We start from the raw sequence: 144,179 nt of genomic DNA, 5'->3' as shown, positions 1-144,179 counted from the left end.
GCTTTTTGCATCTTTTTCAACTTGGATACTCCAACGTAGTAATGGCGTAGCCAGGGTTTTCTCAGACGGGGTGGGTGTGGATGTGAATTGCAAGGCAACTTTTAAGGTGACAAAATTCAGGAAAATTGACTTAAAACACTTTGTTAACTTTTTCTGCCTCCTTGATCACCCAGATATTTTTCAAAGCCAAAATTCGGCTTTTTGCAACTTTTTCAGCTTTGAATATTCCAACGTAGTAATGGCGTAGCCAGGGTTTTCTCAGACGGGTTGGGGTGTGGAGGTGAATGGCAAGGCAACTTTTAAGGTGCCAAAATTCACCAAAATTGACTTAAAACACTTTGTCAACTTTTTCTGCCTCCTTGATCACCCAGATATTTTTCAAAGCCAAAATTCGGCTTTTTGCAACTTTTTCAGCTTTGAATATTCCAACGTAGTAATGGCGTAGCCAAGGCTTTGTCAGACGGGTGGAACGTAGTAATGGCGTAGCCAGGGTTTTCTCAGACGGGGTGGGTGGGGAGCTGAATGGCAAGGCAACTTTTAAGGTGCCAAAATTCACAAAAATTGACTTAAAACACTTTGTCAACTTTTTCTGCCTCCTTGATCACCCAGATATTTTTCAAAGCCAAAATTCGGCTTTTTGCAACTTTTTCAGCTTTGAATATTCCAACGTAGTAATGGCGTAGCCAGGGTTTTCTCAGACGGGTTGGGGTGTGGAGGTGAATGGAAAGGCAACTTTTAAGGTGCCAAAATTCACCAAAATTGACTTAAAACACTTTGTCAACTTTTTTCTGCCTCCTTGATCACCCAGATATTTTTCAAAGCCAAAATTCGGCTTTTTGCAACTTTTTCAGCTTTGAATATTCCAACGTAGTAATGGCGTAGCCAGGGCTTTGTCAGACAGGGTGGGTGTGGATGTGAATGGCAAGGCAACTTTTAAGGTGACAAAATTCAGGAAAATTGACTTTAAACACTTTCTTAACTTTTTCTGCCTCCTTGATCACCCAGATATATTTCAAAGCCAAAATTCGGCTTTTTGCAGCTTTTTTCAGCTTTGAATATTCCAACGTAGTAATGGCGTAGCCAGGGCTTTGTCAGACAGGGTGGGTGTGGATGTGAATGGCAAGGCAACTTTTAAGGTGACAAAATTCAGGAAAATTGACTTAAAACACTTTCTTAACTTTTTCTGCCTCCTTGATCACCCAGATATATTTCAAAGCCAAAATTCGGCATTTTGCAGCTTTTTCAGCTTTGGATACTCCAACGTAGTAAGAGCGTAGCCAGGGCTTTGTCAGACGGGATGGGTGTGGAGGTGAATGGCAAGGCAACTTTTAAGGTGCCAAAATTCACCAAAATTGACTTAAAACACTTTGTCAACTTTTTCTGCCTCCTTGATCACCCAGATATTTTTCAAAGCCAAAATTCGGCTTTTTGCATCTTTTTCAACTTGGAATACTCCAACATAGTAATGGCGTAGCCAGGGTTTTCTCAGACGGGTGGAACGTAGTAATGGCGTAGCCAGGGTTTTTCTCAGACGGGTGGGGTGTGGATGTGAATTGCAAGGCAACTTTTAAGGTGACAAAATTCACCAAAATTGACTAAAAACACTTTGTCAACTTTTTCTGCCTCCTTGATCACCCAGATATTTTTCAAAGTCAAAAAATTCGGCTTTTTGCATCTTTTTCAACTTGGAATACTCCAACATAGTAATGGCGTAGCCAGGGTTTTCTCAGACGGGTGGAACGTAGTAATGGCGTAGCCAGGGTTTTCTCAGACGGGGTGGGGTGTGTATGTGAATGGCAAGGCAACTTTTAAGGTGCCAAAATTCAGAAAAAATTGACTTAAAACACTTTGTCAACTTTTTCTGCCTCCTTGATTTACCTCGCTTTTTTTCTGAGCCAAAATTCGGCTTTTTGCAGCTTTTTCAGCTTTGAATATTCCAACGTAGTAATGGCGTAGCCAGGGCTTTGTCAGACAGGGTGGGTGTGGATGTGAATGGCAAGGCAACTTTTAAGGTGCCAAAATTCACCAAAATTGACTTAAAACACTTTGTCAACTTTTTCTGCCTCCTTGATCACCCAGATATTTTTCAAAGCCAAAATTGTCAAGTTTTTCTGCCTGCTTGCACATTTTTTCAAAGCCAAAATTCGGCTTTTTGCAGCTTTTTCAGCTTTGAATATTCCAACGTAGTAATGGCGTAGCCAGGGCTTTGTCAGACAGGGTGGGTGTGGATGTGAATGGCAAGGCAACTTTTAAGGTGCCAAAATTCAGGAAAATTGACTTAAAACACTTTCTTAACTTTTTCTGCCTCCTTGATCACCCAGATATTTTTCAAAGTCAAAAAATTCGGCTTTTTGCATCTTTTTCAACTTGGAATACTCCAACGTAGTAATGACGTAGCCAGGGTTTTCTCAGACGGGGTGGGTGTGGATGTGAATTGCAAGGCAACTTTTAAGGTGACAAAATTCAGGAAAATTGACTTAAAACACTTTGTTAACTTTTTCTGCCTCCTTGATCACCCAGATATTTTTCAAAGCCAAAATTCGGCTTTTTGCAACTTTTTCAGCTTTGAATACTCCAACGTAGTAATGGCGTAGCCAGGGTTTTCTCAGACGGGGTGGGTGTGGATGTGAATGGCAAGGCAACTTATAAGGTGCCAAAATTCACCAAAATTGACTTAAAACACTTTGTTAACTTTTTCTGCCTCCTTGATCACCCAGATATTTTTCAAAGCCAAAATTGTAAAGTTTTTCTGCCTGCTTGACTTACCTCGATATTTTTCAAAGCCAAAATTCGGCTTTTTGCAACTTTTCCAACTTGGAATACTCCAACGTAGTAATGGCGTAGCCAGGGTTTTCTCAGACGGGGTGGGTGTGGATGTGAATTGCAAGGCAACTTTTAAGGTGCCAAAATTCACCAAAATTGACTTAAAACACTTTGTCAACTTTTTCTGCCTCCTTGATCACCCAGATATATTTCAAAGCCAAAATTCGGCTTTTTGCAACTTTTTCAGCTTTGAATATTCCAACGTAGTAATGGCGTAGCCAAGGCTTTGTCAGACGGGTGGAACGTAGTAATGGCGTAGCCAGGGTTTTCTCAGTCGGGGTGGGTGGGGAGCTGAATGGCAAGGCAACTTTTAAGGTGCCAAAATTCACCAAAATTGACTTAAAACACTTTGTCAACTTTTTCTGCCTCCTTGATCACCCAGATATTTTTCAAAGCCAAAATTGTCAAGTTTTTCTGCCTGCTTGATTTACCTCGATTTTTTTCAAAGCCAAAATTCGGCTTTTTGCAACTTTTTCAACTTGGAATACTCCAACGTAGTAATGGCGTAGCCAGGGTTTTGTCAGACAGGGTGGGTGTGGATGTGAATGGCAAGGCAACTTTTAAGGTGCCAAAATTCAGAAAAAATTGACTTAAAACACTTTGTCAACTTTTTCTGCCTCCTTGATTTACCTCGATATTTTTCAAAGCCAAAATTCGGCTTTTTGCAACTTTTTCAGCTTGGAATACTCCAACGTAGTAATGGCGTAGCCAGGGTTTTCTCAGACGGGGTGGGTGTGGATGTGAATGGCAAGGCAACTTTTAAGGTGCCAAAATTCAGAAAAAATTGACTTAAAACACTTTGTCAACTTTTTCTGCCTCCTTGATTTACCTCGATATTTTTCAAAGCCAAAATTCGGCTTTTTGCAGCTTTTTCAGCTTTGAATATTCCAACGTAGTAATGGCGTAGCCAGGGCTTTGTCAGACAGGGTGGGTGTGGATGTGAATGGCAAGGCAACTTTTAAGGTGACAAAATTCAGGAAAATTGACTTAAAACACTTTGTTAACTTTTTCTGCCTCCTTGATCACCCAGATATTTTTCAAAGCCAAAATTCGGCTTTTTGCAACCTTTTCAGCTTTGAATATTCCAACGTAGTAATGGCGTAGCCAGGGCTTTCTCAGACGGGTGGAACGTAGTAATGGCGTAGCCAGTGTTTTCTCAGACGGGGTGGGGTGTGGAGGTGAATGGCAAGGCAACTTTTAAGGTGACAAAATTCACCAAAATTGACTTAAAACACTTTGTCAACTTTTTCTGCCTCCTTGATCACCCAGATATTTTTCAAAGCCAAAATTGTCAAGTTTTTCTGCCTGCTTGATTTACCTCGATTTTTTTCAAAGCCAAAATTCGGCTTTTTGCAACTTTTTCAATTTGGAATACTCCAACGTAGTAATGGCGTAGCCAGGGTTTTCTCAGACGGGGTGGGTGTGGATGTGAATGGCAAGGCAACTTTTAAGGTGCAAAATTCAGAAAAAATTGACTTAAAACACTTTGTCAACTTTTTCTGCCTCCTTGATTTACCTCGATATTTTTCAAAGCCAAAATTCGGCTTTTTGCAGCTTTTTCAGCTTTGAATATTCCAACGTAGTAATGGCGTAGCCAGGGCTTTGTCAGACAGGGTGGGTGTGGATGTGAATGGCAAGGCAACTTTTAAGGTGACAAAATTCAGGAAAATTGACTTAAAACACTTTCTTAACTTTGTCTGCCTCCTTGATCACCCAGATGTTTTTCAAAGCCAAAATTCGGCTTTTTGCATCTTTTTCAACTTGGAATACTCCAACGTAGTAATGGCGTAGCCAGGTTTTTTTCAGACGGGTGGAACGTAGTAATGGCGTAGCCAGGGTTTTCTCAGACGGGGTGGGCTGTGGATGTGAATTGCAAGGCAACTTTTAAGGTGACAAAATTCACCAAAATTGACTTAAAACACTTTGTCAACTTTCTCTGCCTCCTTGATCACCCAGATATTTTTCAAAGTCAAAAAATTCGGCTTTTTACATCTTTTTCAACTTGGAATACTCCAACGTAGTAATGGCGTAGCCAGGGTTTTCTCAGACGGGTGGGGTGTGGAGGTGAATGGCAAGGCAACTTTTAAGGTGCCAAAATTCAGGAAAATTGACTTAAAACACTTTGTAAACTTTTTCTGCCTCCTTGATCACCCAGATATATTTCAAAGCCAAAATTCGGCTTTTCGCAGCTTTTTCAGCTTTGAATATTCCAACGTAGTAATAGCGTAGCCAGGGTTTTCTCAGACGGGGTGGGTGTGGATGTGAATTGCAAGGCAACTTTTAAGGTGACAAAATGCCCCAAAATTGACTTAAAACACTTTGTCAAATTTTTCTGCCTCCTTGATTTACCTCGATATTTTTCAAAGCCAAAATTCGGCTTTTCAAGGCAACTTTTAAGGTGAAAAAATTCAGGAAAATTGACTTAAGAGGCTTTATCCGATAGACTCAGATGGTAGGTGGAAGATGGGGGTCAGCAAATTTTGTTCATATTTTGTCAATCAAACATGTGTCCATGAGTATTTACTGTGGAGGTATTAAAAATTTTGAGGACCCCCACTGGGAGATACTGGACCCCTTCAAATTGACCCCCATGATTGTCTTCTCAGACACAAAAACTTTGAAATGTGCACTAACTTTTGATTAGAGCCACGTAATAACGCGCATCTGCAGACATTTTATTTATACTTCACAGTAATAATACACATTTTGTCTCGACATAACAATTAAAAATTCTTTGGACAACATTTGGGTTGTTCCATTTTCAGAGAGGGGTGTAATGGCCTTTTCAGCAATTGTGTAAATGTGAAAAATCCTAATTTTGAAGCAAAGTTTGCAAGATGATTGTGAGAGTTCCTCAATATTTTTGTCAAAGTTATTTACTTGTTGGATAAAGTATATATAGGTTGAACAATTGGGCAAATAAAAATCGTGGAGACTTTTTCCGTTTTAAAATGAGCACATCTTACTTTATGCTCTTTTTCAGAAAAGTGCAAAATCCTAATTTTGAAGCAAAGTTTGCAAGATGATTGTGAGAGTTCCTCAATATTTTGTCAAAGTTATTTACTTGTTGGATAAAGTAGATATAGGTTGAACAATTGAGCAAATAAAAATCGTGGAGACTTTTTCCGTTTTAAAATGAGCACATCTTACTTTATGCTCTTTTTCAGAAAAGTGCAAAAGTGCAATATTTTCATGCTAATTTCAGGTACGGTGATTTTCTAAGTTTAAAAATGACAATATTTTTTTTTATTTTTAGCTGTATTAAATAAAGCCTAAATTTTCACTTTTTGTCTATCTTTACAGGTAAGGTTCAGTTTTTATTAACAAATGTTAGAAAGTGATACTGCTATTTCAACATCGAAACTAGTACTAAAACGGGCTCTGTTAGCAGTTAATTCGGAGAGGGCCTACTTTTCTTGTGAAATCGAATTTGCTTAATGTTACTGGGGAAATTCGCTTAAATATTAGTATAAATGGCCATTGCCATGACAACTGCCTTATCTTTGAAATCTCCTAATACATGTAGCTTAAAATTAAAGAATCCATGTATATCAATATACTTATAAAGTGTAATACGAACTTTTTTAATGCAACAAATTGCTCAAAATTAAGAAAATGGGTCAATTTGGGGTTATCCTAGCTCACAATTAAAGACGCCTCGTATAATCAGTAATATAAAGTGTAATACAAACTTTTGTAATGCAAGAAATTGCTCAAAATGTAAATATAATAAAATCCATTAAACTATCAAAATTGTATAAAAGTCTGCAGTGCAAAAACCTACATTTTTTACTTGATGTAACGTATGTTGCGTGTCTATTTCGTTTTTCCAATTTATATTGTTATGTAAGTTTTAACCTGTTATCTAGCTTTTTCTGTAATTTAAATATGAGGTCTATGGGCCTGGTTCAAAATTTGGGTAAAAAAGGTGCATTGGGTCAGAAATGGTCGTAACTCAACACATGACGATTTGAGACTATTTCTAACTGCATAAATAGATTAATTGACCCAAACAACATAGACTAGACACCAGAACCTGGTAAAAAGACCAAAAATGACAAAGTTATGGCTAAAAATGTGATTTTCAGGGGAAAATGCAGCCATTTTGGATTTTTGCTGTGCACATTCTTTTTTGAAACCCAGGCTTAACATTTTGTAATTTCATGTTGAGATAGGCTTAGGTCAAATAGAACATACAAAAAACCTTATCCCGAAGCAAAAGAAAACAAGTCCCATTTATAGCCCACTCCTAGCATTAAGTTCCACCCAAGGTTATTAGGATTTAGTACTTTGGGGTATGAGGCCCTACAAGGCCTAGTTCCTATAGCTTAAGTACTGATGCATGCATGTGAAATGATTAAGAATCAGAATAGGAGCTTGTGATTCATAATACCACTAACATGTATGAATACAAGCTTGTGACATGAGGTATGGGCTCATATTCAAGGAGCATTAGGCCCTTCGCACTTGATTATTAGTTTCCTGTTAAAGATTTTGAAAAAGGACGAGGTGACTTTTAATTATTAATTATTAATTATCTTTTATTTTCTTTATTTAGTTTGAACTATTACAAGCAACTATTGACTCGTTTTGACTAGAGCGGGCATTTAATTATTTCACAACAATATTTGATTTTATAAATTTAAGTGAAGGTGGGTTGTATACTCTTTGTTTATTCATCATTATTGTTGATATTATTAAAGTCAGAAAATGGCAAGTAGAAGTAGTTGAAAGTTATTTTAAAGGAGAAAATTAGAAATTAAAATAAAATAATTAATTATTTTGAGATTTTCAATTTTGGACGCGGGCGGTAAACAGGAAACTAATAATCAAGTGCGAAGGGCCTTATCTACTGGCGATTTTACCAATATGCTGTAAAAGAGAAACACCTACCCCTGTATTTGATTTGCATTCTTAAATGTGGTTCTTAACTCCTCAATGCATTAACTGACTATTGGCTCAAGAAAAGGGACTGCTACAGTGAAAAGATCTTATATTTGATGTTGGTGTTGTATACAGCATCATTATACCAATGTCACATATTGGGAAAATCCATGTTTGTGTTCTATGAAAAGTTAAAAAGTCTCCATGATTTTTATTGCATTATATAAATGACCTATGTACAGAGGTTCTCTCCTGTAATGAACAATGTGAGAAAGATTGAGGAACTCCTACAATGACGTCACAAAGTAGAGGGATATTTCACTTTTTTTCAAAAGTTGTAAAATGTGAAATATGGGCCCCACCCCTGTTCATAAATGGAACATCCCAATATAAACATTTGTTGTTTTATATTTTTGATAAAGACAAAGGATGAAAGAAGGTGTGTAGAAAAATTTACTTTCATAGATGCTTGTCTTAGGTGCCAAAAATTTGTTCAAAAATGGCATAAAACTGCATTTTACAAGTCAGGGAAATATGTGTTAGGGGGCATATTTTAGGGGGCCCCATATTTCCCAGGAGGGGGCATAGCAGATTTTTTTTAACTGATTATTATGAACACTTATCCAAACTTATTAAATTGCCAAAATATGGTTGAAATTTGCTGACCCCCATCTTCCACCTTTTTCCCATGGCATCAGTATTTCTCAGAAAATCTCTCTTAAAACACTTTGTTAACTTTTTCTGCCTCCTTGATCACCCAGATATTTTTCAAAGCCAAAATTCGGCTTTTTGCAACTTTTTTCAGCTTTGAATATTCCAACGTAGTAATGGCGTAGCCAAGGCTTTGTCAGACGGGTGGAAGGGAGTAATGGCGTAGCCAGGGTTTTCTCAGACGGGGTGGGTGGGGAGCTGAATGGCAAGGCAACTTTTAAGGTGCCAAAATTCACCAAAATTGACTTAAAACACTTTGTCAACTTTTTCTGCCTCCTTGATCACCCAGATATTTTTCAAAGCCAAAATTGTCAAGTTTTTCTGCCTGCTTGATTTACCTCGATTTTTTTCAAAGCCAAAATTCGGCTTTTTGCAACTTTTTCAACTTGGAATACTCCAACGTAGTAATGGCGTAGCCAGGGTTTTCTCAGACGGGGTGGGTGTGTATGTGAATGGCAAGGCAACTTTTAAGGTGCCAAAATTCAGAAAAAATTGACTTAAAACACTTTGTCAACTTTTTCTGCCTCCTTGATTTACCTCGATATTTTTCAAAGCCAAAATTCGGCTTTTTGCAGCTTTTTCAGCTTTGAATATTCCAACGTAGTAATGGCGTAGCCAGGGCTTTGTCAGACAGGGTGGGTGTGGATGTGAATGGCAAGGCAACTTTTAAGGTGCCAAAATTCACCAAAATTGACTTAAAACACTTTGTCAACTTTTTCTGCCTCCTTGATCACCCAGATATTTTTCAAAGCCAAAATTGTCAAGTTTTTCTGCCTGCTTGATTTACCTCGATTTTTTTTCATTGCTAAAATTCGGCTTTTTGCACCTTTTTCAGCTTTGAATATTCGAACGTCGTAATGGCGTAGCCAGGGCTTTGTCAGACAGGGTGGGTGTGGATGTGAATGGCAAGGCAACTTTTAAGGTGCCAAAATTCAGGAAAATTGACTTAAAACACTTTCTTAACTTTTTCTGCCTCCTTGATCACCCAGATATTTTTCAAAGCCAAAATTCGGCTTTTTGCATCTTTTTCAACTTGGAATACTCCAACGTAGTAATGGCGTAGCCAGGGCTTTCTCAGACGGGTGGAACGTAGTAATGGCGTAGCCAGGGTTTTCTCAGACGGGGTAGGGTGTGGATGTGAATTGCAAGGCAACTTTTAAGGTGACAAAATTCACGAAAATTGACTAAAAACACTTTGTCAACTTTTTCTGCCTCCTTGATCACCCAGATATTTTTCAAAGTCAAAGAATTCGGCTTTTTGCATCTTTTTCAACTTGGATACTCCAACGTAGTAATGGCGTAGCCAGGGTTTTCTCAGACGGGGTGGGTGTGGATGTGAATTGCAAGGCAACTTTTAAGGTGACAAAATTCAGGAAAATTGACTTAAAACACTTTGTTAACTTACTTCTGCCTCCTTGATCACCCAGATATTTTTCAAAGCCAAAATTCGGCTTTTTGCAACTTTTTCAGCTTTGAATATTCCAACGTAGTAATGGCGTAGCCAGGGTTTTCTCAGACGGGTTGGGGTGTGGAGGTGAATGGCAAGGCAACTTTAAGGTGCCAAAATTCACCAAAATTGACTTAAAACACTTTGTCAACTTTTTCTGCCTCCTTGATCACCCAGATATTTTTCAAAGCCAAAATTCGGCTTTTTGCAACTTTTTCAGCTTTGAATATTCCAACGTAGTAATGGCGTAGCCAAGGCTTTGTCAGACGGGTGGAACGTAGTAATGGCGTAGCCAGGGTTTTCTCAGACGGGGTGGGTGGGGAGCTGAATGGCAAGGCAACTTTTAAGGTGCCAAAATTCACCAAAATTGACTTAAAACACTTTGTCAACTTTTTCTGCCTCCTTGATCACCCAGATATTTTTCAAAGCCAAAATTCGGCTTTTTGCAACTTTTTCAGCTTTGAATATTCCAACGTAGTAATGGCGTAGCCAGGGTTTTCTCAGACGGGTTGGGGTGTGGAGGTGAATGGCAAGGCAACTTTTAAGGTGCCAAAATTCACCAAAATTGACTTAAAACACTTTGTCAACTTTTTGCTGCCTCCTTGATCACCCAGATATTTTTCAAAGCCAAAATTCGGCTTTTTGCAACTTTTTCAGCTTTGAATATTCCAACGTAGTAATGGCGTAGCCAGGGCTTTGTCAGACAGGGTGGGTGTGGATGTGAATGGCAAGGCAACTTTTAAGGTGACAAAATTCAGGAAAATTGACTTTAAACACTTTCTTAACTTTTTCTGCCTCCTTGATCACCCAGATATATTTCAAAGCCAAAATTCGGCTTTTTGCAGCTTTTTCAGCTTTGAATATTCCAACGTAGTAATGGCGTAGCCAGGGCTTTGTCAGACAGGGTGGGTGTGGATGTGAATGGCAAGGCAACTTTTAAGGTGACAAAATTCAGGAAAATTGACTTAAAACACTTTCTTAACTTTTTCTGCCTCCTTGATCACCCAGATATATTTCAAAGCCAAAATTCGGCATTTTGCAGCTTTTTCAGCTTTGGATACTCCAACGTAGTAAGAGCGTAGCCAGGGCTTTGTCAGACGGGATGGGTGTGGAGGTGAATGGCAAGGCAACTTTTAAGGTGCCAAAATTCACCAAAATTGACTTAAAACACTTTGTCAACTTTTTCTGCCTCCTTGATCACCCAGATATTTTTCAAAGCCAAAATTCGGCTTTTTGCATCTTTTTCAACTTGGAATACTCCAACATAGTAATGGCGTAGCCAGGGTTTTCTCAGACGGGTGGAACGTAGTAATGGCGTAGCCAGGGTTTTCTCAGACGGGGTGGGGTGTGGATGTGAATTGCAAGGCAACTTTTAAGGTGACAAAATTCACCAAAATTGACTAAAAACACTTTGTCAACTTTTTCTGCCTCCTTGATCACCCAGATATTTTTCAAAGTCAACAAATTCGGCTGTTTGCATCTTTTTCAACTTGGAATACTCCAACATAGTAATGGCGTAGCCAGGGTTTTCTCAGACGGGTGGAACGTAGAATGGCGTAGCCAGGGTTTTCTCAGACGGGGTGGGTGTGTATGTGAATGGCAAGGCAACTTTTAAGGTGCCAAAATTCAGAAAAAATTGACTTAAAACACTTTGTCAACTTTTTCTGCCTCCTTGATTTACCTCGATATTTTTCAAAGCCAAAATTCGGCTTTTTGCAGCTTTTTCAGCTTTGAATATTCCAACGTAGTAATGGCGTAGCCAGGGCTTTGTCAGACAGGGTGGGTGTGGATGTGAATGGCAAGGCAACTTTTAAGGTGCCAAAATTCACCAAAATTGACTTAAAACACTTTGTCAACTTTTTCTGCCTCCTTGATCACCCAGATATTTTTCAAAGCCAAAATTGTCAAGTTTTTCTGCCTGCTTGATTTACCGCGATTTTTTTCAAAGCCAAAATTCGGCTTTTTGCAGCTTTTTTCAGCTTTGAATATTCCAACGTAGTAATGGCGTAGCCAGGGCTTTGTCAGACAGGGTGGGTGTGGATGTGAATGGCAAGGCAACTTTTAAGGTGCCAAAATTCAGGAAAATTGACTTAAAACACTTTCTTAACTTTTTCTGCCTCCTTGATCACCCAGATATTTTTCAAAGCCAAAATTCGGCTTTTTGCAGCTTTTTCAACTTGGAATACTCCAACGTAGTAATGGCGTAGCCAGGGCTTTCTCAGACGGGTGGAACGTAGTAATGGCGTAGCCAGGGTTTTCTCAGACGGGGTAGGGTGTGGATGTGAATTGCAAGGCAACTTTTAAGGTGACAAAATTCACCAAAATTGACTAAAAACACTTTGTCAACTTTTTCTGCCTCCTTGATCACCCAGATATTTTTCAAAGTCAAAGAATTCGGCTTTTTGCATCTTTTTCAACTTGGATACTCCAACGTAGTAATGGCGTAGCCAGGGTTTTCTCAGACGGGTGGGTGTGGATGTGAATTGCAAGGCAACTTTTAAGGTGACAAAATTCAGGAAAATTGACTTAAAACACTTTGTTAACTTTTTCTGCCTCCTTGATCACCCAGATATTTTTCAAAGCCAAAATTCGGCTTTTTGCAACTTTTTCAGCTTTGAATATTCCAACGTAGTAATGGCGTAGCCAGGGTTTTCTCAGACGGGTTGGGGTGTGGAGGTGAATGGCAAGGCAACTTTTAAGGTGCCAAAATTCACCAAAATTGACTTAAAACACTTTGTCAACTTTTTCTGCCTCCTTGATCACCCAGATATTTTTCAAAGCCAAAATTCGGCTTTTTGCAACTTTTTCAGCTTTGAATATTCCAACGTAGTAATGGCGTAGCCAAGGCTTTGTCAGACGGGTGGAACGTAGTAATGGCGTAGCCAGGGTTTTCTCAGACGGGGTGGGTGAAAGGTGCCAAAATTCACAAAAATTGACTTAAAACACTTTGTCAACTTTTTCTGCCTCCTTGATCACCCAGATATTTTTCAAAGCCAAAATTCGGCTTTTTGCAACTTTTTTCAGCTTTGAATATTCCAACGTAGTAATGGCGTAGCCAGGGTTTTCTCAGACGGGTTGGGGTGTGGAGGTGAATGGCAAGGCAACTTTTAAGGTGCCAAAATTCACCAAAATTGACTTAAAACACTTTGTCAACTTTTTCTGCCTCCTTGATCACCCAGATATTTTTCAAAGCCAAAATTCGGCTTTTTGCAACTTTTTCAGCTTTGAATATTCCAACGTAGTAATGGCGTAGCCAGGGTTTTCTCAGACGGGTTGGGGTGTGGAGGTGAATGGCAAGGCAACTTTTAAGGTGCCAAAATTCACCAAAATTGACTTAAAACACTTTGTCAACTGTTTCTGCCTCCTTGATCACCCAGATATTTTTCAAAGCCAAAATTCGGCTTTTTGCAACTTTTTCAGCTTTGAATATTCCAACGTAGTAATGGCGTAGCCAGGGCTTTGTCAGACAGGGTGGGTGTGGATGTGAATGGCAAGGCAACTTTTAAGGTGACAAAATTCAGGAAAATTGACTTAAAACACTTTGTTAACTTTTTCTGCCTCCTTGATCACCCAGATATATTTCAAAGCCAAAATTCGGCTTTTTGCAGCTTTTTTCAGCTTTGAATATTCCAACGTAGTAATGGCGTAGCCAGGGCTTTGTCAGACAGGGTGGGTGTGGATGTGAATGGCAAGGCAACTTTTAAGGTGACAAAATTCAGGAAAATTGACTTAAAACACTTTCTTAACTTTTTCTGCCTCCTTGATCACCCAGATATATTTCAAAGCCAAAATTCGGCATTTTGCAGCTTTTTCAGCTTTGGATACTCCAACGTAGTAAGAGCGTAGCCAGGGCTTTGTCAGACGGGATGGGTGTGGAGGTGAATGGCAAGGCAACTTTTAAGGTGCCAAAATTGACTTAAAACACTTTGTCAACTTTTTCTGCCTCCTTGATCACCCAGATATTTTTCAAAGCCAAAATTCGGCTTTTTGCATCTTTTTCAACTTGGAATACTCCAACATAGTAATGGCGTAGCCAGGGTTTTCTCAGACGGGTGGAACGTAGTAATGGCGTAGCCAGGGTTTTCTCAGACGGGGTGGGGTGTGGATGTGAATTGCAAGGCAACTTTTAAGGTGACAAAATTCACCAAAATTGACTAAAAACACTTTGTCAACTTTTTCTGCCTCCTTGATCACCCAGATATTTTTCAAAGTCAAAAAATTCGGCTTTGTGCATCTTTTTCAACTTGGAATACTCCAACATAGTAATGGCGTAGCCAGGGTTTTCTCAGACGGGTGGAACGTAGTAATGGCGTAGCCAGGGTTTTCTCAGACGGGGTGGGGTGTGGATGTGAATTGCAAGGCAACTTTTAAGGTGACAAAATTCACCAAAATTGACTAAAAACACTTTGTCAACTTTTTCTGCCTCCTTGATCACCCAGATATTTTTCAAAGTCAAAGAATTCGGCTTTTTGCATCTTTTTCAACTTGGAATACTCCAACGTAGTAATGGCGTAGCCAGGGTTTTCTCAGACGGGGTGGGGTGTGGAGGTGAATGGCAAGGCAACTTTTAAGGTGCCAAAATTCAGGAATATTGACTTAAAACACTTTGTTAACTTTTTCTGCCTCCTTGATCACCCAGATATATTTCAAAGCCAAAATTCGGCTTTTTGCAACTTTTTCAGCTTTGAATATTCCAACGTAGTAATGGCGTAGCCAGGGCTTTGTCGGACAGGGTGGGTGTGGATGTGAATGGCAAGGCAACTTTTAAGGTGCCAAAATTGACTTCAAACACTTTGTCAACTTTTTCTGCCTCCTTGATCACCCAGATATATTTCAAAGCCAAAATTCGGCTTTTTGCAACTTTTATAGCTTTGAATATTCCAACGTAGTAATGGCGTAGCCAAGGCTTTGTCAGACGGGTGGAACGTAGTAATGGCGTAGCCAGGGTTTTCTCAGACGGGGTGGGTGGGGAGCTGAATGGCAAGGCAACTTTTAAGGTGCCAAAATTCACCAAAATTGACTTAAAACACTTTGTCAACTTCTTCTGCCTCCTTGATCACCCAGATATTTTTCAAAGCCAAAATTCGGCTTTTTGCAACTTTTTCAGCTTTGAATATTCCAACGTAGTAATGGCGTAGCCAGGGCTTTGTCAGACAGGGTGGGTGTGGATGTGAATGGCAAGGCAACTTTTAAGGTGACAAAATTCAGGAAAATTGACTTAAAACACTTTCTTAACTTTTTCTGCCTCCTTGATCACCCAGATATATTTCAAAGCCAAAATTCGGCTTTTTGCAGCTTTTTCAGCTTTGAATATTCCAACGTAGTAATGGCGTAGCCAGGGCTTTGTCAGACAGGGTGGGTGTGGATGTGAATGGCAAGGCAACTTTTAAGGTGACAAAATTCAGGAAAATTGACTTAAAACACTTTCTTAACTTTTTCTGCCTCCTTGATCACCCAGATATATTTCAAAGCCAAAATTCGGCTTTTTGCAGCTTTTTCAGCTTTGAATATTCCAACGTAGTAATGGCGTAGCCAGGGCTTTGTCAGACAGGGTGGGGGTGTGGAGGTGAATGGCAAGGCAACTTTTAAGGTGCCAAAATTCACCAAAATTGACTTAAAACACTTTGTCAACTTTTTCTGCCTCCTTGATCACCCAGATATTTTTCAAAGCCAAAATTCGGCTTTTTGCATCTTTTTTCAACTTGGAATACTCCAACATAGTAATGGCGTAGCCAGGGTTTTCTCAGACGGGTGGAACGTAGTAATGGCGTAGCCAGGGTTTTCTCAGACGGGTGGGGTGTGGATGTGAATTGCAAGGCAACTTTTAAGGTGACAAAATTCACCAAAATTGACTAAAAACACTTTGTCAACTTTTTCTGCCTCCTTGATCACCCAGATATTTTTCAAAGTCAAAAATTCGGCTTTTTGCATCTTTTTTCAACTTGGAATACTCCAACATAGTAATGTCGTAGCCAGGGTTTTCTCAGACGGGTGGAACGTAGTAATGGCGTAGCCAGGGTTTTCTCAGACGGGGTGGGTGTGGATGTGAATTGCAAGGCAACTTTTAAGGTGACAAAATTCACCAAAATTGACTAAAAACACTTTGTCAACTTTTTCTGCCTCCTTGATCACCCAGATATTTTTCAAAGTCAAAAATTCGGCTTTTTGCATCTTTTTTCAACTTGGAATACTCCAACGTAGTAATGGCGTAGCCAGGGTTTTCTCAGACGGGGTGGGGTGTGGAGGTGAATGGCAAGGCAACTTTTAAGGTGCCAAAATTCAGGAATATTGACTTAAAACACTTTGTTAACTTTTTCTGCCTCCTTGATCACCCAGATATATTTCAAAGCCAAAATTCGGCTTTTTGCAACTTTTTCAGCTTTGAATATTCCAACGTAGTAATGGCGTAGCCAGGGCTTTGTCGGACAGGGTGGGTGTGGATGTGAATGGCAAGGCAACTTTTAAGGTGCCAAAATTGACTTAAAACACTTTGTCAACTTTTTCTGCCTCCTTGATCACCCAGATATATTTCAAAGCCAAAATTCGGCTTTTTGCAACTTTTATAGCTTTGAATATTCCAACGTAGTAATGGCGTAGCCAAGGCTTTGTCAGACGGGTGGAACGTAGTAATGGCGTAGCCAGGGTTTTCTCAGACGGGGTGGGTGGGGAGCTGAATGGCAAGGCAACTTTTAAGGTGCCAAAATTCACCAAAATTGACTTAAAACACTTTGTCAAATTTTTCTGCCTCCTTGATCACCCAGATATTTTTCAAAGCCAAAATTCGGCTTTTTGCAGCTTTTTTCAGCTTTGAATATTCCAACGTAGTAATGGCGTAGCCAGGGTTTTCTCAGACGGGTTGGGGTGTGGAGGTGAATGACAAGGCAACTTTTAAGGTGCTAAAATTCACCAAAATTTACTTAAAACACTTTGTCAACTTTTTCTGCCTCCTTGATCACTCAGATATTTTCCAAAGCCAAAATACGGCTTTTTGCAACTTTTTCAGCTTTGAATATTCCAACGTAGTAATGGCGTAGCCAGGGTTTTCTCAGACGGGTTGGGGTGTGGAGGTGAATGGCAAGGCAACTTTTAAGGTGCCAAAATTCACCAAAATTGACTTAAAACACTTTGTCAACTTTTTCTGCCTCCTTGATCACCCAGATATTTTTCAAAGCCAAAATTCGGCTTTTTGCAACTTTTTCAGCTTTGAATATTCCAACGTAGTAATGGCGTAGCCAGGGCTTTGTCAGACGGGTTGGGGGTAGAGGTGAATGGCAAGGCAACTTTTAAGGTGCTAAAATTCACCAAAATTGACTTAAGACACTTTGTTAACTTTTTCTGCCTCCTTGATCACCCAGATATTTTTCAAAGCCAAAATTCGGCATTTTGCAGCTTTTTCAGCTTTGAATATTCCAATGTAGTAATGGCGTAGCCAGGGTTTTCTCAGACGGGGTGGGGTGTGGAGGTGAATGGCAAGGCAGCTTTTAAGGTGCCAAAATTCACCAAAATTGACTTAAAACACTTTGTTAACTTTTTCTGCCTCCTTGATCACCCAGATATTTTTCAAAGCCAAAATTCGGCATTTTGCAGCTTTTTCAGCTTTGAATATTCCAATGTAGTAATGGCGTAGCCAGGGTTTTCTCAGACGGGGTGGGGTGTGGAGGTGAATGGCAAGGCAACTTTTAAGGTGCCAAAATTCACCAAAATTGACTTAAAACACTTTGTCAACTTTTTCTGCCTCCTTGATCACCCAGATATTTTTCAAAGCCAAAATTCGGCTTTTTGCATCTTTTTCAACTTGGAATACTCCAACGTAGTAATGGCGTAGCCAGTGTTTTCTCAGACGGGGTGGGTGTGGATGTGAATTGCAAGGCAACTTTTAAGGTGACAAAATTCAGGAAAATTGACTTAAAACACTTTGTCAACTTTTTCTGCCTCCTTGATCACCCAGATATTTTTCAAAGTCAAAAAATTCGGCTTTTTGCATCTTTTTCAACTTGGAATACTCCAACGTATTAATAGCGTAGCCAGGGTTTTCTCAGACGGGGTGGGTGTGGATGTGAATTGCAAGGCAACTTTTAAGGTGACAAAATTCAGGAAAATTGACTTAAAACACTTTAACTTTTTCTGCCTCCTTGATCACCCAGATATTTTTCAAAGCCAAAATTCGGCTTTTTACAACTTTTTCAGCTTTGAATATTCCAACGTAGTAATGGCGTAGCCAAGCCTTTGTCAGACGGGTTGGGGAGGTGAATGGCAAGGCAACTTTTAAGGTGCCAAAATTCACCAAAATTAACTTAAAACACTTTGTCAACTTTTTCTGCCTCCTTGATCACCCAGATATTTTTCAAAGCCAAAATTCGGCTTTTTGCATCTTTTTCAACTTGGAATACTCCAACGTAGTAATCCCAGACAAATGTCTATGGTACCATCGGGGTATACGCGCGCAACAACGCATCGCGTTTTGTAGACACGCAATTTGTTAACGCACAGATACGCTACGCATACGCAACGCTTATCTGCATGCGCGGCGCATCTTATGGAAGCAACACGGAAGCACTGATTTCATAAAAACCTAGCGGTCAAATGGCTCCGTTTTAGCTGATAAAATGTGAATTTTTTCAAGTTCTTTCCCCCGATTTAAACATCAAGATATGAATAGATTTCGCCAAAACTTCTCAAGGGGCTATGGATTTACCCGATGTTCACGTAATGTACGGTAGAAAAACGAGAATTGCCGCATTCTCCTGTGAGCTTCGATCAAAGTGCAAAATGTGACCACTTTACACTTCAACGGCTTTTATTTCAATGTTCATTTTCTCGGTAAAACGACGAATTAGGTACACGATAACTCAATAAATACAGCATCTATAGGTAAGCAATTATGCTCATCATAAAAAGCATGATCGACTTAAGAAACGGTTTTCTCATTTTTTATATTTTGGTCTATTTCCGATTTTAGGCATCATTTTGTGCAAATAGGCGGTTGTGAATTTTAAAAAGTTCAATTTGATGCCTTATATGGTCAATATCTCAAAAAATAAGGCCAATATCAAAAAAATAAAAAAACCGTTTTTGGAATGGTGTCTTAAGATTAAGAAAAAAACAAAACAAAAATTTTTGGAAAGAGTGTTTTTTGTTATGATGTACCTAACAAATATTGCCAAAAACTCACTTTTTGTGATTTTCTTCATAATTGTTGTTTTTACCCCAAATCTGTATGTATATTAAGATTTATTGATGTCTTGCCCTTGTAAAAATGTATACTTTTATATATGTCTTGCGCTAATAATTACAAAGTTATTGCACTTTTACTACAAGCATGTCTGAGAGTACACAGCTGCCTTAATATTGTCATATTTTACGGTACTACACATGAAAAATTGACATTTTTTAGCATTCTATGTCTTTCCAGCTAACAATTAATGGTTATTTTGCTTTAAAAGATTACAACAACCAAATAACTATATATTAATGCCAAAATGAATGAATTATAATGAATAAATGTCGAGTTACGTTGGTTTGTACGTCCCTAACCTTTAATATTGTCAAATTTTACGCTGTTACACATGGGAAAATTAACATTTTTATCATATTTTATGTCTATCTTATGGTTTTTCTGTTAAAATAATACTGGAAAGTTAGAGCAATCAATTAGCTACATGTTGATACCAAAATGAATTCATTATTATGAGTAAAGGTTGAGTTATGGTGGTTTTATTTCCCTACCCTTAATAATGCCATATTTGACATGGTTATACATAGAAAAGTAACCTTTTCTCACATTTTATGGCTATCTACCTGACAATTAATGTTTGCTTTGCTTTAAAATAATACTAACACGTTTGAACAATCAATTAGCTACATATTAATTCCAAAATGAATTCATTATCATGAGTTGAAGTTGAGTTATGATGGTTTATATTTCCCCTACCCCTTAATATTGTTACACACGCTGCTACATGTGGAAAAGCAACTATTTTTTTAAATTTTCAGTCTATTTTCCTGACAAACAGCGGTTGATCTCACCCCACACATATAAATATTCAATATAATACATGAATGGCAACTTACCAAACAAATTTTTGTTAATAGAACTTATATAGTTCAGCCGAGTGACATATTAAAACATGTAAAACACCCCAACCCTGAACCCTATACACACCCCGCACCCTCCCCCACATACCCACACACACCCCACCCCAAACCCACACAACACAAACCAACATGCAAGCAAACATGCACATTACATAAATATTTGAACCAGAACATCAAAGTTTGCCTAGATATGCTTGATATTAAAAACGAAATTAAAAAATGGAAACTTAATTAATTTTGAAAATAGAAATTGGCACAATAGTAAAATTTGAAGCCAATGTCACAAAAACATCCACCCTACGCATTGTTGTGAAAAATCCGATTTTTCACTAGTGTATGGACTGGCCACTTCAAATCATGATCAAATGAAACCTAGGTTTGCTTTCAATTAGCTACATATTCATACCAAAATAAATTCATTATTATGAGTAAAAGTTGAGTTCTTGGAGTTTATATTTCCCCTACCCTTAATTTTGTCCTATTTTGGTGATTTTATGCGATTATAGTACGTCCATACATAAAATGACCTGTAAAAAAAAGTGATACCACAATTTGAGTCCACTACCTACCTAGCAGTGATCTAGAGGGTCCATACTAACTACCTATGGTGTCAAACCTTGTATGTAGTGGGGGGTGAACCAAGTCCTTATTTAGGCCCCCTGTGGGATCTTGCTCCTGGACTATACATGCAAAATGCTCAATACGAAAAATATAACGTGGTAAAAAAAAGTAGTATTGATGAAGTAGCTATCTGCTGCTGATAGTGGTATTGATGAAGTAGTTATACATGTATACTGCTGACAGTATGATGAAGCAACTCCTGATAGTGGTATACGTATTGGTGAAGTAGCAAACTACTACTGGTATTGGTATATTGATCATGTTAATAAAGTAGCTATCTACTGCTGATAGTGGTATTGATGAAGTAGCTACCTACTGCTGATAGTGGTATTGATGATGTAGCTACCCATACTGCTGATGCTGATATTGATGATGTACGTAAAATGGGGTAACTTTGGGCTCTTTTCAGAGTTTTTAAACCACTGCTTCCAAACAAAACCAGTTCTATTTCTAATTTTATTTCTTATGACATTAGGGTTCCCTTCTACACCTTGAAGTTGAAGTTGAAAAAGATGTTTTAATAATTTTGTAAGGGTGCCCTAGGGCTTCAAAATAGCCTGACCAAAGTTACCCCGCATTTGGGGCAACTTTGGTCAGAGTATTACATCCCATGAAGAAAAAAAAATCTTCGCTGTATATGGGCAAGTTGTTATTTTTTGTGCCTTGAAAAATTAATCAAGCACACCTCCATACTCATAAATATCGATTTTTATTTTTTCTGAAAAAAATGTTTAAAAAATCTCATTTTTGGTCAAAATCCCGATTTTTTTGGGTAAATTTCGAGGAAATTGGACATGAGCAACTATTATTTCTTCTAGCGACACTGGTATTGATGATGTAGCAATTTACCGTGCTGATATAGGTATTGATGAAGTTTGCGACCTACTGCTGATAGTGGTATTGATGAAGTACCGTAAAATGGGGTAACTTTGGTCACTTTTCAGAGTTTTTAAACCACTGTTTCCAAACAAAACAAATTATATTTCCAATTATCTCTTCTTTATGACATTAGGGTTCCATTCTACACCTTGAAGTTGAAAAAGATGTTTTAATAATTTTGTAAGGGTGCCCTAGGGCTTCAAAATAGCCTGACCAAAGTTACCCCGTGTTTGGGGCAACTTTGGTCAGAGTATTACATTCCATGAAGAAGAAAAAAAATCAAAAAATTGATCTTCGCTGTATATGGGCAAGTTGTTGTTTTTTGTGACATTTGACACCTTGCAAAATTAATCAAGCACGCATCCTTGCTCACAAATATCGATTTTTAATTCTTCTGAAAAAAATGTAAAAAAATGCTCATTTTTGGTCAAAAATCTCGGAAATTGGACATGAGCGACTATTATTTCTTCCAAATATATTTCTTAACAAATTGACACCAAATATGACTAAAAACAATATTGCTGTACAAAAATATGACCATTTGAAAAAATATATTTGACCGACCAAAGTTACCCCGCTGACCGAAGTTACCTCATTTTACGGTATATAGCTATATACTTCTGTTAGTGGTATTGATGAAGTAACTCTTGCTGGAGGTACGTATTGACGAAGAAGCAATGTACTATCATGACTACTGATAATACAGGTATTGATGAAGTAGCTATCTGCTGCTGATGTGGTATTGATGAACTTGCTAGAGGTACGTATTGACGAAGAAGCAATGTACTACCATACTGATAATACTGGTATTGATGAAGTAGCTATCTATTGCTGATAGTGGTATTGATGAAGTAACTCTTGCTAGAGGTACGCATTGACGATGTTGACGAAGAAGCAATGTACTACCATGACTACTGATAATACTGGTATTGATGAAGTAGCTATCTGCTGCTGATAGTGGTATTGATGAGGTAGCTATCTATACTACTGATGGTGATATTGATGAAGACGCTACATACATACATACATACATACATAAAGGTGATTTAAGGCGCTTATGCAAAAAATTGATCTAAACGCTATATACTGCTGACAGTGGTATTCATGAAATAACTATAATTATCTTCTGTTGATATTGGTATTGATGAAGTAACGGTATACTGCTGACATGATAGTGGTATTGATGAAGTAGCGATCTACTACTGATATTGCTTTTGATGAAGTAGCTATCTACTGCTGATATTGGTATTGATGAAGTATATAGCTGTATCTTCTTTTGATATTGGCATTGGTAAAGTAGCTATCTATTGCTGATAGTGGTATTGATGAAGTAGCTATCAGCTGCTGATAGTGGTGTTGATGAAGTAGCTATATCTGCTGCTGATGGTGGTATTGATGAAGTAGCTATATCTTCTTTTGATATTGGCATTGGTGAAGTAGCTATCTATTGCTGATAGTGGTATTGATGAAGTAGCTATCTACTGCTGATAGTGGTGTTGATGAAGTAGCTATATCTTCTTTTGATATTGGCATTGGTAAAGTAACTATCTATTGCTGATAGTGGTATTGATGAAGTAGCTATATCTTCTTTTGATATTGGCATTGGTGAAGTAGCTATCTATTGCTGATAGTGGTGTTGATGAAGTAGCTATCAGCTGCTGATAGTGGTGTTGATGAAGTAGCTATATTTTCTTTTGATATTGGCATTGGTAAAGTAGCTATCTATTGCTGATAGTGGTATTGATGAAGTAGCTATCAGCTGCTGATAGTGGTGTTGATGAAGTAGCTATATCTGCTGCTGATGGTGGTATTGATGAAGTAGCTATATCTTCTTTTGATATTGGCATTGGTGAAGTAGCTATATATTGCTGATAGTGGTATTGATGAAGTAGCTATCTACTGCTGATAGTGGTGTTGATGAAGTAGCTATATCTTCTTTTGATATTGGCATTGGTAAAGTAACTATCTATTGCTGATAGTGGTATTGATGAAGTAGCTATATCTTCTTTTGATATTGGCATTGGTGAAGTAGCTATCTATTGCTGATAGTGGTGTTGATGAAGTAGCTATCAGCTGCTGATAGTGGTGTTGATGAAGTAGCTATATCTTCTTTTGATATTGGCATTGGTAAAGTAGCTATCTATTGCTGATAGTGGTATTGATGAAGTAGCTATCAGCTGCTGATAGTGGTATTGATGAAGTAGCTATATTTTCTTTTGATATTGGCATTGGTAAAGTAGCTATCTATTGCTGATAGTGGTATTGATGAAGTAGCTATCAGCTGCTGATAGTGGTGTTGATGAAGTAGCTATATCTGCTGCTGATGGTGGTATTGATGAAGTAGCTATATTTTCTTTTGATATTGGCATTGGTGAAGTAGCTATCTATTGCTGATAGTGGTATTGATGAAGTACCGTAAAATGGGGTAACTTTGGTCACTTTTCAGAGTTTTTAAACCACTGTTTCCAAACAAAACAAATTATATTTCCAATTATCTCTTCTTTATGACATTAGGGTTCCGTTCTACACCTTGAAGTTGAAAAAGATTTTAAAATAATTTTGTAAGGGTGCCCTAGGGGTTAAAAATACCCCGACCAAAGTTACCCCGTGTTTGGGGCAACTTTGGTCAGAGTATTACATTCCATGAAGAAAAAATAATCAAAAAATTGATCTTCGCTGTATATGGGCAAGTTGTTGTTTTTTGTGACATTTGACACCTTGCAAAATTAATCAAGCACGCATCCTTGCTCACAAATATCGATTTTCAATTCTTCTGAAAAAAATGTAAAAAAATGCTCATTTTTGGTCAAAAATTTCGTAAATTTCGAGGAAATTGGACATGAGCGACTATTATTTCTTCCAAATATATTTCTTAACAAATTGACACCAAATATGACTAAAAACAATATTGCTGTACAAAAATATGACCATTTGATAAAATATATTTGACCGACCAAAGTTACCCCGCTGACCGAAGTTACCTCATTTTACGGTATATAGCTATATACTTCTGTTAGTGGTATTGATGAAGTAACTCTTGCTGGAGGTACGTATTGACGAAGAAGCAATGTACTATCATGACTACTGATAATACAGGTATTGATGAAGTAGCTATCTGCTGCTGATGTGGTATTGATGAACTTGCTAGAGGTACGTATTGACGAAGAAGCAATGTACTACCATACTGATAATACTGGTATTGATGAAGTAGCTATCTATTGCTGATAGTGGTATTGATGAAGTAACTCTTGCTAGAGGTACGCATTGACGATGTTGACGAAGAAGCAATGTACTACCATGACTACTGATAATACTGGTATTGATGAAGTAGCTATCTGCTGCTGATAGTGGTATTGATGAGGTAGCTATCTATACTACTGATGGTGATATTGATGAAGACGCTATATACTGCTGACAGTGGTATTCATGAAATAACTATAAGTATCTTCTGTTGATATTGGTATTGATGAAGTAACGGTCTACTGCTGACATGATAGTGGTATTGATGAAGTAGCGATCTACTACTGATATTGCTTTTGATGAAGTAGCTATCTACTGCTGATATTGGTATTGATGAAGTATATAGCTGTATCTTCTTTTGATATTGGCATTGGTAAAGTAGCTATCTATTGCTGATAGTGGTATTGATGAAGTAGCTATCAGCTGCTGATAGTGGTATTGATGAAGTAGCTATATTTTCTTTTGATATTGGCATTGGTAATGTAGCTATCTATTGCTGATAGTGGTATTGATGAAGTAGCTATCAGCTGCTGATAGTGGTGTTGATGAAGTAGCTATATCTTCTTTTGATATTGGCATTGGTGAAGTAGCTATCTATTGCTGATAGTGGTATTGGTTAAGTAGCTATATCTTCTTTTGATATTGGCATTGGTGAAGTAGCTATCTATTGCTGATAGTGGTATTGACGAAGTAGCTATATCTTCTTTTGATATTGGCATTGGTAAAGTAACTATCTATTGCTGATAGTGGTATTGATGAAGTAGCTATCAGCTGCTGATAGTAGTATTGATGAAGCAGCTATATCTTCTTTTGATATTGGCATTGGTAAAGTAACTATCTATTGCTGACAGTGGTATTGATTAAGTAGCTATATCTTCTTTTGATATTGGCATTGGTGAAGTAGCTATCTATTGCTGATAGTGGTATTGATGAAGTAGCTATATCTTCTTTTGATATTGGCATTGGTAAAGTAGCTATCTGTTGCTGATAGTGGTATTGATGAAGTAGCTATCAGCTGCTGATATGTGGTATTGATGAAGTAGCTATATCTGCTGCTGATGGTGGTATTGATGAAGTAGCTATCAGCTGCTGATAGTGGTATTGATGAAGTAGCTATATCTGCTGCTGATATTGGCATGCTTATAGTAACATAACATAACTTAACAACGGCGCTTGATATAGCGCAATACCAAAAATATGAACATTGCGCTTTACAAATATACAAAAATAACAACAGCAAAATACATTAGAAAATATACGTTTTAAGACCCTTCAAGATTCAACTGTGAGAGCAGTGCGAAGTGTAGCCGGTAACTGGTTCCAGAGGGTTGGACCAGACACACTAAATGAACCATCACCAATTTTTCTCTTACTCCTGGGGATGACAAGGCGAGTAATATCAAGCTCAGAGCGAAGGCCCTTCCTAGGTGGAATATAGGTAGCGATGTAGTCAGTGCAGTTAGCAGCCTGGACAACCGATTCTTTAGAAATGCTTAGTCGCGCTGAAAGTCGATCGATACATGTTAAAATCAGCACAATTCAGAGATACACCTTTTTGCTATGAAATTAATTTTCTCGGTCAAATATAAAGCAATATTTTTTTTTCTTCAGTAATGTCAGTTAAAAACTTGGTGCTTGGATATACATTTTTTTACAAATCCTGGTGTTAAAATTAAGCATCAAATTGTGTCTTTTAGTGTGATATTTTTGATTTTTATAGGCCTTCAGTTCGCCCGCGAGCTTTTTACGGAATTCATTTTTAGCGTCTCAAACTAATATAGTTTGCTAAAGAAAGATATTTCCCACCTCTGTAAAGCACATCGTGTGGGTCTATATATTATAGTTTTGTTAGAATTTCCGTTTTTATTATACCCTTTTTCACTTCATACTTCGAAAATGTCTAACTCAGTACTTTTATCTCGAGAGCAACCAGTAGAAATAGTCGATATTTCCTTTGTTGTTTATCCAGGTCAATTTTCCATTGAAAGCAAATTGCCCGACCAGCGATTTGGTAGCCCAAATCCCCAATTGAGTGTTCTGGTTAAACATGATCAGTAGGAGCGCTATAGGCCTGGGAATTTCTTTGCTATATTGAAGTTCTAGCAACACTGTAGCCATGCCGGTATTCCTATTAAACCCAGGGATATCGATCCACAATGCTAGTATTAGCCTTAAGGCTGGTTCAAAGTGAATATTCGAAGGCGAATATTCGGCTTCGAATACGTTTTGGGCGTCAAAATATATGCGGCTTCGAATATAAAACTATGAACCGGAGAAAGATATATTTCTACAATTCATAGCGTTGCCCGACTGTTAACAAGTATTGCCCGTTGACCAAGGTAAGCAAAATTTAGAGAATTTCTTTAACGAAGTTAATAAAATCATAATAGGTAAACTCCATTGAACTATTGTCATGATTTAATGTCTGTATAAATGGGTCAAATAGGAGCAGTGGCATAACCAGTGGGGGCCGGGGTGCAAGCTGCCCCCCGGACACAAAAAAACCTGGAAGAAGAGTCCCCGGAAGAGTCAAAAATTGGGAAGGGGAAAGAGAGAAAAAGAGGGAAGAAAAAAGAGGGAAGAGAAAGGGGAAAGAAGAGAAAAATGGGAAGGAGAAGGGAAAAAGGGAAAAAGAGGGAAGAAAAGGGAAAAAAAAAAAAAGAAAAAAGAGGGAAGAAAGGGGGGAAGGGAGAAGAGAAAAGGGGAAGGGACTCAAGGGAGAAGAGAAAAGGGAAAGAAAGAGAGAAGAAGATCTATAGGCCTACTACTTTCATTGTGAAATTTGTACTCTGAAACACTGATATTTTCTAATATGCCAAAAACCAGGAGCTTCATGGCGGACAGCCCCCCTGACCCCCGCCTGGGCTTTGCCCCTGGACCCCACCGACTCCACCCGTTTAACGCTTCGTGGCAAGCGAGCGTTCTCTCGAATATAAATACTAAAACGTTTGATCAGAAATTGGGAAATTTTTTCAATCTTGCCCCCCGGATGGTCAGGTCTGGTTACGCCCCTGACCTGAATAGGAGTCAAAAAATTTGGTTTTCAGGGCATTTACGACCTGCCTGTAACAGGCGCGGAGGTTGACCCATACCTTCTTGTAGGTTTCAACTGCAAAGCAAATCAAGAGATGAATGAGTAATAGATAAATAAATAAATAAAATAAATAAATAAATAAATAAAAATAAATAAATAAGTCAATAAATAAGTCAATAAAAAAAAAAAATTAAATAAATAAATAAATAAATAAATATATAAATATATATAAATAAATAAATAAATAAATTAATTAATTAATAAATAAATAAATAAATAAATAAATAAATAAATATAAATAAATAAATAAATAAATAAATAAATAAATAAATAAATAAATATATAAATAAATATATAAATATCATAAGATATGATTGAAGCGACGACAAATATGACAGCCCTCACAAGTGTTATATATGAGACCACCCACGGTGACCCACCAAATATATATCTGTCGAGTTCAACAAAATTCAACTCCCACAAATATATTTCCGGTGAATACTTTTTTCATTGGCTGATATCCACTTGAGATCGGTATCATCAAAGTAGTATTGCTCTCATTTCATGACTCATTGAGCAATCAATTTTGGCATTTGACCGAAATACGCGTCAAAAGATAAAAAGTCTCGTTCCGAACTTGTGTAGGCCTACATTGCTAGGGCTTAAGTGTGTTTTAATGCCTGATTCACAAATTATAGAAATAAACAAGAATTTATTTTAAAAGAACACGCAATGATAGGGTACCAACGCTCGTGGTTTTGGTTGTTCTGCATAGTTTATGAAGAGATTCATTGCAAAGCGCTATGTATCCATTCCTACATATTACTTATTTTGCCCTCTTTATTATTAATTATAATTATGAATTTGACTGATAACAACGCATTACATCTTTATTCGGCCCAAAATAACAAAAATGGGTGAACTTCCATGGCAAACGTATTTTTATATCAATAACCAATGATTTACCACCCCGGACCCTCACACGTCCTCTGCCAGGGGCAGATGCATATGGGGACCTAGAACTGGGGCCAAACATTATTTATGTAAAACCGGTGTGGAGGCATAAATCTGAATTTGGAGTTAGACTTTTTTTCTGCATCAGTCGATTTAAATAGAGCTACGTTAATATGGAAACATTCACTTGTACATCTAGGTTATGTTTGTAAGCCTCAATATCATATTATTTGCATAAAACATTACTAATCATATAAAAATGGGTACTCTTGTACCGCACTAATAAGGGGGCACACCACTAAATCAATGCGCAGTAGGTCTATTTATTGTGGGACATTGGAGCACATCAGACATGTCGAATAGGATTCTGAATACGAAGAATGTCCTTCTGATATCAAATAATTTTGATTTTTTGAAATTCGCAATGAAATACACATTTTATGGCAAATGATTAAAATTGATATTTTGATATTTAACAGTACTCAAATGAAACTTAATAAATCTGATGATTTATACTTATAGCGTATGTAGGTGGGATGAAAAGCCGACAATCAATTGACAATTTTGACCTTTCGTATTGAAGATATGGATTTTTTTTTTTTTTCAAAACACCAAAAAAATTAGGTCTTTTTGGGAAAAAAATCCATATCTTCAATATGAAAGGGCAAAATTTTCAATTGATCGCCGGCTTTTCCTCCCAGCTACATACACTTTAAGAAAATATCATTAGATTTATAATATTTACTTCGAGGACTGTTATATATCAATATGTGAAAAATATCACATTCTAATAATTTGTCATAAAATGTGTATTATATATCGTGAATTTCAAAAAATGAAAATTATTTGATATCAGAAAGACATTCTTCGTATTCATAATGTATTTCGATATGTCTGATGTGCTCTCATGTCCCACAAAAATACTGTCGAAACGCTCAAAACGCTCATTCCAGATCCTTTAATTTTCATTGGGGATTTTTGAAATCATCGTTCGTCGAACGATATTCAGGTGACCTCGAGCCTTTCATATAAATCAATAGTATCTCGCTATCAGTTGCGCGATATTTAATCCGATTCAACTCATATTTTATTCGTTGCCGTATATATTTTGACGTCACAAAAAGTATTCGAAGCCGAATATTCGTCTTCGAATATGCACTATGAACCGACCCTTAGATTTCACTCGTTGATTTAAAAAAATGGTCAGCCGGCAGTTAAAATGGTGAAGTGAAAACGCAAATTCTGACAAAACTATGATATATCGCTCATGGTGATGTGCGTTAGAAAGTTGGGAAAAATCCTTCATTAGCGAACTATCTTACTTTGAAAAGCTAAAAGGTTGATCCAAAAAAAGGCTCGTGGACAGAGTTTAAGCCTATCAAAATCGAAAATCTTACACTAAATGACTAAATTTCACGCCTAAGTTTAACACTAGAATTTGAAAAAAAAATACAGTATCAAGCACTACAATTTTTCCTGACATTTACTGAAAAAATTAAAATGATTGCTTTTCATTTGGCCGAGAAAATTAATTTTACATCGAAAATGTGTAACTAAAAATTTAGCTCATTTCAACACCAAATTCGATCGTTTGTATTGCCTCATTAAATGACTGAGTGAGCCTTGCCAAACAAAAGAATCGGTTGTCCAGGCTGCTAACTGAGTGAGATATATCGGTGATAGTCCATTTTGCACTTTGAATACGTGACGAATAGTAGACACCTGTTGCTGATATTGGTATTGATGAAGTAGCTATCTACCCGTCGTGTGTGTGTGTTTTTTGGGTTTTTTTTAGGTTGTCGCCTTGTGAATAGAGTGTTACATTAATAGAGTAAACCAAAGCAGATTCTTGTAAAATGTACATTGTCAAATATACAGACAATTTTGTGGCGTCGTGGGATTTCAAGAAAATGGACCCTTCACAAAGAAATCGCTTTTATAAAAAGTGAACTTAACCCCTTGAAATTGACCATTTTGGGGGATTTTGAAATTTAACATGTAAATGTGGGCCATTTTAACACTTTCTTGCCAATTGGGACCTTACGTACATTCAGGAAATAATTTGCCCTTTAAGAGTATACCTGTTTGACATATTTTGTTTTGGGGTGCGTTACCTTCTAGCTACGGGCCTGTATAAAATGTTCCTGCAAAAATAATTTCATTGCAAAACCAAGATAGATCTTCAGTCACACTGCACTATGAAATTCTAACCCTGCTTGATAACAAATACACTGAAACCATTAACACTATTAGTTACTCTTCTAGGATGGTCCCATTTTATCACACGATATTCGCTGCAGAAGCGATGTAACAGTATTAATTTACCATATAGCGATAGGTGAAAACTATTTTTAAATGTAATGTATTTTCCCCCCGTCCCTGGCTACGTCACTGCATGAAAATACATTCAAAAATTGTTTTCACCTATTGCTATGGTAATTTATCCGGTTGCATCACTACTTCTAAGGCAAATTTCTAACTTTGTTGAATGAATTTGACCCCCATACAGCTCAATTTTTTTGGATTAACAAACTATCCCGTTTTGCCGAATGAACATAGGTAAAGTTACATGTATGTTAGTTAGTTCTAACTAGCAATAAAGGTTAAATTTAAAAATTGTTTAATTTGAAGGGGAAAAGGCCAAAAACACAATTTTCTGTTAATTTCAGTTACAAAATTCAAAAACTTGGCACAAGTTTAAACATTCAAAAAAATATTAGAAAATGTCTTTTCCAAAAATTACTATGCATTTATATATAACCTGAAATTAGTCTTAGTACAAGTCTTTGGGCTTGATTGTCACGGCGTTTTTGGCCTTTAGGGACCGTTCACAAACACCTGGTGCAAAAAGGGGAGGCCGTGAAAAGTTTTGACCCTCTAAAGGGGGGCTGAAAAGAATGACCACAAATTGTCTTGGGAAAATTTGAGATTATATGCTTTTCTATGGGGTTGACCCATAACTTTCGATGTCAAAAAGGGGGGCCCTGAAATTCTCGGTCTGTAAGGGGGGCCGAAAAATTTCGCAATTACAATTTTTTTGCATAACAGGCCCCCTAACAAGTGTTTGTGAACGGTCCCTTATTTCCACAAATATTTAAAAAATTTTATTACCAGTTAGAACTTAATTACATGTATCAAGATTTAGCTAGGTTTCATTTGAAAAAACAGAACTTTTTTAAGGGGGTACTACACCCATTGATTTTTTTTTTCATTTTTTTGCATTTTGTGAAGAAATTACAAAAATTGGACAAAGTGGTATGCAAAATGAAGGGGCAAATCTTCTCGTTTTATTGGTGGCATCGGTATCAACGTAGCTTACATGCTTTTAAAAGTAGAAGCCAAAAGGTGGTACATCAGTACATCACTGATGATTTAAATTCACTTCATTTTGGAAAGCTTACTATCAACGGATTTCGTTAAAATTTTGGATATGTGTTGCTAACACATTAGGGAAATAATGTTGATATGTAAAATGGGAATAAGTGGTCCCTGATTTCTTTTATGACTTCATGAACTTGGTGCTCCACAACTATCAAAAAACGAACCTGTTAAAATGCTTCTATTTTCAATGTTGAGCTATATTTTGTATTTTTAACTTGCGACATTATTTCACTGAAACTTAATTAAGCCATAGGTAACAGGTAACCACAACCATACTACAGGAATGTTGAGAAAATCGGCATTTCTTGACAAATATACCACCATATTGGGTAGTTTTCCGTAAGCTTAGCTTTTGTGATTTTGGTAACTATTTTATATTTATTTGTGAAATCCATCTGAACTAGGCATTCTAAATTGTACTCACCATTTACATCCCAAGGTATATTAGTATATCCACCTTGCACTTCTCGATATATATCCATTTAAGACAGAATATCAAAATTATTCCTCATTCTGATATCACAGACTCTCACATGTGTATTCAAAATTGATGCTTAAATTTGACCTGAACCAATTGACCTATAACCTGACATACGGTGACCTAATAGCCTTTTCTTCTCCTAACAACACATAGTATTGACTTGACTAATGACTATATGCATCTATTGTGTAAGTGTTTATTTAATTTATTCAGTGTTATATATTTTGCATGTACCACTAGATTTTCTATAGAGAGTATAACAAAGGATTTAATGTATTCTATTCATGTACCCTACTTGAACATGTTGAAAAGAATAAATTATGATTTGTTATGAAACACGCATCTGAGTAACTAGGTTACAGTAAACAAAAAATATATAGGGCTAAAATGACTTACTATACAATGGTTTAAAAGCACCTTTTTTTTTCTTTTTTTTTTTATTTCACATGATCCGTGCATATATCGCCTAGCTATAAATGACAAAATATTTTTTAGACCAATCAAACCAATATATGGGTGTAGTACGCCCTTAATCTCATAAAATAGTGCAATATTTTTCTGGAATCGGGAGAAAGGAGTTACATCCTGGTTATTTTAAGCCTTGATTGCATTTCAAAATCCCATGGAATAGCCCCGATATTTCCGATAAGGCCATTGGGACACGACGTATGACCCTTCATGTACCAGTACTACTGATGGACAAAGTGGGAATTAAGGAAGCCTTGATTCAAGCCTTTGCACCACAAAGTTTCAGAAACCAGGTCGAAGTGACGGGTGGTGCTCACCAAAGGCATCCACGATAAGCCATTTATAAATATACTGCGCCAATAAAGTATCCTTACAGTTGGAAAATTAATCACAATTTCCGAACTGAACAATATTGGGATAAATTTGTTTTTTAAATAGATGCACTAGCTAATCCTGCACATTAGGCAAAAAAAAAAAAAATGTTGTGTTGCCCTCCGCGGCCGGGTCAAAATCGCGGAAATCTGGGCCCGGTTTTTTTTTTTTTAATAATTTTTTTAACAAATGATTTTTTTTAATCATACATGTACCCCAAGCCTATTCCCAGATCCATAACGTTCACTAAAAAGATTGTGCCCCAAGCCAGCACTTTAATTGGATAGTAGGACTGACTCATTGAATCCCAACAACATGGATGTTTAGGCCCTTCACAATTGATTTTGAGTTTCCTATTTCCCACCCGCATCAAAAATTGAAAATTGCAAAATATTTAATTATTTGATTTTTCTCTGTCATTTTCTGTTAAATGACATTTTTGTTACATTAATTTGCTACTTTCTTACTTAAATCATGAATCCTGAACAAACAAATAACACATATTATTAATTATCAATGTATAAAATCAACCATAATTGCAATATGATCTGCAGTGCCAAAATGTACCATGCAGGATGTTCATGTTGATATTGGGCTGTGACCACTTGTTTCAAAATGAAGAAAATAATAAGTAATAAATAACTAATAATTAAGTTACCTCATGCCTATTTTAAAATCTTTAAATATAGGTTTTCCCGGCCAATTTCGCAACTTGTGCGTTCAATTTAATAAAAGTGTCATTCGTTTTCGCGCAAGATTGAATGATCGCAACGAATCCCTATTTCTTTTTCGCATTATGAGCAATCGATTTCATTTTAGTTCAATCAAATTAATGTATGATCAGAACAATTCATTATTGTGAATTCAATTTCATTCTCGAATATTTCAATTTCACCATTAGACGTCTAATTTAAAGATATAGGCAATCAATTTCACCAAAGATGCACGGGGGACTGCGAAACGTTGTTAATCCTATTTTCAATTTCATGCATTGACAATCTAATTAGCGAAAAGGAATTCAATTTGCAATCATGCGCATTTTCAAGTATACTGACATAGGCCAGCAGAAAAAAAAGTGAGTAGCCTAAACACAGAATAAACACACAAATGTTTTAATGGGTAATGCTTATAATGAGAAGTATACTTTAAACACGAACGCATTAAAATATGTTTAAAACGTCGCTTAACACGTTCGGTACCGGGTGTTAGCAATATTAACACTTGAACATGTCGGTTAATCCAGTGGCGTAGCGTCATAGGGGCACGGTGGGTGGGGGCACGTGCCCCAAATCGATCTAAAAATTTTTTAAATCCCACAGGAAAATGGCCGAAAAACGGCTTGTGCCCCCAATCAGACCCGGTTCGTGGTCGGTGCCCCCCGAATAAAAATTAATAAAATGTTATACTATAGGCCTATATATAGGTCAGATTTTCACACAATGAAATGGACACGAAATGGGTCTAATTAAACAGGTTGTGATGTGAAGGATATGTTTATAAATCGACTGCAAAATATGCTTCGCTATTTAATTTCTGGATGTTGTTTTTATTCTTATACGATACGGTACATATTATACAATTAAAAATACGAAGATCTAAAAAAGACCTATCGTAAGAAGAAATAGCATTAACTTAAAGGAAGAGTTTCATTATATATATTTTTATTATTCATTTGAATAACTAGACTGAGCTTGATTGAACTATGGGACCACTTTATGGTTTCTGAACTAAACCGGGAAAAATATTATAATTAGTATATAATATTCTTTTTTTTTTACTAGGCCTATGCATACGGCAATTTTAAACATTACTTAAAAATATGTTTCCCTTCACATGTAACAACGTGCTTGTTTGAACAATGTTGACGATACATGTATCTAATGTTTAATATAAACACGATAAATAGCATTTTTATATTTGAACCATTGTAAAATATTTAAGAACTTCTGGATTTGATTCTGCACTTTGCGAATTCGATTGAACATTTTTCCATTTTGTTTCCGCATATATGAATTTGTATTTCCAAATAGACTCTGAATTCAAGGCCACGTGAATTTGGCTGCACAATTTGCGAAATTTGCTGCACAATGTGCGAAATTGGGTGCACTATTTAGAATTTTGAATGCGTATTAAATGAAATAGATTGCACATTTGCTAAATTGAAATCGAGAATGTAAGCGTTCATTCAATTTCGCGCGAAAAGGAATGACACTTATACTAATCTGAACGACCAAAGTTTGAAATTGGACGGGAAAACCTATAGTAAACTAAGAATTAATTGTGAAGGGCCTTAATATTAATATTTACTTCAATAAAATATTCAACATTGGGTAGAAAATACAGCCAATATTAAGCATATGCCTCTCTTCACTCATGTTACTGTGAAATAGTAGGTATCAAATGGTTGAGTTGCTAAAAAAATTTAAAAAAAAAAAAAAATCCGGCCGGGTGTACTACCAGATTTTAGGCTTGGGAGGGCAACACAACAATTTTTTTTTTTTGGCCTTATGACACCACATTGAATCCAATGTGACTTCAAGAAGCAAAGTTACAAGCATTTGATTTGACGAAGGTCCAGTTTTAAAAGTGACAAACTAGCCTATTCAAAACTCCACAGACTAGACATCTGGTTTGAGAGTGGTGAATGGCTATTTTATGCGTTTGGCTTTAATTTAAAACAAAAGGAACAAAAGAAAATTGAAACAAAAGAACTGACAAATAAAATTAAAGCTTTGAAAAGTACAGAGAAGTAAAAACTGAAATAAAAACTGCTTTAAATGACGCTCCATTGGAGAAACTGTGTTGTCTCTTTCTTTCGCTTGTTGAAATCTTTTTGCGCCTTGTAGAGGCCAGTGTGTCACTTTTAAAACTGGACCTTCGTCTATTCAAATGCTTGTAACTTTACTTCTTGAGGTCACATTGGATTCAATGTGGTGTCATAATGTGCAGGATTAGATAGTGCATCTATTAAAAAACAAATTTACCCCGATATTGTTCAGTTTAAATTGTGATTATTTTTCCAACTGTAAGGATACTTTATTGGCGCAGTATAGAAGACAGCATGGACGATTATGGGAATGGCTATCTCGCTTGTACAAATACATGTACAGTAAAACCTCATTATAACGAAATCTGATACAAGAAAAACCCTGTTATAAAGAAGTATTTTTCCAGAACCAAGATACAAAATTCTTTTGTTATTTATTGTTTTTACAACACTGATATAACGAAATTTGGATATAAAGAACTAATTTCTCTGTCCCTGACAACTTCGTTATAATGAGATTCCACTGTAGTATTACTAGCTTCATAACAACTCATTGGGGAGTGGGCACATAAAGATTTCGACCGTCCTTTAATAAGGAACAAACCAAAAGTTAAGTGATGACGGATATTATAAACGAAAGTCCTTTGTTGGCGGGCGAGGGGTCAAAAGTTGGGACTACATTTGTCAAAAAAATTAGTTATAATATTGGTCAAAGTTTATCCTTTGAGTTTGATTTTTTAAATGTTAATAATTTATGCTTATATTATATAGCACATTACAAAAACCACAAAGCGCTTTACACTTACAAAAAAAAAAACGTACATAAAAAGAATGAAAAATGAATTATATACGTCAAGAAATATCAAAACAATTATCTTGGCACAATGGACACAGCACATAAGGGATTGCACGGAAACGACATGCAAATTAGAGCAAAAAACAACTAAGTGTATGTTCAAAATGACGACCTAAGTAACAAAGCAAAATCATATTAACCCAAATTATTTTAGAGGGAGGGAATGGGGTCAGTCTCCTAATGAAAGCTCTTTCGTTTGCAGGATGTCATCAAACGTTTGGTATGTTCCCCAATCTAATCACATTTCACACCAATAAAAATAAAATAGTAACAAAAGTTATTTGCTTCAAGAAGTCTTTTATTAACCATCCACATCCATGATGGTAACTTGGTTCAGTTCACCGATTCGTAATTGAAAATGTTTTTATAAGTCATTAAAAGTTTTTGCACCTGTATCAAGTTCATATTAAATTGTGAAGGTCCGCACATGACGAGTTTTGGAGTACCGTATGTCAAGCACAATGGTTTTGCACATCGCAACATAGATCAAAATAAAACTTGATGTTCTACATAAACCGGATATTAGGTCTTCATTAAGAGTCTGTCAATTAATTCTTGAAGTTCATTGGTACTGATCACAGCAGCTGAAAGGAGTATCCCATCATGCATTGCAGTATATCTGCATGCTCCATAGCAAATGTATACAAAATATAAACAAGAGCCGCTTAGATATTGAGACCTATTGACAGATTCACAATACTCTGGAGGTCATGTTTTTTCAAACAAAAGTCTAAGCTCCCCTGATTTCAGTGAGTTATTGAAAGTTGAAGTGATGGATTTTGTGTACATTTTCAATGGCACATGCATTTCTATTATGGTAGAGCAAAGCATAATGGGATACTCCCTTCAGCTGCTGTGGGTAGGCCTACTGATAGTGCTTAGTGGCCTGAGCCTCCCTTGAAGTAGTCATTAAGGACATCAAGAGCTGGGGTCTCCTTGCCGTAGTCCTGTAATAATGAGAAGAGAAGACAAAAATCAAGAATAAGTAGGGTTTCATAATGTTCTGCAGGCTCTTCAGTTTCAATGGTTTTGACAATGGATTTGAAAGGTTATAAACAGGGAAATTAAGCAAAACTACTCAAAAAGGATATTAGCATAATAAAATCGGAACAAAAATACTAACGGCTATCCTCAGACAAATATTTGGTTCGATTCCTTCGCTGTTTTATCCTCAAATCATTTCAGTAGAGGGAGCTTTTGTCATCATAGGATGTCTGGGTTTTTACGACGCAGGACATTATTTTAGGAGCAAAGTGGGGATTAATTATGTCAGACAAATGGGGACACACACATGGCCATGAGGCTTGAAAATCAATTGGGAATATTCCAGTTGAAATCAATACACCCAGCTATGGAACAGAGGATGTTTAAAGACATTCCCACAACCCAATGGGGTTTCTGACCTTGTATGTCTGGCTTTTGTACACATGTGGTACAGTTGATCATAGTTTGCATTGGGATTGTGTGCAAATATCTGGTGTTTTCATCCTATTATTTAACATTCAAAACATCGAGACTTAGGAATAAAATTAATGCAGTGGGACAATATGAATGTTTCCTGTAAGAAAATCAAATATCATTCCTAAGTCTCAACTATTAGCTCGTTGGCTGCAGTTTTAAAATTACCATTTTGTGTGTGTGGCAATGGGGACTTTGCCTTTAAAATTAGGTTATATTGATCAAATTTCCCAATCATAGTGCATTGTAGGAATGCCTTTAAGCCTCCTCTGGCTATGGAAGATGTGACCTTAATATTCCACACAAGGAGTGTGAATTTCATATGGGGTTACCTGAACCCGTGTCTTCATTTAAAATCTACACCCCATGTGTGGGAATTAGATCATGTGCCATAGTATAGAGGATGGATTTCAACTGGAGTAGCCCATTGCAGATGGAAGCAAGGGCTTAGGCAGCCAGCCGTGTAGGAAGTGTTTAACGTGTACCCAAATTTGTAAATACACACCCAGTTTTTGCCCACATGGCCTATACTTTGTACACAACTCTTATATTTACACACCCAGTTATTTAAATTTACACACCCAAACCTTCAAATCCTGCCCAAGACCCTGGATGAAAGTTTTGGTCCAAAAAAGGAAACGTTTTAATAATGTCATGATCATACTCCCCCTAGAACAAGACAAATGCCTATTTAGGGGTTAAATGCCTATTTGGGGGTTTCAAGTTGTGTTAATCCTTCAAACCTAGCTGAGGGCAGTGGACAGTTTACTACCTTCCTGCTTGCCTCTTTACGTATACTCCAGTGATTTTCCACTGGAAAGATTTTAGTTTGTACTTTACCCACAACTAGACGCTAGTTTATTGCCCTTGGGATTTCAACGGATGTTGTAGTTCCTTATTTTTTACCGATTTTGAACTGTTTTTAAAATGGAGATATTGAGCCTTCTTACTGAGTTGTATGAAAAGAGCATTCATTGTATTTGCATCTTCCCAATAGCTAATTGGAGTGAAAAAATTACAGCTCAAAATTTCCACTTGTGTAGTATGCTGGCATGTTTTGCTTTATCTATCCTCAGACAATATTTGGTTCGATTCCTTCGCTGTTTTATCCTCAAATCATTTCAGTAGAGGGAGCTTTTGTCATCATAGGATGTCTGGGTTTTTACGACGCAGGACATTATTTTAGGAGCAAAGTGGGGATTATGTCAGACAAATGGGGACATGCACGTGGCCGTGAGGCTTGACAATAAATTGGGAATATTCCAGTTGAAATCAATACACCCCTATGGAAGATGTGACCTTAATATTCCACACAAGGAGTGTGAATTTCATATGGGGTTACCTGAACCTGTGTCCTCATTTAAAATCTACACCCCATGTGTGGGAGATTAAATCATGTGCCTTAGTATAGGCGATGGATTTCAACCTGAGTAGCCCATTGCAGATGGAAGCAAGGGCTTAGGCAGCCAGCCGTGTAGGGAGTGTTTAACGTGACCCCAAATTTGTAAATACACACACAGTTTTTGCCCACATGGCCTATACTTTGTACACAACTCTTATATTTACACACCCAGTTATTTAAATTTACACACCCAAACCTTCAAATCCTGCCCAAGACCCTGGATGAAAGTTTTGGTCCAAAAAAGGAAACGTTTTAATAATGTCATGATCATACTCCCCCTAGAACAAGACAAATGCCTATTTAGGGGTTAAATGCCTATTTGGGGGTTTCAAGTTGTGTTAATCCTTCAAACCTAGCTGAGGGCAGTGGACAGTACCTTCCTGCTTGCCTTTTTACGCTCCAGTGATTTTCCACTGGAAAGATTTTAGTTTGTACTTTACCCACAACTAGACGCAAGTTTATTGCCTCTTAGGATTTCAACGGATGTTCTGGTATGTAGTACGTTCATGTTTTACCGATTTTGAACTGTTTTTAAAATGGAGATATTGAGCCTTCTTACAGAGTTGTATGAAAAGAGCATTCATTGTATTTGTGCATTTGTATCTTCCCAATATAGTTAATTGGAGTGAAAAAAATTATAGCTCAAAATTTCCACTTGTGTGCTATCCTGGCATGTTTTGCTTTATCTATCCTCAGACAAAATTTGGTTCGATTCCTTCGCTGTTTTGTCCTCAAAACATTTCAGTAGAGGGAGCTTTTGTCATCATAGGATGTCTGGGTATTTTTCTCTAAATTTTCGATAGACTGTCAGGGGAGACAAACATTTACTCATTTTTAATTTTAAGAAAACAAATCGCAGATGGAAGGGGAAAGGTTTTGGTCCAAAAACGGGGACATGTTAAAAATGTCAGGGAGCCTGCTCATACCTCTGGCATTTGTCAGCTAAAAATCTAACAGAACTTTACTAGAATCTTTCAAGGGCATTATTGGCACATGTTACACACACAATGCAAAAAAAGCTCTTGAACTTTTAATTGGAAGTTTGTTGGTTGCATTGCAAAACAATCCAATGCTGCTCATTTTGTTCCCCACAAGCAACATGCAAACATGGCCGAGTCTAATATCTTTTTGGAAAAAAACTACATTGAAAATTACATTGCATGCAGTCCAAGACTACCTTTAAACGACTGTGGGGGAGTCTTGAGGGCAGTTTAAACCTTTGCTTCCCTGGTTAAGTTCCACTGTGATTTTCTACCCCCCTATTTGAAAAGATTAGGTTTGTAATTCTGCCCTAATAATAACAAACACTAATCAAATCTAACCTTAGGTGAAAATTTCATGAGCAAAAATTAATGTAGCATGACTAGCATCCAAATTCAATTTTTACAGTATAAAAACTAAATTGTTTACTTCCAAGCATGTTTTGCTTTAATCCTCAGACAATATTTGGTTCGATTCCTTCGCTGTTTTATCCTCAAACTATTTCAGTAGAGGGAGCTTTTGTCATCACAGGATATGCACAATGTTTAGGTTTCCCCCTTATTTTTTGTTATACAGGTCAGTACTTCAGGAACAAGTGGGGACGATGTCAGATGAAGTAGGGACATTTTCCTCTCATGACAGTTCTAAAAGAGGTAGCCCTGTCAGAGCAGTTCTTCTGGGGTGAACCAAACCGACCTGGTTATCAAATTAATCAATGATAACTCATTCAATGTTTAAAATGTTATTGCATCAATTAGCACCTGTCAAATTCAGAGATAACATTGTCACTGATTATTTGATAACCATGCAGGTTTGGTTCACCTCCAGTAAAACTACTCTGGCGGGGCTTCCTCTTAAAAGTTTTGAATATAATTTGTCTCAGTTTAAAAAATTGATCAACTGAGTGGATTACACACCTTTACAACAACACAGCTGCAGGCAACCACCTTCCTGGCCTTTCCTTCACGGTCTATCTTACAGAGACCGGCCCATTCACCAAGCTTCTTGTTGTCATCAACCTGCACAACAAAATAACAGTTAAGATCAGGGGTCGATTTCGAAAATAAAATTTACAACTCTGATTTTTCCCTCAAAATGGGCTGAATAACACAAAATTTTGCATGCACAGGCAAAATTCTACATGCACAGAACCAAAGTTACACGCATTTGTGCATGTAAAACCCCCCTAAATCGAACCCTGGTTAAGATTGGGAAAATATCAAGGTTGGCTAGGGAAAAAAATACCCAACAAGGCACCAATTTTGGGTCAACTTCAAAATGGAAGCAAAATGGAAGCTTGTACTTATCCTCAGACAATACTTGGTTCGATTCCTTCGCTGTTTTATCCTCAAACCATTTCAGTAGAGGGAGCTTTTGTCATCATAGGAAATAAGTTGATCTTAGTAGTTACAAGCAATAATGTCACCAGGCTTCCAGATAAGCGGGCGCAAACCAGGAGCTACTTTATAAAAAAAGTAGCTCCTGGTCATTCAATTTTATCAAGGAACCAGGAGCTACTTTGACACAACCAGGAGCTACTCTTAAAATTCAATATTAAACAGCTTTATTACTTGTTAAGTGTTAACTACACTATAATATGTTACATGTAATGTAAGTACTGCTACACCCCCCAAATCCCACCCCCCCGAGTCCCTTACTACTACTACATTACTAGACTACAAAAGTACAAACTTGATACATTGATACTGATATCATTTATGGTAATTACTCTGTGTTTTTCTATTCTTTTTTCTTTCTTTTTTTTTTTTTTTTTTTTCTTTTCTTTTTTCTATCTTTTCTTTCTTTTTCTATTTTTTTCAATTTTTTTTTATTTCAATCAAATTAGTATAATTACCTAATATTTACCGCCTGCCCCCGCTGGCAAATAATAATTTTAAATACTGCCCTCTATTGTCTGGTGTTGCCAACCAAAACAAACAATATGGCAGCCAGGGATCTCGCCGAATTTTCTCGATATCACGGCTGTTTTGCTGTCAAAACTTCACTCTCAAAGCAGTATTACTGTGCACTTTATTCATTATTGAAGTAAATTGGGCCATAATTTGATATTTCAGGGGTTCAGTTGCTTTGAAAATGATGTGCATAATGCAAGTTTTGAGCCTAGTTTTATGAAACCTGGATTTAGAAAACAACATGTGGGGAATTTTTGTTTGCGTTTTCCACTCACACCAGGCGCTCAATACTGAATTTCTTCAGCGCCTGGGGGCTTGTTTTTATAGCTCAACCAGGCGCTATAACATCAGAACCATGGGGTAAAAAGCGCCCGAGCGCCCGCTTATCTGGAAGCCTGAATGTCACAAAATTGAAACAGATTATTTGATGCTTAGGTTTCCTATCTGACAGTTTATAGGGTTTCAGAATGCGTTCAGAGTTCACATAGATGTGTTTTCTAGGCGCAAAAATATCCCAATAATTAAATCAAATTTCGGCGAGTGAAAGAAAACTCGAGTACTGACTGCAAAGGGTTTAAGGTGCACGATCCCATTAACCAGGGAGCAACTATGTTAACACAAGTATAGCTTGCAAAGTTGCGAATAGTTTCGCGGGTTTTTGGGTACACCTACAGCACCCCTAGTATTGACAAGTAACTGTATAAACTATAATACCTTGAGAAGATTAATGCCATGCTCAGCACATAGAGCCTCTACCAACTTCTTGTACATTGGTTCATCACAGTTGTTGGCCAGGACACACATGTGGGCTTGACGTTTGTCCAATGCTTTGGCTGCTTCGTGTAGACCCCGTGCCAATCCATCGTGGATGAGGGCGGTTTTCAAGACTTCTTGTAGCGCGGTGTTCACATCCATAGGTCCACCAACGGCGGCGGCCACAGGGGTGGGCTGATCATCTCTGTGAAAAGAGAAAGGAAACAAGAATTACATGTATGTATGCAGTGCGTTCTACATACATACTTGGGTTGCCCCACAACAAGAGGTTTGTACTACATGTACCGGGGGACCAACTTTGACATATTAAATGGCTTGACACAATTTTTATCAGAACCTAAAAAAGAAAAAAAATAGTGAATTTGCCCACATGGGAATGAACTTTGACAGCTCAGTAAGCAGAGGAACTTTTATTTTTACATCCACCAAATTACAAGCATACCTATGAAGCTATGATACCAGTGTTTTTTCCAAACATATATTTTAGGCCAAGTTAACAAAAATAACATGTATCGTCCGGACGTTATCAAAAATCAGTGAGGGAGGTCCTAATTATTTGTTATAATTAATATTATGTTATTTTTTACCATTCATTTCTGTGTAAAATTGCAATTGCAAAGTGTTTGTCAACACATCAAATCGGGGAGGTCCCCAGATATTTTTGTTATTTCCACAAAGCCCTACCCCTAGCTTGAAGAAAGTGTTTGCAATGTTTTTATAAATGATCCCCAAGAACTTCTGATGTCTTTTCATCACAACAATTTTAGAAATAAAGTAAGGGAGCAATTTGGAAAAATAACAAAAATATTTGAAAATCTCCAAAAATCGGTGAGGGCAGGGACGGTATACATGTTATTTTTGTTACTTGGCCTTACACAAAATGATGAGAAACATGATCAATTAAAAAATATGACAAAGGTTGCCACTAAACGCACAGCGTGATGTTGTGCTGTGTGGCAGTGGCACCTTTAAGTTTTAGGGCTTTCACCCTTTAAACGGGTAATTATGTAGGTCATGGGTAATATGGTGGGAGTTGGGACCCCAAAATAGTGGGAGGCGTTACATATTTCTCTCCTCTTCCAGATGCAACTTGATTATTCTACTTTTCAAATATGTTTAATTTGAAATTATCATTTGTATAATTACCCTATTGAATTTCATGCGGGTATCCGGGTACCCAAAAATATGAAGACCCCCCCCCATTTTTTTCTTACAAAAATATTGAAAAAAAAAAGTTAAAAGCCCTAGGCCAAGGGCAAGGCTGGACGATTTGTTTCTCATGTACTGTAAAACAAGTTAATTTTGCGAGCAATTTAATTTTGCGAAGCACCTCCAATTCGCGAAATTAAATTGCCGCGAAATTACATTTGTGAAAACACACTTGTAACTGGTGCCGAATTTGGCAACCCTAACTTAACCAATTGAATCTTGAATATTACTATTTTTAACCCTAAAATCGTAATGTTATGGCATAAATTATTATTTGTTAATCATTTACCTTGTAACATCATTAAAACATAACTTCGTTTATCATGACAATGAAGGATCATATAATTTCCCAAAAACTTTAATTTTCACGTATTTTGCTGGAGAATTGATTTGCTTTTAAATGTTGTTGATACATTCAGTGCTTTGAAAATAGTGACTGACGTTTTTGGCACAAGTTTCCTTTCCCTCACATCATTTGTGTCAAAATAACTTATGAATGTTTTAAAATATTTTTTTCACACCTTAGAAATGATAAAAATATTTATTGTTTAGTGTTGTAGGATGAAAAAATAAAGTTTAAAAAAAATTGTGTTTCCAAGATGTACAAAGAGCATGGTGGGATATATCCAAAATGGCAGCCTCCATTGTCATGATTGTAAAACGTGCATGCGTGTTGGTCAAAATTCACAAAATTAAAATAATTTTCTTCATAGTTTGCATTTAAGTTCCGAGAATTAAAACCCGACATATTTTGTTTCTAAATTAATTGCAACATTCTGTTGGGAAAGGTAAGATGAAAATTCTACCCGAAAACAAGAGAAAATTGAGGTTATGAATTCGGAAACTTTGACAGGAAATACAGTGCATTTTTGATTTGCGAAATTAAATTGCCGCGAAAATGTGGCTTATTGGCAATTCGCGAAATAAAGTTGAAGGGGGGCAAGAGAGAAAGAAGCCTAGTTCGCGCATATTGCCTAGAGGCTAGAAGAAGAACTCAACTTAAGGAGAAAGAGAAGAGAACGGAGCTCACTGCCACTGCTGGCTCAGCCTAGTCACGATTATCGCACTTTCAGTTTCCCACGCGTTTGAACGGGAATTGGATTGCGTCAATATTTTTTCAATATTTTGAGAAAATGATGTCAAATTTTCTATTCTGTATTGTTTGGTAATAACTAATAATGTCTTTTGCCAATAGTAGGCCTATGTTTAAAGTTGTAATTTTGTGTTTTTGATCGCAAAGATCGGATATTTTCGTTCGATTCAATTCTGAAGACTGAACCTTCGCAAGGGTGCCGATTTCGCAGAACTTTGACGATAATTTTGGCTTTTTGGACACTAAAATGCTTTCGATCCTTAATTTTGTTTCAACCGAGTCTTAAATTAGCAAGCACAATACGGTTGGTACCACTTTTATATACATTGATGAAATTTTAAAGATTTTTTTTCAAGTTTCTAACCGGCGCAAATTGTTAAGTGTGTATTTCCCATTGACATCCAAAATGGCGTAAGCCAGTCCTCAATATACATAGGTACGGCGTATATAGGACTGGCAAGCGAGTCTAGCTCAGCCTCAGTCAGCTCAGCCTCAGGACAGGGGCCGGACCCGGACGTGAAAGAAAAAGGAAAGGGTCATTATTTCTCAATTCACCCAATGGGAAACACCTCACCCCCTTCAAATTTGTTCAGATTTCAAATTTTAGCCTAATCGGACGTACGGTTTTCGCGCTATGCCCCGCCCATTTTTGACGATTTCGGCGAAATATGGCGCGCCCATCAACATTGTCGCGACCATATCTCCGTAACCGTAGGTCCTACTGAGCTGAAATTGATGTCATAATTTAGCTAATCTCTCAAAGAATCCAAATCTGCTATTATTTAGTATGTAGGAGTAAGAGAAAATTTGTGACCTTTTTTTCTGTACTTTGACCTTGAATTTGACCTTGTTGCCACGTGACCCATGAGGCAATTTGCGTTGAATTATACCCCATATGTTGTCTACAAAATATCAAAAAAATTGGAAGGGTAATATTTTTGTTTTTTGCTAGACTTTCACAAAGCAAGCATGCAGGTGAAAACATATGTATTTAATGCATGTACATAGGCCTATATACAATTGGCCTATATTATAATAGTATCATGTGTACAATATACTGAGCCTACATACAAAATTACAGTTTTTCAACCACATGCTTGCTTTATGAAATCCTAGAAAGAAAACAAAAAATATTACCCCTCCAATTTTTTGATATTATGTAGACAACATATGGAGGTGTAATTCCAACGCAAATTCGCCTCGCGGTCACGTGGGCAACAAGGTCAAATTCAACTTTCAAGGTCAAAGACAAAGTACAGAAAAAAAGGTCATATTTTTTCTCTTCCTCCTACACACTAAGTGATAGTAGATTTGGATTCTTTGAGAGATTAGCTAAAAAATGACACCAATTTCAGCTCAGTAGGACCTACGGTTACGGAGATCAGTTCGGTAAAGGCAATAAATCATATACGGTATATGAATTCATACACGCGGTATATGAATTCATATACCGTATATGAATTCATATTCAAACGGTATATGAATTCATATATCCCATCACTCCAGATCCTTTCGGGGGCGAGCTGAAAAATTCGGCAGTCATGTAAGTACATACCTCTATTGATTCATGTCTTTTCTTGAACTTTATCTGACAAAATTTCAATTTTGCCTACGCAATTCTCTTCAATTATCGTCATAGACACCTTCCGTGCAAGGTGCGATCAAAATTCATGAAAAATTTGTTGTGAAAATCAGTTTTTGTCAGCTCTTCAATCTTTCGCTACGCCGGTCAAATACACACGCTACATGCACGCGTTGCTGGTTTACGTTGCCATGTTCATAATGGAGACCTTATGTACCAGTACCTTATGAACTCGCCACTCATTACGTCATTGAAATCATGAATATTTATAAGTTAATTAGAAAATTGCAGGCACGTGGCACGCACAGGTATTTGTGACGTATATTAATTAGAAGTGTGCGTATCACTGTATTTTATGAGAAAGGGAGAGAACAAAATATGAGGAGTGGGTAAATTAATTATCTTCCCAGGGCAGGGCGAGGGTAGAGGAGGGGGGGGGGGGGGTTGGAAGCAATTTTTGGCATGGAAAAAATAATTTGTTTACATCAATCTCCCATTTATTTTTTGAGATCAGTTCAACTTTCATATTAAATTAAGTTTTTAATGCTTTGGTAAAATGTTCATGCTGATAAGTAAGTTTAGGGGTGGTGCAATAATTATGTACCCCCAGGGGGTGAATTATAGGGGAGGGGGCAAAGATTTTTTGGCAGGCCAAAAGGGGGGGCAAGCATTTTTTGGCAGGTTAAAAGGGGGGGGGGGGTCAAGCAATTTTTGGCAGGTCGAAAGGGGGGAGCGATTTTGGCACAGATATTTTGGGCACGTTTCTATATTAGGCCCTAAAATGTGTAGGGGGGCAAAGATTTTTTGGCACATCAAAGAGGGGGGGCAAAGGTTTTTTTTTCACATCAAAAGGGGGGGGGGGCAAAAAAATGCCTCATCATTTTCCTCGATGATGCTGAAACTGCTAGCAGTCATAGACCCTAGCCTCACTCCCTTTTCACTTTTCCAAAAATGATTTTGAAATTTTATGTGGCCTCAAGAAAGTTTTGGACATTATTATTTTAAATATTTTGAAAGAGTACCATATATACTGGGCCTAATATTCGTCAAAATGTTTTTTCACTCTAGATCCAGCAACATGGCACATCAAGAACAACAGGTGGACTATTACTCCTCTTTGGAGGAGAAAATTGAGACAAATAAATTACAGGGTAAATACAAGAACTACAAGAAGGTTGGAGATAAGGCAATGGTTTACGTTAGGAACGGACAAAACAGACGTAAATATTTACCGTAATAGGCGGCAACACTTGTACAAAGAGTGAGTATAATAATTATCATGATAGACCTAGTAGGCCTACTACCTGCAATCATCTTTATTCAAAACATATCATTTTTAATAACATTTAAATGCCGGGTTATATCAAGGTCATTAAACATGGGCAAACATTTTTGAAACATTTTGTTTAGAATGTTTTGCAGCAAGCTAGTTTTTATACCCTTTATATAACCCGACATTTAAACATTTTTGTAAATGTTTTGTGTTTGCTGGGTTGTAATTTATCAATATCATTTTTTAGTTAAAGAATTGAAAATTTGCAACGTATTTCCAATAAATACTGACATGTTTTTAAATCTTTATCACTCATTCAAACATACAGGCTATGGAACTAGAGGTATTAACCCACTGTAAGGTTAGCGTGCAAGTCACATCAAGGCACCCGTCTGGAAAAAGTCATGGCTACCACTCCCAACTACCTTGGGTCGACGACCAGCAGCTTGCACCAGCACAACCAATGACACCAGCAACACCAGCAAGGGAAGAAGTTAGGGAAGAAGTACATGTAGAAGCCGAGGACGTGGAAATGGCAGACGCCGAGCCTTACTCCACTCCTCGAAAGAGGAGAAGAGTTACCCCAACACCTAGACGAGTTGACTTGGCGCCTGAAGAGCAGCCGGGACCAAGCGCAAGCACAGCTCCAGATGTAAATAAATGTAGGGAATGCGAGGAGGGGGACAAGGAGGGCAACAAGTTCTGGTGGGTGGGGTGTAGCCACAAACCAAATAAAAGGCACACCTGCAGGTACTGGGTCCATCAGGGTTGTATAGGCTTGAAATTCTCACAGAAAAATCAATTGGATAAGGTTCCATTTTTTGCCCAAATCACATTTAAGTTCACGTAGTCACTCAAATTGTTCACTTTCAAAGATGCAACTCTTTTAATATTCATGACCTTATCTTCATTCTTCATGTAATGAGACAGTCATTGATTTTGAACTTGGAGCTCCAAATGTTTTTTCAACACTGTTGTACTTATAAGACTATACAAACTAACTTTTTATGTGAACATCGTGACATAGTTTTGACATTAACAGAGTAATGTCCACATTTTGCCAGTTTTTAACGGGTCCTGAAATTTACATTATGTGCAATTTTAATTTCATTTAATAATCACATTTGTGCAATTAATAATTGTGTAGGCCCTTATTATGTTGATAATAAACATGCATGTTTCCAAAAGGAATTTGCAATGTAATGTTGATAATAAACATGCTTCAAAGAATTGTTTAATGTTGATAATAAATATGCATGTTTCAAACAGAAAATTGAAATGTTTATGATAAACATGATTCCAAAATAATTGTATAGGCCCTTATTATGTTGATAATAAACATGCATGTTTCAAAAGGAATTTGCAATGTAATGTTGATAATAAACATGTTTCCAAAAGAATTGTTTAATGTTGATAATAAATATGCATGTTTCAAACAGAAAATTGAAATGTTTATGATAAACATGTTTCCAAAAGAATTAATGTTGAATATGTTGATAATAAATATACATGTTTCAAAAAGAATGATTTGTATCAAATTGTAATGTTGATAATAAACATGTTTCCAAAAGAATTGTGTTATATACATGCTTGTTTCCAAAATAAAATGGCAATGTTGATAATAACCATGCTTCCAAAAGACATTTGTAATGTTGATAATAATCATGTTTCTAAAAAGAATTCAGAATTCATTGAATGTGTCTAAGAAACATCAATATAAAACTGTGAAAGGATTTTATGTGAAATTCCTTCAACAATGTTTCATAAAAGCCTGTACATATATCAGCAAAATAATACACCCGACGTTTGTATTTCTCATACATTGATAATTGTTTTTGCATTTATGCTAAATCATCATCAACAGTGTTTGCTAAAACTTCTGCTCGTTCCTGCTCGAGGGCTTGCTTGACTTCTTCGTAGAATTCCACGCATATAGCCTTTCTTGCCTTTGATAATTCTGTCAGAGTATTTCTGTAATACTCAATTCTATCCTCATCAGTAAATTGGGCGATCAAGTCATTAGTTTTTAGCCCTATGACCTCTTTTGTCCAGTTGTTCACATCCATATGTTGTCGTGCATCCTCAGATGTCACAAATACTGGGTCTAAGATACACGTTTCACCATCCTTTGACTTCTTTCAGCATGAAGAGGCTTCTCTGACAATGAAACAAGTTGTTTCCATTCTTCTGGGTTACTTAACATGCCAGATTTTCTAACATCTGCTCTGATCGCTTGGACTTCGTTTTCAAAGTTAAATATTGCTTTTTTGGTATTTCCTGGATCACTTATACCCGAGCGTTTAAACACATTGGCACAATTTGCTTTTAAGGTTGCGGCACAACGACTGGCACTGGCCCACTGCCAGTTTGCCAGGGTTGGTATACCAGGTGGAAGGTTGCCTTTCAGCGTTTTGTTTTCTTCTTCCGTAACAATCAATCAATCAATTTATTGACGTACATTAAACCCAACATACAGGTATAGTCAAGAACAATACAACAATAATCTAGTTCTACAAAATACTAATTAATACTGCCGTACATGAAAGTGGCAAGAGATAAAAAGCTAAAAGGGAAAACATATATATATCAATTATCTACATTACCACGATGTTCAAAAGCTGATTTAACAAAGACTCTGTGTTCGTGATGAACGGCTAAACATTAAAACGTATAATTTGCCATTTGGAATGACTTCTTAAAAATACAGTAAGTTCTAAGTTTAGACTGAAATGTATTGATTTGAGTGATCCAAAGTGAACTATAAAAGTTCTGTTAACTAGAATCAATAATATCCTTTAAGTTACTACACCTAAACTATTAGGTTTATCCCAAATATCAAGTCTGTTAATCAGTGCTAAAATATTTTTTATACCAGTTGACCATGAGAAGATATTACTTGATATTAATCTTCTATTATCAGTGAGTGCTGAAATAACAAAAGATTGATCACCTTTCATACACTTAATATTAAGTTTCCACCAATATCTAACAGAAAGACAAAGCATGATAATTAGAATAGGAAAACTACCTAATTCACCTCGGACGGCATTGTTGGTTGCTTTTTTATGTACGTGTACCCAAAATAATTTTACAAACTTTGACATGTACAGTTTCACCAGGTAGTTTATCACACTTAGTGAAAAAATTAGAATCATTTAATTTATTTAACAAATATGGGGCCCAGACTTCGCAACCATAGGTAAGAATAGGCAAAACAAGTGTATTAAATAATCTAAGACTACATTTAATTGAATTACTGAAAATAAGTTTTCCCATAATTTAAAATAAGCTTTCAAAGCTAATTGGGCTATTTCATTATAAATGACAACATTGAGTCCCAAAAGGGGTCAAAATTCAAACTCATTTATTTCATGCAAATTCATTATCATTTCAAAGTTCAGATGGTGTGTCAATAATTCTCAAAATATTAGAGCGTCAAACCCTCAGGAACCATTAAAAAATTAAATTGAATTTTTGCTGTGTAAAACATAGCTGCCGTCTTGAGGGGACATTTTTTTAAACAATTTAATACACAACTTTGAAAGAGTATATGGTCATTTTCACGGTAAAGGGTGTAACTTTGGATTTTTAACATTTTAATCCGTAGTGTTCTAATAAAGCCACAGAATTCCATAATTTTTGGCCACATAAGTCATCTAGTTAGCAGCTACCTTGGGTAGCATAATCAGCTTTGGGAGTTACTGCGTTCAGTTTTAGCAGGCTTAAATGTACTTAATATTGCCATTTTGAAAAACTATAAAAACAGTAACATTTTTGTAAAACCCTGTGTTTTCTTCAGTTAGTTCATGGATAATTTTTCTTATCCTGAAAGTACAGTCATATGTTGAGTAAACACTGCCACATTAGATTTAATTGTGAACGGCCCTGTATTTTTGAGAACCGGACTTGATATTTGTCGCTTCGAGGCTTCATTTTCCGTTAACAATTGTTAACAAACTTTGTGGGTGTAGCTTTGGTTCATAATTCTTGGTTATTTCTTCACTTCTTCTTGATTTATAACAGTTGTTATCTTAACTTGAAATGGGTAACAAAAATTAGCCGATTTGCAAGCTTTTAAAATTTTTATAAAATCTTGACTTCAAATAGCCGTTTTTCCGTTAACTTTTTGAAGCCTCCGAAACAAACTGTTCAGCAAGCTTGTGCAAATATAAATAAAAGAGCTCATCCAATCTATTTATCAAAATGTAGCAAAGTAGATCCTCAAGTCACATGTTTTTAAATCGTGGAGATATATATCACCGTTTGAAAATGGGACCCAATACAAACTTTCCGTTAACAATTGAAGCCTCCGAAACAAATGAAGCCTCCGAAACAACAGTAAACTTAATTATCATCTATGCATATCTAAATTGGTGTGTTTCATACTGATATCTGCATTGTAATTATTACTTGATATGTGCAGAATGTCATAAATTTAAAAAAAATTGACATTATGGTTAATGTTTGAAAAATATACTGATAACTTAAAAAGCCTGTTTCGGAGGCTTCACATGCAAAAAACACCATACTTAACAAATGGGTGAAAAAATTAATGTGTGATAAATCTACAATATCTGCCGCATAGAATCATTGATTCAATACACACAAGAAAATAACAGCTTAGATGATCCCAACACTGTTGTTTTCAAAAAAAATACTTCTGCAATGTTTAACAATTGTTAACATGAAGCCTCCGAAACAAAAAAAAAAAAAATGACTTGCTGTGATAATTTAATTTTTGTCACAACTGAAATTCAATACTTAGAAGCAAAGCATGAAAATTGGTAATTGTGATATTTTTTACCTATTTTTTATGTCAACTTGTAGTAGTTAGCTAAATATTTTACTTTTATGATCACCTGTGTTGTTAACTGAAGCCTCCGAAACACAAATCGCTTGAATTGCCAATTCTAAAAATAACTCCAATTTCTGTGAAACTTGGCTGGGAGGTTCCTTTCATCAAGTAGTATTTGTACATGAAGTTAGACATTCAAATTATTTTAGGAACCCAATTAAAACTTAAAAAATATGTTTAAGGTTTGGAAATTTCCATTGTAAATGACACTTGATGTTAAAAATTTTCAAAACTGCAATTACAAACATAGCAAAACATGGTATAAAATTTAACTTATATCTGTTGACTTACTTTGGAATGGAATTTCACATGTATTCCAGCTTTCATGTCAAAATTTTCTGAGGTTATGTAAAATACATTTTTTCTTAGATTTTAACCAAAATGTTATGCAAATGTCAAATTTTTATTAGAAATCAAAAGGTTTAAGCCTTGAAACATTATTTTACTTGAATTTAAGTTGCTTCTATGCATGATTTCAGTAAACAGAAACATATTTAAGTGGTTTGAAATTTTGACCCTAAAAATCAAAAGTTACACCCTTTACCGTGAAAATGACCATATGTAACCAACATTGGGTTCATACTTATTCATATTTAGTCTGTAATAATTGTTGTATGTTCCTTTACACTTCAGTGTCTTAAATATGCCAGTTTCAATATAAAACAATTAGTAAATTGATACTAATCCAGATAAATGGTGCAAAATTACTACATATTTTAAGGATAAACTTTATCTTCACATGAAAAATTCATGAAATAGTCATTTTGTCCTGCCCAATAGCTACACTGATGCATAAGTGAGTATTCTGCGTCAATCTGTTGTACTAGTCATGGAAAACCTAAAATAAAAGACCCTCCTGTGTCATTTGTTCTGGATAGGACACATTTTTAACACATAATAAAGCATACTTTAACTTTAGAAATAGCTGCATCAATATTATTGCATCAATATTATTGCATAAAAGATCCCCAGCATTTAAAATCCACTACAAACAGGGTTAATATTCTGGTTAAATTAGGAATATTGCAATTTTTAGCTAACCGAAGTTCAATGCAGAATAATATCATATGTGTTCTCAACAACTGGACAATAATTTGAACACTAAAGTGGTTTGTAAGCATAATTTGCAATAAAATGCAAAAATTTCTTGTGGGTTTGGCTCTTTGAAATTTTTATTTTTTAGTTTGTTTACCAATTCATGGAAATGACATAATTGTGCTGGAGAGGACATTTGTTAAATTGCAAACAGAATCGTGGATACAGGCTTGCAAAAATGCAACAAATACCAAATCATGTGCCACCTTGGTAGAAGGAAGACCACTCTTCCTCTACAAATTTCACATTCTATGATATAATCCTTCTTATTTCAACAATTAGTAATTAACTTCAGTTCTGGAGAGGACAAATTTTAACGCTGAACTGTGGTATCAAGAACAAGTGGTCTACTGTATGTAAAATAAATGAATTCCTCAATCAGTGCCCTGTCCCATCAATTGGTAATATAACACAGATTATACAGGTAGGGTAAGGGTTTATATTTCCTCTTTAATGTTAACAAAAATGGAGGCATGAATTGAGAGGACACTCATTTTTTATTTAACATAAAATGCCAATTTTGCAAGAATCTACTGAATTTTAACATTTTTGCACCAATTTTCACCATTCAACTTGCATGATGTTCCACACATATCATATTTTCATTGCAACAAGCACATTGCCATAGAATGTACCTAATTTTTCAAAGAATTAATTCAGAATACATGGGCAAAATGAAATGGGACTCCAAAATTGGGTTAAAATGTACCTTTTGGCAATTTTTTTATACAAAAATAGACAGAATTCTGTAAAAATGCTCATGTAGCTTGTAGTTTGTGGCATACTTAGAATTAAGTTAATAACACTGCATTATCACCCTAATTATATCAACCAGATATGATAAAAGCCATTTTTGTGAACGTGTCATTTATAATGAAATAGCCCAATTATCTTTAAGTCTACTCATAGATTTTGTAAAATAATCGCCGCCCTGACCAGTGGTGTGGTCGCCAGACTTAGCGAATGACTCATTGTCTTCCATATACTGCAACACTTCTGGGGGTGCTTCGATACGAGTCTGCATATCTCGAAGAATCAAATTCCTGTATATTCGATGTTTGCCTTACAGTTTATACACATAACAAAAAAGCGCCATGACTGTTGTACTAGTCATGGAAAACCTAAAATAAAAGACCCCTCCTGTGTCATTTGTTCTGGATAGGACACATTTTTTAACACATAATAAAGCATACTTTAACTTTAGAAATAGCTGCATCAATATTATTGCATCAATATTATTGCATAAAAGATCCCCAGCATTTAAAATCCACTACAAACAGGGTTAATATTCTGGTTAAATTAGGAATATTGCAATTTTTAGCTAACCGAAGTTCAATGCAGAATAATATCATATGTGTTCTCAACAACTGGACAATAATTTGAACACTAAAGTGGTTTGTAAGCATAATTTGCAATAAAATGCAAAAATTTCTTGTGGGTTTGGCTCTTTGAAATTTTTATTTTTAGTTTGTTTACCAATTCATGGAAATGACATAATTGTGCTGGAGAGGACATTTGTTAAATTGCAAACAGAATCGTGGATACAGGCTTGCAAAAATGCAACAAATACCAAATCATGTGCCACCTTGGTAGAAGGAAGACCACTCTTCCTCTACAAATTTCACATTCTATGATATAATCCTTCTTATTTCAACAATTAGTAATTAACTTCAGTTCTGGAGAGGACAAATTTTAACGCGGAACTGTGGTATCAAGAACAAGTGGTCTACTGTATGTAAAATAAATGAATTCCTCAATCAGTGCCCTGTCCCATCAATTGGTAATATAACACAGATTATACAGGTAGGGTAAGGGTTTATATTTCCTCTTTAATGTTAACAAAAATGGAGGCATGAATTGGAGAGGACACTCATTTTTTTATTTAACGCATAAAATGCCAATTTTGCAAGAATCTACTGAATTTTAACATTTTTGCACCAATTTTCACCATTCAACTTGCATGATGTTCCACACATATCATATTTTCATTGCAACAAGCACATTGCCATAGAATGTACCTAATTTTTCAAAGAATTAATTCAGAATACATGGGCAAAATGAAATGGGACTCCAAAATTGGGTTAAAATGTACCTTTTGGCAATTTTTTATACAAAAATAGACAGAATTCTGTAAAAATGCTCATGTAGCTTGTAGTTTGTGGCATACTTAGAATTAAGTTAATAACACTGCATTATCACCCTAATTATATCAACCAGATATGATAAAAGCCATTTTTGTGAACGTGTCATTTATAATGAAATAGCCCAATTATCTTTAAGTCTACTCATAGATTTTGTAAAATAATCGCCGCCCTGACCAGTGGTGTGGTCGCCAGACTTAGCGAATGACTCATTGTCTTCCATATACTGCAACACTTCTGGGGGTGCTTCGATACGAGTCTGCATATCTCGAAGAATCAAATTCCTGTATATTCGATGTTTGCCTTACAGTTTATACACATAACAAAAAAGCGCCATTAATATTTTGTCAAAATTTGCAAACGTGCTTATTTGGCATCGATGTATATGAAATCATATACCGTATATGAATTATGATACCGTCACATGACCCGGAAGTACGGACGGTATATGAAATCATATACGGTATGTGAATTCACATACCGTATTTGATTTACTGCCTTTCCCGGACTGAGATATGGTCGCGACAATATTGATGGACGTGCCATTTTTCGCCGAAATCGCCAAAAATGGGCGGGGCATAGCGCGAAAACCGTACGTCCGATTAAGCTCAAATTTGACATTTGAGCTTTGCCAGCCAAAATCACCCTGTATACCAATTTTGAACAAATTTGAAGGGGGTGAGGTGTAAAATCATATTTTTTTTTGGGTGATTTGAGAAATAATGACCCGAAAGGCATGAAAGGGGACGGAAGGAGTGGGGAAAGAGAAGCTGGCACAAAATGCCAGCTTATGTAATGACTGACGTTTCCCCCCCCCCCCCCGACTGACAATGCAGTCTTGAACATGCTTGTTGAGCCCACCCTATACATTGTATAGTTCTGAAGTCACATGCATTATTACACTGTATACGCCCGGTGTATACTTACCCTTCCGCGTCAGACATGATTTATAGCGGACGTCCTCGCTGAAAAAACAAAATAACATAACGTATATAACAATTAGTTGCTTATCCACATTGTGATTAAAACAAAAGAAAAAGATGGGATTATTAAAGGCTTGATTTTGAGAGATTTGAAGAGGCAATGACACTCACATGACTGCCAAAATCTTGCGATAATTGAAGAAAAGACCGCCCTCAGGTGTCCAATCATGGTCCAATCTAGTATCTAGACGATAATACTTTGCTGTAGGGGTTTGCATGGATAGTTTTTTGGATGTCGTATTATTAATATAGTGAAAAAAAGAAATAATACAGGACGATAATGATGGAAATTTTTCTTAGAATATATGCTACTTTAATAATTCGAGAAAGATTACCCTTCATTTGTATTTAAAACTGTTATTTTAATTAACACTCCTATTATAATTTGGATCAATCAGGATATACATTTTTTAATCGGAACTGTATTTTGTGTACGCTATATCATTGGCTTTCTCTGCAGCGTGTCATTGGTTCACACTAGTTTCAGGGGCTGTGCAATAATTATGAGCCCTGGTGCCGGTGGGAGGGTAAAATAGGGGGGCTAAGATTTTTTGGCGACCGAAAAAAAAAAGGGGGGGGGGCATTTTTGGCAAGCCGAGAGGAGGGGTGGGGAAAACAATTTTGGCATATATTCATGGGGAGCCTTTCAAATAAAACGCCTTTAATAGGAAAACAGTAGGCCCTACGTAGGCCTACTACGGAAACATGATTTTTTTGGCAGGCCGAGAGGGGCATGGGGCAAGCGGGGGGTGTGGGGGCACTCCGTGATTGCCGGGCCCGTTTGGAAATTTTAACCACAGGGGGCTTATTGCACAGCCCCTTACAGTAAAACAGCCTTTTCTTCTCTCTCCCCGACAAGGGGACCTAAAAGGGAATACTAGCTAATACTCTATGTTGATGTTTATTGTTTAAGCTACCACATAGGCCTACACATTTTGGCAATATTTCTGAAATTAATATTTTAAGAGCGTGATGTTTGAGAGTCTTTTGAGCGAAGTTGTTTTTGTTGTTGTTGTTTTTCTTTTGGGGGGTATTAGGGCCTATCCCCATTCTCAATTTAATCAGATTTTAAAGATTTTTCAAACATTTAAGAATTTGGAATCCGTGAGGATTCAAGCAAGATATAAAATAGGATATGATAATTTTGAGGGATCACTCAACAAGTCAGTTAAGTTCCTCGGCCACTTTCAATATAGCCTAGGCATATAGGCCCTATATATGCCTAGGCCTATTTTGTTATTCTGATTTTACTTGGCCTTATTGAAAAAAAAATCCTCGGGACAAGAACCAGCTTGAAATTAATTTCGACGATGGCATCATCGGCCTCAGGTCGAGGGTTCACATTATTGTCCTGAGGCCAAATGCATGGCGGGATGGCAAGAGTAGGCCTACCGTAAAGTGTTGTTTTAAATAAGCTATAGGCCTAAATGTCATGATTTTAAGACGAGTGGGATAGGAGGAGGGAGCAGGATCATGTTTTTTTGTTTCTTCAGTTTAGCCTTTTAATACTAAACATTTGTATAAAAACAGGGAAAATCTGTTCCAACTGACTAGCAGGGAACCAAAGGATGGATCCTAAAGGATACAACAGTGTCACACTAGCAATGGATAAAATTAAAAACAGGGAAAATATGGCAACATCCATGGGGGAGTAACACAATACATATAGGCAAAGTTAAAAACCCGACGTTTCGAAAAGACAAAACTTTTCTCAATTTCTTTTCATTGAGAAAAGTGGGGGGATGATGCTGTGGACAGTGGATCACGAAATGCCCTTTTAACATGAGCAGAGCCAATTAACTACTAGATTTGGCCACTTGACTGCCATGGTTACCATTACCATAAAATACTAGAATAGATGCGATTTCCATTGAGCTTTAGTTACATTTCTGAATTAGGCCCTAAATTTATTTGTAACACATTTTCAAAGTAATTCCTGAGAATTATGAGATTGTTTTGGTTTTTGTTTTTTGTTTTCTTTTTGTTCTTTTCTGGAGGATTTTCATGAGGGAGGGAGGTGTACTTTTTTTAAATGTAAAATTAGACTTGTTAGGCCTATAGTGCTTGAAAATAAAAGGATGATGCTCTAGGCTTTTTTTTCAATCTGCGATTCTATAGTGAAGTTGTCGGTCTGACAGACTCTAATATTTAACTTATTTATTTACAAAAAGGTTTTCCAAAAGCATAAAAAAGTTTTTATATTTTCAAAATTGAAATTGAGAAATTTCTAAAATTGCCTCTTTGAACCCCGGTCTGGAACATGTTAATTCATAAAAATTGTCCATCCCTTTCTATTCCCCTCATCACTTTTCTCAAACATCCATGCTTTATAGCGAACAGTTAGCGTACCAACGAGACTGATAAGGTCAATTACAGGTCATAAGGTCATCATCAGGTCAAGTACAGAAACCGAAGTAAAATTTTGGCTTCCGCACGCAATTTCCTGCCTTTCTTTGTCATGTTTCAAAGCAAATGATTTATTCTGTAATATGGTAAGAAACCGGAAACATTGTGGAATCGTTGGGGGTAATAAAGTTGCAGCTATTTTGTCGCAAAATCGCCAGAAATGAATTAACGATTTAAGCTTACGTACCATTTCTAAAACTTCCAGCACCAGCTCGCTGATAATTTCATGAGAGCTCTCATAAAACAACTCAACTCAAAACAAGTTCACCGTCATGACCGTACGTACAGTCTCCATCATGCATCGTGCAGCTTCAAGTAATATAAGATGAGGTTAGTTAATCAGAATTAATTTCTCCTGAATCTACTGTGAAAACTGTCTGAAGCAGACTGATATGAGGTCATGTGTCATATGGTGGGACCCCAAAATAGTGGGAGGTGTTACATTTTTCTCTCTTCTTCCAGATTTAACTTGTTGGTACAGAGCTATTCTTTGTCCAATTGCATAAAGTTTGGGCTCATTATACAGCTTGATTATTCTACTTTTCAAATATGTTTCACAATTTGAAATTATCATTTGTTTAATTAGTGAAAAATAATAAAATGTTAACGAGGATAAACCTGGAGGATAAGCGGTAGAGGATAAGCGGTAGAGGAGTATGTGAAATCTCTATGAGAAATGTTGTGGAAACATGATATCTTTTCTTCTACTTCTACGTGAATTCTGGGTAGACCATACATGGTATCACGCCCAGCGGTGCAACTTCACATCCGGTGCAGAACAGACAAAATCACAAAATCACTCCCACCACCGATGACGATGATAAACACAAAACTCACGACGAAGGGTGCAAAATTATATACAGTGAAGACTTGGTGCAGGACTAGTTGAGTGACGCAGCTGCTGGAACAACTGAGCCCATGTACAGCTCAGATTGATCACTGGAAACCAGCTGCTGGATCTTGGTTTTGAACGTTTGGCTTGATGTTGAATTCACTATAGAAGCAGGGAGTTTGTTCCATACTGGTATGGTTGCTGGGAAGTAGCTGTTCTTGTATACTTCTGTTCTTGCTCTGATGATCTTGTACTGCTCCTCATGCGCCCTTCTGGTTTTGATGGAGGGTGTGTCTTGTGGTATGTAGTGACATGGTATTTGGACAGAGACTTCCTGGTTATGAATCTTGTAAAACAGAGTCAGTCTTGATGCCAACCTTCGTTGCTGTAGTGTTGGAAAGCCCAAGTCGGCCCTCAAAGCAGTGACACTCGATCTTCTACGATAATTCCCTGTGATGAACCGGACGGCCTTTCTCTGGACTCTTTCTAAGCTGTTGATGTCCCTTTGATGGTATGGGTCCCAGATTGTGGCAGCGTACTCGAGGGTCGGGCGAATTAAAGAAGTGTATGCCTGTGTCCGGACCTTCTGAGGGCACTTGTATAGATTTCTCTGCAGGAAGTTTAGAGTTCTCTGCGCTTTGCCGGATACATTTTGAATGTGATGCTTCCAGTCCAGACTTGATGCCAACTCCACTCTAAGATAAGGATGGTGGTCTGATGATTTCAGCTCGGTACCCAACATCGTGTAGCTTGAGTTGATGATCTTTTTTATTTTAGCAACACGAAGAAGGGAGCATTTGGCAGGGTTGAATCGCATTTGCCATTTGGTAGACCAGTCAACAAGTTTATTGAGATCATTCTGAAGAGCGTCTGTATCGGCTTTGGATGAAATGTGCCTATATATGAGGGCATCATCAGCAAATAACCTGATGGTAGAAGATGTTTCTTCCCCGATGTCGTTGACAAATAGAATAAACAGCAAGGGCCAAGAACTGTGCCCTGTGGCACACCTGAGATGACATCTACTTCCTCTGATTTCTCTCCTCAATCACTACAGTTTGTTTTCTTGATGTTAACCAGTTCTTAATCCATGTATGGGTTTGACCACGAATGCCATACCAGTTAAGTTTATAGAGCAATCTTTGGTGTGGTACAGCATCGAATGCCTTAGAGAAATCTAATATAAGGCAATCCATTTGCTCACGATTGTCCAGGCTTCGTGTGAGGTCTTCTACTGTTCCAAGCAGTTGAGTCTCACAGCTGTGTTTCTTCCTGAACCCGTGTTGCGAGGTACTCAGAATGTTGTTGTCATCTAAATACCCTCTGATGCTGCTAGCAAGCACGTGCTCCATCAACTTACAGGTCACACTGGTGAGCGACACCGGACGGTAGTTGGCAGGATCATTTCGCTCACCTTTCTTGAAGATGGCAGAGATATTTGCTAACTTCCAGTCTGCTGGGACATCACCTGTTCTTAAGGACTGGGTGAATATTTCCTTAAGTATGGGGGCCAACGTAGAAGCAAATGTCTTTAGCATCCATGTAGACACCTGATCTGGTCCTACTGCCTTCTTCGGATTTAGCGCAGTAAGCAGTTTTTCAATCCCATTAGTTGTAATCTCAATGTCTGGCATAGTATCATGCTTACTAGGTCCCTTACTTGGCAAATGGGATGTGCTTTCAGAAGTGAAAACTGAACGGTACTGTTCAGATAGGGCCTCAGCCTTTTGTTTAGGTTGGCTCACTAATCTGTTTTTGTACAGCAGAGGTGGGATTCCAATTTTGTCAATTTTCAAGGACTTCACGTAACTCCATAATTTCTTGGCTGGATTACCACTATCTTCTTCAAAGACACCTTCAATATATTCATCATGGGCATGTTTCAAGGCAGTCTCAACTTCCTGTTTTAAGTTCTTATAATCAGCAAGGTCATTTTTGTCGCCAAACTTTTTCCATGCGTCATATCTCCGACGTCTTTTCTTCATAAGATGCTTGATGTTATTATTCATCCAAGGTAAGTTCCATCTTCCGGAGAGGCGTTTTGTAGGTATATGTTTGTTCATAGCATCTTGCAGAGCCTCCTTGAAGCACTCCCAATTATCAGAGCAGGTCTTTTCCTCAGTGGAAGAGTGAAAATTGTTGGAAAAATCCTGCAGATCTTCCTCAATTCCCTTCAAGTTTGCTTTTTTGTAGATGTGAACAGTTCTAGACTTTTTCTTGTTTGTTTGGACATTTGTTTCACAGTTAGCAGTCACTGCCTCATGGTCGCTCATGCCAGGCACAACATTTACACCCTGGACACTGTCAGGCACATTGGTGAAAATTAGGTCAAGGATGTTTCCTTTCCTGGTTGGTTTGTGGACTTTCTGTTCAAGGTGCAAGCTATCCACCAAATCCAGCATAGATTCATTTACAAGCCGACCATATTGTGGGTTTTCACTGATACTGTGGTTTTGCCAATGTATAGATGGTAGATTGAAGTCACCACACAATATCAGTTTTGGAATCTTTCCATGATGAAACAGTTTTTCCAGATCACTCTGAAGTGCCACAAGGGGAGCAGGATCACGAGTTGGAGTTCTGTAGAAGGAGGCTATATAAATTGGGTTGCACTTCCACACCTCGATCTTGAGCACCACCAACTCAGAGTCTTTCCCTATGCCTTTCACTTCATTAACCACCATATTGTCCCGGTATGCAATAAACACGCCACCGCCATTTGCATTGCGATCTTTTCTTTTCACTAAATACCCTTCAGGAAACACCTCTGAGTCTGTGTAAGAGCTGTCTAATTTTGACTCTTGACCCAAGATGATATCTGGTTTTTCAGTGTCAATGATGGTAGCTAAGAAACTTTGGCGTTTCTTCCCTTTCAGGCCCTGGCAATTAATTGTCATAATTTTCAGTTCCTTTTTCTTGACTTTGGATTTTGACTTAGATTTTGGTTTTTGCTTTGTACCAGCTGATCCTGCATAACTGCATGATTTGCTTCCATCCTTATTCTGATGATCTTTGGATTTTGGGCTGCTGGTACTTAATGGTATACTATTACTAGAGTTTGAAAAACATTCTGAGCTTGAATCAAGTTCTGATATAGAGTCATAGGGGTTTTTATCAGCAAGATTACTTTCATCGAAGAAGCTGTCACTAAAGTTTGGGACAGCACAATGGGGCATATCCATGTAAAATGATCTTGTTTCAGAAATTGCTCATACTGCTTTGCTGTAACATCACCACACCTGATGTGTACCCAAAAGCCACATTCATCGCATTCTAAACCTCTGTGACTCTTGGCTACGGGACGATCACAAATGCCACAAGGGAACTTGGTCGGGCCTGGGTTTAATTGCACGTCACCACCAAGTAAGATTATTAGCAGTAGCATGGTAGCATTTTTCTTATGGTCTGCCCTTCTTCTGTTTGTATTTGATAAGTTCAGACCTTGGTTACATCTTTTACGTAAGTGTTGGATGGAGCTTTGAACACAGTCTAGTAATTGCATACTGAAGATAGCAGGTGCAGGGGGCACAGTACACATCAGAATACCATACTTAGAACTGTCTCCCATATAACCAAAATCATGATAATGATCATAGTATTGATCATGTTGATACGTTTCATTGAACACATAATGGTCATGATGGTAGTCTACAGTGTTCTGCTGCTGACTGTACTGGCTGAATGCTCTAACTAAAAGCACAGCTATAACGGTTACAGTTAATGTCAACATTATGTTTTTCATGATGTGTAACTACAAAATCATCTAGCTTCAAAAATGCAGCGGTAGAATCACTTCAAATCCAATTGTTCAAACTAGCTGCAAGTTGTTTAGTCTTGACTGAATTTCGCGGGGTTGGCCGCCATATTGGAACGAACTCACCTCGGCAGTGGGATCACATAGAAGAAAAACATCATCTAAATCCACCATTCAGGTTTGGTTCAGAACTCCAAAAATCGGTTCCCGAGATTCCAGGACATAAAAACGACATTACCAAAGCAAAAGTATGTCGCTAAACAGATGATAAATCGTGTAAACAAAGCAAAGTTGTGGACGCGACAGAGTGACGATGTCTGCCGTGAACCGGATGTGTAGCTGTTTGTATAGTGTAGCTTTTTGAATTTTAAATTTTATCATTGCCAAATTCTGTGCTATACATGCAAATCATATCTCAAATCAAAGCTTGTTCATTCATTATTCATATTCAACTATTAGTTTGATCTATTTCATGTTTTCAAGTACTCACTGAGAACTGCAAGTCACAAGACCCACAATTTTTCCCTATTCACTACACACAAATGCCAAGATTTTCAGTCACAACATGCGTTTTGGCTTTAAATTGTTGTTACTTGAGAATTATACACCCTAAGATAGGAAAAGTATACATTTTTGGAAAGCATTTTACCCAGGGAATCCAAATATGCAGTTAAAATAAATGTAGGATACACTCTAAAGAAAATATTTTCAAAAATGTAATCAACATTTGTGCGTAAAAGTTACGTACATTTTCACACCCTGTATCACCACTTTGGCCAATCGTAACATAGTAAAAGTACACATTTTATTAAAGCTCATAGTGTTGCCTGCCACAAAATTAGATTACATTAGAGGTATTCCATATCAGTAGCAAATGCAATAAATTATCAATTTTCTAGTAAAATTTTTTTTTTTTCATGATATCACCCTATATATTTTCTTACACACCCTGTATACCAACATCAATTTTGCATTGTTGGATTCCTTGGAACATTAGCTTTCCAAAAATGTATAGTTTTGTTGGTGTGAGATGTATAGTTTTAGACATGTATTAATTTAAGTGAAAATGAAGACAAATGATCAAAATCAGTGTTTGTAACGCAAATGTGCCCCACCATATGACACGTGACCATGACTGAGTCAGTTCCAATTATTATTCATTGGAACTCACGGCTCTGACTGTCATTGTCGACAGTGTGAGTGGGAGTTCCAAGATTATTGCTGTGTAGTTTGTGTTTATATGTGTTTAATTATTAGACAATGATAACTGCGCACCATCTATTTTGAGGTCATAGTATTGTGTGAAATCGGAGGGTTTGTTTTGTGCCAATAATGAACGAGGTAATTTAATTGATCGAAAAATCTATCTTTTATGCACGACGAGTCGACGACACGATAGTTATGTGTGCATAAGATAGAACTTGCTGGTAATACAAAACTCGTCTTTGTAGCGTTTACACTTCTGGAACGCTTTTAAAACAATTGTTCCGAATGTCACTTTTGGCTACAATTTTCCTGGACTAACATAATGTATCTTTGGATTCAATGTGGCTTACTTTTAGAGAAAAAAATACATCTTTGAAGTACATTCTGGAGAAGTTTTAGGTCACAGCAGTGCGATGCTCCGGAGAATGATCATGCCCGATTTACTGTCACCGATGTACACGCTAGAGATGGCCTTGTTTATGACGTTTTCAATTGGGTACATCCGGGACATGATCAGTCACAGTACATGCGCAGTGTAGACAGCTGGTGGAATAAGCACGTGCGGAGTTCAGGATTGGCAAAGCAGCGACTTAGTAGCCCAATAGGATGACTTTTGAAGATTTTCGTCACTACAGTTTCCTGTCCAATAGACACCAATTGATGGTAAAGAAGTAATTGAGCAACTTTTCAAATCTGGAGTAGGCAATTTATGATATTTTGCTATCCCATAGATACCAATGTATGAATTTTAAAAACAATCGAGCGACTTTTAAATTATTTGACTCGCGATTTGGGCTAAAATTTTTGGGAACACTGCTGGAGGTCAGTGGGTGCATGTAGGCCTACAGCAGAAACACGGCGTTGATCGAAGCTGTCAGGAGAACAAATATTGACGTTTTTCGTACGTACAGGTATTAAAATTTAATAAAATATTATAGTACAGTGTATTGGTAATATGTCACGAACTATTTCATAATATTTTAGAGACAATAACTAACTTGAGGAAGAAGTTTTTATTCATATGCATGACATTGTACGCTGTATGGCAACTGCGTACATGTATCACACGTACATGTAAACAAGTACCGTGACGTTACATACGATAACATCCTTGCAAGTTCTAACTTCATATCACAAGCTATCGGTTGTTCATACATGTACGAAAGTTAGAACATTTCGAACAATAATTTAATAATACCAGGCCAGGGCCTAACAAAAGCAAAACCCAGCAATTTCACACAATGAACTCAAAATAGATTTGGTGCAAAGTTATTATTGTCATTCATACATTGTAACTGTCATCTGATATTTTGAACAAATCAAAATGGCATTTTATGTTATTTTATGTCATAAATTGAAAACGCTGTTAAATATTAAACAGATTTTATTTATTGTTATTGCCTACCCTACAAAATATGGGGCGTTTATTTACAAACAATACGGTATAAGATTCAGATGAACCCATCGATTAGGCCTACTTATTTCAGTAAAAATGGTAATAGGTCATGTGTCATATGGTGGGGCACATTTGCGTTGCAAGCACTGATTTTGATCATTTGTCCTCATTTTCACTTAAATTGATAGCCTACATGTCTAAAACTATACATCTCACACCAACGAAACTATACATTTTTGGAAAGCTATGTTCCAAGGAATCCAACAATGCAAAATTGATGTTGGTATACAGGGTGTGTAAGAAAATATATAGGCCTAGGGTGATATCATGAAAAAATATTAATTATAAAAGAAAATTGATAATTTCTTGCATTTGCTACTGATATGGAATATCTCTAATGTAATCTAATTTTGTGGCAGGCAACACTATGAGCTTTAATAAAATGTACCCGGTATATACTTTTGCTATGTTATGATTGACCAAAGTGGTGCTACAGGGTGTAAAAGTGTACGTAACTTTACGCACCAAATGTTGATTACATTTTTGAAAATATTTTCTTTAGAGTGTATCCTACATTTATTTTAACTGCATATTTGGATTCCTAAAGGTAAAATGCATTCCAAAAATGTATACTTTTCCTATCTTAGGGTGTATAATTCTCAAGATACAACAATTTAAAGCCAAAATGCGCATGTTGTGACTGAAAATCTTGGCATTTGTGTGTAGTGAATAGGGAAAAATTGTGGGTATTGTGACTTGCGGTTCTCAGTGAATACTTGTAAACATGAAATAGATCAAACTAATAGTTGAATATGAATAATGAATAAACAAGCTTTGATTTGAGATACGATTTGCATGTTTTTGTATAGCACAGAATTTGGCAATGATAAAATTTAAAATTCAAAAAGATATCATGTTTCCACAACATTTCTCATAGAGATTCCACATACTCCTCCACCGCTTATCCTCCACCGCTTATCCTCCAGGTTTATCCTCATTAACATTTTAATATTTTTCACTAATTAAACAAATGATAATTTCAAATTGTGAAACATATTTGAAAAGTAGACAAGCTGTATAATGAGCCCAAACTTTATGCAATTGGACAAAGAATAGCTCTGTACCAACAAGTTAAATCTGAAAGAGGAGAGAAAAATGTAACGCCTCCCACTATTTTGGTGTCCCACCATATGACACATGACCAATAATATAAAAAAATGTCCACACATTTCAAAACCTCCAGTGTCGCTTCACATTTTAATGTTGCAAATCGGCGATGTATATTTAGCCTAGCTTGAGTCCCTCAGCCCGATCTCGAAACAATTCAACATGTCGGGTTAAAATGACCATGCGTAGCAGTTGAGGACTGGTGGATCAAGCCTATAGCCATGTGATAGCTGTCATTCTGCCTTGAAACTAATAAGGCTAATAAGGCTAATGAATTGAAAGTTTCCCGTTACCCTACTCCGCTCAAAACCAATTGCTGGCCAAATATTTCATTATTTTGAATAAAATGTTGATTTCTAACAAACTTTAACATACCAATAAATAATTGCGGTTTTAGATATATCATAAATCTCTTTCTGTTGATTTTCAGGGATTTTCTTTGCAGTAGGAACATGGTAGGCCTATATGGTTAATAATGAATTAATAATGAATAGGCCTACCTACTCACTTCCAGGCTTTTCTTAAAAGCATTTTGCTGAAGGGGTATTTTCAAATTTGTTGGACCTTTCAATTGTGAATTTTTACTCTGAAGGGGTCCAAAACATTGCCCAAGGGGTATTTTTTTTATTTTGGAAAACCGTTTTTAACAATATTGGGTGTTTCTATATTCAAATCTTTGAATATTCAAATATTTGAACGCGTACGTTTTCAAGATTTTGTATGCGTTGGACTTTGAACTCCTGGATTTGAAGGGGTCTGCAAAGTGTGTGAACACGTAAATATGCATGTTTTGTGCGTTTAAAGTAAACCCTGCTCACTTCCCTGTCCAGCACTTTTTGATCTGCTCTGATCTCATCCCGTAAAAAATATTATGAAACTTTTGATAATAGTTATTTGTACAATCACCTTCATGTGGTTGGAAACTACATCTGTAAACTACAAACTGTGATTTATCACACGTATACAACTATACATGGGTAGTTATTGGTTTACATTGCATGAAATGGTATGAAATAATGAAAAATGAAATGGTCACCTACATGTACACAGTCATGAAAAATTGTGTAACGGGAAACAAGGAATTGACTTTCATTGGCCTAATACAAAAAATTCCATCCACTGACATTGAATGACTTCATGCATTGAAACTATTATTTTTTGTAAAAAGCAAACAAATGGTACCGGTATCTCAAAAACAAAAACTAACCTCAGTTAAGCTGATATTTTCAAAAATTGGTCAATTTGATTGTTAATTTTGAGTGGCTTTTAGTCAAAGTTATTGCAGTACAAATGCACCATCCCAGCACCATCTTCAATTAATGTATTATTTTCCTCTTTTTTTCATGTTTGCAGGAAATAACACGTTTAACGGTACACAGATAAATTAGAATCTAACCAACATCAATCATGACCAGCCCTGGGTGCACAAAGAAGAAGGCCGTTGTTGGCATTATTCTTGGACTACTAGTTGTTTGTATGTTTATTGGTCGTGTAACTTACTCAAGACACTTGCATAAACTACTCTGTCACGTTCAGTCAATTAATATTGATAAATCTCCAGAGGAAATAGCGGCAGGTGGTCAAGCCGGCGAGATTCAGGAGAGAATGGCAGATGACATGGACTTAGCAGATCTAACAGCATTGCTTGAAACTCACACAAAAGGACAAAAACGAAGGCTACCTCAAGCTATCGTAATCGGTATACGCAAGTGTGGCACGAGGGCGCTTTTAGAAATGCTCAAGATGCATCCGCAGATTGCTGCTGCGTCGGAAGAAGTACATTTCTTCGATAATAATTACGAACGTGGTATAGAGTGGTACAGGCGAAGGATGCCGTTTTCGTACGGGGATCAAATCACGATTGAAAAAAGTCCAGCGTATTTTATTACACCCGAAGCGCCAGCGAGAGTATTCAAAATGAGCAAGGATGTTAAACTACTGATAATCGTTAGAGACCCAACTACACGGGCAATATCAGATTACACCCAGATTTGGACTTCCAAAAACCAAAAGGGAAAAGATTATAAAACTTTTGAAGAGTTCTCCATGAAGAACGGCGAAGTCAATGAATCCTATAAACCGCTTCAAATAAGTATATACAATCAACACATTAAAAAATGGTTGGAATATTTTCCCCGGAGACAAATGCATCTTGTTGACGGAGGCAAACTCATCAGCAATCCATACCCGGAAATTAAAGAAGTTGAACGCTTCCTGGGACTTAGCGATTACATAGTCAGTGAAAACTTCTTCCTGAATAAAACAAGAGGGTTTTATTGCTTAAAGAGTGAGAAAGTGAACAAGTGTTTAGCAGAGAGTAAAGGGAGAGAGCATCCTGAAGTATCACCGTATGTTTTGCAGAAACTACAGGAGTTTTTCAGACCTTACAACCAAGCATTTTTTGATACCATTGGTAGAAAATTTGATTGGTCATAACAGATAATTTGATATTTGTGTTATTTTAATATGCAAGTAGGGCATACATTGTCTTTATTCAAGACTGATATGATAATAAAAAAATAATAAGTGGACGGACTTGCCAAGTAGTTCTCCATGAAGTGGTCAGTCAGTCCTTTTTTTTTTTTCACCAAAAGCTTGAAAAATCTGAAAAAATCTCAAAATTTTGTTTTCCCGTCTAATTTCAGTCTAAATCAATCCACTTCTGTCTAAAAAACATACAAAAATCCCAAAATTTATAATTTCTTCCTTGCCTGAGGAACAAATTCAAGGCTTCTAAGTAACAAAAATAAACAAAAGGGGTTTTCACAAGCTGTCACCCGGGGGCACTCAACACAAATGACCATACGGGTATGCTCCCCCGAAAAGACCCCCCTTTTTGGATTTCGCAGCTCGAAAGACCCCTATATTTGACCAAAATAGAGCTCCGAAAGACCCTTGATTTTGATTAAATTTCAGCTGATTTCAGGCGATTTTCAACCAGAAAGCCAAGAAAGACCCTTGATTTGGACTGTTCGCAGCTCCGAAAGTCCCCATTTTACTTGTTCGCAGCTCCAAAAGACCCCCTTTTATTGGTACGCCGTCAGCTCCCAAAGACCTACCACCTCAAAATTTCAGGGTAGCATACCCACCAAAATTTTTCGATGTGCCCCCGAGCTGTCAATCAAATGCAGACTTTAACATAAGGAGGAACTCAGATTTTCACTCCCACAATGCATTTCTCCCATTTCAATTTTCTGTACTGATTTGCAATCTAATGCAACATTGGTCGATAGTGATGAAATGTACCTCATTAGTGAATAGAGCACATCCAGATCTTGCAAAATATGTTTATTTCTTGACTATCGAGTTGTATCGACCCATGTTTAGCCAGTCTATTCTCAACATGAAAGCATCTAGAGAACCTCTATAAATGGGAGTATCATTTGATGAAATGAGGTGTTGTAAAATGTTGCAAGGGATTTTGGGAAGGGTAAGATATCTTCTCTGATTGAGATACATGTTTCATGTATTGTTTGCATCAGACCAAGCACTTTGAACTTGCCTAGTGAGTCTAGAACCTAAAAATATGATTTACGAAGTCTGTATGTGACATGATCAAGAGTCACATGTCGGCAATTTTCCATTGGAAGTTTTTTACATCATTTTCTGGCAGTTTACAATTGCTACATTTTGGTGCAAACCCCATCAAAATTGGATATCTGGTTACCGAGTTGAGTATTTTGGCTGCAAACAATATAAAACAAAAGACTTTCTGTTTTTCCCATTATCTCAAAAACAATATTAGTGACATCAGACTCATTCCCCTTGATCATGTCATGTACATGTACGGTTAAATATACTGGTATGCAATGCAACATATTACATACATGGTATTTGAGTCATTGTATGGTACATTCTAGTAAAGTTCTTCCATATTATTATAATGTATGCACTTCTTGCATTTAAATGGGCTATTCCATTTAACACCACTCCCCCCAACCAAATTTAAGTTTAAATTATTCCAGAACCAACCCTTTTCAATCATAAACAGTGCACAAGTACGACAGATTTTGGAATTCCAAACAAAATTGTGTAATATTTGGGCCAAACTGCAGAATTCATCGGATTTTATATTTTAACCATTTTCAAACTGGAATTTTAAGGTTTTAACATAAACTAGTCCTTCAAGAAAGACTCAGGGCTAAGGTTCAAAGACGATGTAGCTGTTCAGCTCTGCCAAGCCGTTCTACAAACTCCCCAATAAGCATAACAGTCTACTTCTAATAGAATGACATAGGAGCACAAATGGGGCTGAACCTAAAGTGCCAATGATATCTTCCGCAGAGGGTGTGTTGTTTTGAAATGGAATAGTCCAATGATATATTTTTATGTGAATAATTGAATGGTGCATATCAAACAAATTTTCTACAATTACAGGTTTCCATATAATGAGACAATCCACGCAGGAAATTTAAACTGCATCAATGTGGTTTACTTGTCAGATACGGATTAGGTCCTTGTTACATATTTTACAAGCATACCACCAAATCTGTACTTTCGTAGCACAACTTACTGTGTTTTGTTTATATGCAAATAATGCAATACTTTGGTGCGTTTCTGTTACTTGCTGCATGCCATGCACTTACCATGATGTATGTCTAATATGTATGCTGACAATGCTTTCAATTTACACCATCAGTCAGAAAGCGTACTGCGCAGGTCCACATTAGGGATCTGGATTTGGGAATGCATACATTGATGCAGTTGAAGTGCCCATGTAATTTGTCTTAATGTTATTTTTGTGTCACCCTGTATTACAGGTGATGTCAGTTTGTGTTGTGAGTGAAATAAAGTGAGTTGTGGTTTTTATAATGCTAGAATATTTAAACTTGAATAAATACCATTATAAACTTGTTGGTAAAAGCCCACACCTTTGGCTATATACCATCATGCTTTTCAAAAACAGGATTATGTATTACTAACTATGGTATCACACCATTTACATTGTAGGTATCACACCGTATGGGTATTCATACCCAAATGTAGCCTTGTTCAAGGCCGGCCTTCTAAGATTTCCTGCCTGCTTGAACTATTTTTGGGCTCGCAAAGTCAGTGAGGGCCACATATTACGGCTATTAATGACCGTGCGTATGCTGAAAAATCGAACTTGGGCTTAGTCTATGAACTGCCAAAACGAAGTCTTGCCCTATACAGGCTCGTAGGCTCAACCCGAGTTTGATCATTCAACTTACGCATGATTAAAGGTAGCCGCAGTCTGTGCCCTCATATCATGGACTTGGCGAGTTCCAACAGCAGTGCAGATTAGAAATTAGGATTCAAGTGCTGGTCATGAGGGAGGACACTTGGAGGGCCTTGAACAAGGCTAACCCAAATGGTGTTGCTCTGTGTTCTAACCACAAGTCATCCATCCATGATAATAGTTAACAGAAAAAGAAAAAAAAATCACAGAATTGGAGTCGAACAGAAACACAGAAATGGGAGATATTTCCACCTAATCTTCAGAAGGTGTCGCACTTTAAGGTTACCTAAACACTAACAGCTGTTAGATGTTCAGGGTACATGTACATGTAGGTTATTTTTCTGGAGGACTATGTGTCAATTTGTGGAAAAATTTAAATTATGCGGTCTTCATCTCCAAGACCTATAATTTTTGAATTCCAATGTATATTGGATTCCTAATCATGTTTGTTGTATTGTAAAGATATTCAGTATTTTTACAAGAAATTGTTCATAGAGTTCATATATTATCTATAGGGTTTGTTAATATATTTAAGGCTATTTGTCACCATAAGGTATGCTCACTAATTGTTGGACAGTGACCATTATTTATTACAGAGAAAGGAAACATAGGCCTACATACCTCACTCAGGCCTAGGATTTTACTGCCATGATTACAACAAAAATATGAGCGTTGTTAGTTTGTGTGCCTACATGTACATAATCAGTACATTGGTTCGTAAGGAACACGTACATTGGAAATTCATAGTCCAGACCAGACCTATGCAAAATGCAAATACCATGCTAGTTCAGCATGTAAAAGGCATGGTGGCCCCTCATAGTTAAAAGAAAAACTGAAAATCAAGAATTGTGCTAGTCTGAGGGTCATAGATCTTGAGAAATGATCTTAAAGCCATAATGTACAATCTAATGTGAAATTTGTTAATTTTTTTCAAACCTGATTTTTTTGCATATTTTTAATGTTTACACATGTCCCAACTTGCACCTATATGGAATCAGCCAATTTGTTGTCTTTGTAGGTCAACAGAGCAAAGTTCGACATATTATCATAAACATATTGAAATTAGAAGTTCCAACTCCGTGTATTTCCCAAGATTTATATCATCAAAAAACTGCCAAATTAGTCAAAACTATGGTATACCATAGTTTTGACTAATTCAGCAGTTTTTTGATAATTTTTTCGGAAATACACCGATTTGGAACGCCAAATTTCAATATGTTTATGTGAAAAATATGAGCTTTCATCTGTCCAAAATCAGCATTTTGATGAGGTAAAGTGGGGGTTGAGATTTTCAATCAGGTTACCCACCTTTAACTTCTCAAAAAACATTAAAAAAGGAAGGATTTCTCAATTCTCTTACTGATTTTTTACTACCTTATAAACAAGCAACAGGGTCATGTAATATACATGTATCATTGTAAAGCTTATTTTGAGGAAAATTTGCCTGTCAAATATCTCAAAAAGTGAAAATGCCAACATTACAGCCCATTTGTGGTGAACGGCCACATAAATGCAAACGTAAATGTACAGTACATTGTACAATGTATAATTATGTATCTTTAGGCTAAAAATACTAAATGCTTTCAACAACATACACTTGCTTTTTACTACTAAACTAGGCATTGGTCTTCCAAACTTGTGTTAGATAACACACCTGGCTTTTGCAGCATTTGGTGGAATTTGGTCTGATCTTTTAAACACACTATCTGTGATTTTAAGTTCAAAATCACTATCTGTGATTTACTAATTAAATTAGAAAATCTAACAAATCGTCAAAAATTGTAAAATGTCACATTTTGGTATATGTTGGGCAAGATTGACAATTTTTGTAGCCAGCGTTTGAAATAGCTGGTATAGCGTAGCAAAATGCTACACAATTTTGGCGTTAAGTTGAGTTAGCATGTTTATGCCACAGACTTCACACTGTAGTATGTGAATGTGCCAAGAGAAAAGTAGTAATGAAAGCAAATTTTGCTATGCATAAAAAAATGCTTTTTAAATTCCAACACTGTTTGTAGCTAATGCATTTGAATGGAGTTTCACACTTGTCAACAGTCCTGTTTTGTTTGTTTTATTGAACAATAATTTTGTTGACTAATCCGTCACTTTTCAGCAAGTTTTTTTTTCCGTTTCACTGTGATTTCTAATATTGCCTAATGCCTTTAAAACTAACTACATACAATTGAATATATGAATACAAAAGCCACCCAAGTCCATACTTTGGCCAAATTGAGTTAAGCATGGGAAAGTGTTGCTATACATAGACCTGTCATATGTTTGAAAGAACAAGTCAAATTCATCCTCTGTGTCTATTGAGCATGTGAAAAATAGCATGTATGAAAGAATCAACCCAAGTCCATGATTTGAGTCTTGTAACACATTGATTGAAATCCAGTATGTATAAAAGTCCACTTGTAACATCTTCATTGCTGGATAGTGACTTTTGAAAAAAAATGGGTTTAATCAAGGAAAGTGTGTGGTTTATATTACATGGCAGAATGCTTATCGACATTATACATAACCGTGTGCTTTATTTTGTATTAATTATCTTACTAGTGGTAATATCATTCCAACATTATTGTCTTTGTATATGATTCAAAAAACCACCCAAGTCCAGAATTTAAAATGAACCCCACGAAGTCCCTGAAATGCTAATCGTCATACCTAATACAGTTTAACCCACCCATTTGCACATACAACTTACCATATTGACCAGGTAAATCTAACTGAAGGAATTAAAATGATACACAGGTTTTTTTTTCTCAAAATCACTTCCCATGGACTTGGGTGGGTTTTGGATTCATGTATTCAATTGTACCACTTAGGTTATGGATGAACATATTAATTTATTATACATTCATCCCTAATGTTTGTGGTATATCATGCCCCCTTACAAATCAAAGTGAATAAGTTTGTTTTAAATAACGAATTAAAACTGAATCAACTTTTTGTGAGAAATGTTTATGTTATGTTTACAATGATATTGGACAAACTATGGATTACAAAATACAAACTCTTTTGTAATGTACATTATGTACATGTATAGGGGAGATTGGGGTTAGTTGGAACGCGGGGTAAGTTGAAACATTGTATTTTTTTCTGACACAAAAAATTAATTTGGTAAAATACTGGCACCTAGTAATAGGTATTAGTAAGGGTCATCCACCAAATTAGCAACAGCACTGATGCCCCACCAATGTTGGCTTGGGAAAGGAATATCTGTTTTTAACTTACTGACTAATTTTATACCCCTCAGAAAAGATCGTTATCTCCATGTTGTTTGAAGATTCAGGGGATTATTTTTTGAGTATCATAAGCACTAGTAGTAAGTCCCAGAATAATGTTAAATAAAAGTTTTATTGTATTTCTTATTTTGTGTAATGAACTTTGAAATGTAAAAATAGGCATCAGGGTTAGTTGAAACTTTTGAAGTGGGGTTAGTTGACACGTGAAAATCGCATAGAAAAATATGGTTAAAAATTTGACTTTTTCAAAATTTGTAACATGTTTACCATTTCTTCAATATTGCTTTATTATGGTTAAAAAGCAATAATACAAGCAAAAGTACACACAGAAAGTACATTTTATAATATTTTAGGCTTCTCATATTTTGGTCCATGGTGACACTCGTGGCCACCTTGTGTCCAAAGTATTGACCCCACTCCACATATTTATTTATTCATTTTTTCACACTGATTGTATGTTAAAGGGTGCCTTCAAGGGAAGTATAACCCTAACAACACGATAATAATTATTTTGAAATTTTTACAAGCCGTGTTTCAACTAACCCCACTCTATGTTTCAACTTACCCCAGGGGTGGGGTTAGTTGAAACACTTTTTTTTTCAAATTGGATTATATGAATAATCATAAGCAGGTCCAATAAGTTTAAGGCTGTATTTGTAGCATGTATGTATATGTTTTATACTGATATGGTTAGTGTTTCTTGAAAGTAATCGGTTTGCGTTAAAAAGACGATTTTGTGAAAAATGTTTCAACTAACCCCAATCTCCCCTATGTATGTAATTAATTATTGTACCAAATGTAAAGTTATTATAATGGAATGAATTTCCATATGGGTTTTAATACTCTATTTTGAATACCCTGGAATATTTTGAGGGTTTAAAGGCAATCTTAAAGGTTTGGTGGTCAGATTATTTACATTCAAGTTTTGAATTGTTAAATTGCACTTTTATAGAAGCAAAAATGTTTTTTCAGAACGGCCCATCGAACAGTATGGGGTAACCACTATAGTAGGTATGTCACAGTGGCTGCACAATAATTCTGCTACACTGTGCATGCAAGCATAACAGTGAATTGAAAAGGGCGCGCTTCAAATTTGGCCAATGTTAGAAAACATCCATGTCGATAAATGAATTTCTTCATATGCTTCATTTATCCAAATTGTTTGAATTTTTAATATATGGTGTGTGAAGCCTTCCCGAGGCTACCATCGGGTCCCCCAAAATTAAAAATTGTTTTGTTTAAGAACTACTCCCTGTTTGTATGGATTTTGAAGATCGCTCATAAATCAGTAAATATAGGCCTACTGAAGTAAAGGAACTACCACCATTTAGCTGAAATACTAATCTTTCTTAGCATGTAAATTAATTCCGTCGACAACAAATGAAACACTTCCCTAAAACCAGTTGAAGCAAAACATTAATCAATGTTTTTTTTAGGGAGTAATTTTCCAAACCACAATAGCTCTAAGCCATTGTGTGTGTCCAAGGCCATACTATTTTTGTATCGCGGTACAGAAAATTGCTGTTCATTTTACCGATTATCCTCCCATGTTAATCCAGATGACAAAATGTTAATTTAAAGTCTCATTGCAACTGAATTTTAATTTTTACTTTTCGGACTTGGCTTTGAGTAATGGTGACACATACCATGTTTACAGTAAAAATGAAAATTATATTCCAGACACCGTCAAAATGTCAAACTTTTAATTTTTTTGTATTGTTTTTAAATAATTAACTGCAGTTCATTTATTCAACCTCATAACAGGATCATACTTAAAAGATTTATGATAAATGAACAGACATTCATTAAATATTGAAAAAAAAACCAAAATTACTCATGCCTAATTTGCATAATAATATCATAAATACATAATTAGCTGTAATTACCTAATTTGCATAATTAATTACTTTTTGTGTATTTTTTGTCATCAATTGAAAGAACTTTGTATACATATGTGTGCAAAAAAACCGCACCTTTATATCATGTACGGTTTTCTATTGGCATCAATTTTGCATATTAATAAGCTGAACTTAGTCATTTTTTGAGATTTAATTTGTCTGCAGATTGGCCGAATGGCTAAAATAGTATATTTGATTAATTTATTATAATTATTCAATGATGGATTTTTTAATTTTGTTTTCTGTAACGAAGTCAGGAAAGATAGGCATTTAACATGTGCTATTTAAATTAACGCTGTTTTTCCAAGCAAGCGTCCAAATAAACCTTCAAAATCTCGAAATGTGCCAATTTTGTCATTACAGCCATTTGTGGCAGGATTTCATTCCATCTACGAGCATCTTTAAATTGACATTACATCACAATGCATTCACCGATTTCAATTCTGTTTTTGATTTTGATGCTTTAATAAAGCTTAATAATGTAGGAACATTAAATAACGCGTTTCTGCTGCGATTATTTTTGAGGTGATATACCTAACTATAGGGAATGAGGCTCTCCCTTTTTTTGTTCATAACATCTAAACAGAACATGTTTCAGGCAAATGATGAACCCTGACCAGTTACATTTGAAAAATATACTCCCTCTGTGGAAGATATTTCCCAAATCTTCCACAGGGGTAGTGTGGATTTCAATGGGAATAACCCATTGTACCACATGGGTTTCTACCCCAAGGAAGGATGTTGTTGGTGTGACTTGAATCTGACCTGGCCTCAGGGGTCGCATTTAAGGAGTTTGCTCGTCCAGGGACTCCTTATTTTGGCCATTTTGGACTCCTTAAATCACAAGTTGAAAGTGACCAAAGGGTACAATAAAAACTGTTTGGACTTCTTAGTTTTACGATGCACGGAGGCGTAAATCAGTATAAGAATCGTCGATCAAAAGTAAAAAATAAAAAGATCAGTAAATCTTCCAAATCACCATAGGCCACCGACACTAATAATTTCACTGGAATATTTGACAAGTTCCAAAGTTTAGAATTTCGGACAGGTCGACTCCTTAAATTCTCATTGGACCCCTTAAATGTTGGTTTTGCAGGTACCAAAGGGTCCAGAAAAATTAAATTGGACCCATTGATTTTTTGTGCTCGTGCTACCCGTGCCTGGGCTGAATGCATATAATATGTGACCAGCTCCAACAGAACCCGGAACAAGTCGATCAGGCATGTTTTTGAGTTATAGGCCTTTAAAGATGACATAACCATTAAAAAAAAATATCAAATTTTGGAATTCTTAATTTCATGGTATTTGACTGTGGTACTAAGTGGACTTTCAAATCATTGAAAGTGCTTATTAAATAGAGGTTTATTTAATCAATAATTATCAGTTTAACTATGATAATCCCTATTCAATCCTGTGTAATTACAGGAAACTAATAAATTGGCCCATTACTCAGAATAGAAATTTAGCAAAAAATCAAGGTATCATTTACAAAATTATCCATATCTTGAAGTATCGATGCTTTTTATATAATTTTGGTATCATTTTACTGTGTAGTGTTCACATTTTTTATTCAAATCATAAAATGTCAAAAATGTGACTTGTTCCTGGTTTTGTCAAAACAGGTCACATATGGATTACAGGTGACCTGGTTAATTATATGTAGGGAACAGGATATGGTAGAGATCATTTTACTAATTAATCCCTAATTAGCTTGGATCTGAGGTAGGTACATTTGAGGTAGCACTTGAATTATTTTTAACGGGATGTACATGTACCACCCTACCCCATTTCTACAAATGTAGGTGCAGTTTTTACTCAAAAAAGACAAAATGGTGCATTATTTTTCAAAACATGGAATCAACCTATTGAAGGATTTTCTGTAAAAACCTGCCCCTATGTCATTGTAAAAAAATGACCCAAGCGGCGGCATGATTCAATGTAGTTAAGGGATCCAAAATGGGCGTGTATTGCGTTTCGACAGTATTTTTTGTGGGACATGAGAGCACCTCAGACCTATCGAATTACATTCTGAATACGAAGCATGTCATTCTGATAACAAATAATTTTCATTTTTTTAAAATCACAATATAGTACAAATTTTATGACAAATTATAAAAATTTGATATTTTTCAAATTTTTGATATATAACAGTCCTCGAAGTAAATTATATAAATCTAATGATATATTCGTAAAGTGTATGTAGCAGGGAGGAAAAGCCGACGGTCAATTGAAAATGTTGACCTTTCATATTGAAGATATGGATTTTTTTCCCAAAAAGACCTAATTTTTTTTTGGTGTTTTGGTATAAAAAATCCATATCTTCTATACGTAATGTTAAAATTTTCAATTGTTCGTCTGCTTTTCATCCCACCTATATACACTTTAAGTATAAATCATCAGATTTATTAAGTTTACTTCAAGTACTGTTAAATATCAAAAATATCAATTTTAATGATTTGCCATAAAATGTGTATTAAATTGCGAATTTCAAAAATCAAAATTATTTGATATCAGAATGACATTCTTCGTATTCAGAATGCAATTCGATATGTCTGATGTGCTCTAATGTCCCAAAATAAATACTGTCCAAACGTTCATACCCCAGCCCTTAAACCGATGCTTGTTTCCCGAATTTATTAGGATTTCTGAATTTTTATAAATTCCAAAATTTGCAATTCCCCCACCCCCAGATTTGGAGAGTCCCTGGACCTAGAGCCAAGTGCTACAATTAATCCAATCATTTGTGGTTGATTTTTGAAAAAAAATTGGGGGGAAAATCACTTTAAAAAATTTCAATTTTGTATGTAAAAGGGACCCCCGGCCGTGAGGCACTGCATTTTGGTCGCTACACTCCATGATACGGCTCACAATGGTTTGTATTATTTTCAGAATTTATTTGGGCATCACTGGCTAAAAGCTACAAAATTATGCAAATTCAGGGAAAACTGCCAATTTTTAAAATTTCATTGAATATTTGGGTTTTAGGTTTACTGATGGGGCAAATTTATAGCATTGGGTTTTTTATTCTCTGAGGCTAAGGGTGGGGGGTTGAAGTATACAAGAACTGTTTTTCACCACCAATTACTAGGCCAAAGTAGACTTTGACAGAGAGGTCATATACCAAATGGTATTTGAATCAATTGTACCATTTACAGGGTTCGGTTTTTGCCGGTAAAAACAGGGAGAAAGTGGCAATAACTGGCGAAAACCGGTTTTTGCCTGGTTTAAACTGGCAAAAACTGGCAAAAACTCAAATATAGTCACTCAAATATTAAAACAAGTACACGGAAAGCTCACAAACAGTAAACATGCAACTTTTAATGAATTATTCAACATATTTTTTGTGTCATCAAGTCCTTAAAATGAAAAAGTTTTGAATTTGATATGCCACATTTCAGTTAAAAATGCTAAATGAGCATCAAGGGCAATGAAAACGCATGCCTTTAATTTCTTAATATGTTACTTATAATTACAAAATCAGATGAAAATCTGGCCTTTTTATACTCAGGAAATTAATTTTTTGATTTAATAACTTGTTCTTTAAATCACTTTTTTAGTTTTTGCCATTTTTGCCGGCAAAAACTGTTTTTGCCAAGCAGTTAAAACCATGGTTAAAACTGCGTTTTTTTCCACCTGCAGCAAAAACCTGCGAACCCTGTGTACCAAGTATTGGATGGTGGTGGTAGGTGGATGTTGTCTTGTATTCAGACTTCAGAGGCTTGTCAAGGAAATAATGTCACTATGCTATGGACCACAATAGCCTCATCCCAATGGCACAGTCTAATAACCTCAATTACATAATCATAGTGCAAAATTTGACCTCAAGTTGCAGAGGATGAGTTTTTGTACCCAAATTTTTAAAGGTCATTCAATGAATGTATAAATGTATTGGGGTTTAAGAACTGTGCCCCTGATAGATGAGCATGTTGTGGATCCTAGTGTGTGTTTAGATTTAATTAAATGTATCACATCAGCCAAAGATATCTTTGCAATAAATATTTATGTACCGGTAAATTTCAATTAACTGCCAGAAGTTTTACAATTTATATAGGATCGTAATGTACTGCCTTTTTAAGGCTGATAAATGCTTATAAAGTTGATGTTTTTGCCTCTTTGTAAATTTATTGCATCTTTATGTGGACACATACACTATATATTAATACAAACACACCACATTATTTTATAATTTATCTATTTAAAGTCTGTATTATTATCGCAGTGTCATTTGATAATATTATATATTGCATTAAAAATACGACTTCATGTAGTACGACTACAAAATGTAATACCTTACACGAAAATAATATTTTAAGAAGAAAGCAATAATGGAAAAATTGGGAATAACATGACACATGTAATATCATATAACTATATGAATCATGTTCTTGTGAAATAATTGCAAAACCATTTAAGTTTGAAAAGAGTGAAGTATGTAAAATTTGTAAGCCAGAGTATTTCTGTAATCTGTATGAAAGTGTTGAATGAATTTTATTCAATATTGTGATGAGGGCTTTTGTTGAGGGCTTTGTGATGGATAGTTTAAACTTATTTATCCAGAGGTTTCCACTGGTATAAAAATCTCAACTTTTCTATACACTCTCCTTCAAAAGTTAATACCAAATTTGATATCAAAAGTTTAATCATTGTGAGCATAGGAACTGTTGTTTGGAAATTTGTGCAATTTTAAATATGACATATTACGAAGGATTGTGTATAGAAAATTATTATTTAAATCATTTTGCCATAAACTCATCAGACTCTGATTAAATGGGGATGTAACTAGTGGCAACTTTTTAATTTGGCTGTGTTTATTTAGTGGGTTGATGCCATTGAATTTGTACATATACATTAAATTGAGCAAAGCCTTAGCCAGGGGGTGTGAGTGGATCTGGGAAAAAGGGTCCACTTTTTTTTCTGTAAAAAAGAAACATTGAAAATCAACCCTTTATTGAAAAAAAATATGGCTACAGGAAATTGAGTGACTTGACGGCAGTGATGGGGGGGGGGGGGCAAAATCAACAAACTTTGTGCAAAATTGCTGTAAAAGTGGAAATTTTCCTAATTTTGGGTTTTTACTGGGGGCAACAGTATGCGGGGCAAGAGTTCTGACTGGGGACATTTTTCCCCATGCTCCCCAGCCCCCCTCCCCCCGTAGCACCGCCACTGCTTCATGGTACTCGTGCTCAAAGTTAAGCCACTTGACTTGACCTGATTTTTGGTGACTTTTTTTACAACCATGTTTTTTATATACCTCTATTTAAGCTAAAATACGATGTAATTTAGTAGACTTGTTTTCCTCATAATTTATACATTTGTCTTGTGTATATTTTTGTTCATAAATTGTTACCATGATCAGTGATGGATCTATGCAGGGTTTGACAAATGAGCCTATCAATTAATGGGCTATTCCAGTTGAAATCCATACTCCCCCAAGGAATACATGCCCTTAATCTTCCACATAGGGAGTGTGAATGTCAAATGGTGTTACCTGAAGAAGTGATTCCATTTGAAATATACACCCCTGTGTGGGAGATAAGGTCACATCTTCCATAGGGGGGGGGGGGGTGTATGGATTTCAACTGGAATAGCCCAGTGTGCACGGTTGTTTGATGGGACCATTTATTAATTTTTCAAACAAAACATCATGTACAACCAAATTTTAGGCTTAAACAGCTAAAAGTGATATCATGCTAATGTATACAGATGCTTTTGAGTCATTTTCAACTTTAATTTTCCTTCTTTTACAAAATTATTCACCTTTATAGCATTTTTAAAGCTTTTTCGGATGTAAAATGTATCTTTTAATGACAAAATTGGTGGCGCTATTTAGTTACTGGAAATTACTCTTTCAAGCTTTTAATGCAAATAATTCCTTTTATTGTTTGATAAAATATGTTTATAAAATTTCATTGTTGCTTGTTTCACGTATTCCAGCTGTTTTAATGGCAGTATTAATCACCCACCCCTTGCAAAAAAGAAATATGATTTAGGATAAATAGCGCCATCTATAGTTTGCATTTAGTTAATAATGAAGCCAATTCTATATACATCAAACAACCGTGTGTGTACGCGGTAAGGGACAGCTTCAAAACTCAACCACGGGGGTGCACCCCCCTCAAGACGGGTCTGCCCTCCTGAATCCGCTGGTGAAGATATTCAAGATAATATGTTTCCCCCAGTGGCATGATTAATCAGGAGGAACGCGATTCAAATGAAATGGTGCTGTGGTAAGCCTCACGCATACCACATATCGAGGGTTTGGCGTAAGAAGGTTCTATCAGCAATAGCTGCCCTATGGCCCTTTCTGCATTCTATATTGTACATATCTCTGATTATGACACCTGGCAGCTATTGCAGGTAGGACCTTCCATTAACCCCTCAATATTTGCAAATAGTAGACTCTCAATGACTGTTACTACTGCCATGGAGGAGTGCGTAATCACAATGGATAACCACTTTTCAATGGGATATGAACTGTGCCGCTTGGATGATATTACATCAAGGTCATGTTTTATTCAGTATTCTTAAACCTTTTGAGAAAGTTCCTGCAATCTTATTAGTTCTTAGCCGTGTGATATGACACGATATAACACAGTTGAGCGAGTCAATGTTTGAACCAATCGGAGGCGCATTGCAACAACGGGATCGATTGATTCTAAGCCCTAGGTAATTCCTTGTAAAAATGTAGGATTGGTTATGTGTTTAAGAATGAGAATGAAGTTATTATTTTTAGACGCTGTTGTGTATCTATTGTCTGATATAACACAGACGACATCATAAAACAACTCAGCTTCACCTTGTTGTTTTACTTAAAATGATGATGTCACCTGTATTATATGAGACGATAGATGCAAGGCAGTGATTGAAAACAATACCTTAAATTGAAAAGTGTTATCCATGGATGACACACTCCCCAGGGCTAAACTGTATTAACTCATTATACTTTCTTTTAGTTTGGTATGTATTCTTACCAGACTGTATGTTACTTTTAGACTTTTTAGAGAAGTATTAAAAAGCCAGCTTGTATGAAATATTTATAAACAATTTGTATTTGTGTCACTTCATTGATGATTTGATGTAATAGGGTCCACACCACTAATCCATATACGTTACTGTGTAAAATGACAGCTATTTAACTGCAGTTTTCGCAGTGACTGGATGAAGTGACTGGATGCTTCATGTACATTTTCTTTAAAGACCAAGATCTATTATGTAGGTAGTTATAAAAGTTGACAGAAAGTGTACGATGAAAGCTAAAATTTTGAGATACAACCCTTTGAATGGAATCAATGTGGGGCTCAGACCTGAATCATCCACAACTATCCTATAAGCCAATTTGTATCTTTAAACAGCCTCAAAAATGACCCAAAGAACATCATTTCAACTCAAATAGTCCTGAAATAGGTTCTTATTTATGATGTGAATGTGATGCTCCGACTTGGCCACCTAAAATTAAACCTAAAATCATGAAAACTCTGTCATCTTCAGATATGGGATTACAAAAAACAAGGGACCTCACCCTCTTCAAAAAAAAAGGCAAGCCTCTTAGTCAATTTTGGTATGGAATTGGTCTTCCCCCTAAAAAGTAACAAAATTTTGTACTATTTTTGAAAGTGACCCAAAATTTCAGGATATATGTAAAATCTGGGTGACCATTTGGCCTATAACAACGCATGATCGCCATTGCTTGAAAATAATGTTCATTTCAGATTCTCAGACATAGACCTTCCTACTGTATAGACTATACCACATACCTATTTTTTACCACTTCTGGGTATTTTGTGATCCTAGTATATTTTTAATCGGACATTTTCAGTGGATATCCACGAAAAAAGCTTATTCCCAACATTTCAGTTGATTCAGATTTTGCATTTGCAAGTTATGTATGATTATGTGTAATACACTGCAGTCTGCTCCATAAGCCACTGTGTGATTAATTTCATTCTGTTAACCAGAGTATACTACTATAATAATAAGAATCCAACCAAAATCCAAGAACCCCTCTTGGGTCCTGTGCATTAAGATTCCAATTATCTTTCAATTGCAGCCTTTGCACATTTTTAGAAGCTGTCAAATTCTTTGGAAAGGAGCTAGGCCATAGGCCTATACTGGCCATAATTTTATTTAGCCCCCACCCCCACCACAGGGGCCTCTTGGAAAATATTTGTACAGGGGTGCTAAAAGTAGACTTCAGAATGTTGACCATGTGTAGTGCAAAAAAACACCTGATTACTCTACCTCGCTTGTATCAGTTAACCGGCCCATCTCTATACCATTTTAACTGAAATGGTGACCCATCAATCATTATATCATCAATATACCCAAAAACTTTCAACAGCCCATCTCAATACCATGCATCACAGAAATAAGGGGTCAATATACCCGAAACAACTTCAAAACCACCCCATTGATATACCAAAAACCCTGAAAATGCACCTCAAAACCAAGAGCATCCCTGTACACCATTTCTTAGGGAGAGGCCCCCCAGGCCCCCCCCCCCCCCCACCAAAATGGGATAGCCTAGGCCCCTATAATAAATTATCAAAGGGCATATTTTGACTAAGGGAGTGTTCATAAATACTTTGGTGGGGGGTTACTGGGGGTCCAAAAAAATTTGGGTCCTAAAAAGGGGGATCAAAAAAAATTCAGTCCTTAACAGGAGGGGATCAAATAAATTTGAGGGTAAAATTCTGGGGTAAAATGCCTACGAGAAGGCATGTACATTCCAAAATTGTTGCGCGCTCCGCGTGCATAAATGTTAACTATTCGATTTTGTAATCTCAAGCTACAAATCAACAAAATGTGCACACTTTACAATTTGGGTGTAGCACTATGACTCCAATAAGTAATATAACTCCAAACAGTAATTTTTAGCTAATGAGTTAATGAACATAAGGGTAGATCATGGGGGGATAAATCCCTCCCCCAATATTTTGATAGGGGGATGTTGACACCTGTATGGGTTTCTAACCAAAATTAACCCCATATTTGAGCTTATTTGGTCAAATTAATTCCGGTTTTGTACTATATTTGACCAGTTCAGCTTCAATGTGGCAAATATTTTTGCGCGCATTTGTACCATAAACTTATTTTGTCGGCAAAAGGTGCTGGATTCACTGGACTTCAAGAAATTTTCAACCCCAATGTCAAAAAGAAATCTAGGCCTATGCCACTGTTAATGATGTATATTTTTGGTTTCTTTTTTAGTAGGCCTACATGAAGGGGAAAAAAAAAAAAAACATTTTAGACCATAAAAGGGGGATGAAAGAAAAATCCACCCTTTTTTAGCGGGATCAAAAAAATTTTGACGTCCGAGGTTCCAACTTTTCCACCCCCCCCCCCCAAAAAAAAGTATTTATGAACACTCCCTAAATCAGTTCGGGGGCACTGCTAATTCAAAGACGTCTCTGATATCAAAGACGGGTCAGTGATTTCACATACGGGGGTCTGTGATATCACATACGTCGTGCTTTTTTTACAGTTTGGCACTAAATGCAGCACATCGGAAAGAAGGTGGCTGTATCGGAATATGCTTTCCTATGTTTAGCAAATATCTGCCTGTGCAAACATCATATCTATCTGTGCAAATTCTGACAAATGGTCCCAGAAAACACTTAGATTGGCAAAATCGAGCCATATCCAACGTTCTGAAGTAACAAAAATCCCAAGTCATGGGGGAGTGAATATTTTGGCAAGGCAAAAAAGGAGGGAACAATGAATTTTTGGCCAGTCAACGAGGGGGAGGGGAGCGATTTTTGGCACGCATTGTTGCGGCAACTTTTCAAAAATATATTCAAAATGACTTGAAAAATGGTAGGCCCCTACGGAAACGTTCAGACTCTTGCACTTGTATTTTATTGATAGGGGTAGGGTTATGTTATGATTAGGTGGCTCAAAATAGATCAACAAATTACGGTAAACCAGGCGCGTGCACACTGCCCATGGAGTGGGGCTTTGGGGCCTGCAGCCCCGGGTCTTAAAAAAAATGAGGGAGACAGAGACAGAAAGAGTGAAGGGAGAGGGAGGGAGAGGAAGGGGAGTGACAGAGCAGTGGCATAGCCAGGCCCGTTGTTTTTTAGGGGTGCTGATTTTGAAAAAGTGGTTCTTTTTTTTCCAGGGGGCGATTTTGTAAAAAGTGGACCTTCTTCACAAACTTTGGACCTTTTTGACTAAAAAGCATAAAAACATATTTTTTGCTCGCTACGGTCGCAAATTAGGATTTTTTGAGGACTTTTGCCCCACCGCACGGCCCCACTCTGCGTACGGGCCTGGACATAGCCAGTGGGGCAGTATAGTGCCCCCTAAAAAATTGAAGGGCGGAAAAGGGAGGGAAAAGGAAAAGGTCTACTTTTTCGGTCTGATTTCCCAAAAATTGAAAGAAATATCCCGACAACTGAAAACATAATTATATAAAATAATTGCCAATACCGGGACGAAAATGTTACAAAAATCAGGACAAAATATTAGCAAAACTGGGTTGAAAATTTTGTTTTGCCACAGCCACCCAGGCTCATTTCACATGATATCCGGGGATTGTTAGGCAAACGAAAGGGGGAAAAGTGGAAAGAAAACAAGGAAGAAAACAAGAAGAAACGAGGAAGAGTACGTTCTGAGTCATTGCGCATCATTTTTTTTATGTTCATGCTTGAAATTTGTGACACGGAAGTCGCATCCACTGGAAATCCATTCTAAAATACATATTATGCATGACATGGTTATATGGCCTATAGGCTATCGGAAAATTAAGTTAATAATAGGGGCCTAATGCAAAATGATGCACCAATTGGCTTTTAGTTTGAGGATAATATCCCCCTCACAAGTCGGGTCCGTTGAAATCTGTTATGCCCAAAATAATACGAATAATAAGTGTAAACTTTTACACCAAATGACTTTATTGTGCCTTTCATAACTTTTTGAAAATAATTCTCCAACTTCTGAGGGAGCACATCCCCCTCAGGCACCCTTCTCCGTCAAAAAAGAAAAGGCTAACTTGCATTTATCCATATAGGCCTAATTGAGCAGGTTCATACCCATGCAGAAGTCAGATCCGCAGGAAATTTGTTAGGAATTATAGGCATATCTTTCATAGATATAATGACTATAGGCCTATTATAGCACATCCCCCTCAAGCAAAACAGAAAAGCCTAAACTTAGGCTGAATTGGAGGAATTATTGAGCACGAGTGTTCATATAGGCCTAAAACTAAAATTCGCGGCTCAGTTGGAAATCTGTAAAAAAATATATGCTCCGAAAATAACCAATAAACAGTTTTGATGTGTCCGGAGAATTGAAAGTCTGCAAAATGTCGTCGAGGGAGCAAAGTTATTATGCAGCATTTAAGCTCAATTATGAAAAAGAGCAACATTTATTTTTAGCATTCTCCGATTTCTCACGATCACTAGAAAGAGTGTATCCCGAGCCCGCGATTTAATTCATAAATTGGATAGTAAAATTAGCAGGAGCTAGCAGGCACTTGGGCTAGCTACAACCCTGATCATGCTGATTAGGCCTACTCGCAAAAATATTCCCGTTGCGCCAGTTCACGTTCACAATATCGTTTGCGGCTGGGTTTTGAGACTAGGGAGTATGTGATTTATGAGACGTCTTTGAATTATGATACTGTCAGGTGACTCGGCACTGAAGAGTCTTTGATATCAGAGACGTATTTGAATTAGCAGTGCCCCCGAACTGAAATGTCATTTTAAATATGTGCCAATTTAAAGAACTGCCAAAATTGCAGGTAGGCCTAAAGCCTATAATTTAGCCCACAAATTCGCCCTGGGTTTATACGGCGCGTTTGGTTTGTCCAGGAAAAAGTTAAGATTTGTCCAGGGATGTCCAGTTGGTGTGATATGCACATTGTGCACCTTAATTACCGACTTAACCAAAAGAAGAAGAAGAAGAAGGATGTGAGCTCATCAAGCGGTAAAAAAGTTTTTGCGCGCCACAAAAGTTTATTGACCCCACATTTGACCCAGACGGAAGTGGCGGTTGTCAAGGGACCACCACACGCTACTGCCGACAATCACCAGTACACTACTTATGATTGGTTCTCAATTCCTATAGTTGCGACAGCTGACCAATAACAGCGCGTGGTATAGAGTAAATTGGCCGAAGTGGTTGTTGCTACGCGACGAACACATGGGTGTTGTTTTCGGAGACAGCTGAGCGAGCAGTGCAGAACGAGCGAATCAAAATCGAATTTTGAATTGATGAAACACACGCAAAACACCTGACAAGGATTTAGACTTATTTCCGTAAGTAAACTGTAGCTGCATGTAAAAATTGTTATGCTGAATCCAAATAAATCTAGTCATAATTTATTGTGAAAAAACGAGTGAATCATCTGAGTGAGTGAAAATGCAGTTATGGCAGTAAGCTTAAAATTTTACGACATTCGCTATTTTCAAATTCATGTCATGAATGTTCTGTAATCTGTATTCATAATGTTACTGCTTGTACATTGCACCTTTAATTGCCCGATCTTTTGGGTGTTTCAATTTAATATGAATAGCGGGAGACCAACATAATTATTGTACTATTGGTCATGTTGGTTTATTTTGTTAGGACGGTGTTTTGATTCAAAATTATTTTCATGTTTTTCAATTCATGATTCCTAAAAATGATTGAAAAAATAATTTTGAATCACCATTGCTCATGAACTTCATGTTTATAATGGTTTGCTCTTTTGGGCAACTCATTCCACTCTCAATGTGAATGTCCGGGGGAAGAAGGAGAGCCGGTGAACATCCTTTTTGATGAATTGAAATCATTTCTCAGACGTTTGTGTTTCCCTCTATACTCACTGTACACCCATCGAATGTGTGTCATCGGCCCGGTCATCGGCCCTCAGGCTCAGACACACACACACAGGCATAGAGTTCTGCAGCAGCATGTTTTGTTGACATTAAATACTGAAATACTTCATTTGACAGTAACTAATCCATAAATTTGACAACTTAATTAAATACAAAAGGATATAAGTTGGCAATCTTAATGTTATGCAATCAAGTTAACAACACTGTCAGCTACTGTCAGTCTTACAATGAGCAGAAGTCACTGACCAACCAACCAACCAACCATGCCATTCAAGTACCAATATTGATTATCTCAAGTGGCCTGCTGCAATTGACCAGAAATGAACTGTATGATTTTCCTGTTATTTTGTAATAACAAAATCATGTTTTCCTTGATTTTGGTATGAAAATGAGCAAATAGAATTTAATGTCTTGTCAATTTGGAGTTATTAAGGGCAACTAAAACTGATATTAGGTAAGTTTTATCTGTCTGGAATCTGTATTGCCTGTTCTGAGGGAATTAATGCAATGTAAACAAAACCAACCATGGCTGATGTGGACATTGTATAGTGTTTTTCAGTACCCTGTTTTCCATGGGTGACTGTAGGAACCCATGGATTCGATCCATGTACTGTACTACTATAGCCAAAATGGCAATCTTTTCTTTTAGACCACCCGAGCTATATAATTATAAGGTTACAATTATGATTTTATCAAATTAAACTTTCGCATCAAGGTTAAACATGTTTTTAGCTATTCAAACATACCTTTTACTTTGTCGAACAAGCTTTATTTTGTTCCAAAATCCATGTTTTTATCGCAATTCTTATCGAAGCCCTGCCCTCCTTCAATATATTAAACCTTGACTTCAAAGTGTTTGGCAACTGTTTAACCTTGATGCAAAAGTAAACCTTGATGCAAAAGTAATAATTTAGTCCCTATATAGCGAGGGTGGTCTCAAGGAAAGGATCGCCACCAAAATATTTAATTCTCGATCATGAGAGCCAACTTGGGTACGCATAGTTATTTGCGTCGAGCGTACTACGCAAAGACCGGCGCTTATGGCGCAAACACAGCTTTTGAGAATTGACCAATCACACGGTCGTTGCTAGTCAAGGTTCGGTCATGCAGGTCGCGCGATTCGAGTTATTCTATGAAAAGTACGCTGACGCAGAAGGTACACCCTTTCATGATCGAGAATTTGTTATTTTGGCTATAGTAGGTAGTCTGTTCTGCTGCTTCCAGGTAGTTGGTCTTGTCTATACCTACAAGGCCATTGAGAATAAGTCAATCTGCTGTTTTTCCTACGATCTTCCAATGTGCACTATTCCAAGTGTTCCAGCATGGAAGTTCCACTAGCTTCTCTCTTGAAATTATGGACACAGAATCTGGCTGCCCGTCTCTGGATCATTTCCAAGCTGTTGATGTCTTTCTTCACATTCGAATCCCATACGCAACTAGTATATTCCAGAACTGGTCTCACTAGTGTCTTATAAGCAGCTGCTTTCATTTTCTTGGCTTTTGTGGTCACTTTTTTATGTGTTCTTTCCACTTCATGCTGCTTTCTAGTTTAGCTCCAAGGTATGGATGTGATTTAACTTGGTCAAGTTCCTGGCCACAGAAGATGATTGGTTTCGATGGAGGATCAAAAAACAAAAAAAATTGCGATTCCCCCCCCCCAAACGCAAAAAAACAACAAAACATGTACGCAACAGGCATGACCGGTGCATTCCACATTGGCAAAAAAATTATTGACTTATTATGCAAGGGTTGTAAATTTTTTAACAAATTTTTTAGGGCCTATAAACCTAATGGGGACCAAATTGGCAATCAAAATTTCAATGAACACAGCATGACAAACTATTCACCAATTGATGTTTAAAAGATATATATTTTTGTCTTTTGTTTTTCAGATTTGTGTTATAAACAATTCACTTGATCCAAGATGTCCATCAGAGCTGACATAGCGAGTAAACCAGTCACACATTTTGCTCCATCAGACTGGCACACCAACAATCATCTCTTAGCAACTAATGCGGAACGTCTACGAGACGGATCACACGCCAACCGTGAGGACTCCAAACATCTACGCAACGAAACCTACAACAAAACAGAATGGGGGACACACGACAACACAACTAGGCTATCCAACAGAATAGATGATATCGAAAAATGGCGCGAAACATTGGAGAAGACATTGGCGGATACCGACGCAGAGATCAATAAATTGGAGATTGATAAGGATCTTGCGGAACGTGCCCTAGAAGCTAAAGCTCTTCCGTTAGATGTGGCGAGTGAATGTCTGACACTGAGAGATGGAAGACGACAAATTGATGTTGTCGATGATCAAGCCAGTGCGCCAATTGCAAAAGGTAAGACGCTATCAGTATCAGTTCTTTATTAAAGTCAAAGCCAGCTGTGTAGGGAGTGATTTACACACCCAAATTTGTATACACCCAGTTTTTGCCAACATGGCCTATCCATGACTATGATAGTCATGGCATCTTACCTACTCCATATTCTATGATTTGTGCACAAATCTTAAATTTACACACCCACGTTTTTGAATTTACACACCCAAACCGTCAAATCCTGCCTAAGACTATGTATTTTTTTAACACTATTTCGATCCCTCCAATTACAAGCCTTTCTCATTTCAGGTCTGAAATCTGCATAAAGTTTAAGTTCTAAAACTAGGCAGCATAGTCCCATGACTAGAAGACAAAGAGGGTGCTATAGTGCAAAAACTTACTGCAATTCTGTGACTAACCTTTGTTGAAATGTTCCATTTCGCCCACCCAGGAAGTTGATGTCATTGAAGGCATCAAGGATGCACTGCAAGCGAAGGTATCCCAAGCCTTTGAACAGCTCTGCCTTCTTCAGGAAGCTCGTCAGCAACTAGCGGCTGATCTGAGAGACAAGACTGAAGCCAAGGGAATAGATACATATTGCAAGGAATTGAGCATTAATTCACCCGATATCTGCTTACAGCCTAACCCAACTAGAACTCCCAAAGGGTAAGTTTACTATTTTAAAAAAATAGCTATAATTTGGTATCTAACTCAACTGGAACTAAAAGGCATGGAACTTTGAATGTTTTTAATCAGTCACAAGGTTCTTGTTCTTGATTTTTTGTCGGATGGGGTTCTTAAGGGATCTAAAATGAGCGTTTATTGCGTTTCGACAGTATTTTTTGTGGGACATGAGAGCACCTTAGACCTATCGAATTGCATTCTGAATACGAAGCACGCCTTTCTGATATCAAATAATTTTCATTTTTTGAAAATCACAATATAATACAAATTTCATGACAAATTATAAAAATGTGATATTTTTCAAAATGTTGATATATAACAGTCCTCGAAGTAAACTATATAAATCTAATGATATATTCTTAAAGTGTATGTAGCAGGAAGGAAAAGCCGACAGTCAATTGAAAATTTTGACCTTTCATATTGAAGATATGGATTTTTTTCCCAAAAAGACCTAATTTTTGTTGGTGTTTTGGGAAAAAAATCCATATCTTCAATACGAAAGGTCAAAATTTTCAATTGATCGTCGGCTTTTCATCCCACCTACATATTTATAAAGTTTACTTCAAGTACTGTTAAATATCAAAAATATCAATTTTTAATGCTTTGCCATAAAATGTGTATTAAATTGCGAATTTCAAAAATTCTTTGATATCAGAATGACATTCTTTGTATTCAGAATGCAATTCGATATGTCTGATGTGCTCTAATGTCCCAAAATAAATACTGTCCAAACGTTCATACCCCAGCCCTTAATTCGGATTCTAAATACTGACGTAGAAAATATACCATATTTAAATGATGAAAAGAGGCATGTATCAAATAGATGGAAGTGGGACAAAATTGAAAATGCGGTACTTGAAATGTTTTTATAATCAGCACAAGGACCGTGTTCTTGATTTTGGGTTGGGATGTGCAGTTGGGATTCTGAAAACTGACATTTTAAAAAATATACCAAATTAATTTGTCGAAAAAGAGCCGCTAAAATAGGGGGAAGTGTGATAAACCTGACCACAATGTGCATCTTCCTGTCGGTACATTTTACACCAAAATTAACCTCGGATTTTTGACCCGTAATGAAATTACACATTTCCTCCAGTACTCATTCTGTTAGCTGGATAATGGGACAACTTTGCAAGTTTGCACGGTACATTATTATGGTATTTCACTCAATGTTAAACTTCTCTGATCTATTTTCCATACAGGAGTGTAACACCACAAACATGGGAAGACCACAGTCGCTACAACAAAGACCGTGCTGAAGCTGAGATGCGATCCTCACAGCGCCTCCGTGAGGCCATACATAGCACAATCAATCAGACAGATAATGATCTTGAAGCACAAAGACAAGCCACAGAGTTTGCACTCAGAAAGAGAATTCATGAAATGGAGAGGGCCAAGGATGAGGACGAATGGCAGAAACAAAATGTAAGTTTCAAGCAGGTGGTGGTCGCCGTGCATTCTCTAAATTAAGTAAATTTTCATCGTCAACCGTGTAACTGAATGGGATTATTTTGACATTTTAAAACGCTTGAAATATCACAAACAAATAGGCCTATGTTAATAAATAATATAAATACAAGCTAAAACCGTTGGGGTTCGATAATGAACCCCACAAAACTGACCGAGTATATGGAAAATGCCATCAGCCGGGCGGTTTCACAAGTTGCCGGCTCTATCATGCCACTCACCGCCTGGTTTCAAGGTTGGTTTAATACAAAAAAATCATCAAACTGAGTTTAGGCTTTTTGGTCAGAGGTCTAGGGATGCAAACCCTCCTGTTCATCAAAATGTTGCAACTTGTTTTGTGGCTTCTTCTCAGAACAAGTTCATTAGGAATGTTAATTTAAACTGGGGGTTTTGTTAATTTTGAACAATACCTTGTAAAAACAAACATTTGTTACTCACATATTATACTCCCCACTACTCTAGTGGTTTCCCATGGCAACAGTCTGATGAAACCAGTGCAACAAATCTAAAGTTGGTTTGTGGCTTTTTGTTTCATATAAATGTGACATCTTTTCAGAATTCTAGCAGCCAGCTCATCCTCACCCAAACCAAAAATTCAAGTTGATAGTTGATACCCTAACCCCAGAACACGTTCCTCAAAGTGGGGCTTATTCCCAGCAAACACTAAAATGTTTTTACTTTTTTTTTAAAGTTTTGATAACATTAAATGTCAAGTTAGATAAAGGTCATTAAAATGTTTGGTAAAGACATTACAGTAGGCCTGGCATTTTCGGGTAATTTTGTACCCGGGTACCCGCCGCAATTTTCGGGGCGGGTAACCGGGTACCTGAAAAATAAAAAAAAAAAAAATTTTTTTTTTTTTTTTTTTTTTTTTTTAGTTTTTTTATTTTTTGTAGTGTCTCTGGACCTAGACCTAAATGCCAGGATCATTCATGGTTGACCTAAAAAAAAAAAAAAAAAAAAAAAAAATTTCAAGATATTTTGTTATTTTTTATATGAAAATTGATAATTTGTATTCATGTCATAGTCTATTAATGATTTCAAAATGTATTGAATTTGAATGCATTTTGAAATCATTAATAGACTATGACATGAATACAAATTATCAATTTTCATATTAAAAATAACAAAATATCTTGAATTTTTTTTTTTTTTTTTTTTTTTTTTTTTTTAGGTCAACCATGAATGATCCTAGCATTTAGGTCTAGGTCCAGGGACACTACAAAACCGAAAAAATATTACCCCCCGGTAAATAAAAATATTTTTAAAAAATTTTTTAAAAAAAATAAAAAATTTTTTTTTTTTTTTTTTTTTTAATTTCAGGTACCCGGGGAGGGTATTTCCTACCCGGGTAATGTAATCTCGGGCGGGTACCCGTTTACCCGACCGAAAATGCCAGCCTTACATTACAGCAATAAAAAATTTGCCGAAAAGTAAAATACATTTTTGCAAACAGTTTTACAAAATATTTTGTCATCACTTCCAGATGTTTCTGAAAATGTTGTGTGTTACTGTTTGCTGGGTTATGTTACTGGTAACAATTTCTATTTCAATCATGTATTTTTCATTCTCATACAGACCGAGGAAGAAATCGCCAAACAAGAACAGAATATCCGCGATCTTGAGAAGGCCATCAAGGATAAAGAGAACCCGCTGAAGCTGGCTATGACCAGACTAGAGAACCGTACATACCGACCTAATGTGGAATTATGTCGCGACAATCCACAGTATGGGCTGGTTGGTGAGGTAAATGAGATACAAGATAGCATCAAAGCCTTGCAGAAAAAACTACAGGATGCACAGTAAGTCTCAGCTATTTTTAGAGAATGTATTTGGCTATTCCATTTGAAATCCATACACCCCCTGTGGAAGACATGTCCTTAATCTTCCACACAGGTAGTGTACATTTCAAATGGGGCTACCTACATGTAAATGAGTGCCTAGTTTAAAAGTGGCATGTCTTCCATCAGGTGTGTATGGATTTCAACTGGAATAACCCATTATAGATACCAAGATTCAAACACGGAAGTGGGTTTCTAGTTGGCTCATTCATTCGTCTGATAATCATAACAACAGATTGATAATCTGATAGGCTTATTATGATTAAAGGCCAAACCTCCACACAGTTCTGGCCCAAACGCCACTTGAGGACTTTACCTTCCTCTCCGGTAAGTTTTCAATGATTTCTCATGAGTGATTGTTCTTTGATGTCTTATTATTATTCATGTAAATTATGTTATACATTTTGCCCAATAATGATTTAAAATCCCTGTCTCCGTGTTATTTTCTTCCCACAGCAATAACCGCGACGCCCTGGAGAAGCAACTTCACCGCATCAACCAGGATCTTGAGCTGAAGAAGAACTCTCTAGACTTAGACAACAAATGCATGGCTACACGCCAGAAACTCACCAATGGACCAGTTTCAGCGACCACTAAGAACCTAGCATCATTTAAAACTGATAGAGAACTTTATACATCAAAACAAGCACTGTTGATGTGAGATAGGGGTGGGGATATTTGGTGGGTGGGGTGGGGTGTTTCATTTGATTAATTGGGTGGGGTGGGGTGTTCATTAGGAGCTATTAGGTGTACATAAAATTTACAGAATTATGAGCGTATATAGCTTAAAAAGAATACTGTTATGACAACTTTTAAAATGGGAACTGGGAAGAGAACTTTACTCATAAAATAGTCACTTTGTGAGATATAGAACCCAAGAATGGGGACAGTCACTTTATAGGTTCCAACAGGTGTGCAGAACATAAAAATTTTGAGAGAACTAAGACAGAATTTGGTAATGAGACTAGTTATAGCTACTATTTGAAAGACTTAGCAACCTTCAAAATGGGTAGAGAATTTATACATCAGAAGAAACACCATTGATGCGTGAAAGCCGAGGGTAGATGGGTTTATACCGCTTCTTACATGTGATACTAGGTGTAAATAAAATGTCAACAAATAACTAAAAAGAGCTAAATTTGTACATGTATGTCTAGAAGATATGAGATATAGGCTCTTAAAATTGAATGATTATACCATTTGATGAGCTGAAATGGTTATACACATGTAGCGTAACAAATAAAAAAGATGCATCATAAATTATTTACTTGGTATATTTTTCTATCCTATAGTATTAAAATCACTTTGATAATATCATGAAACAAATTGATTTTACTCTGTATAAAGCATTAGAATACATTTCCATGAATATTCACCAAAATTAAAATAGTTTTTGATGCACAAAAAAGTATTCAAAGAAAAATGTGTTATCAAAACCATTACCTGAACTTTGTACTCCTTTTATAAGATACTAATAGACATTTGTTTTGGTCAAACTTTCATGATCATAAAAGCGGTTAAATTATCTCTGATCACATAAATAATGTAACTTGAGATGTGCATGGCAACCAGATTTTACAGGGTGTATCAAAATGATTGCACCAGCTTTGCTCTCTAATGAAATGTATGCTTCTTCCACATTTAGCATTAGATCCTCTTGAAATGACAACCTATAGTTTCATGACCTTTTATAACATAAATCTACAAATAAGGTGGATGTCATCCTATATTATGTGGCAATATTGGACATGCTCCCTGGATATTGATGGGTACCAATCATTTTGATACACCCTGTACATGGAGTCCGAGTACTCAGTATGGTTACAAGATTATTCACATATTCTCTTTATAACACAATTGATACCACAATAAAATTTAAGATCTGTTTTGCATCATTGAAAGAAACAATATTTATCAATTCAAAACAGATCATGTGTACTATGTAAATGACTAATAATTTAATACTATTGATAATCCGTCCACAGAATTCATATTTTATATATAAGTATTTATAACTTTATCCGTCCATTTTTTTTTCGATGTCATTGTTATTTGATGTGGTCATGTATTTTGTGCACTGCACTAAGACTAAAATGCAACTTATCGAACTATTTACTATTATTGATAAATTTGGGTGTTTAAAATTATTATCCAAAACATTAAGGGCCCCTGGCCAATTTTGTGCCTATTTTTGCATTTATCTCAAAAATTATAGCGTATTGGTGACAAGAAAGATGTGTATATTATAGGGGCAAGGACTACAACTACTGCACTGGAAATTTTTTTTCAGCACAGACAACAGTTGTGGAGTTACAGTCAAAAATGAGGAAAACCAGTATTTGATCAATAAATCAATAACTACTTGCCTTGAGTTGCTGAATTTTCAGTGCAGTAGTTGTAACCCTTGCCCCAATAATATTCATATCTTACTTGTTACTAATGCGCTATAAATTTTGAGAAAAATGCAAAAATAGGCACAAAATTGGGCAGGGGTGTAGTAACCCCTTAAAGCCTAAAAGGCAAGCTATAATTGCATAGCATCAGAAAATTTTGGAAATTGTCACAAAGTATAGTAGTGAATTACTCCAATACATCTTGTTTTGCACGTTTTGAATATATTCACAGGAACAATATTTCTGCCTCATTCTGTTAAGTACTAGTAATAATTAGCATCACATGTCTGCGCATATACATGACAGAGGCTCATTTCACAAAGACTTACGATCAATTTTACGATTGATTTAATAAGGGATTATGTGTGGTAAATTGATTGTAAAATCAAATTATTCATAAGCTTTTGTGAAACAGGCCTCGCATAATAAAATGTTGCTGTGCACCCTTGAAAATGCTTTTTCATAATTATATTTTGAGGATAATTTTGATATTAAGACAAATTTAAATTACTATTTCAGTAACTATTTACATTCACAGCAGCACAAAATTTAAATGTGAAGCAACCTCTTGTTTGCACTATTTAATAGTTCTTGACCAATCATACTTTACATAGTGAGACTGAAGTCTGAATAGTACAAGACGCCCTCAGATGACCTTACAGAGGTCAGGTCATCCTTGATAGATAACATCAATCCCAGTCTCCATGTATCTCTATTTATTTTCCACAACCATCATATATTATGTCTCATGTTTTGTTTCTCTAAATTGTAAGTATATGATAATAAAGAAATACAGAAAAGATAATGAAGTTTTTTTGGTGGTATCATTTATTCCATTTGCAGTTTTTGTTACCTTGAGGCAGGGTGGGAAATCTAATTTTAAGTCCAAAGAACCCTGTGAAAAAAAAAAGTGAATTTGAATGATCCATCAAAAGGAGAAACAAAACTTTTTTTTTTTCTGAATATGGCCCAACCAATTTAAAATGCAAAATTTTTCCAGCCCTTTTCACAAGACCTGAAACCTTTCCATGAACATCATCTATGGCTCACACATTTTATTATTTCTGGCCTGCTGGGTATAGAGGGTTGTCTGCCACAAAATACACAAGGCAAGGATACACAAATTCCTCGTACAACCACACATTTTTTTATGTTAAAGAAATTTTATGGAATCTTGTAGTATCCTATGGTCCTCTCAATTAATTGTCCTTCAACCCATAAAGCTGTATTTATACTCGATTACTGCAAAAAAGCAAATCACATGAGAATATTGGTTCACCACCAAATGATCCAACCAAGTCATTGAGTATTGTGGGAAGTGGCTATACCATTTTCACCCGATGTGGTAGTGAAGCAAGTGTGCATTTCATTGGGCACAGCTTCAAATTGCTCAGGTTTGCTCAAAACATATATGTGCGCGATACAGTTGCCTCGGCACTTTGACATCACTGCCACATCAGGGTGGAAAATGGTATATACATGTATTCAATTGGTGCTGGAATATAGAAAGCTATTCAACTGATTGAGAAAATACACAATAATGTTTATCACAATTACACACATTTTGTAGAATATTATTTTTTTAATTAAAAAGCACCTCGTTTATTACAGCACAAAATACAAACTTTCTGGACGGAATAATAATTTCATAATCAAGGCTCAAATGTGGCAGGATATATTTTGACTTGCTTTCATCTAATTTTGAAAGAAATTCGGCCATGGACGAAAAAGAAAGCAGACATCTCCAAAAAATTCTCAGCATCACCTGATAATGATGGCCGATTGTTCCACGTTTTGTGAAGACAACGCTGGCGTGATTGTTAGATATGGCAGAATGGAACAGTCTGCCCTCATGAATATGCGAGAATTCACAGCATACAAAACATGTGGATTTTGACTGGTTGTGAATGGTCTGTAATAGTCTGTGGCAAGGGCATTTTCAAGTTCATGTGTTCATGCACACATAATCGTAAACATCACTCAAATTTTGTTTTTTTTTTTTCAAATTTGTAGAAATTACATTCACAAGTTCTAGTAAAACACAATTGTCAACAAAAGTGTTACAATTATTAAACAAGACAACCAATAAACACAAATCCCGACCAGCACACAACCCAAAAAAACAAGGGAATGTGCCCGCATGGGATTCGAACCCACAACCTTCCGATCTCTAGATGGACGCTCTATCCATTAGGCTACCAGCTCCCACTGATAAACGGTGGGTAAAATTGGGTCTAATGTAAGCAGTGGAGGTATACAATACACACAAACAATAAACTTGCTAATGTATCAATTTTGCGCAATTTTTATGTAAAATTGGTATTAATCATAGGCTTGTGCTGGAAGGCATTTCATATGTGGATTTAGTGGTATGCATCCTACACAGCTGATTTTTGTTTTATTTAAAAATTCAAAAAGCTTTAATAGGCTATTCCAGTTGAAATCCATACACCCCTATCTAAGACATGATCTTAATCTCCCACACAGGGGGTGTAAATTTCAAAAAGGGTTACCTGAATGGGAGCACCATTTGAAATTCACACCCCCTGTGTGGGAGATTAAGATCATGTCTTCCATAAGGAGTGTATGGATTTCAACTGAATAGCCCATTCCATATGCTGTATAATCCCTGTCTTAATTACTAGACTAAATGTCCGTTCATACTATGCTGCAATTGCTTTGCAGCGTGATGTGTTACCCCACTGCAAAATATTGCATTGGGAACGCAACACACCACAATGCAAGTGCAGCGTAGTATGAACGGACCTTAACTCTCAAGTATGCTTCCATGAAAGTTATGTCCAGATACCCAAGGTGCTCACTCTGCATTTAAAGGTGCACAAATGATCATTCTGGAATTTCAAAATACCCCTTTCAGTGTCTTATCTAGAATTTGATAAATACCCATAATTTTCATCAAAACTACCTGTCCAAAATTTGACTCTGAAAACATAAACCAGTCAGTTCAAATATACCCCTCCGCATTTGAAGGAATCTTTTGCAACTTCATTAAATAGAATTAATAGATTCATCAGGTTTGTAGACATACAGTAAGATCAATTTCTTTTGAAAACCAAATATTTTACTCACTATTGACAGTTTCGCTTCTCATGGTCGATAGGCATCATTAAAATGATGTTGGTTGATCCCTAATTTTGTATTTCGCAGATCTTGTGCACCAAAAACCACATATTTTCAATGTATCTGGATTTCAGGACAATCATGCATACACATAGTCAATGTGGGTGAACACCCCGGGGATCAAATCCCATCACAATTTCAGGCATTTTATCAAAGACGCACTATGGGAACGACCCAAAAGTCAATGGTGTCCTATAAATGTAACTAGTTTCATTCCAAACTGACCCCCCCCCCCCTCTCCCGTCTGTAACAAAACTCAAAGTGGGTCAAAATGATGTTTTTAAGACCATAGGAAAAATGTACTCCACAGTGTTATCCCCTCCCTCCCAAACAAACTAGTTTTGCTTACAGGACATCATCGATCACTTGGATGGATTGTTCTTGAACATCCATTCACTGTCTCAATGCATTGATGATTTCTGAAAGACTGTGGTAAAATGCTAGTCAAGAATATCAAATTAAAGGTGGCACATCTGGATCATCAATAAAGTCTTCACTATTAGGTCTTTCTATAAATTCTTTCCTTCTATTCTGATATGGTCCTATTGATGAGGTTTTATCTTTGGTAACCATTAAATCCACTTCTTTAGCAGCACTGGGGTCCACTTCTAGTGTGCCTCCATGAGTTCTGAAAGAAACACAAACAATATTTGTGTACGTCCATATCAAAACGATGCACTTGTCGGCTGCTACATGTGTCTCATTTCACATAATAGCTAGGACTAAATACCAGACTCATCTCCGAAGTGGATGTCACTTCAAATCATCCCCAAGTCAAATTATATAAGGAATGTCTGTATTCATAAACCATGTGAATTGGGATGATTTGAAGTGATCTCCACTTCGGAAATGAGTCTGGTATTTATTCTAGCTATTATGTGAAATGAGACACATGTAGCAGCCGACAAGTGCATCGTTTTGATATGGATGTACACATTTTGGTATGATTATTTATAATGTAACTCGAGCAATATTATTATGTTAAAGGGGGAGTTCATACATTTTATTAGACTGTCCCACAGTCTTGGTTCCGTCTCTGATGGGCAATGATACTATACATACTACAAATATAAAGTCCTGTGAAACCCCTTTACAAATCCAATTATTGAAACATGAGTAGGCCTTACATACAAGTAGGGACTGTACATGAAAATTTCATAATGATTATTTGAGTTTGATTTTATTATCATTGGATAGCTACAGACTGTAGCATTTGAATGCCACTTAAATTTTGAAAATCGGTCGAGGGGTCACCGAGATAAGCCATTTTTAGTTTTTGGATTTCGCCCTTTTTTGCGTCAAGTTCTCAATGATCAATCTTGGTAAAAATATGATGTTTACTTCTATTGTTTTAAGCTAATTATATATTCATAAAAAGGTAAACAACTTCAAACACAAGTAGAATTCATATAAAATGCAATATCTCTTTCATTTTTTATTCACAGGTAGAGCATAAGTTGGCAAGTCAAGCAAAACAATTTTCATATTCATTACATCGCAATTACGCGTTACCATGGCAACGGCAATAATGAGTAAATAACAATGTAAACAAATGTTTACAGCTAAACAATTAAGCAGATTTGCTTAGCAACCAAGTTGTATTTACTTAGTTACAATATATTGGCATTTCATTACAAGTATTTTTAATGAGTTATCACACTTGGTAACCATGGCAACGGCATTTCCATTTCTTTACTTAAATTGTGTCCAATTGTTTCCACTTGGCAAAAAGGTAAACAACTTCAAACACATGCAGAATTCACATAAATTGCAATATGTCGCTCATTTTTCATTCACATGTACAATAAGACTTGACAAGTCAAGCAAGATAATTTTCACCTCCATTACATTGGAATTACGTGTTACCATGGCAACGGCAATAATGAGTAAATAACAATGTAAACAAATGTTTACAGCCAAGTAATTAATCAGATTTGCTTAGCAACCAAGTTGTATTTACTTAGTTACTATATATTGCCATTTCATTACAAGTATTCTTAATGAGTTATCACACTTGGTAACCATGGCAACAGCATTTGCATTTGTTTACTTAAATTGTGTCCAATTGTTTCCACTTGGCAAAAAGGTAAACAACTTCAAACACATGCAGAATTCACATAAATTGCAATATGTCGCTCATTTTTCATTCACATGTACAATAAGACTTTACAAGTCAAGCAAGATAATTTTCACCTCCATTACATTGGAATTACGTGTTACCATAGCAACGGCAATAATGAGTAAATAACAATGTAAACAAATGTTTACAGCCAAGTAATTAGCGTATGAAATGATGGAGAAATGTGAAAGTTGTATTTTTTTTATGTCAAGACATATCAAGGCATTAACAGCTGTTATCGCTATGCGATAAAGCTGACGGGTTAGCGCCTATAGATAGCTATTAACCTCCTTTTTGAAGCTGTTCCGTTTCACAATTCCAGGAATGTGAGGCGGGAGTACATTCCATGTGCGGGCTGTAGATGGAATGAAAGACCGCTCATGACTAACAAGGTTAGATCTTGGAATTTGAACTGCAAGGTCGTGAGATCTAACTGAACGGCGAAGGCGAGGGTCAGAAGTTATTGCCATTTCATTACAAGTATTTTAAATGAGTTATCACACTTGGTTACCCTGGCAACAGTATTTGAATTTGTTTACTTAAGGGGGTACTACACCCCTGCCCAATTTTGTGCCTATTTTTGCATTTTTCTCAAAAATTATAGCGCATTGGTGACAAGTAAGATATGTATTTTATAGGGGCAAGGACTATAACTACTGCACTGGAAATTTTATTTCAGCACAGACAACAGTTGTGGAGTTATAGTCAAAAATGAGGGGAAACCAATATTTGATCAATAAAATAAATCAATAACTACTTGCCTTGAGTTGTTGAATTTTCAGTGCAGTATTTGTAGTCCTTGCCCCTATAATATACATATCTTACTTGTCACCAGTGTGCTATAATTTTTTATAAAAATGCAAATATATGCACAAAATTGGCCAGGGGTGTAGTACCCCTTAAATTGTGTCCACTTGGCAAAAAGGTAAACAACTTCAAACACATGCAGAATTCACATAAATTGAACTGATAAATGTAGCATTGTCTAAGTTTACTTGTCTGAACCAAGAAGTGTCTCTGGAACAATTTCAACGTCACCTTTTTTTGTAATCATCTATCAGTCTGTAAGAATATATACTATCATCATTTTCATATTTTATATTGAACCATGAACAGAAGCCAGGTACTTGTGAAATCACAGTGCCACGATACGTCACGCCATCATCATATGTATGATCAATAGTTTTACCAACCAACATAGGCAACTTCTCACGCTCCTTTGTATTTTTTGAAATGGTTTTGGATGTGTCTACTTGCAATTCTACATTTATCAGTTCAATTAAACAATCTTTCAATTCCATCCAGCTTCTGACATGTTTCACCTTCTTGTGAGTGTATGTGGCATTGAATATTTTTGGTGTACATCCAGTATAGTGTTGTTGTAGGACTTCGTTCCTAAATGTGATTTGTTTCACGAGAGCACGCTTTCTTTCTGCATCACTGTCACATTTCTCCATCATTTCATTAACTTTATATTCTGATTGCCAAAGTCCGCTATCAATAATGCTTGTGGTAAGTTCAGTCCTTCTTTTAAACTTTCTTTCTTTTTTTTTTCTGTGTAACTCTTGGCTTCATCTTCTTGTTTTTCATATGTTGTTTTATTATTTCCTCCTCCCTTTTTCTATATAATGTTCTCATATTACGTGATAAATGCTTAACGTCTTTACATAAATTATCAAGTTCTTCTTTTGACTTTTGTTTAAGCCAATCACTAGTTTTATTGTACACAAACATAAGCACTGCTTCGTTAGATAGTGCTGAAGCATTTGGACGATGATGACAAAGATAGTCGAGCATCCCAAAAACCCTCTCGGGTTCTTGTTATGTCTTGGGGCACTGGACGTTTGAGCCCTCACATCATCATCAGCCCCCAATATTTGCCGCCAGGTAAATGATCACATACTGTTCTTTTCACGTACAGGTGGAGGGACTTCAAACAAGAATGTAGCATGCTACACACCATGGTGGTGTACTCATCATCTGTAGTTAATGCCTGTGACAGTTCATCATCAAAATCACCACTGAATGGAATATATGTTCTATTCATGAAACTTTCTACATTTTTTGTATCATCACATGATTTCAAAAAAATTTCCAGTTGATCATAGCATTCATTCATCTCCAGTATGTGTCCCTTTTCTTCAGTTTTTCGCCACAGTGGCATCATGAGGAATTTTCTCATGATGCCAAGAGCTTTACATCCTGCTATGTTGAAGTGTGAGTTCATGAGGGCTAGAGCAATTCGTATGAGTTTGTTTTTAGGTTCAGGTATCTGTTCAAGGCATGTAATAATGTGTTCCCGTAAAAAGAACACATTTCCTCCAAGCAAAAATATAATATTAAAACGGTTACCTTTAAAGGTTTCGATCATAGAGACATATTCTGGGTGACCTATCTTTGAACAGTAGGTTTTCCAATCCTTATGACGACCACTTTTCTCGTCAGCACCCCTTGCTAAAGCCTTGCAAACAGTACGGACACACCGCACAATCACTGACTCCCCATCTACTTTGAATGTTTCAGTTTCATCTTCCAACTCAACATCTGATTCTCTGTCGCTCAGTCCTTCGATACTCTTTAAAGTAGCATTCACTGTGTCAGCCATGCCCACCATCAGGTGAAGGCCACAAAAAAACTGGTGCAGTCCAGATAATTTGCTTTGCACATCTTCAGAGAGTGAGTTCCAGTTTTGTTTGTACAATGGCAAACACTCTGCTCTGAAGGTTTGTAAGATTCTGTTAAATTTTGTTTCTGTTTTAGCCCTATCAGTCATTGTTGAGTGTATTTGTGTAAGTATTTTGTAGCCAATGTTATCTGTGTTTGTAATGTTTTTGCATGTTGTATTGATGTCATGTAGTATCTCTTTAAATGTGTCTAGTGTTGTCTGTGAGGATTTGTTGGCCATATGCCTCATTCCTAACAAGTATGAGTCCTGACTGTCTGTATTCACAACATACGCCTCATAGCATTGGCCATACTTTGGCGTTTCATCTGTTTGTAAATTGATGTTTCCTGCCTGGGCTAGTGATTGCAGTTGTGCAGTAGCCACTGTCTGCATTTCATCTTGCATAAGCTTCACAGTACTAGTTGATGGTACTTTGTCAAATTTTTGTTGTGCCAGAGTCATGACTGATTTTATTACTTTTGGCACTTTCTCCTGAGCCACATGGAGTCCCAGAAGCTCCCAGACACACTTTCTCATGTGAGCAGAGAAAGCACCTTTTTCAACAAATTTCAGTGATTCACCCCTTTCCTGTGCCAGTTTCTGCCTCCAATTTATGGCGGCATCAATAAGGGTGGCATTTACTTCTTTGCACTCAATTAGTTCCTGTTCCAGTTCTTTTATTCTTTCCTGTGCTTTAACTACATCATCTTCTAAACTGAACTCATATGAGTCCTTTTCAGTTTGTTTTTCCTCCTCTAATCTAGCATACTTGACTTTCAGTTTTGATAGATCATCTGCCATTTTTCTCTTTAACTTCTTCTTCTCAGTTAGTTGTGAGTCCAGTTTGTTCAAGTTTTTTTTCTGTTTTCTGATAGTTGCTAGGTGAGTTTTTATTGCAACTGACTTCCTCTTCTCTCTTCTGTTTTGAAGTTTAAATTTGTGTAGTGATAGTTGTTTTAGTCTCTTTATTTCATCTTTGGATTTTTGAATGTCTTTCTCAAGTTGTATATTCTTAGCTTGTGCACAATCTAGTTCAAATTTGGTAACAGTTTGCACAGCTTCTCTTGGTGCATTTGGTCCGCGGAATGATGGCAACCTGTATATCTCATCCTCCCAAGAGAGAAACTCGTTTTTCATTTCATCATTTTTGTTTTTGTCACTCTGCAAGCGTCGTCTGTCCTGCTTAAGTTTTTTCCAGCTGTCTGATATGTTTCTGGACCATTTAGCACTGCTGTCAGATGGAAAATCTGCAATAAGTATTCTGAGCCAGTTTACAGCTGTATCCCAAGTACATTTATGTTTTTCTTTGAGTTGAAATAGTTGAATGACATGCTTATTGCGCAATCCATTCAGTGGCTGGATAGTTGTGGGGTCGGCTGTTAGTAGATTCTGCAAAAAATCTTCAGTCAGCAATGGGTAGGATGGACCGGGATTTGACTCAACATCACCGCATAATGCCAAGATGTTGCATCCTTGAGGGAGATAGGTCTGCAGTATCAAGTTACCTGAAGGAGAAAAAAAAAGAAAGACAACCCATGAGACAAGTTATAGTAAAATGTGGTATCCTGGAAAAGCAAATGTGTTTAATAATCAAGAGCACACTAATTTTTTTCAGGTAACATTGTAATTATTTGTATTTGTTTTATCTATAGCAGTGTTAGAATTCACAATTGATGAGTGACAATAAATAAAAGCTTCTATGAAAGCATGAAACAATTTTTTCAGCATCATGAAGACGTTCAGCTACTTCAGGTGTCACCACTTCATGCCCCATTGTTTACTTTCCTATCCCCAACTATTAATAGAACAGTCCATCTTTATCATTACATAATTATTGTCTTGTTATTTTGCCTTTTATAAAGATTCTGCTAAGATCGAAAGCTATGATATAAATTTTTTTAATAACTTACCAAGTGTGGCAGTTATCAAGATGACAAAGAAAGTTGATCCTCCTATCCCCAGTCTCCAAGATATTGAAGAAAACTTGATGTCAGTTTGGTATGATGGCTTGGATTTGGGAGGATGAAATGCCGATCCTATTCTTTGCCGCCATACTTCAAGGGAAACACCCATGGTTTCTCAAATCAAGCCAAGGCGATGATTCAAATTACGTCAAGGCGATGACACAAACTATTGTACCTAAAAAGAGAACAAGAAAGATTTCTGAGTCGTAAGAAGAGTAGAAATTAAAACTGTCAATTTGCACGCACGTGGTGTTGGCGAACGTACAGCATTAGTACATAAAAAATAAAAGTTACCTAAATTTAAAAAAAAAAAAAATTGTCAAAGTCACGGTACTTTAAGAAAATGAAAATTTGGACAGGGGTTCACCTAGGCCTAAGCCCAGTAATAAAAATTGGCATGAATTAAAAGTACTTCGTGAAAATCACATGTTCAAAAAAATATCTTTCCTCGGGGCTAGCGTTTTTTGTTTTGTTTTTTTTCAAAAAATTTGTCAAAGTACTTTAAGAAAATGAAAATTTGGCCAGGGGTTCCCCTAGGCCTAAGCCCAGCAATATAAATTGGCATGAAATAAATCAAATTCATTCCAAATAATATTAAAAAATAAAAAACAAAACAAAAACAAGTAAATTACATGTAAAATTCACAAAAATTATAAGTTTAGACATTTATCAGTGGTAGTAAGTTTTTTAAATGTAACAGCCAAAACCCGGATGTTGGACATTGCCAATACTACAAAAAAATATCATGTGACTACTTGCATCATTACACCTTACTCCCCCATGAAATTATATTACTATTTTATTTATTAATTTATTTTATCGTTGTTAAAATAAATTATAATTGTAAAAATAATGTTAATTTCAATAAAAATGTAATTCACATCCATATAATATAGTATTGAATATTCTGTAACGCATCCCATTGAGTTGCGATCCAACTGGATACGGCAAATATGACATCTCCACTTTCAGGCCAAAGCGGCAAAATTCGCAGACTTCTCACAGAAAATGTTATGTTGCTAAGGGTAAACATAGGCCAAAGATCACGTTTTTCACATCGGTTTTAATCGGCATGACCCCCCTGCACCTCAATTTCAACCACAAAGATAATGTTTTATTACGAAATTTTTCCTTACCTTTCACGATAGCGCAACACGGCCAAAACTTGTCGGATTTTGATGATCTTTTTTTCACTCGCCGGCAAATATTTCACTTTTCCAAGATGGAAACCGGGTGTACCCACAATGCATTAGAAATACACGAAAACCATCCAGTTTTGACTAGATGCATGCCAAGTCGTGTCGATCGCTCGCAAAAATCATCGAACCAAGTTTTTGTGTGTGGAGACTAACATGCGCAGAAGAAATGCGCAGTAACATTTCCAACGATCTTTGCAGTCGCTAATACAAGATATAATCCCCCCTGCTTACAGTATTTCCCTCCTACAGACCTGCTCGTATTTGTGACTGTAAATTTACTAACCACCCCAGACCACAATTCAGTATATGGTATAGTCTACATTTTCCATAGACCCAAGGGCGGATCTAAGATTTTATGGGGTGATTGACTAAATTGACACTAGCAGTAGCACCTCTTTCGCCAAACTTGCCCATATATCATATATATCCTTTTTACTTCATCCTCATAATTTAACACAAAATCCACATGAAAGTTGCAACATGTTTATTTTGACAAAACAATTAGTTTATATCAGTTATCATCATCAGCTCTTATGCACTACTTTCAGAGTTACAGTGTGCCCAATAAAACTGAACAAAGTGGAAAGTGTGCAACTGCATCTCGAAAGCCATCACATTGCCTCAATGCCCTCTCTAGCTATGGAACCGAGATTTGAGCCTAGACCAACAGATTAACATCTCCTTAGTGTTATGGCTTATTACCCGATTCCAAAAGTACCATAGGGAGAGCTGGAGCCAATATCCAACAAGTCGCCACCGCCCGAAACTGCACCCAGGCTTTTTACCCATCACCTCTTGCACCAGGATCACCCATTATATAGTCCTTTAATTTTGAAAAGTTTCCTGATAATTACCTGTTGTTTTGATGATTATTTGTTGTTTCTTTCTTCTGTAGTTGGTCTCCTTTACTGTGGCATGTTGGCTTTTTAGCTGGGATTGCTTTCACAATTTGCTTGACCTAAAGAAGAAAGGAGATAAAAATCCTCATCAATCTTATCCGCTAATTATGTATTTTATTTGGCATGGGACTGCAGTTCAATGAAAAAGTTCCAACTTACGCGCGCGTAAATTCACAAAAGCATGCACCATTCACGCAAAACGCAGTTCGCGTAGGTGCTGCGCTTAACTGTGTGTACGCCATTCTGTATCAATCCACAATGTTATGAGTCCCGCCTATAACGAGCTGATCAGAGTATAGCTACAATCCTAAAGTCCATTTGGCTTCCCCGAGGCGGTGATGTCAGTACTATATCGTGCCACAGTTACGTTGGGCATGTACAGATGCACCACCTTTGATCCATGTAAACATGCTAGCTCTTTGAGTCAACACACACAAATTAATGGAGCACACACTGATTGCTCCAAGGAAATTAATTGTAAAGCAAGGACTTTTCCAATTAGACAAATAGAATTCTATGCAGCACTTGCAACCATCTTGCACCTCAATTGACATAAAATTGATAGATTAACACAATACATTTTAAGAACATTTGCACAGCATACTGGACATAAATTCCATCCAAAATTACACAATACACCTTTTATTGATTTCAAAATGGAAACAATATTCACTGTGTTCTATCAATAACTGCTGTATGCTGACATGGTATATTCTGCTTAGTAATTGTAGTATCATCTCGCGACTCTGTACTCTCAGACTGCCCAAACACCAGCATCATCCTTGCCTGCTTGTCAACCATTTTTTTATGTCTGAATATGCAAGGCATTAACAGCTGCTATTACTAATAGTATTAGTGTGATAGCGCTGACAGTTTGGCACCAAGATAGTTGTTAACCTCCCGCTTGAAGCTCAGCTAATTCTGGTTGGAGGTAATTGGATCAGGTAGAGCATTCCATAGGTGAGCTGAGGATGGAAGGAATGATATGTTTTGTGGCTGACCAGGTTGTATCTTGACAGCTTGGTCGTAGGATCTGACAGAGCACCGCAGACGAGGATGAATGATCATACGATCTGGTAACAAATGTTGAAGGAGTTCTGGAGCTTCGCCATAGGATGGCTCCCACTGCTCATGTCCAAGGTGTTGTATTTGATAGTTCTTTGCATCTTCTTCTGAAGTGCCAATGATTTGTACCGTTCTCCTTTGTAAAGCATCCAGTTTAGACAGGGAGGTAGGTGGAGCACCCATCCATGCAGAGCTGGCATATTCCATCTTGGATCCGATCTTAGTCTTGTATATCGTTGCTCTCTGGGAAGCAGTTTATATTGTTGGTGCCAAAAATTTAGGCTTTTAAGCATTTGTATGTGTGGTGCGCCCTTAATTTAAAGCGATCTAAATTTAGCTCATCTCTGGAGTTGCGCAGAAATCGTGTAAACAATCAGACAGACAAAATGGCGGATTGTAACCCGTGGTAATTACAATTTGTTCTACCACTGAATACACTAAAATCAGACTAAATAGCTATTTTACAGTATTGTAAATCATCAACGAGTATTAAAGAAAAGGTTTGTAAGTGAAAACTGTGTTTGGTGCGTATGTCAATGAATCCCAGGTACATTCTGCAAGTAGGGAACGATCTGTCTCAAATAGGCCAAGAATTCGTTTGTCAGGGCGAAATCCTGGAAAAAACCCTACATATATTACCAACCCTTTGTTAAAAAAAAAACACAACCTTTGACACTGACCTTTGGCATTGTGATGACTAAATGACCTGTTGTCTGTGACCTTTGTGCTGTACTTTGGTCAGGAGAAACTTCCTCCATTAGAACTAGTTGTAAAACCTGTAAAAGAATTGTAATTGATATTGATAAATTGATTACAACTTCACATTTTGTCTTTTAGTTTTTATCTGTAAATTACATGCCGGATTGTAGCCATAAGGCCAAAAAAATATTGTTGTGTTGCCCTCAAGTGAGAAAATGGGAAATTTGGGTCGGATGGTCAGATTTTTTTTTTTTTTTTTTTTAAACCTTCAGTTTTTAAAAATCCCCTCAAATGTTAAAGAATGCTTTTTCAATTAGGGGACATTTGTCTATTTTGACTTCTGGGTACCTGTTAGACATCAATTAAAGACTATTCTTTCAATAAAATATTAATTTTAAATGAAAAACATTGAGTTTTTGAACAAATCTGTAAAAATCATCATTCAAAAAAAAAAAAAAATTGCACCCCTGATTTTTCAGGATTTAGGGTCGGACGGTTGAGGGCAACACAACAATTTTTTTTGGCCTAACTAATCTGATCTCTCCTGTAAACCACTAATGGCCCAATTGTATTGATAATTGTCCCTTTGTTCAGTTTTCCACACAGGTAGACCACGTCCACATTCCTGTGATAAATCAACTGGCAAACCATGCAGTAATACCTGCGCCTCTCGGGATATTCGAGGTCCAAAGCACAATGTTTAGATATTTCCCAATACCCAAAAAATAATCAACTGATGCAAAGTCATTAACCTCATTCATAACCGTCACTATTCACTTTTTTAATTCAATGTCACATTTTCTGCTTTTAAATTTGAAAACAAAACACAATTTTAACTTTATTTATCACTTTCCCTGTAAAAAATCAAATAGACGATTATGGAAATACTGCTAGCGACCAATCCCACTAGCGCACAATCATGCAATGTCCAAATATTGCAACCAGCGCCCACGGAAATTGTAACTAGCGTACTTTTAGCTACGTCACAATCCTAAAATCATGCTACACGCAGTAAGTTACTTGATTTTACTAGATGAGTGTGTGGGAATCAATTTGATTTTATTTGAGGCCTAAAATTTCACCTGGGTTTTTCGTGAAAAATATGAGTTAAGATGTTATTAACCCTAGTCAAAATGTTAGTAACCCTAGTTAATGATTACTTACTTTTCCTTTGAGTAATACTTTGACATGGGTAGGCTGTACATCTACATCAAGTATTAATGTAGTAAGATGTTTTAACCCTAGTTAAAATGTTATTAACCCTAGATGTAAGTAACCCTAGTTAATGGTGATTACTCACTTTTCCTTTGAGTACTACTTTGACATGGGTGGGTTGGATATCTACATCAAGTATTGATGTAGTAAGACATTTTAACCCTAGTTAAGATGTTATTATAACATATTAACCCTAGTCAAAATGTAAGTAACACTAGTTAATGATGATAACTCACTTTTCCTTTGAGTACTACTTTAACATGGGTAGGCTGGACATCTACATCAAGTAATGAAGTATCTAGATGTTTATAACAAGCAACGTCTAAAATTATTTGGTTATTTTCTTCATCTTCTGTCAGTGCAAAATCAACTCTGTAGATAAAAAGTAAATTGATATCACCACAATTTTCATGGGATTCATTCAGTATTCAGCCTTAAAGGCCCATTCAGTGATTTGCTCATCCGGACTATCGTTAAAATAATCAAAATTCAGATTTTGGTACCTTTGTTATTGTCATAATTGTGTTAAAATAGCCTGCTAGTGGTTCAGCCAAAAGCTGTGTATTTAAGACAAAAATAAGGAAGTTACATGAATCTGTAATTTATATGCTGACAGTATACATATTAGCTACATGTATTTGAATGGGGCTTCAATTTCATCAATACTGCTGTTTTCTTTGTTTTTTGCCAAATTTTTCATTTCAAAAATACCAAATGACAATTTGAATGACTTATCCTTCACTTTTAAGCAGTTTATAAACAATTTTATTTTTTTAACACTTTCGATGGGATCACTGAATGGGTCTTTAATGTATGATTTTCTTCAAATTTTGATTTTGTTATTCTTTGCCAAAATGATGAAAGAATATTGAGTATATAATATTTGAGGGCTACATCAGACAGTGGGTGACACGACCTGTGTGATGAGATGAGATGATAGAAGAATATTTGATTGCCTTTTTCCCTCAAAAAAACTTTAAAACCATCAAATCATTCAACAAATCAGACTTGAAAAACTGGCAAAAATTAACCAAAAATTGTGATTTGCATCTTGCTTTATTCCTGTTTCAAATCCCAAATATAAGTCATTATAGGAGGGAAGTCAGTGATATAATTAGACAAATTTACACCCTTGGAAATTTTGTGCAGTACATCACTGGGTTAAATTTAGGGTGTAGCAGGTATTCTAATTTCTATCGTTATTCTACCTATATTGGCCTGTTCCATTTGAAAACCACACCCCCACTGTAGAAGATTTTTGAATTCTAACCAAATTTTACGTTTAAATGATTCCAAATTCAAACATTTTTCATCCGTAAAAAGTGGAAAAGGTGTGGAAGATTTTGGAATTCCAAACAAACTTTTCTAATTTTAGGCCAAATTAGGAAAAATTCAACTGGACTAGATAATTGCAACAATTTTCCGCTAGAATTTCACCGTACCTAGTGAAAAATTCCAGGTGGATTGACCATAACAGGCATGAGAATGATCATCCATGAAAAAACCTGAAAAGTTTTGAAAAAGCCTGAAAAAAGCCAACAAACGGGCTGAAATTAAAAGAAAGTGCGGAAATTTGAACCGCAAAAAAGGAGGAAATCCTGCAAAAGCAGGAAAATTCTCATGCCCGCCAAAAGGTTCAACTTGAATTGAGATGGCAGTGGAATCTTCCACAGGGGGAGTGTGGATTTTATATGGAATGGCCCGTTGTACTTACTTGGCTTCGTTGACGTTGAGATATTTGCCGTCATCTGTCATCAGACGTACAACCCTCTTGGGAGGATCTGGACCAGGTTTCCTGCATGCACAAAATACATTAAAGCCAGCATATATTATATAGGGTGTATCACATAAAATATTACAATTTTAAGGCTGTTCTTAACCCTGGAATTATGGAAACTTTTAAGCCTCATAACTGCTAAATTGTTGGTCTAAAGTATTATAAAAAAGAATGGCAAAGACTTGATGAATTCATCTGGTGAGGTCGAATTTGGGCAAAAATGCCACCAAAACCAAAATAATTAGCCACCAAAACCTTTATATTAGCAGATAGGCGAGACTGCTTGTTCTCTGTTGACAAGGGGCAGTCTATCAGTGAACGACTCTTTTCAGAGTCATCAGTAGACAAGGGGCAGTCTACATGTCTCATTCTTAGGTACTTTGTCCTGAAGAAGTCAGAGCTACTCCTGACGAAAGCTTGACAGTTCTAAACTTGTCCGACGGCGAACCCGCTAAAAACCCACTAATTATTATTCACAATCATTCACATTGAAAATGTTACCTGTCAGACAGATATAACTTACTTGTTCTGCTCCTCTTTCCTTTTTGATTCCTGTGCGTGCTCATGGATTGCAACTCTCGACTCTGGTGTGTACGCAGTTTTCTCTTTCCAAAAGCTGTGGTAAAGCAGAGTAGAGAAAAAACTCACATTTATTCAGTTTATACAATTTTATGGCACGCAATGATTGAAAGTCTTTGCAAGCGGTACATTTAAAAACAAATTTATCAAATGGAATATTGGTGCTTATTCATTGATCTGTGGAGCAGTCAGGCACACAATTTTGTACCAAAATATGACGTCTCCGATGTGCAGTGGTTTTGAGTGGCCCAAGACACACCATAAACCATTTAGCAAAAATAAAGGACTTGTAGCGCACCCTATAGAAACCACAATGAACCATCACAGCAATGATCAGCTCCCTACGTTCTTGTATGGATAATAAGCAGTTAGTTCCTTGCCCAGGTGAATTTCAAGCTAGCTCAAATATTTCATGAGAACAAGCAGGGACTGCGGCAGGACTTGAAACTCGCATTGCTAATCACTAATGCACCAGATTCTAATGCCTTATTGATTGAGATAACTTGTCAGCTAAGGTGGAACTTCGTTTTGAATGACATTTTTGATTAAATCTCTTGTAATGTAACACACTGATATGGGGGATAGCAGAAGCAATGAGGCAGTCATCAAAGACTGCGCTCCGAAAAGCGTGTGTGACATGTGTTTTGTTTCCGCAGGCCGCAAGGCACAAATATCTAACTAAGCCTGCTTATTATTATGTTTAGTTTTTCACCAAAGGAATCAAGCCAACATGTTATTTGAGGATTACCAAATAAATTTTGCGCTCAAGACATGCACACGCCGCTAATTCCTTCTGTCTCATAATTCCAAGATAAAAAGAATTCTTTGTTGTTGTCATACTCACTCAGTATCATCATCCTTAGTCTTCGTCTCTTGCTTGTCATCAGTGCTAGTATTTTCATTCCTAAAAAAAAAACAAGAATAGCATAGATTAGGCTATTTCAGTTGAAATCCATACACCCCAATGGAAGACCTTAATCTCCCAAACAGGGGGTGTAGATTTCAAATGTGGAGTCGCCCATTCAGGTAACCGCATTTGAAATTCACACTCCCTGTGTGGAAGATTAAGGTCAGCTGAAGATATTGGTTGGACATATCAGAACACCTTGGGGGGGGGTTGACCTCAGATGACCCATTGTGACCTCAAAATGACCTTCCAAAATTTGGCTCTAAATGTTGACTGTACCCACCACGTTCCATGCCCATATGACAGTTTTTAGTAATTTGACCTTGGATGACCCCAAAATGACCTTCCAAAAATTTGACTCTAAAAGGTGATTGTACCCACCAAGTTTCATGCGCATACGACATTTTTTACTAATTTGACCTCAGATGACCCCTGGGTGACCCTGGATGACCCCAAAATGACCTTCCAAAAATTTGGCTATAAAAGTTGACTGTACCCACCAAGTTTCATGCCCATACGATAGTTTTTACTAATTTGACCTCAGATGACCCCTGGATGACCTCGGGTGATCTTGGCCCACTAACTGAAACAAACTTGTTCTCTCTGAGGTCCAGATGCACCCATCCACCAAGTTTGAGGAACTTGCGACCCCCAGTTCCCTAAAAAATAGGCGGAAAACAGTTTTTACTAATGTGACCTCGGATGACCCCTGGGTGACCACTAATCAATACAAACTTGTTCTGTCCTAGGTCAAGATGCACCCACCAAGTTTCATGCCCATGACAGATTTTACTAATTTGACCCCTAGATGACCTCTGGTGACCTTGACCCACTAACCAATACAAACTTGTTCTGTCCCGGGTCAAGACGCACCCACCCGTCAAGTTTGAGGAACGTGCGACCCCCAGTCTCTGAGAAAAACAGTTTTTACTAATTTGACCCCTGGATGACCTTGGGTGACCTTGACCCACTAACCAATATAAACTCGTTCTTCCTCATACCAAGCTGCACCCACCCACCAAGCTTGAGGAACGCGCGACCCCTGGTCTCCGAGAAAAGAGGCGGACAGACAAACAGACACACAAACAAACAAACAGACAGAGTCTGGTGAATTATAGTAAGATTGATGAGTCCTGTTTTCATAGTTTTCTCAATTTTTTCAGAAAATAGTCCATTTTTGCCTCACTATAGCCAAATTTTTTGTAATTTCCACAAACTTTTTGGGAAAAGTTGTAAAAATTAACTGACAATATGTGTTAAATTTGGCCAAAAATAAGAATATTAGTATATTAATGGGTCCAAATTTCTTGAAAATTGGTATATTGATGGGTTCACTTTCAAATTCTCAGCAGCACGCCCTCCCAAACCAACCCCCCCGGACTTTATCATAATAGGAGAGGGCCTACACACATGGTTTCATATCTCTACACTCCCTATAACTCAATTCAGATAATAATTCTTGGGGGAATATCCCATCTTCCATCAAACCATGTTTTTTGACCTCTACAATCCTGGAAAAAAAGTTGGCACACTTCGGCGTATCTCTGCCCCCGCTCCCCTAATTTAATGTGGGACACATCTATGTTGTTGGCAGGTACACGGGACCATCCAACATTGAAGGTGGGGAGTTGGGAAGAGCAAGATTCGGGGGAGTCTGTGCTTCACATACATGCAATATGCATGTTTCACTTGCCTTTTGTTAGGGCATGGATTTCAATTGTTTAGTAAAAGTGTGCCAACTATCTTTTTAAGAATTGTAGCCCTGGTTTAGATGCCATTTACTCACTGTTTATCCATATCTGTATAGAATCTTCCATCAAACCCTAGTTATCTATCAACTAATCCTGGTTTTCTACCATCTAACCCTAGTTTAGGTGCTATTTACTCTGTATATCATTATGCCATCTTCCATCAAACCCTAGTTATTTATCATCAAACCTTGGTTTTCTACAATCTAACCCTAGTTTAGAAACATTACTCACTGTTTATCCATATCAGTATACCATCTTCCATCAAACCCAGGTTTCTTCTCTTCCTTCAGCTTAGCCTCTTCTTCTGCCTCCTGTTTTTCTTTCTCCTATGGGGAAAAATGTCAATTTATGTTTCAGATTTACAGTCACACAAGGTGTAAAAATCAATTGATCTTTTCAGCAGTTGATCGGAGGTCTTCAGAAAGTAGCTCAGAACCAATTACGCACATGCAACAAGCAGTGGCGTGCGCAAGGGGGGGGGGGGCAGGGGAGCCATGGCCCCCACTTTTGTTGGTCATTCGGGGATTCGGGGGAAAAACGTTAAAAACGTAAAAATTTGCTCCTAATCAGACTCCATTCGGGGGAACTGAACAACCTGCCCCCCCACTTTCAATATGCTGCGCACGCCACTGGCAACAAGCATGTTCGATGTGGCATGGTACGGTTGTTCACACCAGTCAGTTTTGGTACAGGTGCACCATTTATCAAATTTGAATAATTTACAGATATTCACTGACCACTGTGGCCCAAGACACAGCTTATAAACCATTTTACAACATTCAGGGATGCAGCTCAATATATAGGCACAGAACCCTAACCTGGTCTACCCCATCCATGAATGACCATGTATCTGGACTCTGCCAAACTCTTAACTTCCAACTTCGCAATATTGCTCGAGTCAGGCGCTTCCTTGATACTGACTCATGCCATCACATCATCCGTGCACTCATATTATCTCGCCGACTACGGTAATTCTCTCCTTGCTTGCACCACCAACATCAATTTATCCAAACTGCAGCGTATTCAAAATAGGGCGGTGCATCTCATCTACGGCCTCAAACGTCGTGACCACATAACCCCATACATCAAGGACTTACATTGGTTGCCCATCAGGGAGCGTGTCAATCTGGAATTCATTCTTACACCACATCTCGTCATTTACGCTCTTCCATGGATACTACACGGCTCTCCATTCCTCTCACAATCAAATTAGCTGGTGATAACGCCTTCACTTCCTTTGGTCCTCGAATTTGGAACAACCTCCCATGCAACATCAGGGAGGCCCAAACACTGGCCAGCTTCAAAAAGCTTTTAAAAACCCATCTTTTTCCAATTTGATCCATTTCTTGTCATTGCTATTTCTTTCTTTGTTTTCTCTTATTGTAATGCGCCTAGAGCTAAAATTGTATAGGCGCAATATAAATCGATGTATGTATGTATGTATGTATGTAATATAACCATAGCTCTCCCAGTAACAAGGCAATTTTAGACGGCCAGTTCCTTGTCCAGGGGAATTTCAAGCCATTAATATTTTCACAATAACATTTTTCCAACTCGCCAGGGCTCAAAATAGAAACATCTCACACTGAAGTCTGATGCCCTACCAACTGTCTTGAGTATCGTTTGGACAAATGTCTGGAAATTTGGTAAAAACTCTGCTAATTTTAAGTTTGATGGAATATTACCTATACAGCTGGGTTTAAGGTTGCTAAGAAAATTGGTTTAGCGATGGGTCCAGCTTTTTTTTTTCTCTCTTTTCTCCTGGAAAAATCAAGTATTTGAATATTACCTACCCTGTTGACTGCATATTCTTTTTGTTGTATGTTTATCTTGACTGTGATGGAGTCCAAGTTTTGTCTGGCTTTAATTCTTTCTGATTTCTCGATTTCTTTCCCATCTAAGTACTGCAGGGAAACAAAAAATAAAATTAATCTTTTTGATGGCACTTTGCCATGCGTCGTTGGGCAGGAAAAACCTCCTATGTATCATTGGCCCCTGAACATGTTTAAAGCAAAACGTCCTATGTAACCTGTTGGCAGCTTTGTTTTAAACATGTTCGGGCCACAAACACATACGAGGTTTTTCCTGCCCAACGACGCATGGTTAATCCTCCTGTAAGCATACAAAAATCAGTATACCGTAAAACCCCGTCTACAAGCATATAGTGTGCTTCTGATGAAAGCTACATTAATCCAGTCGCCATTATGGAGTTTGAGGAAATAAATTACGGATCCAAGCATATACAAACAAGTATTATTTTAAGATCGATCAATTGTATTGCTATATTAACGCTTGCTTCGAATTAATTAAGCTTTTATAAAAAACACTATATATGCTTGTAGACGGGGTTTTACGGTATGTGACATGATCTGGTCCATGGAGGACATAGGCTGACAAATTTTGTTTTAAACATGTTCGGGGCCACAAACACATACAAGGTTTTTCCTGCCCAACGACGCATGGTTAATCCTCCTGTAAGCATACAAAAATCAGTATACCGTAAAACCCCGTCTACAAGCATATAGTGTGCTTCTGATGAAAGCTACATTAATCCAGTCGCCATTATGGAGTTTGAGGAAATAAATTACGGATCCAAGCATATACAAACAAGTATTATTTTAAGACCGATCAATTGTATTGCTATATTAACGCTTGCTTCAATTAATTAAGCTTTTATAAAAAAAAAAACACTATATATGCTTGTAGACGGGTTTTACGGTATGTGACATGATCTGGTCCATGGAGGACATAGGCTGACAAATTTAAAATTGAGATAAAGGCAAATATATAGACTAGAGTGTAAAATAGACATCACAAGACTTCAAAACTTTAGAACCAAGTATGCTAGATCTTTGGTGTTTTCAGTATATGAGACAAGGTAACAATTATAGTAACTCAATTTTCAAAAACGCCTTCTTGGACTAGATTGTGTCACATACATATGCATTGTAAAGACTTCAATCACTTCATTGAGGGATTATATTAGGCTAAGTCTGAGCAGAACAAATGTCTCCTTACATCTTCTCTGCAAAGCCTACAAAAAGACAGTGAGTATCAGAGAAACATCACTAAAAATTTGAGTAAATAAACCATCTTTTACTGGATTTGATATAAAACTTTCCAAACATCCAAAAGCAATCATTAAAATAATATTGAATGGATTCATGGAAGTAATAAAGTACATCGCAAGTGCTTCATTATATTAAGAAAGGTAAAATCGGACTAAAAACTTGGAATATTATTGCCAAATTGGCTACTTTATTCACCTTTCATTTGGGAGCTGTTGAATCTATAGTTAATCGTGGGGTCACCGATGAAACATCGAGAATTATCAATATTATTATAATATTTTCTCATGGTCTTCTCGCCTAGCACGATATTGCACACCCTGAAATCCAAATGAGCTTGTTCAAACAATTTTACGTAAGGCCAAAAAAAAAAAAGGTTTGTCTCAATGTTCAGCAGCAGATTTGTAAAATCGTGAGATTTGGAATAAAAGAAATGCAGAATTTTTTTTATTTAAAAAATAAAAAATTTATAGTTTTTCCAGAAAAATTCGGCAAAAATCTGATTAAGGTCATATCTTCCAAATACCATGAAAAAAGTCGGGAATAAAAAAATAAAAATAAAAAATTGCATTTCGCATTTGTTTCCAAACCACTCGTGAGCTTTGAGACAAACCATTTTTTTTTTTTTTTGCCAAACATTTTTGCACGAAACACAGCTGACAAAATTACACGATCATCACAACCCGTTTAGAATTACCCTACTATATGCTATTCTTTTTTAAATCCATACACCCCCTATGGAAGACATGACCTTAATCTCCCACACAGGGAGTGTGAATTTCACACTAGGGTTATCTGAATGGGCGACTCCATTTGAAATCTACACCCCCTGAGTGGAAGATTAAGGTCATATCTTCCATATGGGGTATATTGATTTCAACTGGAAAGCCCAACAGCTTCTCACCTTTAATTGTGTTAGTGTTGCAATCACATAATCTCTGTAGCCTTCATACTGAGTACATGGATTACCTGTAAGAAACCTATACAAACAAATATAATAAATATTTAAATTAGTGGGTTACAACAAATAAGCAGACGTTTTGTGTCGTGTAAAATCAAGTTCTTTTTTTAATATACATGTCCATGATAGAAATTTCCACAAGATTCAGTGTAACATTCTTTAGCATTTTTTTGCATACTAAATAATTTACATACTTTTTACCGAAAATCTACAAGGGTGAAAATCTGGTGAAAATGTTTCCTTCAACAAGGTTTCGCTACTATATGGCTATCAGATTAGGAGATAATTTGTACAAAAGATTTTGCATAAATTATGCAAATAACCCCAGTACCCCACTGAATTTGTATACTATCAATCTAGTCTCTTATGCAGCCAGTTTGGTTCCATGTCCTCCACACACACAGTCTGCAAATGGCAACTTATGATACCGTTTCTGATTAGCTAAGAAAGGCGACTTAAAAGTTACGTCTGGGAACTTGATTGACCTCTGGTTTGAATTTGGAACTACCAACCTCGATCAGCAGAAATGAAACTTGGTAGAGGAATGAGTTGGAAACTTATAAAACAAGCAAACAAAAAAGTGCGGTGTGCAACTTACAGTTCCCTGAGATGAATGCTGTCTTTAAGGCACTCTATACTTGTTAATTCGCCAACAAAGTTAACAGTTAGGTCTAATTTCTTTAACGACTCACAACCTGTAAAAAACATTACGGGAAAGTACAGAAACATTAGGTTACATATGTGGCTGAAAGAATATGTAATGGGCCAACATCATCAAAAACGTCAGTCATGACCCATAGTACAACGACAACGATTCCAGTTGAAATTCATACACCCCATATGGAAGGCATAATCTCCCACACAGGGAGTGTGCATTTCAAATGGGGTTACCTAAATGGGTGATTCCATTTGAAATCTACACCCTGCATGAAAGATTAAGGTCATGTCTTCCATAGGGGGTGTATGGACTTCAACTGGAATAGCCAAATATTTCACCACCTTGTCAAGCCAAATTTATGGTAATAAACCCCCATGTCCTGAGACTGTCAACATTGGATAGCCAAATGCTTCCCAGGGGTGAAGGAAGGTAATTTCCTAGGAACAACTACATGACTGCACAATGTTTGCTTATTATAAAACACTTACAAAAACCTGTTTCTGTGGTTTCATCAGTGGGTGGAGGAACTCAACAAGTTATGAAGTGAAAGTGAAAAACTTTTTTAAGGCAGAAGTAATGTAATGAGCTATTCCAGTCAAATCCATACACCCTGTGTTTCCTCAGTGAGTGTGGGGAACTCAACAAGTTATGAAGTGAAAGTGAAAAACTTTTTTAAGGCAGAAGTAATGTAATGAGCTATTCCAATCAAATCCATACACCCCCTATGGAAGACATGACCTTACCGCATCATCCCACAATTCCTGTCAACCCTTTGCTCCATAGAAACACTTTGGGCTATTCCAGTTGAAATCACTACACCCCCCTATGGAAGACATGACTTCACACATACGGAGTGTTTTAAAAGCGAGTCACCCATTCAGGTAACCCCATTTGAAATTCACACTCCCTGTGTGGGAGATTAAGGTCATGTATTCCATAGGGGGTGTATGGATTTCAACTAGAATAGCCCAATGATGTCAGTCACAATGAAATTGTTGCTTCGATGAAACAGTATTATCCTGAAAATCAACTCAGCTTCAATTTATTCTCCATATAAATTATAACACAGTAACAATTTCCCACCTAGTTTGACTTATTTTTGATGGTTTGAAACTAGTTTGAACTACTTTTAATTAATTTGGAACCAGTTTGAGCTAGATTTGGAACAAGTTTGCACTATAGTTTTGATTGAGTTGGAACTAGTTTGAACTATTGATTAATTTGGAACAGGTTTGAGCTAGTTTTGATTGGTTTGTAACTAGTTAATTTGAGCTAGTTTTGATTGGTTTGGAACTAGTTAGTTTGAGCTAGTTTTGACTGGTTTGGAAATAGTTTTAACTGTTTAGCCTACTCACCTTGTAAGTTTTCAATTCTTTCAATGTTATTAAGTGCTAAATTGAGATATTCCAGCTTTTTCAATCTACCAACATTTTCTGAAAGACAATGATAAAAATAGATTGTTATTTTAGATAAGAATGTTGCATCATCATGATTTTTATGGGCTGAAGAATCGTACCAAATTTATCACTCCAAAATGTAACTAATGAAGTGCTTTGTGCGAATCGCTACGTACGGGCAGTGATCATTGAAAATAACAGCACTTCAAACAAATTGATAACATTGCTCTCTTTACTGTCAGGCCCAAAAAAAACATTTGTTTGTTGCCCCAATTGGCTGTAATATTTTCCCCACTGTTTTACATTTTTCTTCTTACTTTATTTTGCTTTTTTGCAAAAGCATCAATGAGAATAAGTACAGAAAAGTTGAGCTTTATTTGTCTCCATATTTGAGTGCAAACACCGCTAAGTCATGCTCTTCTACGACCCGCTCATAATCAACATAGAGATCCATCTAAAAATTGCAGAGGGCATGGAGGACTCAAATGCTGGGCCCAATATTGATTGATCAGTGATGTCTGGGACAAAGATCTATTGAAGAGGTCATATTCGTCATCATAGTGTGACTGTCAAAATCGATCATTGCCAGGTCAACTGGTTAACGCTATCTGTGTTGGGAACCATGATCAAAAGGATTACAACACAGTCAATGGGTTGCTAACAGGTGTGCAAACCAAGCATAAACCAGTGACTAATGTGAGGTATGCACTACGATGGCAAACAGAGACAATAAAGTAATAACAATTTTAATCAGATGAATGACCAACTTACCAATTTTTGGTATTAAATTACTCTGCAGGTACAGAATCTTCAAATCTCGACACCATTTATCTAGATATTCTATTCTGAAAACATAGAAAGAAAATAAAATGTATTGAACAACAAAATACAGCAAAACTGTTCTGCCTTCAACCATAGACCATTAGATGGTCTATGGTTCAACTACAGTAAAAGTGCTACTTTTTGTGTTCTTGTAAACTCTACCAATTTCAAACATACTGCACAAAGTGCATCATCAAAGTTTAACCCTAACCCAACTGAGTCTCACTAAAGCTCACTATTAAAACTGCTCTGCGTGCATGCATGCCACGTGACTTGATGACGCAATTAGCTTAAGTCATATATACCCAGGGAATTGCTGCCCGAGGCAGCCAAACCTTAGTAGCTACATGTCGGTGATTGTGTGCGTGCCATGCGAGGGGTCCCGGGTTCGAATCCCGGGGGTACCAACCAAGTGACTTCTTTCTTCTTCATTTCTTCTTTCCCTTCCGATTGCAAAAAAACCATGGGTAGGGTTAGGGTTAAATGACACACTACTGAGCAAATGCCACAATCCGGCTTATAAGTAGTTTAAACACTGGTGTCAAAGTAGCACTGTTTGAAGCCATATTTCCATATACTAAAATTTTGCTTTCTTTGGTGTGAAGTCTTAACCCTTACCTACTACTATGTCCCTCCCCCTGCTCTATCAATCAATGTTGGATGTCTCTAGGGGTGATGATGATCAAAAAGCAACCACCAACATTGATCGGGGGAATGGGGGGCATGAATTGTATTTACCATGAATAGGCCTACTCTGCTCTTTGTGGTAATGCTATGTTATCAGCATTGTATGATCATAACTTAATATGAAACAGAGTGTATGTGAATAAAATTGTATCATCTGCACAGTGGTGTAGCCAGGACTTTTTCAGAGAGAGAGAGGGGGGGGACACGGCAAATTTCATGGGGGGACATTGTCACAAATGGGCTAAAAAGTCAAAAGTACAACAAATTTATCCAAAATGGGCTAACAAATAAAAAGTACAACAAGTATGTGCACACAAATCTTAAATATCAGGTCAGCTAGCATACCACAGGGGGCCAACAGGGAATTGAATAAAATTGTGTAAGGACTCTTGCAGGGGGACGCAAGGTACATTTCAAGGTGGGGAACAAACTTGGACGAAAATGGTAAAAATGGCCGAAAGGTACAACAAATTTGTCCAAAATGGGCTAAAAAGTACTGTAAATGCATAAATATCTTAAATATCAGGGCGGCCAGCATCAAACAGGGGCAAGACTTCTTACGGTGGATATGCATGATATGATATGGTGGCAAGAAGACTTATTTCGATCACGATCTAATTGCAATTTCAAGCCATTGATTTATATGGAAAGGATACTAAATATTATATTTCTAAATGATAATCTCCTCTCATACCATTAATCACATTAATTACAAAATAATTAAAACAAAATTTACAAACCGCGAAAGACTCTGACCGCGCAAGACGGGTAATCGCTAGTGATATTAATTCAAATGTCTACTAAATCCTAAATTTGTTATCCCCTATTTCTTCTCATGCTATATGAACAATAATTATTACATGAACAAAGACTCTGCTTGAGCAAACTACTGACTGCAGGTTTTATTCCACTTTTCACACTGATGTGGCAGTGACGTCAGTGCGCAGTTTATTAGGCACAGCCTCAAATCACTGGCATATGCTCAAAGCGCCAGCGTACACGCGCTTAAAAGATGCAGCATAGATGCGCAAGCGAAAAAACGCTGCCTCAACACGTTGACATTACTGCCACTTCAGGGTGAAAAATACTTTAGTTATAATATCATATTTAACTTACTTTTCAACATCTTGTTGATGAAGGGAAACCTCTTCCAATGTTGAGATCTCCATGTTGTTATGCTCCGCTCGCTTTCGGATTAGATCTTCTGTAACTGAATATTGTGAAGAAAAAGTTATTAATGCTCTGTGTCCTAGCCATAGGCTTGACTTGAACATATAAGTTTTGAGGTATTTTCACAAAATTTCAAGAGCTTTCTTTTAAGAATTTCTGAACCAATACTCTGCTTGTTTGTACTCATTTTAATGCATTTTTCATGCTGATTCCAAATATGGTCATGTAAATTTAAATCCCACATCCTTTACCAATTCAAACTTGGGCACACCTAACCCTGGGGATACTACCTTCATAAATTATCTTGAATGTTCAGTTTTCAGCTCTACAAAAACTGAGCGCACAATATGACAGGGTTCAAGATCTCCAGCAGTGCATGGTATTCACAGTATTCACCCTTTGCGGATCCGTCATCTTGCTACCAAAGCGAGGTTCTCCTGCAAGCGCATGCGCATAAAATGTGCATTTTGTTTCTCACGCTTTTCTAGCAATGTGCCAGAAGGCTTTTGCAACATGCACATGGTAATTAAAGCATGCGTTTGACAGGTGTATGCACACACAGCACACACTTTGCGGTAGAACCCTGTTTTTTTAGATGACCCTGCGATTTGATTTTCAGGTCCTGACACTGAATCCCTATGTAATATGTGATGGATAAGATAAAATCCTGATAAGACAAACTAAATTTTGTGGCCCCTAAAATTGCGTATTAAAGAGTTTCCACTCTACAACCCTGGCAATTGCCCTGCTTGCCCCATGCCTTTGCCTTGTTGCCCTTACGAATGCCTAGGGTTAGAGGTACATTTATCCTAGCACAGGATAGCCAAATTCCCTGGCTAGTGTTACTGCCCGAGCAAATGCTAAAGGGAACTTGTTACCCCATTAAAATGTAGTATTATTGTGGTTTTGCCCTAACTATAGTAGTCACTCATTTTTAAAGCTAATGAGAAGTCACTCTTCTCAGATATTTGAATTATAAAACCGAGTGGTCAGTGACACAAAGATGTAACTCCATTTTTTGCAAAATGAGATTTTGATATCACAATGTTCAGAAACATGAGTACTTTCTAATAAACACATAGAAGTAATAACTCCATTTAACACCCCATTGCAAACAATGGCCAGTAAAACAGACTTAACTGTACATTCAATATAGACCATTATCTTTAAACTCATTTTTCTCAGAATGGCCAAAATGGAGTTATGTCTTTGTGTCAATGATCCAACGATTAACTATCTAGAAATAGATCCTTCTCTCTCTCTCTCTAATCAGTTTTCAAACTTACTTCGCACCATGATGACTATTGTCTTCTTCACAAAATCTATAAAACCTGAAAAATAAAAAGTGAAATCAATAAGTTATTTGCACAATATAGCAATGTACGGTACTTGGACCTAAACTATTGGGATTGACAACAAGGGAAGTTTTAGCAGTTACAATGCATTATAAAATTGAATACCTGAGTGGAAGAAGGGCCCAACTCCAATTTTTTACAAATAAATTTGTTATAAATAGCTACAGAAATTAGGTAATCACCATTAATTGCCCAAGTAGAACTCATGTGATATGTTAGCAAGAAAATTTATTGTAGTGAAAAGCAGATTTCATGGATGAACAAAATTCCTCTTTAACCCTATATTTGTGGAAGAAGGGCCCAACTCCATGGAGTTGGGCCTTTCTTCCATGAAAACCATGATTAAGTGTACGTGGAAGATTATTTAGAGAGGGGATTTTGGCTCATCTTTCACACACAAGGAAGAAAGGTCTGCTGGCAATAAAGTGCTGGGTCTAACTCATTTTTGTAAAAAATTGGAGTTGGGCCCTTCTTCCACTCAGGTATTCAATTGTAAACAATCAAGCACCAAAATATCTGTGCAATAGATTTGTTAAAAGAGAAACTTGTTATAACACCAGAAATAAAGATGTTTTTATCATGGATAAGCCAAATCTATATAAATAAAAGGAAGATTGCCCATCTTGTGCGCGAGTGTTCTCCGAATTGCCTTGACTTTCGACTTTGATTTAGTGGTTTATTGATCGGGTACATATTGCCATTATTTCATCGGACATTCGTTTTTGCACAAATTGATGGTAACTAAGAGAATAACATAAAAAACTGCTGTGTTGCTATCCAAAATCGCATGCAGTGGCATTGTGGGTAATAAGGACAGCGTGAATCGCGTAGTATAAATATTTACATTCAAAAACCATACGCAGAGCAACATTGCCCCGTTTTCTGCCAACTGCGAGGTGGCCAAGAAATGATTCAGGCTATCTAGATGCGCAACAACGCATAATCTATTAATGATCTTACGAGCTTTTCGCCCCTACGCAGAGCTACGCGCCCCATTTTCCGCCACTGCATCGAGGTTGGCAGCCAAGAGATTAAGGCTACGACGCGTGAATCAGGAGACCCGAGGTGGAGGCAGTCAGTGTACAATTTCATTATTTAGGCCTAGGCCTATGAACGTCGTTTAGTTTTACAGCCAAATTCATACGGGAGATTGAGGAATATATACGGAAATGCATTTGGTTGAAAGCGGTCAAGAAATATGGTTAAAACCGGGTGGTTTTTTTCCTGGGCTTTTTTATTGTCGAAACTCAGTGGTAGCGCGTACCGTAACTAACTGGCAGTGTGTTGGCGTTAGTGTGTTGGCGTACAAGGGATGTGACGCGCACACACGGGCGCATATGCATAGGCCAACTTCCCGTGCCAGAGAAAAATAATCCATGATGAAAAAAGGAAGCTAAAATAATGAGAACATAATTAAATGCAAATGGGAAACCACACGCTAAGCAGGAAATATGAAAACTGGGAACAAAATATGTAGAAAAAAAGCCAAAGCTAAAAGGACAAACGTAATAAAGGGTAGATTTATAAAATAATAAATAATAATAAATAACATCAATAAATAAATAACATGGAAACGGAAAATAACAGCATATATTTATTGGAACAAAATAGATCTATGTAGAAGAAACTGAAAAGGTTATAGTAGACGGTAACTAAATGAAACGGGAGCAAAATAAAGAAGGAAAGAAAGAAACTAATCAGCAAATGTAAGAAAAAAAAAGCTAAAATTAGATTAAAATTAATCAGGAAATATAAGAAAAAAGAAGCTAAAAATAAAATAATGAAAACTGAATTAAATAAATAACATGGAAATGGAATAACATGGAAATCACAAGCTAAGCAGCATAAAAAAAAAAAAGAAGCTAAAAGGGAAATGTAAGAAAGGACAGATTTGGAACATAATGGGAATGCGGTTAGGCCTAAATAAATAAATAACATGGAAACAGAAAAGCACAAACTAAATAGCAATTTTTTTTAATGGGAACAAATATAGGCCCATGTAGAAGAAACTGAAAAGAAAGAAAGAAGCTAAATGGAACTGCCAGAAGGGACAGGTTTAGAAAAATAAAATTTACTTTTTCAACAATTCTACTTTTCAGTAATTCCTCCTGTTTTAGTGATCGCTCCCATTTACTCATCTAGCGGGGAACCGCGCAATAAAGCGCGGGTATCCCGCTAGTACTGAATATAAGAAGCGTAGCTTTAGTTACAGAGGTGCTCAACTGTGGAACTCAATAGATGACAATGCTAGAAGCATGTGCAATGTGAAACATTTTAAACAACTTATTTCTTAATATTTGTGAACAATTTAACATTTTGTATATTTTATATTGTTCAATATCTGTATTAATATGTAATAGTGATCTTGATGATGTGTTTTAATAATTTAATTTGTACACAAATCGATTATGATGTATGGATCTTGGGTATGGATGATGCATGTTGAGGGGATGAAAGGGTATGACATTATGCATGGTGAGTTGGGGTGTGTGTGTATATGTAAGTGAGGGGTGAGTGGAGTGTATGTTGTTTCATGGTGAGGCGGTAGTAGCTTACATGTGGGGTGTGCGTGATTGTATGAGGATGAACGTAGGGGCTACTTTTATAGTAAATTTTATATTCTATTGAAATTTCTGTATTTATGCAATAGTGATCTTGATGATGTGTTTTAATAATTTAAATATAACTTGTAATAACACCAGAGCGGGTGAGAGGGGGTGTCTAGGGGTGTGCATGTGGGAGTGAGAGTGTGACTGTATGAATATGCAGGGTTACTATTTTATTTATTATAAATATTTTGTTTTTTAGTAAAAGATCGTATTAATTTTAGTTTTTAGTCTATGTACACTAATGTATTGTATTTTAATTTGTGTTTGTCTAGATATAAATAAAAGGAAGTCGCTAAATCTTGTTCATGAATAGACTCAGAGATGATTTCACTTTCAGCTCTGATTTATTCGTACATTGATCGGGTACATATTGCCATTAAACCATCTGAGGTTCATTTTTGCAAAACTACTCAATCACTATGGAAATAACAAAAAAAATGGTCAGTTGCTAGGCCGTTGAGGTCAATAACCTTATGGGTCAGGTCATGACAGCAAACGCGTCAAGTGGCGAGTCACGCACCTGCGCGTACACGGCACCATGGTTTCACGCGCTTTGCCGCGCATGGTACGCACTTAATGTTGGCTTACCGCGCGTAGGCCTAGCCTACGTATGTATGTACGTGACTGACTTCTTCTGTGAGACAGTGGCGGATCCAGGAATTTGGGAAAAGGGGGGGCACACTCGATGTTTTTGCCGCCACCTTCTTGAATGGCCACGAAGCACCATTGTGTCGCGCGCCGTGCAGGGGGTTGTGTCCCCTCAGAATTGGAAACTTGGTCAAAGTTAAGGCCTTGAAGCCATTTCGGGGGGATCATTAGGTGTAAGCTGATGAAAAAGAGGGGTCATTGGGTGACATATTTGCAAAATTAAGCCCACTTTACAGAGGGAATGTTAAAATGTAGCCAACAGGGACCGAATTAGTCGTTAACTGTTCAGTATAAGCCCGAAAAGGTGATTGTTAGGGGGTGGGTGAAAGTCCACATTTTGGAAATTCTGCGGCCCCCGCAATTAAATCCTGGCTATGATATAGGTTTAGCTATGAACAATACGGAATAGCTTAAAATGTTTTGCAACTTTTAAACATGTTGCTTACGTGTTTTATACTATTATAACCCGAATTGAAAGCGTTTTCTAGCAACCTCTTCTAACCTTAATGTTTTATGTTTGTTGGGATAAAGTTAAAATCAATCATTCTGTCACAAGCTAGCTGTTTCAAAAGTAATCTGAGGGATTGAGTAAGTAGGCCTAACAAAATTATCACAGGTCTGGATATTTATGTTTATCGAGCTAAATCATTACTATACTGGATGAATAATCTACACCAAGACATCATGATTATCATCACCGTTTACCATGTTTACAAACCACTCCCGTTTACTAACCGCTCCCGTTTACTCAACTAGCGGGGACCCGCGCGAAAGCGGGTCTCCAGCTAGTTAGTAATATTTGTAATATCCACACACACGGACATGTGGAAGATCAATATTGTATTGAACATGTTTTTACTGTGTATAAATAAAGTTATTATTATTATTATCCTCATATTCATTGTGATTAGCGGCCTGGATTAAGAGGAGAGCGTGGCCTAGCGGTTAAGGCATAGGACTGTGTCTGTGAACCCAAGGGTCAAGGGTTCGAATCCCAGGTCCGGCTCTTTGTGTCCTTGACTTGAGCAAGACACTTCACTCTACTTGCTTAGTGCTTCGGAGGGCACTTTAAGCTGTCGGTCCCGTGTACATGCGTATTTTCTCTCATTAATGTAGTGTGCACGTTAAAGAACGTCACAGGCTATTCGAAAAAGAGCAGGGGATCATCCCGGTCATGTGATTGTTGACTTACTTCAAAATAAGCCCAATCGGCATTGGAAGTTTGCAATGCATTGTGGGACAGTTTTTGCAGTTTTAGGACACTTTGTCCTTTGACCTATCGGGAAAATTGCTGTAATTATTAATAATTTATTTATTATTGTCATAAATTCCATAATGTTATCATTAAAAATATTTAAATAATTAATTCATTTAATAATAATGTTTTTTAAGTTTGTTTTTATTCTAGTAACAAGTTTTAAATTATATTTTGTACGCACAAAACCCGAATTTTCCAGATAGATCAAAGGTCCTAAAAAACCGGAAGTTACAATAGCGATTTGGCTTATACACTCATCTACTCTAGGTTCCAGAGTAAAAAATAAGTACAGCTTGTCTGTACGCAGTGCGACAATACTCATACATATGAGGGAGGCACTATATAAGGAAGAAGAAGAAGAAGGATTGAGGATAGACTTTTCTATGAAGCAAAATTAAATAATGTATTGTAAGGCATGTAAAGGTGTCGAATTATGCACCGCGAGAAGTTTCGGAAATTTTTAAAGGCAAAGTATCAATTCCCAGGTTATTGAACAAGTTTAATTATTCCTCCCAAGAAAGAATGCCATTAAATACATACCTTGATAGAATTTTTTTTACTATTCGATGACATTTGTAGTCCAAATTGCTCATTAATTCCTACGATTTCTTTCAAAAATCGCGTTTTTTGTTGACAGGGTTACTAGTGTTGGGCGATAAATTATTGTACATTGGTGCCTCGTGTTGGGCGATAGCAGAGTCTGTGGCGCCGCCGCTCCATCACCATTCACACACCCACTCACAAAATACCCGCACGCGGGCTCGTCACGGCCAAAATACTCCAGCTAACTAAGTTTAATAATTAATTTATTACACTAGCAGGACGGAAGCTCACTCAACTCTGTTTCAAGTTTCAAAAGGGAACAGTTTGCCTAGGTGCCGGTGACTCTGTGCACTTGGTACTTGGTATTGGTATCCTCCAAAAATCTCCTTGCAGAAGTTTAAACTGTGCAGGTAGCTTTTCAAATTAAAGGAGTGTTTCGTGATCCTAGCATCCTCTTTTTATGACATTTTTCAGTACATATCCGCGAAAAAAGCCTATTTCCAAAATTTCAGTTGATTCCGATTTTGCGTTTGCGAGTTATGCATGATTATGTGTATTACACTGCTCCATACGGCTCCATAGACAATGCGTTGTAATTTCGTTCTGGTGCACCAGAACGAAATTCAAATTTCACGATATCTTTGCAAAACGAATTAATCTGCAAGAAATATTTTGTACATAAACATTATGTAGCCAGAGGTTTCCAGTGATATAAAAATCTCAACTTTTTTTTGAGAAAAGTGGGGGGATGAGGCTGTGGATCACGAAGTGCCCCTTTAATGTACCTGCAAAAGTGCATGTAGAATTTTAGTAGTAAATTATACAGTTGGAATCAGAGACATACAATGTGCCTCTAAATCAAAGAAGTAATATAAAATATCCCTTACGAAATGACACCAATTTTTATTTTTCATCTGTAAAAAAGATGATTAGTTTCACGGCACAAACTTTTTTTTTTTAATTGTGTGCAAGTTACTTTCACTTTGTGCAGGTAGATTTGTTCTGGTATTTAAACTTTGTTCTGGTAAATCGAAGTGACCTTTTTGGCAAACCGACAAAAGGGGGACCAAGTGAGAGACCAATCAACTGCTATAGCTTCACCCCCGTCTTCATAGGCCATGATCCAGGGCCGTAGCAAGCGGGGCGGCCGGGGATGCCATGGCCGCCCCACTTTTTGAGAAATTTGTTATGTTTTTCTTTATATCTTTATTTCAATATTGGCGTATATTTGTATTTTGGCAGCCCCACATTTGTGATGGCCGCCCCACATTTTTCAACCTTGCTACGGCCCGCCATACTGCAGTTACTGTCCGTTTTCCTATACACAATACACAGTGCTCTTTTCCCATTAGCTCCCATTGACGCGTGAAATAGCCTACGTTAAAAGTATGGGGATATGCCTAGTTAACGTCGCTGTGTGAAAAAGAACCGGCCAATATTAAAAGTACTCTTCTAAAGTTCTAGAAAATATAGTTTTGTAACATGTCCTAAATTTTTAGCTAATTTAGATTTTTGGAAATATGCGTACTTTGGTGTTTTAGTTAATGTTATAGGTAATAGTAGGCCTAGTTAACGTCGCTGTGTGAAAAATAACCGGCCAATATTAAAAGTACTCTTCTAAAATTCTAGACAATATAGTTTTGTAACATGTCCTAAATTTTTAGCTAATTTAGGTGTTTGGAGAGGGTCGCACTTTTGTGTTTTAGGAAGGATATGTAAACGACAGATAACACCAAAAATATGAAGAAATTATTTCCAAACCGTGTTAAGTCAACAATCATTATGTTGCTCATTTTCAAGAATGCTGGTTTACAAAAAGCAGGCCATTGTCTCATTTCGTGAATAAAGGTACACATACCATTGTTTCCTTTCGTTTCCTTTATAATCGGTTACCCAACTGAAGCTATAATACCAGCTTTATTGCGATATCGCACATGAAAACAGAGACATGTGCACAACCAGAGAAGATCCGATTTAATCAGTTGAGCTGTTTCAATGAGTGTTATCTTGGTTTAATAGCTTTTAAATTAATGGGGTTTAAGTCCTGCAAAGGTCGAGATGAATTCTACTGTAGACATGACTGCATCATGCAGAAATTGCCCCCAGGTGAACCTCTCTTTTTAGCTTGGAACATGGTAACCATGGTAACACCTTGATTCGGTGTTTTAAAAAAATAGTGTAAAAAAGTCCCTGAGCTGATAGTGATGTTGAAATATGTGTATAGGCCCACCGGCACCGTGACACGGGGTAAATTCTCAATGGTCTCCAAAAATCACCCCTTTTTTTTTTTTTTTTTTTTTTTGACATGCATTTTTTTTTTTCGACATGATAATCTTTACACCACCAACTAATAATTGCACTGCAACCATTGGTCATGTTGAAACAAGCGAATTTTTTTTAAAATTGAATGGCCGATATAGGGTAGAAGTATACCGTATATTTTAGGAACAATTTGGTAGATGTTGCTAAAAAATTGACCTTTGGTTAACCTTGACCTTATAACTCTTTAACTAAGCGTATCCATATACATTTTTGTAATCCGTGTGACTTAACGAGCAGTTTGACAATTCAGTAATTTGATATAGAGATAGACCAATTTGAAATTGTGACTCCAGTTGACCTCTCACGTGAGCGCTATTTGGGCCAGTTTTATTTGGCCGGTCATATGGGCCAAAATTTAAAAAAGTTAAACCCAAAAACTCATTTTTGCTAAAAATGTCAGCACACTGACTTGCCTTTTGTCTTACAGGCCTACATACTGTACTAGCTCATACGGTATATACTGAGTTTTGCTAGTTTTGAGGATGCCACGTCGACAGAAAAATAATCTAAAAATAGCTAGTTACTTCATTTCGACGCGTCATCTCCCAAAAGCTGTAAAAATAAACTCGTAATCAATACTGTGATTTATTTCTTTAACTAAAATGAACATTCCAAGTATGATCATGTTTATGATAATTTGTTTGACCGCATTGTAGGCCTAAATCTGAATCGATTGAAATTACCGTCAACTCATGCAGATAATATGATTTGCCTTTTAACGGATTTACACAATCCGATTTTAATAAAGATCGTTAAAATAACACGGAAGTTTGGCGTGGGAAATACTCCCTGAAATGCATTCAAAGTATGGATTATAACATATCAAGGCCACCGTGAAGCCTCCCCTGAATTATTGATTTAAATAAAAATTCCTTTAAAAAAGGAATGTGGCGCCCAATGTGAACTTGGACGTGATATGGTGAATTCCATGGTGTGTAGATTTGGTATTATAATGATTTTTCTAGGGAAGAGTAGAAGATGATCAAATGCAAGAGAAATGTGTTTGATTGGGGAAGGTGTTCTGACAATCCAAATATAAACTTAGTCCACCTCAAATGACCTGTAACAATTTGTGATTGACATTACTTAATTCACCTCGGATGACTTTGATCTGACATTCAACATTTTCGCGCTTACACCAATCATATCCATAACAATTTAACTCTTACAACTTCCTGTCAACTCTCTAATTTAAAACTCTAAATTTCTGTCTGTTTGCCTTTTCTGTCTTCATTGGTCTTGTACCATTTTATATTACACTACAGTTTGTTACAATTATTAAGATAAGCAAACATTGCTGGGTAGATAACAGGATTTAGTTATTTACTTAACCCAATCATGGAGGTAGTATATTATAGATAGTACTACCTCCATGGCAATAACCGCTATATAGATTCTATGGTAATTAGCAGGGTCGGATCCAGGAATTTTTGATAAAGGGGGCGCCTTTTGGTCGAAGACGAAACAAATGTGTTAAAGGGGGTTACCCCCTCGAAAACTCAACGGTTTTGGCCCATTGTTTGCTGTTCATGGCCGAATTTGTTCCTTTTTTTAATTTCTTACAATTTTTGTATTTTTAAGTTACCGGCGCCCTTTGCTAGTCAAAAAATAGAGGGGGCGCGCGCCGGCTGCGCCCCCCCTAAATCCGCCCCTGATTAGCAAACAAAAGCCATCAGTTTATTGAGGCCTCGTTAATTGATCTTATCACTATGGACCACAAGAGTCTCATCCCAATGGCATAGTCCAATAACCTCAATTACATAATCATAGTGCAAAATTTGACCTCAAGTTGCAGAGTATGAGTTTGTGTACCCAAATTTTCAAGGACTGTTCCCATGATAGATGAGCATGTTGTGGATCCTAGTGTATGGTCAAATGTCACCGTCTATCGGGTTCTAAGGCACACGGTAAACTGGTTGAACGCATACAAAGGTCAGGATTTATTTGGTGTTTTTATAAATCCTAATTTTGTATTTTAAACAAAGAATATACGCTCACCATTTTATCCCGTGCATATCAGAAAACAATAATAAAATAAAATCCAAGCAAATTGTGGTTTTATTTATGAGCTGGCTGCTGGGCATAATTTTAGCAAAACAATTGCGAAGTCAATCTAGCAAGAGTGAAATTAGAAGCGTTTCACAAAGTCATGCCTATATATTGTGGCGCCTCCGTAGAGGGCGCCACAAAAAATATAAAAAAACGCATTGGATTTGTAATCGCTCGGGGGTCATGAGACAAAAAAAAAATCGGCCTAATGGCCCTAGCTGTTGGGGTCTCACACAAAGATGAATGGAGCTGCATGTGTTCGGTGTCGATGTCGTCACCCCAGGTTTTCTGAATGGCTGTTAAAACTCAAGACATTACTTTTTTCCCCGACCCTGAAAATCATTTTAGTATAAAGTTATATAGAGCTAAATTGATACCTTAATTTGTCAAGCATCAGGTCTAGCCTACATGGTAGGCCTACTACATTTTTTCTACTAGAATTATTAATAGGCCTACTCGCATGTTTTCAGATGAAAAGGTCACTTTGCTAAGATTTTAAGATAGTGAATTAGATTTTTTAACCAAAAATGGGTTCTGCTGAAACGTAGGCCTACCGTAAAATGGGGTAACTTCGGTCAGCGGGGTATAATATATTTTTTTAAATGGTCATATTTTCGTACAGCAATATTGTTTTTAGTCATATTTGGTGTCAATTTGTTAAGAAATATGTTTGGAAGAAATAATAGGCGCTCATGTGTATAATTTCCTTGAAATTTACGAAAAAAGCGGGATTTTTGACCAAAAATCAGCATTTTTTACATTTTTTCAGAAAAATAAAATCGATATTTGTGAGCAAGGATGTGTGTTTGATTAATTTTGCAAGGTGTCAAATGTCACAAAAACAACAACTTGCCCATATTCAGCGAAGATCAATTTTTTGATTTTTTTTCCTTCATGGAATGTAATACTGTGACCAAAGTTGCCCCAAAGGCGGGGTAACTTTGGTCAGGTCATTTTGAACCCCTAGGGCACCCTTACAAAATTATTTAAAATCTTTTTCAACTTCAAGGTGTAGAAGGAACCCTAATGTCACAAAAAGAGTTAGGCCTAATTAGAAATATAATTGGTTTTGTTTGGAAGCAGTGGTTTAAAAACTCTGAAAAGTGCCCAAAGTTACCCCATTTTACGGTAGGATTTACGAGCACATACATAAAACAAAAAAGGGGGTCATTTAATGACAGGGATTTGAAAAATGGGGGTGAATGTGGCCACACACTCCCGCTTAAGAATTATGATCCAACAGCCCAATCCCCCAACCAAAATGGTAACCTGGTCCTGAGCTTTATTAAGTTTTAACTTTTTAAGTTGAAATCAATCCATATGCCTACCGGTAGGCCTACATCCATGCAGTAGGGCCTACGATTTTACAACTCTCCCACTGCAATAGATATGCAATAAATAATGAGAGCTGTTGATGGCCGGAAAGCTGTCTTTGTTGTGTTACTTGACTTGACCGCCGCATTTGATACAGTTGATCATGGTATTCTATTGCGGCGGTTGAGTCAAGAATTTGGTCTCACTGACACTGCCTTGAATTTTTTCAAGACCTACCTGACCAACAGAACTAGTCAGGTTTTTGTTAAGGGCACGTTTTCCGAGACTGCTCTTCTCAAACATGGTGTACCCCAAGGGTCTGTTCTCGGGCCACAGGCTTTCTGTTATTTTAGTACACTATTCCTATGGGTCAGATCATTCATCACCATGATGTTCAATTCCATTTTTATGCGGATGATGTTCAGTTGTTTGGCGTCTTTGATCCTGCTATACCTGGTGATGCGGCTTGTGCCCTCTTTAAACTCATTAATTGCATCAATGAGTTGAGGGTGTGGCTTCAGAGTAGCAAGCTCAAGCTCAATATGGCAAAAACTGAATATTTCATTGCCGCCTCTGCTACTCATTATGAATTGGTGAAGTTTTACACTCTTCACCTCGATGAGCATGTCATCAAACCCTCCGCCTCAATAAAAAATCTTGGCGTTGTATTTGATGGTGACTTGAAGATGTCCGACCATGTCACTCAGCTTTGTCGGTCCCTTAATTGGCAACTACGGAATCTTGGCAGGATAAGACGTTTCATTGACTTCAACACGTGTAATAATATTGTGCGTGCCCTTATATTGTCTAGGATAGATTACTGTTCCTCCCTCCTTAATGGCATCCCTCAGAAAAACATTCAACGTCTGCAGGGTATCCAGAACAAATCTGCGGCCCGCCTCATCTTCCAGAAGCCCAGATTCACTTCCACATCCCCATTACTTGCCCAGCTTCACTGGCTTCCTGTGGCTGAACGAATTAAATTTCGTACGCTTGTCCACACTTACAAATGTGTCAATCTGGATTCTCCTGAATACCTCTCTTCTTTGCTCCATATCCGCCAGTCCTCATACTATCTCCGATCGGCTGGTAACTCGCTTGTTATCCCCAGAACCTTCAAACTGGCTGGGGATACTGCCTTTTCTGTGGCTGGCCCCAGTCATGGAATAAGCTGCCAATAGTCATCAGAATGGCCCATAGCACTGGGACTTTTAAAAGTCTCCTTAAAACTCATCTCTTCCCCCAAATATGATGTTTCCCTTCCTTCTGTCTTTTCTCGCGCCTCGCATCCCTTGGAAATTTGTGCGCGTTATACTATAGGCCTAAGTTCAGTATTTATTTATTTACTAGCGGGACACCCGCGCTACGCGCGGGTCCCCGCTAGGTGAGTAAATGGGAGCGTTCACTAAAACGGAGGAATTACTGAACAGGTAGAATCATTGAAAAGATAAATGTACCTGTTTGTCTTTTTTATTTATAGTATAGGCCTACTTCTTCATGTTGTTTGTAATTTTTAACACACATCTTTTTCCCGTATTTATTCACTCATTCGTTCACCCGTAGGCCTATTATCATTCATTACGTGGCTCTGTGTCGTTTACGCACGCCATGGCGTAGTGCTGCGTTACCCACGCGGTATTGACTCCTTTTTTTGTTTACCTAGCATAGCAACGGACCACATTTTCCCTGATTTTGAGGCCAATTCTTGACCGTTTTCAACCAAATTAATAACAGGACATTCCCGTAAATTCCTCTATCTTCCGTATAAATATGGCGACATTTGGATCGAAACTGACGGAGCCTTTTCACTTTCATACATAGATAGATAGATAGTCACAACATTAGCCTATTTATAGTAAGATATGCTTCATATATTTCCTAATCTTTCTTTGATTGTTATCATTGGTTATAGGCCTAATTGTTTTAAAGAAGAAAGTTTTATCCAAACGGTTGCATTGTTTCATCCCGGGATCCGGGGATTTCATCAGCTTTCATCAGCACATCTCAAAGCACACAATGGTCGCACCATTCCTTTTTAAAAGGAATATTTATTGATGAGTGTACCTTGAAACTTTTTACAAGTTTGCGAGTTTACACTCCTTCGTCGAGCGTCGAGCGATTGGATTTTAACCAATGAGGGGGCGCACCTTATGTTGTTTTGGAAAAAGCGCGAACACTGATATGACTAAAACTTGTCGCTCAGCCATGGAGTGTCAACCTTTGATTCAGGTCACTGAGTTGTTTTGACTTTTCATCATCACTTTTGCAGATGACGCAGAGAGAGCTGGGCTGGGGAATGTGGTGGTTGTGGTGTATTGTGAATGAACTGATGGTAATTTTAAAGCAAGGAGCAAGGCTTATATTTCTTTTTTCTCGAAAGTCTCTGCGGCATCGTTGACTTGTGTTGATCATTGTGTGTGTCATCTAACTGGTGAGTTATAAAACATGATCATACTTCAGGTTTTTAATTTAAAATCGTATAGAGCTGTATAGGCCTAAGTTAACTATAAGAACTCATCGGAAGCTTTTTTAGAAGCTTAAAAACTTCAAGTTCAGGCTGGGGTCCAAGCAGCAAGCATGACAAGCAGGGAGTTGTCCCGTGATATTCGTGGTGTGACCTGAATTTGGTTTTTGTTGTTTTGTGCATAGTGGCCATGCAGTTCCAGCTGGCTTCAAGATTGGGTGTAGGGGCCTACACGGCGCCGCTGTGCAATAATTATGAGCCCTGGGGGGGAGGGCAAGCAATTTTTGGCGAGCCGAAGGGGGGGCAAGCAATTTTGGCCAGCCAAGAGGGGAGGGGGGGCAAACGATTTTTGGCACACATTCATGGAAACAGTACGGAAACGCTTAAGCAAATTTTCCTGATCGCTGCGCTCGCAACATATATCTAGCCCATTTAAGGTTTGCAAATTGGGATCCAAAAATTTGG

General features: G+C 36.9%; 4 protein-coding genes across 5 annotated transcripts; 2 read left to right on the top strand and 2 right to left on the bottom strand.

Moving 5' to 3' along the window:
* Positions 1–37,290: 37,290 nt before the first annotated feature.
* On the bottom strand, positions 37,291–57,962 carry LOC140140152 (small ribosomal subunit protein eS12-like). The gene is made up of 6 exons (XM_072162010.1): positions 57,884–57,962; positions 57,717–57,754; positions 43,482–43,725; positions 41,772–41,873; positions 37,887–37,960; positions 37,291–37,589 (listed from the first exon to the last, which is right to left on the bottom strand). The coding sequence occupies exons 2-5, from the start codon at positions 57,731–57,733 to the stop codon at positions 37,892–37,894; spliced, it is 432 nt and encodes a 143-aa protein (XP_072018111.1). The 5' UTR covers positions 57,734–57,754; positions 57,884–57,962; the 3' UTR covers positions 37,291–37,589; positions 37,887–37,891.
* Positions 57,963–60,170: 2,208 nt separating this feature from the next.
* On the top strand, positions 60,171–71,638 carry LOC140140151 (heparan sulfate glucosamine 3-O-sulfotransferase 1-like). 2 transcript variants are annotated; one of them, XM_072162008.1, is made up of 2 exons: positions 60,171–60,508; positions 69,887–71,638. In XM_072162008.1, exon 2 carries the CDS (start codon positions 69,941–69,943, stop codon positions 70,967–70,969), a length of 1,029 nt encoding a protein of 342 aa, XP_072018109.1. In that variant the 5' UTR covers positions 60,171–60,508; positions 69,887–69,940; the 3' UTR covers positions 70,970–71,638. The 2 variants fall into 2 exon arrangements, with proteins under 2 accessions (XP_072018109.1, XP_072018110.1); XM_072162009.1 differs by having other exon boundaries at positions 60,176–60,264.
* A 19,362-nt stretch (positions 71,639–91,000) lies between these two features.
* Positions 91,001–100,173, top strand: LOC140140150 (tektin-B1-like). The gene is made up of 6 exons (XM_072162006.1): positions 91,001–91,133; positions 93,587–94,059; positions 94,476–94,690; positions 95,911–96,133; positions 97,754–97,977; positions 98,473–100,173. Exons 2-6 carry the CDS (start codon positions 93,619–93,621, stop codon positions 98,675–98,677), a joined length of 1,308 nt encoding a protein of 435 aa, XP_072018107.1. The 5' UTR covers positions 91,001–91,133; positions 93,587–93,618; the 3' UTR covers positions 98,678–100,173.
* A 1,805-nt stretch (positions 100,174–101,978) lies between these two features.
* Positions 101,979–135,670, bottom strand: LOC140140154 (dynein axonemal assembly factor 11-like). Its single transcript, XM_072162014.1, has 16 exons — positions 135,563–135,670; positions 130,439–130,483; positions 129,099–129,192; positions 127,245–127,318; positions 126,432–126,509; positions 125,017–125,113; positions 124,362–124,437; positions 122,183–122,293; positions 120,621–120,715; positions 118,576–118,635; positions 117,676–117,768; positions 117,090–117,170; positions 115,612–115,747; positions 114,142–114,237; positions 112,352–112,455; positions 101,979–104,178 (listed from the first exon to the last, which is right to left on the bottom strand). Exons 2-16 carry the CDS (start codon positions 130,446–130,448, stop codon positions 104,004–104,006), a joined length of 1,380 nt encoding a protein of 459 aa, XP_072018115.1. The 5' UTR covers positions 130,449–130,483; positions 135,563–135,670; the 3' UTR covers positions 101,979–104,003.
* Between the last annotated feature and the right edge of the window lie 8,509 nt (positions 135,671–144,179).

The sequence above is a fragment of the Amphiura filiformis genome, chromosome 18 (genome assembly GCF_039555335.1).
Source record: "Amphiura filiformis chromosome 18, Afil_fr2py, whole genome shotgun sequence".
NCBI lineage: Eukaryota > Metazoa > Echinodermata > Ophiuroidea > Amphilepidida > Amphiuridae > Amphiura > Amphiura filiformis.
The sequence above is the reverse complement of the archived record's forward strand: the minus strand, read 5'-3'. Positions and strand labels throughout refer to the sequence as shown.

Excerpts from the sequence above, each read along its gene's own strand:
- LOC140140152 (XM_072162010.1), bottom strand. Across the intron at positions 41,874-43,481 it reads ATGGCATTAATCTTCTCAAG|GTTGATGACAACAAGAAGCT; the intron begins GTATTATAGTTT and ends TTTGTTGTGCAG. Across the intron at positions 37,961-41,771 it reads GCAGCTGTGTTGTTGTAAAG|GACTACGGCAAGGAGACCCC; the intron begins GTGTGTAATCCA and ends TCATTATTACAG.
- LOC140140151 (XM_072162008.1), top strand. The coding sequence starts at position 69,941 with ATGACCAGCCCTGGGTGCACAAAGAAGAAGGCCGTTGTTGGCATTATT.
- LOC140140150 (XM_072162006.1), top strand. The coding sequence starts at position 93,619 with ATGTCCATCAGAGCTGACATAGCGAGTAAACCAGTCACACATTTTGCT. Across the intron at positions 94,060-94,475 it reads CAAAAGGTAAGACGCTATCA|GAAGTTGATGTCATTGAAGG; the intron begins GTATCAGTTCTT and ends TCGCCCACCCAG. Across the intron at positions 96,134-97,753 it reads ACGAATGGCAGAAACAAAAT|ACCGAGGAAGAAATCGCCAA; the intron begins GTAAGTTTCAAG and ends ATTCTCATACAG.
- LOC140140154 (XM_072162014.1), bottom strand. Across the intron at positions 112,456-114,141 it reads TAGTCATCACAATGCCAAAG|GTCAAGCAAATTGTGAAAGC; the intron begins GTCAGTGTCAAA and ends TTTCTTCTTTAG. Across the intron at positions 104,179-112,351 it reads AATAATCATCAAAACAACAG|AACTCATGGAGGCACACTAG; the intron begins GTAATTATCAGG and ends TGTTTCTTTCAG.